At 33.0% G+C, this 144,179-nt stretch overlaps 4 protein-coding genes and 3 long non-coding RNA genes across 7 annotated transcripts in view; 3 read left to right on the plus strand and 4 right to left on the minus strand.

The window, feature by feature from the left end:
* Positions 1-4,526: 4,526 nt before the first annotated feature.
* LOC126748001 (lysosomal aspartic protease-like) lies at positions 4,527-39,274 on the minus strand. The gene is made up of 7 exons (XM_050457003.1): positions 39,116-39,274; positions 28,775-28,898; positions 28,372-28,498; positions 28,189-28,307; positions 5,267-5,466; positions 5,027-5,208; positions 4,527-4,974 (listed from the first exon to the last, which is right to left on the minus strand). The coding sequence occupies exons 1-7, from the start codon at positions 39,181-39,183 to the stop codon at positions 4,625-4,627; spliced, it is 1,170 nt and encodes a 389-aa protein (XP_050312960.1). The 5' UTR covers positions 39,184-39,274; the 3' UTR covers positions 4,527-4,624.
* On the minus strand, positions 6,956-10,518 carry LOC126748013 (uncharacterized). The gene is made up of 3 exons (XR_007664580.1): positions 10,392-10,518; positions 8,436-9,413; positions 6,956-7,145 (listed from the first exon to the last, which is right to left on the minus strand). It is a non-coding gene; the product is annotated as an uncharacterized LOC126748013 (long non-coding RNA).
* Positions 9,722-11,402, plus strand: LOC126748014 (uncharacterized). The gene is made up of 2 exons (XR_007664581.1): positions 9,722-9,928; positions 10,418-11,402. It is a non-coding gene; the product is annotated as an uncharacterized LOC126748014 (long non-coding RNA).
* On the plus strand, positions 25,759-27,769 carry LOC126748012 (uncharacterized). The gene is made up of 3 exons (XR_007664579.1): positions 25,759-26,496; positions 26,559-26,719; positions 26,836-27,769. It is a non-coding gene; the product is annotated as an uncharacterized LOC126748012 (long non-coding RNA).
* A 5,898-nt stretch (positions 39,275-45,172) lies between the features above and the next one.
* Positions 45,173-90,133, minus strand: LOC126747991 (PHD and RING finger domain-containing protein 1-like). The gene is made up of 9 exons (XM_050456981.1): positions 89,713-90,133; positions 82,573-82,800; positions 82,253-82,378; positions 82,097-82,197; positions 81,670-81,830; positions 81,398-81,593; positions 64,666-69,253; positions 58,696-58,824; positions 45,173-45,506 (listed from the first exon to the last, which is right to left on the minus strand). The coding sequence occupies exons 1-9, from the start codon at positions 89,923-89,925 to the stop codon at positions 45,378-45,380; spliced, it is 5,871 nt and encodes a 1,956-aa protein (XP_050312938.1). The 5' UTR covers positions 89,926-90,133; the 3' UTR covers positions 45,173-45,377.
* Positions 90,134-95,757: 5,624 nt separating this feature from the next.
* Positions 95,758-97,397, plus strand: LOC126748009 (40S ribosomal protein S13). Its single transcript, XM_050457014.1, has 3 exons — positions 95,758-95,910; positions 96,102-96,229; positions 97,035-97,397. Exons 1-3 carry the CDS (start codon positions 95,888-95,890, stop codon positions 97,337-97,339), a joined length of 456 nt encoding a protein of 151 aa, XP_050312971.1. The 5' UTR covers positions 95,758-95,887; the 3' UTR covers positions 97,340-97,397.
* A 7,663-nt stretch (positions 97,398-105,060) lies between these two features.
* LOC126747993 (leucine-rich PPR motif-containing protein, mitochondrial) overlaps positions 105,061-144,179 on the minus strand; it is a 52,707-nt gene continuing 13,588 nt past the window's right edge. The window contains exons 8-15 of the mRNA XM_050456982.1: positions 129,712-129,923; positions 129,487-129,654; positions 115,751-115,908; positions 115,482-115,697; positions 115,256-115,423; positions 105,619-105,850; positions 105,292-105,454; positions 105,061-105,229 (exon numbers count right to left, since the gene is read on the minus strand). Coding sequence (XP_050312939.1) covers positions 105,102-105,229; positions 105,292-105,454; positions 105,619-105,850; positions 115,256-115,423; positions 115,482-115,697; positions 115,751-115,908; positions 129,487-129,654; positions 129,712-129,923 — 1,445 coding nt within the window. The 3' untranslated portion in view covers positions 105,061-105,101. The remainder of the gene's footprint in view (positions 105,230-105,291; positions 105,455-105,618; positions 105,851-115,255; positions 115,424-115,481; positions 115,698-115,750; positions 115,909-129,486; positions 129,655-129,711; positions 129,924-144,179) is intronic.

Consider the following 144,179-nt stretch of genomic DNA (forward strand, 5'->3'; position numbering starts at 1 on the left):
AAAGTAAAAAACTAGACTTGTTGGAGACAATGGAGATTAGTAAAGCTTTTAAAAGCCCAGATCTGTCCTGTGTTAATGAACGGTTTGATTTTGATGGCCACCTAGTTTTTAATAACCTCATGTAGTTCTAGACTCTTAAATGATGGTTAGATTTCTAAAATGTATAAAGTGATTTGATTGTTTAGTTGAGTTCTTTGTACATAGATAGTGCCACTTTATTGTAATCTTTGTTTACTTAAATATTAGGTGTTTTGTGTATGTTATGGTAAGTTTTTGTTGAATTCTCCTTTTTTCGGGTTACATAATTTTAATTATTGTTTAGGTCTGATGATGCTCTAGTCGAGCGAAACATGTAACCTTCGTTATTTTATTAAATGTATTTGTGATGCTGTAGATTTCGTGTTTTTTAACTTTTATAAAAAAAAAAAATATTGTCATATAGTTCAAATAATTCAAAATATCACAATTTGACTAATAATTTTAGGCGTATTATAATACGACTGACGGCCATCCAGTCGAATTACTATATAAAAGCAATATCATCTCGGCTTTTGCTTCTGTAGTGTAAGTATTTAAAATACACTCTGTATTATAGTAAGTATAAAAATATTGTAATCAATAATGTATAGACGTAAGCGAGTTAAACTGGGTTATTAAATAAACAGTTGCAATATTAATATGTATTATATGTTTAGCAAGTAAGCATCTTTGGGTTTTTTGGATGTATGTATTTTTATTAAGGAAAATAGACATGGTTTTACCTTTAAAATGAAGAGTCGTTTTATTAGTTAAAACGACTCTTCGAGTTTAGTGGGGAAATTACATATTTCTTGCATTATTACACTTTATTGCAGTTAATTTGTTTTTTCTATGTATAATATAGTTATTATAGAAGTAGATGTAGAATGTATAGCTAAAAATCTTGGCCTTGGACTTTTTTTAGCTTTAACAAAACTAGTAGTAGAGAGGAAAAAAAAGTTAAGCTATAAATATTTTAAATAAAAAATTTATTTGGAATAAAAGTAAAAATTACATTTCTAGAGTAATTATTTACTGTTGGTGGATTTTAGTTGGAGTTATAGGTCTAAGCTAGAAGAACACTTTGGAAAAAAATTGTATTTGCCGACGTTTTGATTTAAATTAGATCATCCTCAGGTCACTAAAAACAGGTAAAATTTATGTTAATATTATAAATACTTATGGACAATTAAATCATAGTTAATAATTATCTATATAAAATGGACATGAATTAAATATACAGATAATTATTAACTCTGATTTATTATCATAAATTTTGTCCGTTTTTGGTGCCCTGAGGATGATCTAATTTAAATTGAAACATCGGCAGATACAAGCATTTTTCTCCAAAGTGTTTTTTCTTTGAACTAAATCCGTTAAAGAGATTTTAATGTTTTTGAAAATATACAAATATACCAACAGTTTAAGGTTGAGGTCACAAACAAAAGATAATATTATTATTTATTACAGCATGGTCCGCTTTTATGACATTTGCTACTACATTTCATATGAGCTTTAAAACATAAACATTTATTGTTGCGACACTGTACCTTGCTTGCTTTACAAGAACACTTTTTAAAACCCTGTTCTTCAAACTTTGAAACTTTTCTTCCGGGATGTTAATTATGGTATTATTTTTGCAATAAGAAATTTCATCCCTGGAAAACCATCGATTTAACATGCCATGTGTAGTACCAATTTGATAAACACCGTTAGTTACATTTACTATAGCTCCTAATATATTCTTGGGATCAAGTGGTCCTCTATCTACCTTAGGAATCTCGATTGCAACAATTTGACCTACATCCAGAGGCTTTAATTTTTTATTGCTGACTTCCAACATTTTTTCTGCAGCGCGTTTTTGTCCCAGAGCAGATCCTTCTCTTTGTTGCTTGACTTTTTCTTAATTTCTGCATAGATCACAAGTCTGCTGTTGTTGATTTAAGCAAATTATTTTGGTCACACTTTATACATCTTAGGGTGGAAGCATCTGTAATAGTTTCTTTATTGTCAATATCAGGTTTTTGCTGAGAAATATTTTCATGATCTTTTTCCACAAATTCCTCTGTAGCATTATCATCAATATACAGTATTTCTACTCCATGGTTTGCTTATAAATCGTCTATTGGTTCTTCTAACTCATAGGTAAGTACCATCCTGTCATCTGTATTATTCAAGTCGGTAACTACTGAAGTCTCGATTTCTTTAATGTCAGTAGAATATTTGTCGTCAGTGTGATTGCTAGTCGTGTCGACTTGTAAGCTAGTTATTGTGGCATTGTGTACTCCATCAGATGTTTCGAAGCGATCAGCTAAAGTATCTTCTGGACAACCTCCAGTTGAACTATTATTTAAAGTTATTTCTAAATCTTCTTCTTTGTTTATAGTATGAATAACTTCAGGAGGCAAATTAGTAGAAAACAAACCAACTTGAAAATCCACTCCAAATAAAGCTTTGTATGGGGAACGTTTAATGATCCTGTGATAGGAAGAATTTTTTTCTTCGCATATTCTTTCTTCGTTATACATCTTTGTATTGTTGAAATTCTTCGCATACATCTTTGGCATTCTTAGATTTTAAAGGTCTGAGATGAATAAATTTGGTAAGATGGTCCTGGCAATTCATTAACCATTTGTATTCTCCATCAGGCGTTGACTGTAAACCGATAAGGTCCACTTGTCCGCGATGATTAAAATCTTTGGATATAATGGGTTTCACTACCACACCTTTTTTAGGAAGTTGCTTTTTTTCCGCACAGGTTGTACAACATTTAACAAATATTTCTACTGCTGGTCTGGGAATTGCATACTTGGATTTCAATGCCATTAACATCTTATCGCGGCCTCCGTGACCCGTACCTATATGAATTTCGATTAATTTGTTAGAAAACTCTTCATAGGCAATTATGAAAATGATGTGATCATCTTCCTTGGTTCTTTTTTTAATTACTTTTCGTGTTCCACCAATTTCCATAGTTTCATAAATACGTGAGTAATACAACTGGTTATTATTCCTTCTAGTTCCTTTATTTTTTGCTTCTCGGGAACTAACTAAAATATCGCTTACTTCTCTTATTTTTTCTAGGGTCCATGGTCTTTTACTGGTTTTTCCGTATTCTGAAATTAAAAGACGTATTTTTGTCAATTTTGTAAAAAAATAATTACCAAGTTCCCAATACGAAATGTATAGAATAATGTAACTTTTTTTTGTTAAATTAATAATATTTATTAGTTTATCTCCGCCACTAGCTAATGTAAAAACTTCATATTTCTTACAGTTATGGCTCTTCATGCTACTAATACTTGTGCAATAACCCTTGCCTCCATAAAAACGCAGAAATACGTGAAATTACATTGAATTTTACATATTTTAGTGCTTAAGACTCCCTCCCCCCAAGGCCCCAATGCAACCGCGGTAAAATTAATATTTTGAGGTTATAGTTATGTTTATATAGTTTACTTACCATTGTAAAACTTCTCTAGTTCTATATAATAATTGTCTTTATTCACAAACATTAAATTAGCACTCATTTTAAATGGTATATAAGTATGTATATCGCACAACACTAACTAAAATTACGATTGCAATTCACCTGACAAACTGTTCAATCTAAATTAAATGATCGAATACAATTTGCCTGGATAGCCGTCAGTCGTATTATAATACGCCTGATCTCATGTAGTCATATTGTAATATACTCACGTACAGATTGAATTTAACAATAAGCCTACTAAAATTAGATCAAATTTAAATAACCATTGTTATCAAATTAAATATTGCATATATATTTTCTGCAGAAACATTGTTTTTTTATCAAAACAATCCCTCAATCCCAACAACATCCTCACCCACCCCAAACGTTTGCTTAGTAAGGAATTCTTTTGAACAATCACTGTTTTGCGTCCATAATATCCAATCTAATAGCACTGTTTTTATATTAAATATTTATTAATACATATATATAATTATATCAAATTTAAATTAACAAACTGTGATATTAGATTAGATATTAACGACGAAATCAGTTGTTTTTCATGCGTATTATTTTGAAAAAAAAAAAGATTTTTGAAAATAATTTCTTACTGGTAAGTTGTGTGGGGTAAGGGTGGGGTTAATGAAAAACTGTTTTTTGTGCAGGAAATATTTGCCTCAAAGAAAAGTGCTTTTTAAGACAATTATAGACATTAGACAAATCTATAGTTTTCAAACATGTTTTAAATGCAAAGTTAATTGCAACTTGATGAAATTTTCAAGAAACTTTAGTAGAACCTTTGGATTTCCTTATAACTCAATCTTGCTCAATTCTACTCCTTATTTGGTTATCGAGGTTTGAGCCATTTGATTTAGTAGCTTTAGGAGGAGTTCCAAGTTTTCCTCATCAATTATCTTAATAAATATTATTGGCTCAATAAAAAAAATTAGATTTATTAGCTGACCAGACCTGTGTACGTAATGGGACTATTAGATAATGCTGCGTATTAAAACGTTCACTCAATTGATCAATTCAGTTCCAGGAGAGTAAAGAAAGTTTATTATAACAAAATCATATAATAAGTTCAACAGAGTTTAGGAATATCTTATAAAAGATCGTAAATAATAAAGCTGCTTAGTTGGATTTAACTGGAGCAAGTCCAACTCTATTGTTCCCAACATCAAACTCGGTGTAGAATTTACCGATGAACACATCACCCAAGATCCACAGTGGTCCCGCCGGTTCAGGCACATCCAGACCCATAAAACCGGAAATGCATTCCGACACACCCTCGGCCTCAACTTCCAGGACGTAATCCTTCCCAGTCAAAGTGAAATTCTTCCCGTTTATTACGATATCCAGGTTAGGCAGCGAAGGGATCTTGTTGCAATCGATGATATATTCCACATCCAAAATGGAGAATGCCCCGATGGCTTTGTTCAATTTTTTTATTTCGTCTTTTGGTCCAGTGATCAAGCTAGTGCCTAAAACTCTAATATCATAGAAAATCCTTAATTGAATCTATCATATACTCACCAGTGTCTACAATAGCTTGGCAACCTCCTTCACAAAAGGCATTGCTTGCAACGGACATGCCGTCGACTTTGATCTGCCAATATGCCTGTCGCTGCACGTCTACATAAGTAAAATCACCCTCGTAATAATCGGGATCAGACCCCCCTAGCAACAATTCGCCCCCGACGTTTCCATTTGCATCCCTAACAAAATGTCGACTTAGTAAATTATGCAAAATTACATTTGAAAGGTTTTATGAACCTGTTGAGGTAGAAGCTGAAAACCGGTTGATCGACGAGTCCTTGGTTGATCATGTTATAAAATGGTGGCAGAACTCCGTCTACAGAAATGCTAGGGTAAGCCATACCAAGGATTCCGTCGAATCTTGAAGCGAAGAACGCTATGCCCGGTTCACTTGTTGCTTCACCAAAGGTCTGATCTTGGATTGTAACCGATCCAATCTAGAAATAAGTGATAGGCGATGACACATATATCAACCCCTTTCTTACACTAATATTAATAATAAGATTTATAGGAACCATATATAAATGACGTTAATTCCAGCAAACCTAAACACTTATGACGTCCCTGGATACACCTGGATGGTAATATATAAGGAAGCCTTGCTGCAAAGAAGTCAGCAGTGGACAACAAGAACGAAGTTTGTATTTATACATATTTTTATATGGGATCACCTCAATTTGATGGCATTACTTCTTCTCCTAGTACCTATTTGTTTGTTGGCATTTATACATGCTATCTTAGCTTTGTTCACTTCAGCCCTGAACAACTAAGTTGTACTCATCCCAAACCAGATTCTAAAGGTTTTTTTAACCATGAGATTCGTCTTTTACCAATACCTTTATTGCGAGGCTGCAATAAGTGAAATCTATTTTCATTTCTCACTATGTGTTCCAAATATGGGAGCTTTTGTTCCTTCACAGTATTAACCACTTCACATTCTGCTGAAAACCTCGATATATATTATGTGGTCTATCCATGGTATTTCAATTTCTTCATTACGGCTTCAGTAAGTATCCTCAGAATCATGTAATTTTTAATTCATTTATCGCTGAAAGCCTTCTTTAACTAGTTTGGAAAAATCATTGAAACTCTTGCTTTAGAAGCTGAAACATGGGCGCTTGGATTAAATATAATATTCACCTCATGTATATTAGCGTATCACAAGTTCTAGTGCTCAAAATTAGATGATTTTTATTTAATGGATTCTCAAAAGCGTTCCTCAACTATATTTGAAAAATGATTGAAATTCCTGCAATAGGGGCTGAGATATGGGAGTTTTTATTACAGGAGGTCCCGGACTAAACATAATTATGAGCTTTATGTACATTAGTTTATATCCTTGCTTCTATTCCTTCAAGACTTATTCAACTACATTTGAAAAATCCTCGAATATTTCCAACAGAATTGAAGTTATTGTTAAACGAGATCCTGGACTAACCAAAGTCATTTACGTCATTTAAATCAGGTAATGTGAGGCTTCCTGTGCTAAAAATCATGTAATTTTTGATTCACTGATCCTTGGAAGGGTTCTCCAGCTATATTTAAAAAATCATTAAAATTCTTGCTTTAGAAGCTGAACTTCAGGAGCTTTTACAACATAGGCGGTTGGACTAAAAATAGTGTTCACCTCGGGTATATTAGCGAGTATCACAGGTTCTAGTGCTCAAAATTAGATGATTTTTAATTAATGGATTCTCAAAAGCGTTCCTCAACTATATTTGAAAAATGATGGAAATTCCTCCAATAGGGGCTGAAATATGGGAGTTTTTATTACAGGAGGTCCCGGACTAAACATAATTATGAGCTTTATGTACATTAGTTTATATCCTGGCTTTTATTCCTTTAAGACTTATTCAACTACATTTGAAAAACCTTAAAATCTTTGCAACAGAATTGAAGTTATTGTTAAACGAGATCCTGGACTAAACAAAGTCATTTACGTCATTTAGATCAGTCAATGTAAGGCTTCCAGTACTAAAAATCAGGTAATTTTTGATTCACTGATCCTTGGAAGGGTTCTCCAGCTATATTTAAAAAATCATTAAAATTCTTGCTTTAGAAGCTGAACTTCAGGAGTTTTTATAACATAGGCGGTTGGACTAAAAATAATGTTCACCTCAGGTGTATTAACGAGTATCACAGATTCTAGTGCTCAAAATTAGATGATTTTTAATTAATGGATTCTTAAAAGCGTTCTTCAACTATATTTGAAAAATGATGGAAATTCCTACAATAGGGGCTGAAATATGGGAGTTTTTATTACAGGAGGTCCCGGACTAAACATAATTATGAGCTTTATGTACATTAGTTTATATCCTTGCTTCTATTCCTTCAAGACTTATTCAACTACATTTGAAAAATCCTCGAATATTTGCAACAGAATTGAAGTTATTGTTAAACGAGATCCTGGACTAAACAAAGTCATTTACGTCATTTAAATCAGGTAATGTGAGGCTTCCAGTGCTAAAAATCATGTAATTTTTGATTCACTGATCCTTGGAAGGGTTCTCCACCTACATTTAAAAAATCATTAAAATTCCTGTAATAGGGACTGAGATATGGGAGTTTTTAATACAGGAGATCCCGGAGTAAACATAATTATGAGCTTTATGTACATTAGTTTATATCGTTGCTTCTATTCCTTAAAGACTTAGTCGACTACATTTGAAAAACCTTAAAATCTTTGCAACAGAATTGAAGTTATTGTTAAACGAGTTCCTGGACTAAACAAAGTCGTTTACGTCATTTAAATTAGTCAATGTAAGGCTTCCAGTGCTAAAAATCATGTAATTTTTGATTCACTGAATCTTGCAAGGGTTCTTCAGCTATATTTAGAAAATCATTAAAATTCTGGCTTTAGAAGCTAAAATTCAGGAGTTTTTATAACATAGGCGGTTGGACTAAAAATAGTGTTCACCTCGGGTATATTAGCGAGTATCACAGGTTCTAGTGCTCAAAATTAGATGATTTTTAATTAATGGATTCTCAAAAGCGTTCCTCAACTATATTTGAAAAATGATTGAAATTCCTGTAATAGGGGCTGAGATATGGGAGTTTTTATTACAGGAGGTCCCGGACTAAACATAATTATGAGCTTTATGTACATTAGTTTATATCCTGGCTTCTAGTCCTTCAAGACTTATTCAACTACATTTGAAAAACCCTAAAACCTTTGCAACAGAATTGAAGTTATTGTTAAACGAGATCCTGGACTAAACAAAGTCATTTACGTCATTTAAATTAGACAATGTAAGGCTTCCAGTACTAAAAATCATGTAATTTTTGATTCACTGAATCTTGCAAGGGTTCTTCAGCTATATTTAGAAAATCATTAAAATTCTGGCTTTAGAAGCTAAAATTCAGGAGCTTTTATAACATAGGCGGTTGGACTAAAAATAGTGTTCACCTCGGGTATATTAGCGAGTATCACAGGTTCTAGTGCTCAAAATTAGATGATTTTTAATTAATGGATTCTCAAAAGCGTTCCTCAACTATATTTGAAAAATGATTGAAATTCCTGCAATAGGGGCTGAGATATGGGAGTTTTTATTACAGGAGGTCCCGGACTAAACATAATTATGAGCTTTATGTACATTAGTTTATATCCTGGCTTCTAGTCCTTCAAGACTTATTCAACTACATTTGAAAAACCCTAAAACCTTTGCAACAGAATTGAAGTTATTGTTAAACGAGATCCTGGACTAAACAAAGTCATTTACGTCATTTAAATTAGACAATGTAAGGCTTCCAGTACTAAAAATCATGTAATTTTTGATTCACTGATCCTTGGAAGGGTTCTCCAGCTATATTTAAAAAATCATTAAAATTCTTGTTTTAGAAGCTGAAATTCAGGAGTTTTTATAACATAGGCGGTTGGACTAAAAATAATGTTCACCTCGGGTATATTAGCGAGTATCACAGGTTCTAGTGCTCAAAATTAGATGATTTTTAATTAATGGATTCTCAAAAGCGTTCCTCAACTATATTTGAAAAATGATTGAAATTCCTGTAATAGGGGCTGAGATATGGGAGTTTTTATTACAGGAGGTCCCGGACTAAACATAATTATGAGCTTTATGTACATTAGTTTATATCCTGGCTTCTAGTCCTTCAAGACTTATTCAACTACATTTGAAAAACCCTAAAACCTTTGCAACAGAATTGAAGTTATTGTTAAACGAGATCCTGGACTAAACAAAGTCATTTACGTCATTTAAATTAGACAATGTAAGGCTTCCAGTACTAAAAATCATGTAATTTTTGATTCACTGATCCTTGGAAGGGTTCTCCAGCTATATTTAAAAAATCATTAAAATTCTTGCTTTAGAAGCTGAACTTCAGGAGCTTTTACAACATAGGCGGTTGGACTAAAAATAGTGTTCACCTCGGGTATATTAACGAGTATCACAGGTTCTAGTGCTCAAAATTATATGATTTTTAATTAATGGATTCTTAAGAGCGTTCCTCAACTATATTTGTAAAATGATTGAAATTCCTACAATAGGGACTGAGATATGGGAGTTTTTATTACAGAAGATCGCGGACTAAACATACTCATTAGCTTTATGTACATTAGTTTATATCCTGGCTTCTATTCCTTCAAAACTTCTTCAACTACATTTGAAAAATCCTCGAATATTTCCAACAGAATTGAAGTTATTGTTAAACGAGATCCTGGACTAACCAAAGTCATTTACGTCATTTAAATCAGGTAATGTGAGGCTTCCAGTACTAAAAATCATGTAATTTTTGATTCACTGATCCTTGGAAGGGTTCTCCAGCTATATTTAAAAAATCATTAAAATTCTTGCTTTAGAAGCTGAACTTCAGGAGCTTTTACAACATAGGCGGTTGGACTAAAAATAGTGTTCACCTCGAGCATATTAGCGAGTATCACAGGTTCTAGTGCTCAAAATTAGATGATTTTTAAATAATGGATTCTCAAAAGCGTTCCTCAACTATATTTGAAAAATGATGGAAATTCCTACAATAGGGGCTGAGATATGGGAGTTTTTATTACAGAAGATCGCGGACTAAACATACTCATTAGCTTTATGTACATTAGTTTATATCCTGGCTTCTAGTCCTTCAAGACTTCTTCAACTACATTTGAAAAACCCTAAAATCTTCGCAACAGAATTGAAGTTATTGTTAAACGAGATCCTGGACTAAACAAATTCATTTACGTCATTTAAATCAGTCAATGTAAAGCTTCCAGCACTAAAAATCATGTAATTTTTGATTCACTGATCCTTGGAAGGGTTCTCCAGCTATATTTAAAAAATCATTAAAATTCTTGATTTAGTAGCTGCAATTCAGGAGTTTTTATAACATAGGCTGTTGGACTAAAAATAATGTTCACCTCGGGTATATTAGCGAGTATCACAGATTCTAGTGCTCAAAATTAGATGATTTTTAATTAATGGATTCTCAAAAGCGTTCCTCAACTATATTTGAAAAATGATTGAAATTCCTCCAATAGGGGCTGAAATATGGAAGTTTTTATCACAGGAGGTCCCGGACTAAACATAATCATTAGCTTTATGTACATTAGTTTATATCCTGGCTTCTATTCCTTCAAGACTTATTCAACTACATTTGAAAAACCTTAAAATCTTTGCAACAGAATTGAAGTTATTGTTGAGCGAGAGCCTGGACTAAACAAAGTCATTCACCTCTTAGAATAGGTGGGCACTAGGATATTTAGTCAAAATTAGTCTTTTAGTGCTAAAAATCGTGTAATTTTTGATTAAGTGATCCCAGGAAGGATTCTCCAACTATATTTGAAAAATCATTGAAACTCGTGCCTTAAAAGCTGAGATACAGGAGTTTTTGTGACAGGGACGCGTGGACTAAATATTATATTCACCTCATGAATATTAGTGAGTACTATGGGTTCTAGTGCTCAAAATAATGTGATTTTTGATTCCTGGATTTTTAAAGACATTCTTCACTTATATTAAAAAAGTTAAGGAAATTCCTCCATAAGCCAGTTTAAATTTGACTTTTGACGTGAATTTCAAATTGAAATAAATAAATGAATTGGAGTGTTTAGTGTATTACGCGTGTAATAACTCGTGTGGCACCTCATAAATATGGATTTAAAAATAATATCCAAAAGACATTTATAGCATTTAAATTTGTTTAATCTAGAATATGTGAATAGGCAGTTTCTTATTTATAAGTATGTGTCCAGAAAAGTCATAGATAAATACTTAAGTGCCCTATTTAGTTGACAGATGTAGGGCCCCGGCACTGGATAATAGTTGTTTGGGACCGAAGAGAGTTAGTTTTAAGTTGAGACTCGGAAAGTAATTGTATTAAGATTGTGCGAACCATTTTTGAGTTTTAATTAAAACAGTTAATTCAATAATCACTGTTTTATTTTGCCCACAACACTCGGTTGACTTGTATCGAGTATTTTTGAAGAAATTCTGGAAAAATACTCTTTACTGGAAAAGCGCATACCATTATTACGCGGTTGAAATATAAGGAAAATAATCTTTTTGTTATATAGGTTCGAAATAAGTCGAGTCAGTTATTTATGGGAAAAGTAATGATGTGCGGCACTTAAGAAGTACGTAGCGATAACCGAGAAATATTAGTTTGTAGCTTGATACTTTGTTTAGGCTAAAAAGGTTTAGAGGATAAGGTGTATTTTTGGTAAGAAACAAAAAAGAGTTCCATATGAAGTCGTGGCGGATAAAGATAAAATAAAAGTTGATTGAATTTAGACAAAAGAGTTTGTTTTTCGTTATAAATTTTAACATCAGAAGTGGAATGAACTCTACGCGCCAAAATTGTGTGCAAAATTAATTGTGTAACATACAGAGTGTTTCGGTGTTTGTGTTAAAAAAAAATCATGAGTGATGATGAAAATAGTTTATACCAAAGCTTGCTGGAAAAGCACATTGAAAGGAAAGTTGAACAAGCATTAAAGAGGAAATTTGGACAGGTTGCTGAGGTTGATTTAACCGAAAGGGAGAGTGATAATGGAGAGAACTCTACGATCATTGTACGGGGTGATATTCTTCCTACCTTTGACCCAGACGATAAAAGTACTACAATTGTAGGGTGGCTTCAGAAAATCGACCAATTAAGTGAGATTCACGGCTGGACAGATTACCAGAAAACGGCGTATATGCAACAAAAGTTACGTGGTGCTGCGCGTAGCTGGTTTAATCGTCTTGACGACTACAGAAAAACGTGGGAAGAATGGAAAATGGCTATTACCAGGGCATTTCCCAGATGTACAGACTATGCCACAGTTTTGGAAGAGCTAGTAAATAGAAAAAAAAGGCCAAATGAGACAATGACCCACTATTATCATGATAAGTTGTTGCTAATTCAACAATGCAGGCTGGATAAGGAAGCAGCAATATCCTGCGTTATTAAGGGTTTACCCTTAGAATTGCAGGCAAATGCCCGTGCTTTTCAATGCACTACTACAGACGAACTGTATGCTGGTTTTATAGCACCTTTAGAAAATTATCAAAGTCCTACGTATGAACCTAAATCAAAAAGATTTAAGCATGAAGACCAAAAAGCCAACAGAATGTTACATTTGTGGAAAACCGGGCCACATAGCTAAAGACTGCCGTTTTAAGAGTACAATACGTTGCTACCTATGTGGTCGATTGGGCCATAAAAAGGAAAACTGCCGCCTACGAAATTCACGCAATATTGCTACTCCTAGCACGTCACGTGAAAACGTTGGGGAAAAATCTGTCAAGTTTTTAAACAAAGACGTGAATCAAATTTACAAGAAATCCTGTAAAATCAATGGGCATCTGGTAACCGGATATATTGATAGTGGTAGCCAGGAAAATATAATAAACTGCGATGTGGTAAACCAAATGAAATTGCGAACATTTCCATGCAAAAATATTTTAACTGCTTTTGGAGGTGGCACTTACGTAAGTGAGGCAACAACTAAATTTACCATCGAAATTGATGAGGTTGAAATAGAAACATCCGCTTTAATAACTAACCTTCCAATGGGTGATTTTGATGTTTTAATTGGACAACCAATTAAATATGTTAGGGGGGAAATATTATTTCACAAGTTTAGATTGTAATCAAGGCTTCCACCAGATAGCTGTTGCCTCGGGCTCTGTTGATAAAACGGCATTTGCCACCCCAGATGGTCATTTTGAGTATATAAAAATGCCTTTTGGTTTGATAAATGCGCCAGCTGTATTTCAAAGTGCTATTGACAGAGCTCTGGGTAATTTGCGGTTTGATCAAGTTCTAGTTTACATGGATGACCTTCTAATCCCCACTAGTACTCCTGAGCAAGGTTTAGAATTATTAAAAAAAGTTTTGCAGTTATTGTCTGAGGCAGGTTTTAAATTAAATTAAAAAAAATGTTCTTTTCTAAAACAAAGCATTCAATTTTTGGGTCATGAAATAGGTCCAAATGGTTTGTCTCCGGGTTTAGCTAAGATAGATGCGGTCAAAAATTTTAAACAGCCTACTAATGCTCCCGAAATTCGACAATTTTTAGGGTTAGCTGGGTACTTTAGAAAATTTATTAAAAATTTTGCCATAATTGCCTTGCCACTTACGCAATTAACAAAAAAGAATGCCCCGTTTAAGTGGGAAAAAGACCAGATGTCTGCTTTCACCGAGTTAAAAGATAAATTAATATCCCATTTAACGCCCTTTAACCAGCATCGTGAAATTCATACCGACGCAAGCTCGAAGGGTATTGCAGGTATATTTTTTCAGATTTACGATGAAGGACTTAAACCTGTGGCTTATTTTAGCCGAATGACTTCGGTGGCTGAGCAGGTATATCATAGTTATGAATTAGAAACTTTAGCAGTAGTAGAAAGCTTGAAACGTTTTCGTATTTATCTTATTGGTTCACATTTTAAAATTATAACTGATTGCTCTGCAGTCCGGTATACTTTTGCAAAACGCGATTTAGTTCCAAGAATTGCTAGATGGTGGTTATCGATACAAGAGTACGATTTTGAAATTGAACATAAGCCTGGAAGTACTATGAAGCATGTAGATGCTTTAAGTAGAAATCCGCCGGTGCATATATCAAAAATTAATATTGAAGATTGGTTTTTAACAATCCAAATGTAGGATGAAACACTACAAAATATCATAAATCAAATTAAAAAATAATTCTAATCCCGATTTTAAAAGGCAATATGTATATAAAAATAGTCGACTTTTTAAGAAAACATTAAATGGCGAAAAATTAGTTATTCCAAAATTTGCACGATTCCAAATATTGCAAAAATATCATGATTCCGTAGGTCATCCAGGCTTTGTACGTTGTTTAAAATTAATAAAGGATCAATTTTGGTTTGCAAAAATGTCTCGATTTGTGAAAAAATATGTTCAAAGTTGTTTAGATTGTAATTATAAAAAGGGTAGTTACGGGAAAGAAGAGGGTAAATTACATCCTATAGCAAAACCTGATGTGCCTATGCACACAGTTCATATCGATCACGTTGGTCCATTTCCTAAAAGTAAATCAGGGTTTACGTATATTTTGACCATTGTTGAATCCTTTACGAAATACATGGTAGCAAAGGCTTGTCGTACTTTAGGTTCGGCGGAGTGTATTAAGAATTTACGAGAGATTTTTGGTGGTTATTTAGGGTATCCAAAACGTATTGTTTCTGACAATGGGTTGGCATTTACCAGTAGATATTTTAAGGAATTTGTAGATAGTAAACAGATTAAACATATAAGGACAGGTACCGCGACGCCTAGGGCTAACGGTCAAGTAGAAAGGTTTCATAGGACACTTTTAGACGCAATGAGAACAATGACTATACTCTGTTTCCTTTTTGGTGAAATTTCGGTGTAAAATTCGGAACAATGGTTTCGAGTTCATTTTTATGACAAACGGGTTGCCAGTGTCGTCCCGACTATGGATATTGATTTTAATTTTTAAGTTAAATAATTATCTGTTATGAAAAATTTATAAATAATGTTGGATTTTATCTATTATCTATTAGATAAAGATTTTTAGAAAAACTATGGTTGGTAGGTATAACCTATATTTATTAAATTAACAAGAAACATTTCTTAAAAGCGGCAAAACCTCATTATAAAACTATGGCAAATAAAGTGAAATATAAAAATTTGATTAATACCGCAATTTGATTGTTTTTTAAATGTTTAAAAAATTGTAAAATTTCATTTTTTTAATACCAACCAATAAAAAATGCAACTCTCCAAACATATCTTGTCATTTATAAGAAAGGTACATATAAATATAAGGATCTTTTAATTTATTAACCATATTTACATATATTACAATAAAAATATTTACGAAATATACAAAAAAAAATCAATTTATAAATCACACATTTCATTACTCTCATCGCTTTCATCCGAATCAGACATTCTCACTATTATAGTTAAGGGTTCGACAGTTTCTTCTAGAAGATTATCGAGGATACACATTTTTTCTTCTTCTTTTATATCATGATTCACAGCATTGTTCCAGTTTTCTTGGGTAACGTTATCCACTGCTGCTTTCAGAAGTTCTCTCACATCTTTTAATTTAAAGGTTTTATTATTTCTAGCCACAAATCCTTTTACTTGAGCCCAAATTAACTCTATAGGATTTAATTCACAATGGTAAGGTGGCAAACGAAGTACAGTTATATTGTGTTGTTTTGCTATTTCGTCAACAACGTGTCTTTTATATTTTGATTTATTTTCTGTAACTATTGTCAGAAGCTCTGCTTTTACCGCGTCATCTCCAAAAGGTATTTCTTTTTCGGTAAGCCAGGTTTTATTTCCCCTTTTCGCCAGCAGGATGATGGTAATTTTTCTATTAATCTTGAATGGTAGCTGGCATTGTCCATAACAATAATTGAATTTTCGGGAATTGACTTGATCATTTCGGAAAAATAATCTTCAAAAACATCAGCGTTCATTTCTTCGTGGTAATCCTTAGTTGACTTCGATTCGAATTCAAACAGACCGCCATTTAAAAATCCTTTATAGCTCCCAATATGTGTAATTATTAATCTGTGGCCCTTACCAGAAGGAGACTTCAAGCCAGTCGATAAACCTTCTAAAAAAACCTGACGAGAGCTTCCAACATTTTTATCCTGTCAGCACTTGCTCACGGTGTATCCTTCGTTAGGCCAGGTTTCATCCAAATAATAAATGTTTCTTCCTTCCTTTCGATACTCCTTAATTTGTCTTAAATACTTTCTTCTCCAACAGAATATTTCTTCTTTATCTATTAAAATAGATTTTCTATTTTGCTTTTGCCAAGAAAAATGTAATTCGTGTAAAATTTTCCATAATTTTTTTCTTCCCATTTCTGGTACATTTTCGTCTTCTTTTATAAGTGTCATAATTTTGTCGATAGTTGGGATTTCATTCTTAAAATAAAATGAATGTACTGTCCTCCTGATGATATGCTTTGCTGTCTCATCAACTGCTATCGGCTTCCTACCGGCAGTTTTCTTTACACTCTTCTTAGGCAAGTTCTCACGGTTTTCACTTTTTCTATCACTAAGAAGTCCGTAAATTGTTGCTTTACTTATGCCTGTCATATTGGCACATGTAGAAACTACATGTACGTTTAGTACTATAGTCCTTGCTTTAAAATCTAAAACACCTTTACACACTACGGGGCTAAACTTTGACATTCTTACAACAAATGCGCAACAATGCTGAAAAATAAATTAAGTTTTTAGGATATATCTACATTATATACCATAAAATATAACTACCTGTTTGCATTTAAGATTGCACAATTTAGGTACCTATAATACTTATACCTCCATATTTACCTACCTAGACAATATCTACTTATAAGGGTTAAAAAGAACTTGTTCATTAGGTACTTAAGTAATTCAAAGAATTTATGGCTAAAATTGGCCTATTTCTTGCACTATTAAATAAACCCAACAAATGAAAACATTCAGGTCTTAATGTACTTGAAAAGTGGGACGCCAATGGTTTACGACCGTTTTATGGCTATCGACCCTTTCGTGTGCTCCTACGGATTAAGAAATGGACTATAGTGATAGTGATTTACAATGGAGCGATAAGTTACCTGAAATTATTTGGGGCGTTTGTTACAGTGCTTTTGAGCTTTTGTTCGGGTATAAAAATAATGTTCAAAGAGATTTAGAAGGGTCAATCACGGTTGATTTTTCAGATAAAAGAAAGGACGCTAGTAAAAATTTGAAACGGGTTTCTGAGCAAATGAAAGTTTGTTTTGATAGAAAGAGAAAACCACCGAAAAAATATAAAAAGGGTGATTTAGTGTTATGGAAAGGTGGTGAGTCTTGTAGTAAGACCGGCGTCAACTCTAAGTTAAGTGGTAAATTTACAGGGCCGTATGTAATTGAAAAGATTTTTGATAACGATAGGTATAAGATTAGAAGTGTAAAGGGTATGAGAGGCTATAAAAAGTTTAACACACTGGTTGCTGTTGACTCTTTACGACCGTATCGTAGTATAATGATTAATGAGAGTTCAGGTAGTGAATCCGATGAAGATGCAAGAGATAGACATGATTTGATTGATTTATTGGAAAGTTAATGTAGAATTTAGAATTTGAACTGTTGGATTATTGTTTCTTTTCTTAACTACAGCACTTGGCATTTTGAATAAAAAAATAGTCGGACAGGACGACTTAAAAGGTAACCTGTGTTGAACAGTTGAAAAAAAAAATCTGGCCAGAGTAATGTATGGGGTAAATGACCTGTAAATAGGGCTGAGAAAGTGACATAAGATATGTGTATATAATGAACTAATTGTAGTGAAATGAAAATTAGTCATCAGATAGTTTCGAAAATAGCTATGAAATGCTATGATTGATTAATAAATTGCTGTGGAGAAAATGTAAAGTGTTTTCGATTAATTAAGAGGCAAAGTATTAAATTAATTAAAAAAAAATATTTAGGAAAAGGAACAACCAAGATCCACACAGACAAAAGAGTTTGTTTTTCGTTATAAATTTTAACACCATCATTGATACATGACGTCCAAATCAGAATCGCAACAAGAACGAAGTACGAACTAGAAACATCCGCCACCACTATATTGTCCACATTCCGACAAATCGCCAGTTTATCTAAATACCCTTTGAAAACTCTATTCTGCTGAGCTGGATGAACGTCAGACCGTTGATTGAATAATAGGTTCTATTCTTCTATTTTATTCTATGTTCCTATTATTCAATCAACGGTCAGACCCTTTCTATTTGGTGGTACACTCCAAGGTATTTCTTGAGCAGAAGTCATTGCTGGTATTGTTCCGGAGATCGCTTGAGGAACATTCTGCTGATTATTCGTTAATAAACATTGGTTGGCCATTGGGCAGGTAGTTTGATGTAGTCATTGCCATGATGCAAAAAATGGCCCCGAATACCAAGAAGTCTACGATCCACATCCACCTACGCTGATAGATGCACTAACACAAGTCCGGCAAGTGATTCCAAGAGAGACGACTGCGAAGAATCAGCACGTTTGCCAAAGCCACATTTGAACATCCTGTAATAGTGGCTGAGATTGAGGAGGTCTGAGAAGGATTGAGGAAGATTCATGGAACATTGCAAAGAACGAGAACACTGCAAAGGAATATGCTTATTTGTTAAAAAAAGGAAGACCAAGTGGAAGATTCCGATACCCAGACAGTCCTAAACTGGCCAAAGGAAGAGAAGATTTGATGGTAATTAATGTTTCTGCAGAAAAGATATACAGGGTGTCCATTTAATATCGCGGTGCTCGTTTGCGGCTAAACCGTGAAACGGAAAAAACCTGTTAATTGAGTTAGAGGGACCACTTTTTAAAATTAGTTTGGTTGATACAGTGGTGTCCCAAAAAGGCGTGGTGAATTACCTATAATTTTTTTCTGAAATGGGGGTCTCATTTCACTCTCTCTCTTTAATCGTATATTATATACGTTTATTTATTTATTTACAGTCAAGGCTTTCTAACAGACAGGCACAGCTGTCCAATAATAAGAAAGCACGTTATATCACAAATACAAATTAGTAAACAAGTTCTATATAATAATACTTACAACTACGGAGAATTAATTCTTAAAATTTCATCACAATCGAGAAATAATTACTTATGTAGTTTAATCAGGAAGCCGTCTTAGGTGTCGTTTAAAGGCATCAAAGCTCAAAAAAAATAAGTCAATATTAGGATGGTTTAACTCCAAACTATTATACATACGGGTACATCTAATAATTGGAAAATTCGATAAGTAATTGGAAAAATACCTGGATACTACAAAAGTTTGTCTATTACGAAGGATGTAAGGATTGATGTTAAAATTGAGTTTTTCTAAAACAGATGAAGAATCAATAAAGTTGTTTACGGCCTTGTATATAAATATTAAATCAAAATTTCTTCTTCGGACCTCCAACGATTGCATATTATAAAATTTTAAATTATCATCATAAGTAAAGAAATGCCGTCGTCTCTCACACTCTCATAGCACACTCTCTAGTCGGCTAATATAATTGGCGTACATTGGATTCCAAACTGTTGTTGCGTATTCCAGTACAGGTCTTACTATACTATTGAATAAAATTGTTAAGGAATTTATGTTGCTCGAAAAACAAATCCAAGATTTTTAAGAGCATTTTGTACAATATTTTCAAGATGCTTTTCAAACAAAAGCCTAGGATCCAATGTCACCCCAAGATCCTTAATATAATCCAAATATTTAAGCTTAACATTATTTAGGTAAAGATCACATTTAACTTGCAGAGGAACAGGCCTTTTAGAGAACAAAATACAAATTACATTTATCCAAATTGACAAAAAGTCTATTCAAAGTACAGTAATTCATAAAATTAGATAAATCGTACTGTAAAGTAAAGTAATCAGCAGCCGAATTAATAGTTTTTGACATTTTAAGATCATCTGCATATAAATCATAGCTACTATGTGAAAAACATTGCTCTATATCATATAGGAAAATGATAAACAGCAGAGGACCCAAGTGTGACCCCTGAGGCACACCTGAAGTCACAGCTGTACTCTTCGATTTTTGGCCATTTACAACAACATACTGAGATCTTTCACTTAAGTAACTTTTAAAAATTTCAAACAATGCCCCATGTACCCCGAAATTCTCAAGCTTTATTAAAAGAGTTGGGTGGTGGACCTTATCGAAAGCTTTAGAGAAATCGGTGTACACTGTACAAGTCTCAGAACCTCGCTCCATATTCTCAGATATGAGTTGAACGTAAGGCACAAGTGCCGATCTTTTTTTAGAAAAGCCGTGTTGGTTTAAGTCAATCGATCCCCTAACAATAAAAAATAATTGATCCAAAATAAGAGACTCAAACAGTTTCCCAAAATGGCTCAAGAGAGAAATCGGTCTATAGTTATTGATAGCGCTTTTATCTCCTGATTTAAAAATAGGCACAATTTGGGCCACTTTCCAAAGCTTAGAGTATTTACCAGTTGAAATACATTGATTATACAATAAATATAGAGGCTCACAAAGATTAGGACATGATTTCAGAAATATTGAGGGAAATCCGTCTGGCCCAGGACCCTTTTTGGGATTCATAGAGCATAATGCTTCTCTAATATCGTCTTCTCGAACATGATCAACAGTAAAACATTCTTTTGATTGGACAACATCAATTAATGATGGAGTATTAGATGGTTTAAAAACACTGCTAAAAAACTTTGAGAAAAGTTCATAAATGTCAGAGTTATTCGTAGCATATTGATCATTAAAGGTCATTTTTAACGGCAAATTTTTTGTATTCCTTTTATTATTAATAAACGACCAAAAGTACTTTGTGTCATGCTTAATATTTTCCTCTGTTTTAGTAATGTAAGCTTTATAGTCTTTACTAATATTTAGTTTTACAGTTTTACGTAAATTTGAGAAAATATCGTAGTCAGACTGCAGCTTGTATTTTTTCCAGTCTCTGTGCACCTGCACTTTATTCTTTATTAAATTAATAAAGTGCTTAGAAAACCATAAAGGATATTGGCACTTTTTAATTTTTATTTTTGATATTTCAGAATTTACAATATTACTCAGTTCTGCGTAAAAACATTCGATGTTGTTATCTACATCACGAGATAAAAATAAATCCTTTCACTGAAAAGAACGAATTTTTTCATTAATAACTGCATAATTTGCCCTAATGAAATTTACCTTTTGATAAGAATTACACACGACTTTTTTTTCATAATTTAACTTAATATTTACCTCCAACGACATATGATGACTGTCCTCAGGCACTAATGGGTAATTACATTTAAGTACCTCGGTTATTAAAGAATTAGTACCTACAACTAAATCTAAAATTCTATTCCTTGAATTCAAAATATAATTAAATTGTTTTAAACCATTAAGGAAGTAAAAATCAGTAAAGCATTTGCTACATGGGTCAGTGGCGTTATCAGAATTTAGTTTGTTATTACGCGACCAGGATAAATTAGGCAAGTTAAAATCACCTAGCAATAAAACTTGCCCATTAATTTTGTTACTTAGTACAGACTCTACTTTTGACATGAAATGTTTATAGTTATTCGAAGATGCGTGAGGTGGGACAAAGACAGTACAAATTAACAATTTATTACCTCCATTTAAGACGACACTGACCCATATATCTTCAATTATATTATTGGTGTTACATAATCTTGGTATGAGTTCGGCACAATGAATATCGCGCACAGCTAGCATTACTCCGCCACCATCACTTTTTCCACTCACTAGAGCACTACGGTCCAATTTAAAAACATTGTAGCCAGGAGGAAATAACTCCTAGCTCAGCACATCAGGCTTCAGTTATTGATACACAGTCAAATTGAGCAGCACACATAGATTGGTAAAAATCAACAGTTTTTGTTCTAAGTCCTCTGGTATTTTGATAATAAATTGAAAATTCAGTGCATACAGACATTTAAATAGAGATTATACATAGGCGATAAACTAAAGTATTTAAACATAAGAAGAAAAGGGATTAAGTACTCAAAGACGACAAAACTTGTTCATTGGAGACATGGAAAGCCCTACTATTATCCTCTTTTTTAATGAAGATCTTCGAATCCTTAATCCAGCAATATGTATAGTTTGACACTTTGCAAAACTCCCGAGCCCTTCTGTGCAGCTGCTTGAAGTATGGAGAGAGATGTTCGTTGACAAACAACTTAGTTTCTTGCTCAAATCCCAAGCCTTCAAACCACGGTTTCGACCTAACTTAACTGCACTTAAAAATTCGTTTCTCTTCGACACGGAGAGAAACTTTTAGGATAATTATTGCTGGTATCCGACCCCTTGTTAAAACGAGCAACTCTATGAGAAGCGGCTATATCATCATCATGAATTATGGTTCCAACAATGGAGCCTATTTTTTTTACCATTGATACTATATTCTCATTCCTTTTTTCTGGGACGCCGCAGAGTTCAATATTATTTTTACGACTCTCTTGTTGTAGCACTTCGATTTCCGTTCTGACAAAAGTTATTTACAAATAATTCTGTTATTTTTTTAAAATTTTGTCACTGGTTCTGTAATACATAATGTCGGGTAATGTATGCCAATATTATGACTGTATGCGAACTAGAAGAGAGAATCCTACGTTAAAGATGTTTAAATTTCCTTATAAAAATCCGTAAAAAAAGTATTTGCGGACGTTGGATTTTAAATTGCGGTAAGTCCTAGAGTTCTATAAACATACTCATACCTTAACAGTGCCTTAGTAAGTAAATACAGGGTGTTCCATTTAAGAGGAAAAACGGCATATTGTTTGACTTTCCCGGTATATTTAAAAAAATTGAAGATAGCCCATCGACGTATTTTAACTCGGAGAATTTGAAAATCGTAATAAGAAAATAATTCCATAAAAAAACAAAAAAGACTGACGACATTGTTTTCTTATTACGATTTTCAGATTCTCCGAGTTAAAATACGTCGATTGGCTATCTTCAATTTTGTAAAGATACGGAAAAAGTAAAAAATATGCCGTTTTTCCTCTTAAATGGAACACCTTGTACCTAAAGTTCATTTCATGGGTCTTTAACTGTGAGTCCTAGAAGAGCCAGGTATAAATACGTGTATTTTTACACAAAGTTACAGCTGTGAAATAAACATCACCTACAATCTATATCTATCTCAAGTTTTAATTGGTAACTATTCGGCAATGAAAATTACAGTTAACCAAAAACTATAATTTTCTGACTTTTAGGTAAATGAAAAATGTGTAAGGTGGTAACAATATGAGGTGATGTACAAAGTTAATTTTTGAATACTGAAAATTAAATTTAAAGAATAAAAATATATAATACCGGTTTAAATAGTCAAATTCCAAAACAATAATTACTTTGAGATAAAACCTTAAAAATAGTACCATAACAAATAATAATAGTTATTTATTAGAGTAAAATAGGCGTTTTAAAATTACTGCCTTCGCTAAAGCTCGTGTAGTAAACTTCATCATTTTACTCCCTATTAATCATTTTACTGCCTCATCTATAAAAGTCAATAAAGTGAACTTTTTGAGTGAAGGCGAAAAATATATTATTTTATTTTATTATACTGAATCTTCTGATCTTGACCAACTTTAAACGTCGTCTTTAAGAATCGTCAAATTTAGATCATCAGGTTGACAAAAAATATAAGTTACGCTTTTCTTTTTAAATAGGTAGGTATTATATGATACCGATTTTGGGGAAGTTTGAGGATTGATGATATAAATATTTTTGATAGAATTTCTCTTTTGCGCGCCATCGTTTTTTTGTGCTCATGCAGTTTTGTATACTTAGTGTTGCCATTGCTAAGTGGGACACAGGAAATCCCATGTTATTTTTTATAGGGATTGGCTTTCCTCTTTAACTTAGAGAAAAAAGTATTAAAATTTATTAAAGAACACTAAAATCTACAGCCAATAAAATAGCACGTCACGCACAGACATTTTTTACTTATTTAAATAGCTTAAATCTCTACCACTTGTTACTTTGATAGTCAAAATACCTTTGACATATATATCAATTCACGCCGATTCTGTGAGCTTTATTAAGCTTTATAGCCAAAAATCTATATAAAAAATTATCTTTTTTTATTGCAATGTATTTACAGACATTTTTTTATCTTGACTAGTGGACCGTCAAATAAGTTTGTCATTTTATACATGACTACTGTATTGGTAGTAAATACAGTAGTCATTTGGCTTTCTACTTTGAGCAGTACCTGTAAGTACAGCTTGAGAAAAAACTCATCAAGATTTTTGGACATAACCTCTAAACAAACCAATTAAAAAAAAATAGTAGTTATTTTGTTGCTAGAAGATTTTATTATTCTTTAATTAACTTAAATATTTTTTCTCTCTACAAGGAGAGTCAATATTTTCCTAGGTCACTCTTGGCGAACACCCGAAATAAAAATTAATCATCAAACGGTATTTTTATTATTTGCCGATTTCAGGAAACGCAACGTTACTTGGTATGGATCTGGAAATCCTGAACAATAAACACTTGTGTGAGAGACATCTTGCGGACAGCGCTTTTCGGACGGAAAAACGGCGTTATTTAAAAACAAATGCAATACCCTACGTATATTTCCCAACAGATGAACATTTAAAAGTACTATCACCAGAAAGGACCTATTCGGGGAAAAACGGGCTTTACCTGCAGACAGTCCGACAACCAACGAAAATATAACGAAAAAATTACATTTAAACGAAGGCAATCATAATACAAAAAAACTAGAGGAAATAATTAAACTTCCAAATCATACAATGACGCCAAGAAAATTAATGTTAAAAAAACAAAATAAAAATTCTCGGAAGTAAATTTAAAAAAAAAAAATTCTGTATGCGACTTTTACAGTTAAAACAAAAAAATTATAAATCTTTAATTTCAAAAGTAATGCCGTTGTTAATATTTCTATCAGTAGTACCAAAAACATTTATTTTGATGCAATTAAATGGACAGTCTAGAAAAAAATGGAACAACAGGGAAAAAAAAGTGTCTGTGTCAATTTTTAATAAATCTCCTGCGGCATATATGTTTTTGAGGCGTAAAGGTTTTATTTTACCGTCCGTTTCAACAATACGAAGATGGATGAGCGAAAATTTATTTAAAACAGATATTGATAACGGTTTAAAGTATCATCTTAAAAAAAATGTGAGGCTATGACCAAAAATTTAAAAAAATGTGTGTTAGTCTTTGACGAGGTTAGCATTAAAAAACTAATTGAATACAACAAAAAACTCGATCTCATTGAAGGATTTGAAGATTCAGGTGTCTTAGGGCGTTCCTCAAAAAAAGCAACACATGCTCTCGTATTTTCGATTTAAAGGCCTATATAAGAATTGGAAACTTCCGATATCCTATTACTTTTTAAACCATAACTTTAAGTTTTTTCATAAAAATAATATAGGTACTAGTAATGTTTCTTTGATTTTGTTATTTAAAATGTTTGTGAGAATTATTTTCTATTAAAACATATTCCTTCACTTTGTTCCTAATTAACTTCAAATGTCAACTTTAAAGATTAAGGCCTTATCAATAATAATTCTGCGATGCGGTACAAAGACAAATCAATGCAAAAATGCCAAAAATTAAGTCTTATAGATTTGGAATCGTTTTATTTTTCTAGGCACGTGCATTTTTTTTTAAATTTTAGCGTTTGAAATAATAATAGAGAAATTTTAATTTTAATGCGAACAAAACCAAAGTGATGACTCAACAATTTTTCGCGTTTTTTATAAAATTTTTTCAATGAAATAATATGGTAGGTGTAATATTTTATGTAGTTTTATAGAGGCAAATAATGCAGGCGACAAAACCTCACTATATATTAAGGCCCAAGTAATTTTATCTCAGTGTATCTAAATAAATAAGGCAAAAAACATAGTCACAAGTTTCTAATAATAAGTTAAATGAATATGTTAAGAATAAACTAAAAATTAATTAAAACATGCATTTTCCCAAAACTTAATTTTTGCGAATACCTCGTTCTGTCTTTATACGGCGCGGCGCGAGAGAATTAGATAAAATTTAAAATGTTATCAGTAACGTCGCTTCGATTCTTACACGGTTAGCGCATAAAATATTCTTATTTAAGGAAGCATTGATGTCTCCTTGTCGGTTCACAGCTTGCCATTTACGTGGGTTATCTATTCGTTAGGTATAATTATCTTTGGCTGCAGGCATATTCAAAACAAACAAAAATAAGCTTCTGGTTAAACTGGGAAACTTTTACGGTTTTTTTTTCCACAATAAATAAAAAGGGGTATTTTACCGGTTATAATGCTTGAAGAAATAGTGTTCAAAAACGCCAAATTAATACCCGAAAACTCACGAAAAGACGGAGCAAAATTAATACGTGTGTACTTGTTCACTCGTCGCGAGACAGTATATTCTACAATTTAATAAATATATTTTGGCCATATACGGTTGATGTTGCTTGGGTCGCGGGAAATACAGTTCTACCTAACATAAAAGTTTTTGAAAGGGTTATAATATGGATCTCTGAAGAAGTATGTATCAAATTATATATTTCCTTTTAGAGACAGTAATAATCAGTTTGAAGTGTTTTCAGCTACTGTACCGATGTGTCCAAGCAGTTAATCTATCCCACGACAATGCACATGCTCAAATGGATGTTAAACTGAGGTCCCTAATTTGTATAGGTTTAAATGAGCAGGTTCTGCATCTTTGGTTAGAAGTTCTTTGTTCTTCTAGTGAAATTGTGCAAAAATGGTAAGGAAAAATTAGTGTAAAGTAATTACACTTGAAGCAAAAAATTACACTTAAACCTGTAAATTCTTTTAGCTTAAATCGTTGACCCTAGAATTTAACATTTATTTTTTATTTAGGTACCAACCATGGTCATTTATTTATAGTCCGGGTTGGGTGCAAATAAAATGCGAATTGCGCATTCTTTCGCAGCTTTCGTTTAACTTAAACCCGAATTGGGAACTTCCAGTGAAAAGAGAAGCAAACAATCAGCCATTGAAAGACGGTGTGAGAGATATGCTAGTCAAGCATCACTTGTTTAGCTGGGATATCTAACATTTACCTATTTATACGTATCCTAACCCGTATTTCCAATGTAAAAAGGTCCTGATGTGACAGTGATAACTTTGCTCCGATTTATTTAATAAAGGCGAAAGGGATAAGCGAATAAAAGAGATCAAATATACTAATTCTATTACACTCAGCTGTCATTTTTGGAAACATAAACATAATAGAAAACCTCTTTATTAGTATTGTATTATTTTCCCCGCAAGTACGTTAACATTGAATTAGTTACAGATACGTTAAAGGTGTTTTCCATTACGATACTTTAATTAAAAATAAAACCATCCTATTATATGTAATCTACCACCTTCATTTAAACGTCCTTAAACATAACTTTAATTAATGTTGAGTTAGTTAAGGCATTCTAAAGTGCCTTATGGTACATTGTATAAGGATTGCATGATCTGTGTGGAATAAGCCTTAGGTTCTTTATTGTATATATAAATAATATATATTTTTAGAGGTTACAATTTCAATACAACATATTTTATTTTTAGTCACCTTTGCCCTTCTCAAACCATTGACTTTAAAAAAGTTTTGTAGTTGTAAATTTGTGGTAAAGTAATCAACCCGTACAAATACTGTACTCTTTTATAACATCGATTACCTCGATATATGAAAGAATAGACAAGGTATCTATTTAATCGTAAGTTTGTAATATAATAAGTTCTAAATTTGGCGATTTACAAGAGAAAAGGCAGGTCTTTGATGTTATAGATGTAGCCTGTGATATATATTCCTATGAGTATTCCTTTTAGTAAATCGGCTTTATTATACCTTCTTTTAGTATTAAATACCAAAATGCTCTTTTAGACGCAATTCTCTTAGCTCTCAATTTAGTCTCAAAGAACACGTACATTTGACAGAAAAACTAGTTTTCAGTAACTACAGAACAAAGCTTTTTAATTGGACATTGTTATTGATTTAATTTCAGCCTTAATTTTGTTTTATAAATCCTTTATTGTTATATGAAAATGCACTTATTATTTATGGAAGATAAAGAATCGATATTCGCCTTCGTATTGTAAATGATGAATTCTTACTGATAATATTACGGGTATTTTATATAGTCGGTATTACTTCTTGGTCCCAGAAACTAAGTGCCCATTGGAAAGATTAATGAAAATTGAAAACGTGTGTTTACTTACTGTAAGAGAATCTGTTGACAAAAACCCCTCCAAGCTTCCTGAGCCATAAGTAATGGCGAAATCGGTACCGTTTTCCTTATAACTCGACGATTTCTCTGCATTATATCTGTGATGCAATACTGACAAAACGAAATATATATAAATAAAAAAACATTAAATTCAAATAATGAACGTATAACTTACTGCAAGCGCCCCCAGAAACAATTCCACATTTCGAGGAAGGCACCCACAGGTTTGATGAACCGGTGTCAAAAACCACCGAGAAATTTTGAGGTGGGGTACCTAGAGATATTTCGCCATAATATTGGGCCTAAAATACACAAATCAGTTAGAATTCCATTTATTCAAGTCTAAGATTCGTGTAATAGCAACTATACAGTCCAAGACAGAAGAACTTCATGCTTTAATTGTCTAGTTGTCCCTAAGTTATTCAAAGCTATGGTCAGTTTGCTGAATGACATACATGTTTCTCAGGACACACGTAGAAATTTAGCGAATGTTCCGGGGAACAATTGAATGTTTCCACATAAGGGTTCATTAAGACCCTCGAGGGATGTTAATAGAAAATTTTTGAAAAAGTACTTACATCCAAGTAATTTGTAAGTGGTTCAGGCACGCCACTGTTGACGTATCTCGCCTTGATCGCTTCAATGTGAGCACCCAACCTCTTAATAGTTCTCCTTGGAGTTTCGCATTTTTGAAGAGGTACTCTGAAAGTAAATTAATGCTCAACACAATGAACAGAAAAAATGCTGTTTCTAATTTAGAATTGCCTGCTCTATTGTTCAGAATTCAGCTAAACTGTGCGGAATTTTAAGCTTAATTCTATATCATTATTGCGTAGTAAGTAAATTACTACTGAGTAGGTGGAGTTTGACCAACCTATGAGGAAAATTCTGTGTTTTAGAAAGCATAAACTCTGCAATTGCTAAAAAAAAACACATATACAGAAGCATTGGATAAAGGCGTCACTCCTCATCATTATATTTCAAACCGAATGTACGTCAGGGCTCTAAAAAGACACAGGAAGAAACATCCGTACTGCTTTAACATTTCTGCAGGCGAAACTACAGCATGGAAGAGCGTCCACCGCTGTTCTGTGCAAAAGGCTCACTGAGCTCCATATCGACGTCGCCTTATTACAGGAGCCCTGGACTTACCAGGGCTCTCTTAAAGGCCTGGGTTTAACTGGCGGCACACTACATAAACATGTACCGTGTGAGAATCCCCGCGCAATCATCCTCACTAGGAATGTGCGGTGCTTTCTCCTCTCAGGTCTCTGTACAAGGGACCTAGTAGCCGTCAAACTGTCAATGGACACGGGAAAGGATCTGGTAGTCTGCTCTGCCTACTTTCCCATCGAAATTGAATCACCGCCCCCCCCCCCCCCCCCCCCCCCGCCGTCACTGCGGTGATCAAATACTGTGAAGACTTGGGTCTCCCGCTTCTCATTCGAATTCACATCACGGCCTTTGGGGATGCGGAGATGAGAACCCAAGGGGCCTCTCCCTGGTTGACTTCCTGTGCTCAAATGGCCTAGAACTACTTAACCGAGGCAGTGTCCCAACTTTCTACTGCAACAGGGGTCAATCAATTATTGACCTTACTATTTGTTCACCTAGTACTGTGAACCTTCAGCTCATGGAGTGTGTCCCTTGAGGTCACAATGTCGGACCACAGGCACATTCTTTTTGAATTAAAGAAGCAGGCTCGGTGCGATACCCCAGCCTTCAGAAATCCAAGGTGCACTGACTAGGACCACTTTCGAGAGAAACTAGTCGGTGGTCTTGCGGACCAGGTACACACTTCCGGCCGACACAGAGATCGGGACTGTCAACCTGACTCGTGCGATATGCAAAATTTCTGTTTTGAGAAAACGGTTAAAACGCGTATTCCTCTATAATGGCATGAATTATGTCCTAATGATTTCTAAAATATATTTTATTTGTTAATTTTGTGATAAAAAAATGTACTTAGACGATAGAAATATGTACTTACCGAGATACAGGGCGTCGAAACTTTTTAAAATTCTTAAATATAAATAGTTAATATTTTTATTAAATAATTTTTTTTAATATCTGATATCTAAAAAGCTTAATATCTTATAAATGCACCCAAACCAAAAATTTTAATAAGTTGCATCGATGCCGAAATTTGAAAATATCTCGAAAACGATCATATGTAGCTGGTTTAAAATTGGGTTGGGTTGGTACCTTTAAAAAAGATGTAGGAACGATAACAACTCAATTAAAATATCAAAAGATTACTGCCAAAAAAGTTAGAGCCAATTAAAAAGAAGAATATAGCGTACGTAGCGCCCTCTAAGTCTTACATGAAAATTTAGTCCAAATTATGATTTCTCACCTCAAAAAACCCCCACTAATTGTCAAATTTTGGGTAAAAATTGAATTTTATGTTAAAAATTCGAAAATAGAATTTCATTTTCAACTCCCTGTATCTCGGTAAGTATCGACTTTTGGATTATAAACTTAGCCAAGCCAAATCGATTTTTTTTAACTAGAAGAATCTCCCGAAACTCTCCTGTACAAACCATCCTGTATACATAAATAGTTACTTACCAGCTAACTTTTGGTATTTATTATTGTTTTTAAAACAATCTAGCACAAAAACTTTGAATTTTTTTCCAAATAACACAAAAAAATACAGATATATATTATGTAGGTAACATATATCGAAAGCTGATTGCTGCACGTGGTTTTTCTATTATTATTATGATTGGAGACAACGTATGTCTATCTGCACAGCTTGGTGGTCAAATTAATACTAAATAATTATCCAAATTATCCGATCACTGGTAAATATAAATATGGAACTGTAGCATAAAAAGCCATAACTGTTTTGCGCCAATGCAGTTGCGGTTTTTTAAACTAGTAATTCGCGTTACGTCTTTCTAGGCTACAAACGTCTAATATATATTTGATATATATATGATGTGTTGCGTCTCATCTTCGTTATGGCATGCCTTTTTGGGGTTTAAGCAATAAGGCATTATTAAACATTAATTTTGTGGTCAAAAAAATAGCAGTTAGATGTATGCAGAACCTATGTTCTGCTGAGCTAAAGGATCCTCGAAAACCCCTCTTTATATTTATTTATTTATTAACGTAAATTACATTTGATGAATGTTACAGTTTACAATATAAATAGTAATTCTAGTTATCTTAAGCTTAACGTTAGTGGCAATGAACAGTGTATGTGTCCACAGAATGGAACAACAGAATATCAAAAGAACTGCATAAAACACCCATAAACATCCAATTATTTTATTGCTTAATTGTGCAGAATAGCTTTTTTTGCTTCACACTTAAATTTATTTGGGGGAGTACGACTAAAATAATGTAACACATTACAATATTTGTTAACCTTATTTGTGATTCGTTTACTGGGCTGTAAAATGTTCTGCAATATGGCAAATGCAAGAGGGATCTATTACGGTTTGGTATGATGGTACATGAATTTTAAAGTTGGCTAAACACTCTGGGCTATCTATATAGTTATTTAACACTTTATATGCGAAGCAAAAATCTAGCAGACAGTAGATTTAGGTATTACGTAGTAAGTTCACTGTTTAATATTATCCCAGACTTAGAGAGTGTATAGAAAGCATATCTTAGAAATGTATTTTGAATTTGAAAATAGGTACACCAAACAATGTTAGAAAATTCAACTCACATATGCAATTTACAATCGTTTTAAAGCAAATATATTTTTAAAATCTTTGCTACATTCGGTTGGCTCTCGAAAGTGAAATGTCAGTTGGGAATCTAGATATACACCCAGGTCTTTAATAATTACACTGACCTCCTCAAGAATTACATTGTTAATTGAATACACAACTGGCATTTTATTCGAGAGCCTACTGAATCTTAAAAATTTACACTTGTTGGAGTTTAATTGCATATCATTTGCCTGTCAGAATTATCTTGATCGATATGATTCTCCAATATTGACGAGCATTGTTTTCTTAATTGATTGCAGAGTACGTGAATTTGATAGACCTTTTTTAAGGGCAATTCCTAATAATTCTACAGATTTACCTTCACCTTGGAAACGCGAGTTAGGGACGTCACAAAAATTTGCATAAAAAATTAACTAATAAAGGGATTTAAATGAGATTTCATAGAGTCGTTAAAAAGAGTCGCAGAATTAATTTAGAGTAAAAATCATGGAAATCGGAGTATTAGAACGCGAGTTATAGGCCAGAGAACCCGAAACAATTGTCTTAGTTTTGTTTTATTGGGACGACGTCCACAAAAATTTGAATAAAAAATTAAACATTAAAGGGATTTGAATGAAATTTTACAGGAATATTGAAGAAAATCAAGAATAAATTGAAAGTAGAAATCATGAAAATTGGAGCATTAGAACGTGAGTCCTAGAGAACCCAAAACAATTTTTCCAGTTTTGCTTTATTAGAACGTCACTGACAAAAATTTTAATAAAAAAATATTTATTGGAGGGATTTAAATGAGATTTAATGGAGATATTAGGAAAGGTTTCAGAATTAATCAAAAGTAAAAATCATAAACATCGGAGAATTAAAACGCGAGTTATAGGCCAGAGAACTGAAAACAATTTCTCAGTTTTGCTCTATTAGGACATTACTTACAAAAATTTGAATAAAAAATTAACTATTAAAGAGATTTAAATGAAATTTCACAGAATCGTTAAAAAAAGTCACAGAATTACTATAAAGTAAAAATTATGGAAATCGGAGCATTAGAACGCGAGTTATAGGCCAGAGAACCCGAAACAATTGTCTTAGTTTTATTTTATTGGGACGACGTCCACAAACATTTGAATAAAAAATTAATTATTAAAGGGATTTGAATGAAATTTTACAGGAATATTGAAGAAAATCAAGAATAAATTGAAAGTAGAAATCATGAAAATTGGAGCATTAGAACGTGAGTCCTAGAGAACCCAAAACAATTTTTCCAGTTTTGCTTTATTAGAACGTCACTGACAAAAATTTTAATAAAAAAAATATTTATTGGAGGGATTTAAATGAGATTTAATGGAGATATTAGGAAAGGTTCCAGAATTAATTAAAAGTAAAAATCATAAACATCGGAGAATTAAAACGCGAGTTATAGGCCAGAGAACTGAAAACAATTTCTCAGTTTTGCTCTATTAGGACATTACTTACAAAAATTTGAATAAAAAATTAACTATTAAAGAGATTTAAATGAAATTTCACAGAATCGTTAAAAAAAGTCACAGAATTACTATAAAGTAAAAATTATGGAAATCGGAGCATTAGAACGCGAGTTATAGGCCAGAGAACCCGAAACAATTGTCTTAGTTTTATTTTATTGGGACGACGTCCACAAACATTTGAATAAAAAATTAATTATTAAAGGGATTTGAATGAAATTTTACAGGAATATTGAAGAAAATCAAGAATAAATTGAAAGTAGAAATCATGAAAATTGGAGCATTAGAACGTGAGTCCTAGAGAACCCAAAACAATTTTTCCAGTTTTGCTTTATTAGAACGTCACTGACAAAAATTTTAATAAAAAAAATATTTATTGGAGGGATTTAAATGAGATTTAATGGAGATATTAGGAAAGGTTCCAGAATTAATTAAAAGTAAAAATCATAAACATCGGAGAATTAAAACGCGAGTTATAGGCCAGAGAACTGAAAACAATTTCTCAGTTTTGCTCTATTAGGACATTACTTACAAAAATTTGAATAAAAAATTAACTATTAAAGAGATTTAAATGAAATTTCACAGAATCGTTAAAAAAAGTCACAGAATTACTATAAAGTAAAAATTATGGAAATCGGAGCATTAGAACGCGAGTTATAGGCCAGAGAACCCGAAACAATTGTCTTAGTTTTATTTTATTGGGACGACGTCCACAAACATTTGAATAAAAAATTAATTATTAAAGGGATTTGAATGAAATTTTACAGGAATATTGAAGAAAATCAAGAATAAATTGAAAGTAGAAATCATGAAAATTGGAGCATTAGAACGTGAGTCCTAGAGAACCCAAAACAATTTTTCCAGTTTTGCTTTATTAGAACGTCACTTACAAAAATTTTAATAAAAAAATATTTATTGGAGGGATTTAAATGAGATTTAATGGAGATATTAGGAAAGGTTCCAGAATTAATTAAAAGTAAAAATCATAAACATCGGAGAATTAAAACGCGAGTTATAGGCCAGAGAACTGAAAACAATTTCTCAGTTTTGCTCTATTAGGACATTACTTACAAAAATTTGAATAAAAAATTAACTATTAAAGAGATTTAAATGAAATTTCACAGAATCGTTAAAAAAAGTCACAGAATTACTATAAAGTAAAAATTATGGAAATCGGAGCATTAGAACGCGAGTTATAGGCCAGAGAACCCGAAACAATTGTCTTAGTTTTATTTTATTGGGACGACGTCCACAAACATTTGAATAAAAAATTAATTATTAAAGGGATTTGAATGAAATTTTACAGGAATATTGAAGAAAATCAAGAATAAATTGAAAGTAGAAATCATGAAAATTGGAGCATTAGAACGTGAGTCCTAGAGAACCCAAAACAATTTTTCCAGTTTTGCTTTATTAGAACGTCACTTACAAAAATTTTAATAAAAAAATATTTATTGGAGGGATTTAAATGAGATTTAATGGAGATATTAGGAAAGGTTCCAGAATTAATTAAAAGTAAAAATCATAAACATCGGAGAATTAGAACGCGAGTTATAGGCCAGAGAACTGAAAACAATTTCTCAGTTTTGCTTTATTAGGACATTACTTACAAAAATTTGAATAAAAAATTAACTAATAAAGGGATTTAAATGAGATTTCATAGAGTCGTTAAAAAGAGTCGCAGAATTAATTTAGAGTAAAAATGATGGAAATCGGATAATTAAAACGCGATTTATAGGCCAGAGAACTGAAAACAATTTCTCAGTTTTGCTTTATTAGGACATTACTTACAAAAATTTGAATAAAAAATTAACTAATAAAGGGATTTAAATGAGATTTCATAGAGTCGTTAAAAAGAGTCGCAGAATTAATTTAGAGTAAAAATCATGGAAATCGGAGTATTAGAACGCGAGTTATAGGCCAGAGAACCCGAAACAATTGTCTTAGTTTTGTTTTATTGGGACGACGTCCACAAAAATTTGAATAAAAAATTAAACATTAAAGGGATTTGAATGAAATTTTACAGGAATATTGAAGAAAATCAAGAATTAATTGAAAGTAAGAAAGTGGGTGGCCAGAAAGAAATGAGTTACCAGGCAGAGAACCCAAAACAATTTTTCCAGTTTTGCTTTATTAGAACGTCACTGACAAAAATTTTAATAAAAAAAATATTTATTGGAGGGATTTAAATGAGATTTAATGGAGATATTAGGAAAGGTTCCAGAATTAATTAAAAGTAAAAATCATAAACATCGGAGAATTAAAACGCGAGTTATAGGCCAGAGAACTGAAAACAATTTCTCAGTTTTGCTCTATTAGGACATTACTTACAAAAATTTGAATAAAAAATTAACTATTAAAGAGATTTAAATGAAATTTCACAGAATCGTTAAAAAAAGTCACAGAATTACTATAAAGTAAAAATTATGGAAATCGGAGCATTAGAACGCGAGTTATAGGCCAGAGAACCCGAAACAATTGTCTTAGTTTTATTTTATTGGGACGACGTCCACAAACATTTGAATAAAAAATTAATTATTAAAGGGATTTGAATGAAATTTTACAGGAATATTGAAGAAAATCAAGAATAAATTGAAAGTAGAAATCATGAAAATTGGAGCATTAGAACGTGAGTCCTAGAGAACCCAAAACAATTTTTCCAGTTTTGCTTTATTAGAACGTCACTTACAAAAATTTTAATAAAAAAATATTTATTGGAGGGATTTAAATGAGATTTAATGGAGATATTAGGAAAGGTTCCAGAATTAATTAAAAGTAAAAATCATAAACATCGGAGAATTAGAACGCGAGTTATAGGCCAGAGAACTGAAAACAATTTCTCAGTTTTGCTTTATTAGGACATTACTTACAAAAATTTGAATAAAAAATTAACTAATAAAGGGATTTAAATGAGATTTCATAGAGTCGTTAAAAAGAGTCGCAGAATTAATTTAGAGTAAAAATGATGGAAATCGGATAATTAAAACGCGATTTATAGGCCAGAGAACTGAAAACAATTTCTCAGTTTTGCTTTATTAGGACATTACTTACAAAAATTTGAATAAAAAATTAACTAATAAAGGGATTTAAATGAGATTTCATAGAGTCGTTAAAAAGAGTCGCAGAATTAATTTAGAGTAAAAATCATGGAAATCGGAGTATTAGAACGCGAGTTATAGGCCAGAGAACCCGAAACAATTGTCTTAGTTTTGTTTTATTGGGACGACGTCCACAAAAATTTGAATAAAAAATTAAACATTAAAGGGATTTGAATGAAATTTTACAGGAATATTGAAGAAAATCAAGAATTAATTGAAAGTAAGAAAGTGGGTGGCCAGAAAGAAATGAGTTACCAGGCAGAGAACCCAAAACAATTTTTCCAGTTTTGCTTTATTAGAACGTCACTGACAAAAATTTTAATAAAAAAATATTTATTGGAGGGATTTAAATGAGATTTAATGGAGATATTAGGAAAGGTTTCAGAATTAATCAAAAGTAAAAATCATAAACATCGGAGAATTAAAACGCGAGTTATAGGCCAGAGAACTGAAAACAATTTCTCAGTTTTGCTCTATTAGGACATTACTTACAAAAATTTGAATAAAAAATTAACTATTAAAGAGATTTAAATGAAATTTCACAGAATCGTTAAAAAAAGTCACAGAATTACTATAAAGTAAAAATGATGGAAATCGGAGCATTAGAACGCGAGTTATAGGCCAGAGAACCCGAAACAATTGTCTTAGTTTTATTTTATTGGGACGACGTCCACAAACATTTGAATAAAAAATTAATTATTAAAGGGATTTGAATGAAATTTTACAGGAATATTGAAGAAAATCAAGAATAAATTGAAAGTAGAAATCATGAAAATTGGAGCATTAGAACGTGAGTCCTAGAGAACCCAAAACAATTTTTCCAGTTTTGCTTTATTAGAACGTCACTGACAAAAATTTTAATAAAAAAATATTTATTAGAGGGATTTAAATAAGATTTAATGGAGATATTAGGAAAGGTTCCAGAATTAATTAAAAGTAAAAATCATAAAAATCGGAGAATTAGAACGCGAGTTATAGGCCAGAGAACTGAAAACAATTTCTCAGTTTTGCTTTATTAGGACATTACTTACAAAAATTTGAATAAAAAATTAACTAATAAAGGGATTTAAATGAGATTTCATAGAGTCGGTAAAAAGAGTCGCAGAATTAATTTAGAGTAAAAATGATGGAAATCGGATAATTAGAACGCGATTTATAGGCCAGAGAACCCAAAACAATTTTCTCAGTTTTGTTTTATTGGGACGACATCCACAAAAATTTAAATAAAAAATTAATTATTAGGGATTTGATTGAAATTTTGCTTAAAAAATACTATACTTAACTTAAGTGCATTGAAGTTAATGATCCAAAGCACTTTCCAGGTTTCCCTAAACTAAAAAAGTGAACTCGATTTGTAACGTCTCAAAGCTTTTCATTAATTTAGCTGACCATGCTGAGAGAATTTTCCTGTTTTCTGGATAACCCCGATTTTCACCGCTGAATTTAAATGAACCGTAAATTATGAGATCAGGTCGTCTCAGAAAACATTCGTGAACTGCCTGTTCAGATAAAGCAAATGGTAATTATTCCAGTTTGAGGATTACGAATTTGTCAGACTGAAAGGGCTTTAGCCATTAGGCTAAAATAAACGAGCAGAATAACATGAGATTTAAGGAAAAATTATTGAAAGAGTCTCTCTATTAATTTTGCTCGTAATGGTGCCGTCTACATGTACGTTTTGTAGGTATTTTAAGAAGGTCCCCCCTTTGTGCATCATTAGGCGGATTTATTTTAATCTTACTCTGCGTTGTAAAGAATTGCCGTTGCTAACATAAATAAATAGTGGAAAGGGAACTAAATTATTTATTCACACACATACTCCACCAAGCATCTCAATGTTAGTATAAAATAAAGAGAAGGAAATGAACCGTATTTATCTCCTTACTACTTTTAAAAGTCCCGCCAGTATACAGAGTGGCCTCCTAGCGGCGAGTGTTAGAACCCCGCTAACATGCCACGTTTGCCCCGAGATGGCGCTGTTGACGCGGTTCCATCGATATGATTCTTGAGAATAGCTAGTGTATTCGTGACCCTTACAGTATTAATTAGGAGCTTAATATTAGCTGTAATCTATGACATAGAATTGTTGTTAACAGCAAAAATATGGGGAAAAATATATAAAACAGAAATGGAGAGACAACATCGTTGCAGATCTCAGAGCTGAATTGATGCAAGATAGAGAAGGATCACGGGACTATTAAATTTGTTGAAAAAAAAGCACATCATTGCGAGGTGCCATACTGATATCTCAAAACTCTATCTTCTCTTTTTATCTTGGAAACAGCTATACTCTTATTCATTTCCTAAACCTTCCTCTAGCACTGGTCATATGACTCGTCAGGTAAATGATTTTCCCTGCCAATCTCTACCAGATCTCTCCTTACCAGAAACTCCATCATATACCTCAGTGAAATAATTTACAATTATGTTCCTCTACGTGTAAGTAAGATACTAAAATGTAAAAGTTCAAAAGCAAGTTAACATCACTTTTATTACCGAATACATATTATAGCCTTAAGGAATTTTTAATTGATTCTTTTGTGTGAGGTTTACATTTGTACACATAATTTTTATCTTACGTACTATTATAGCACATTTTCTTTCTTTTTTTTTGGAGCAATGCGGGTTATTTGCTATTTTAGTTTACTTACCTCAATATATCACAGTTGACTGCGAGGGCGAGACACAGAAGGGTAAGCAGGTACGTGATGGACGCCATGTCGAGTGCTTACTAACTAAAACGTAAGTAATTATGGCACTACAACATTCAATGTACTTAAAAGCCGTATCGGTGCTAAGTACTGTGATTATCTAATAAGATATTAAAAAACTAAAAATACCACTTAAAAGATAAAGGAAATCACATGCGGATTTCAGTATGATATTGGGAAAAAATCAAACAATTGTGGACGAGAGTGAACAATAGCCACAGATTTTTTTGTAATTTAAGTCCCCTAAAAGAACATTGCATATAAGCTCTAATTTTTCTGTAAAAGCATCAAAAAGTTGCTTCAGATTCTATGGTGAATGTATAAATCATCAACGTCCGTATTTTGCAAGAACATCCTTAACCTGTGCGTTGTATGCGGTCGAGGATTATCATGCATTAATATTGTAACGCTGTATTTTAACTTGTCTAGAGCGTTTGACACCATTAATCACCACGTAGATGGACACCACTATCAAGAGGATGGGATCATTTTCAGGAATCTATTTCTCCCTGAAGGGGCTCGATTAACTGCGTGGAATTAGTTAATAATTATATAATACTTCCAGGCATTTGAGAGAGAGAGAGAGAGACACATAAACACACACAGAGAGAACTGTATCTAAAAGATTAGATCCCTATTGACTTCGGTCGAGTCGAGGTAACGTCGAGAGTCACGACAAAGGTCAAGTCACGGTCACGTCGAAGGTCAAATCAGGTTGAGTCGCGAGTCAAGTCAAAGAGACATCGAGAGTCACATCAAAGGTCACGTCGAAGGTCAAGTAAGGTCGAGTCGAGGATCAAGTCAAGGAGACATCGCCTCGTCGAAGATCAAGTCAAGGTCACAATTTTTAATCAAAAAGCGTTCAATTTTTTTTAAGCGATTTTTTACAAGCGTCCAGATTTTCTTGCGTCTTGTCTTGACCTTCGAATGACCTTGAAAATGAACAGCGACGTGAAATTCACTGGCACTTATTTTTCTTAGAGCTTACGACGTTATCTCGACCTTCCAGTGACCTCGAAAATTGACGGCGAGGTCAAACTCACTTGGATCAATTTTTCTGACAACTACTCACGTTGTCTCGACCTTCTAGTGACCTTGAAAATTATCCGCGAGGTCATACTCAGTTGCACCAATTTCTCTTCGACTCTGTCACTTTGTGTCGACCTTCTAGTGACTTTGAAAATTATCCGCGAGGTCAAACTCACTTGCACTAATTTTTCTACGACCCTGTCACCTTGTGTCGACCTTCTAGTGACCTTGAAAATGAACTGCGAGGTCAAACTCACTTGCATTAAGTTTTCTTCGACCCTATCACCTTGGGTCGACCTTCTAGTGACCTTAAAAATTAACGGCGAGGTCAAACTCATATGCACCAATTTTTCTTCGACCCTGCCACCTTGTGTCGACCTTCTAGTGACCTTGAAAATTAGTAGCGAGGTCAAACTTACTTGCATCAAGTTTTCTTCGAACCTGTTACCTTGGGTCGACCTTCTAGTGACCTTGTAAATTATCCGCGAGGTCAAACTCACTTGCACCAATTTTTCTTTGACCCTGTCACCTTGTGTCGACCTTCTAGTGACCTTGAAAATGAACTGCGAGGTCAAACTCACTTGCACCAATTTTTCTTCGACCCTGTCACCTTGTGTCGACCTTCTAGTGACCTTGAGAATTATCTGCGAGGTCAAACTCACTTGCACCAATTTTTCTAACAACTACTCACCTTGTCTCGACCTTCTAGTGACCTTGAGAATTATCTGCGAGGTCAATCTCACTTGCACCAATTTTTCTAACAACTACTCACCTTGTCTCGACCTTCTAGTGACCTTGAGAATTATCTGCGAGGTCAAACTCACTTGCACCAATTTTTCTAACAACTACTCACCTTGTCTCGACCTTCTAGTGACCTTGAGAATTATCTGCGAGGTCAATCTCACTTGCACCAATTTTTCTAACAACTACTCACCTTGTCTCGACCTTCTAGTGACCTTGAGAATTATCTGCGAGGTCAAACTTACTTGCACCAATTTTTCTAACAACTACTCACCTTGTCTCGACCTTCTAGTGACCTTGAGAATTATCTGCGAGGTCAAAATCACTTGCACCAATTTTTCTATCAACTACTCACCTTGTCTCGACCTTCTAGTGACCTTGAGAATTATCTGCGAGGTCAAACTTACTTGCACCAATTTTTCTAACAACTACTCACCTTGTCTCGACCTTCTAGTGACCTTGAGAATTATCTGCGAGGTCAAACTTACTTGCACCAATTTTTCTAACAACTACTCACCTTGTCTCGACCTTCTAGTGACCTTGAGAATTATCTGCGAGGTCAAAATCACTTGCACCAATTTTTCTAACAACTACTCACCTTGTCTCGACCTTCTAGTGACCTTGAGAATTATCTGCGAGGTCAAAATCACTTGCACCAATTTTTCTAACAACTACTCACCTTGTCTCGACCTTCTAGTGACCTTGAGAATTATCTGCGAGGTCAAACTTACTTGCACCAATGTTTCTAACAACTACTCACCTTGTCTCGACCTTCTAGTGACCTTGAGAATTATCTGCGAGGTCAAAATCACTTGCACCAATTTTTCTAACAACTACTCACCTTGTCTCGACCTTCTAGTGACCTTGAGAATTATCTGCGAGGTCAAACTCACTTGCACCAATTTTTCTAACAACTACTCACCTTGTCTCGACCTTCTAGTGACCTTGAGAATTATCTGCGAGGTCAAACTCACTTGCACCAATTTTTCTAACAACTACTCACCTTGTCTCGACCTTCTAGTGACCTTGAGAATTATCTGCGAGGTCAAAATCACTTGCACCAATTTTTCTAACAACTACTCACCTTGTCTCGACCTTCTAGTGACCTTGAGAATTATCTGCGAGGTCAAACTTACTTGCACCAATGTTTCTAACAACTACTCACCTTGTCTCGACCTTCTAGTGACCTTGAGAATTATCTGCGAGGTCAAAATCACTTGCACCAATTTTTCTAACAACTACTCACCTTGTCTCGACCTTCTAGTGACCTTGAGAATTATCTGCGAGGTCAAACTCACTTGCACCAATTTTTCTAACAACTACTCACCTTGTCTCGACCTTCTAGTGACCTTGAGAATTATCTGCGAGGTCAAACTCACTTGCACCAATTTTTCTAACAACTACTCACCTTGTCTCGACCTTCTAGTGACCTTGAGAATTATCTGCGAGGTCAAAATCACTTGCACCAATTTTTCTAACAACTACTCACCTTGTCTCGACCTTCTAGTGACCTTGAGAATTATCTGCGAGGTCACAATCACTTGCACCAATTTTTCTAACAACTACTCACCTTGTCTCGACCTTCTAGTGACCTTGAGAATTATCTGCGAGGTCAAACTTACTTGCACCAATTTTTCTAACAACTACTCACCTTGTCTCGACCTTCTAGTGACCTTGAGAATTATCTGCGAGGTCAAAATCACTTGCACCAATTTTTCTAACAACTACTTACCTTGTCTCGACCTTCTAGTGACCTTGAGAATTATCTGCGAGGTCACAATCACTTGCACCAATTTTTCTAACAACTACTCACCTTGTCTCGACCTTCTAGTGACCTTGAGAATTATCTGCGAGGTCAAACTCACTTGCACCAATTTTTCTAACAACTACTCACCTTGTCTCGACCTTCTAGTGACCTTGAGAATTATCTGCGAGGTCAAACTTACTTGCACCAATTTTTCTAACAACTACTCACCTTGTCTCGACCTTCTAGTGACCTTGAGAATTATCTGCGAGGTCAAACTTACTTGCACCAATTTTTCTAACAACTACTCACCTTGTCTCGACCTTCTAGTGACCTTGAGAATTATCTGCGAGGTCAAACTTACTTGCACCAATTTTTCTAACAACTACTCACCTTGTCTCGACCTTCTAGTGACCTTGAGAATTATCTGCGAGGTCAAAATCACTTGCACCAATTTTTCTAACAACTACTTACCTTGTCTCGACCTTCTAGTGACCTTGAGAATTATCTGCGAGGTCACAATCACTTGCACCAATTTTTCTAACAACTACTCACCTTGTCTCGACCTTCTAGTGACTTTGAGAATTATCTGCGAGGTCAAAATCACTTGCACCAATTTTTCTAACAACTACTCACCTTGTCTGGACCTTCTAGTGACCTTGAGAATTATCTGCGAGGTCACAATCACTTGCACCAATTTTTCTAACAACTACTCACCTTGTCTCGACCTTCTAGTGACTTTGAGAATTATCTGCGAGGTCAAAATCACTTGCACCAATTTTTCTAACAACTACTCACCTTGTCTGGACCTTCTAGTGACCTTGAGAATTATCTGCGAGGTCACAATCACTTGCACCAATTTTTCTAACAACTACTCACCTTGTCTCGACCTTCTAGTGACCTTGAGAATTATCTGCGAGGTCAAACTTACTTGCACCAATTTTTCTAACAACTACTCACCTTGTCTCGACCTTCTAGTGACCTTGAGAATTAACTGCGAGGTCAAACTTACTTGCATCAATTTTTCTTCGACCCTGTCACCCTGTGTCGACCTTCTAGTGACCTTGAAAATTATCCGCGAGGTCAAACTCACTTGCACCAATTTTTCTTCGACCCTGTCACTTTGCGTCGACCTTCTAGTGACCTTGAAAATTAACTGCGAGGTCAAACTTACTTCCACCAATTTTTCTTCGACCCTGTCACCTTGTGTCGACCTTCTAGTGACCTTGAGAATAATCCGCGAGGTCAAACTCACTTGCACCAATTTTTCTAACAACTACTCACCTTGTCTCGACCTTCTAGTGACCTTGAGAATTATCTGCGAGGTCAAACTCACTTGCACCAATTTTTCTAACAACTACTCACCTTGTCTCGACCTTCTAGTGACCTTGAGAATTATCTGCGAGGTCAAACTTACTTGCATCAAGTTTTCTTCGAACCTGTCCCCTTGAGTCGACCTTCTAGTAACCTTGAAAATTATCCGCGAGGTCAAACTCACTTGCACCAATTTTTCTACCACCCTGTCACCTTGTCTCGACCTTCTAGTGACCTTGAAAATTATCCGCGAGGTCAATCTCACTTGTACCAATTTTTCTTCAAACCTGTCACCTTGTGTCGACCTTGTAGTGACCTTGAAAATTAGTTGCGAGGTCAAACTCTCTTGTACCAATTTTTCTTCGAACCTGTCACCTTGTCTCGACCTTCTAGTGACCTTGAGAATTAATCGCGAGGTCAAACTCACTTGCACTTATTTTTCTAAGAGCTACCGACCTTGTCTCGACCTTCAAATGACCTCGAAAGTTAACAGCGAGGTCAAACTTACTTGCACTCATTTTTCTATGAACTACTCACCTTGCCTCGACCTTCTAGTGACCTTGAGAATTATCTGCGAGGTCAAACTCACTTGCACTAATTTTTCTAACAACTACTCACCTTGTCTCGACCTTCTAGTGACCTTGAGAATTATCTGCGAGGTCAAACTCACTTGCACCAATTTTTCTAACAACTACTCACCTTGTCTCGACCTTCAAATGACCTCGAAAAGTAACAGCGATGTCAAACTTATTTTTCTATGAACTACTCACCTTCTCTCGACCTTCAAATGACCTCGAAAATTAACAGCGAGGTCAAACACACTTGCACTAATTTTTCCAAGAACGAACGACCTTCCCTCGACCTTCTAGTGACCTTGAAAATCACCAGCAAGGTCAAATTCATTTTAAATTTCATTTAATTTTCATGAATTTTATTAAATTTAAAATTTTGCATAACTTTTTTGCTATTTAAGATAGAGGTTTCATTTAAAGACTGAAATGTGCTCCAAGAGATGGAGCATCTTTTATGTAATTAAGAAAAACACTGAAAAATTGAAGGAAATGAATAAAACTAGCTGTGGAAATTTTAAAATGTGTAAAAATCAATACTACTTACCTAAAGTTCATTTTCTAAGTTCCCAGACTAATTAATAAATAAAAGGGGACAAGTTCTGTGCAATATACACATTATATTTTTCCACATTGTTCTAAAAAGTACCATAATGATATACAGAGTCAAGAGATAATCACAAGAAACTTAATATAACTTAACAACTATCGTTCCGTATAATTTAATCAATAAAATTACATACTCAGTATATGTACAAGTTAAATTAATTAAAAAACTCTTTTAGCCTAAAGTTTTAAAGTACAACTACGCGTTCTTCTGCGGTAACGAGCTCGATGACGTCACTTTCTTGCTGTGCTTGATTTTCTTCACGTAAGCCTCGATCAGACTTCGGATCTTTATCGGGTTAATTTCACCCGATTTATTGTGGCATATCTAGAAAGGGTGAAGGTTACTTACTATACAGTATTTACTACAATAGGAAAAGGATAGACAAGTCGAGTAACTGAATAAATAATGTGTCTATTATACCAAAATGTACATAAACAAGGTCTAGAATAAGGCTACGCAAGTTAATTTACAATTTCTGGAACAAGTATTATGTATATTATTATAGTTATATGGGCAGCAATTATAAAAACAGTAAGATCTATTTATTTATTTGCTTAATTCTAGCCTTTGGATTAATGTTCTGCAACTTTTAAGACATGAATCATTGAAATCGGTTCAGTAGAACTGCTTTTACACACTACTTTGTTAAAATCCTATAGTCAGAGTATAATTTTTGGTGTGAGGTACAATATCGTCTCTTCTACTTAATAGATTTTCCTGGTTTTGGCCTTAAAAGCTTTGGCTTAACGTTCTGCAAGTTTTAAGACATGAATCGCTCAAATCGGCTCAGTAGAACTGCTTTTATACAAAAATTTGTTAAAATCCTATATTCAGAGCATAATTTTTATGCGAGGTTTAATATCTTCTCTTCTATTTAACAGATTTGCTTGATTTTGGCCTTAAAAGCTTCGGATTAACGTTCTGCAACTTTTAAGACATGAATCACTGAAATTGGTGCAGTAGAACTACTTTTACACACAAATTTGTTAAAATCCTATAGTCAGAGCATAATTTTTGTGTGAAGTACAATAACTTCTCTTCTAATTAACAGATTTGCTTGGTTTTGGCCTTAAAAGCTTTGAATTAACGTTCTGCAACTTTTAAGACATAAATCATTTAAATTGGTTCAGTAGAACTGCTTTTATACAAAAATTTGTTAAAATACTACATTCAGAGCATAATTTTTGTGTGAGGTGCAAGAACTTCTCTTAACGGATTAACGGATTTGCTTGGTTTTGGCCTTAAAAGCTTTGTCTTAACGTTCTACAAGTTTTAAGACATGAATCACTCAAATTGGTTCAGTAGAACTGCTTTTATACAAAAATTTGTTAAATTCCCATAGTCAGGGCCTTATTTTTGTGTGAAGTTCAATATCTTCTCTTCTACTTAACATATTTGCTTGATTTTGGCTTTAAAAGCTTTGAATTAACGTTCTGCAACTTTTAAGACATGAATCATTTAAATTGGTTGAGTAGAACTACTTTTAAAGAAAAATTTGTTAAGATCCTCTAGTCAAAGCCTTATTTTTGTGTGAAGTACAATATCTCCTCTTCTAATTTAATGATTTAATTGATTTTGGCCTTAAAAGCTTTGAAATAAATTTGTGCAACTTTTAAGACATGAATCACACAAATTGGTGCAGTAGAACTACTTTTATACAAAAATTTGTTAAAATCCTCTAGTCAGGGCCTTATTTTTGTGTGAATGACAATATCTTCTCTTCTAATTAACCGATTTGCTTGATTTTAGCCCTTAAAGAATTGGATTAATGTTCTGCAACTTTAAGGACATAAATCATTCAAATTGGTTCAGTAGAACTGCTTTTATACAAAAATTTGTTAAAATCCTCTAGTTAGGGTCTTATTTTTTTGTGTGAATTACAATATCGTCTGTTTACTACCTCCTATCTACACTTTTTGACAAATATGAGTTATTGACACCAACGGTTAGCTCTTAAATAGATCTTTGGAAAAGAAATACCTCCCAACTGCTGCAAAGAAATGTGTGTAATATATCAGCTGGTAAGTTTCATGTTTAAGTATTAGTTTTAATAGATTTTTTCAATTTTTTGCATTTATAAGTTAAATTTATCTTTTGTGATACTTATACACGTTGTTTTAGTTCGAAAAATCTTGATTTGTTTAGTAAAATACGTAAATTAAATTTAATTGTAGATAGGAGATCTTTCCATTCCATTAAAATTAAAATGAACTTATAGCAATACCTCCTATCTTAGTTTAGCTAAAGTTTTTTCTCTAACCCTGTCCGCTAATTGGTTGGTTTTTAAAGCTTAAAAAAGTATAGGAAAGGAAAACATTTAATAGAATTGGCTGAAATTTGGTGAAGGGATTATCTATAATATAAAAGGACGCCCTGACTGACTCACTCATCATTGTACAGCCCAAACGGCTAATCGTAGAAACATGAAATTTTGCACAAAACATCTTTGCAAAAAGTCATGTGCCACTAAGACGAGGTTTTTTGAAATTCTGCCCCTAAGGGGGTTAAATCAGGTGTTAGGGGCCTTATGGCAAAAACGTTAAATTTGATCCGATTGCTCTGAAATTTCGTACACAGAGTCTCTATGGAAAATAAATTGACACGTATTTTTGCTTTTTTTTTTAAAATTCGGTCACAAAGAGGGTGAAATGAAGTGTCAAAAATTTAAGGGTTGCATCTTAAATAACGGTTAAAAATTAACCAATTGTCATGAAATTTCGAACACAGAATCTTCATAGAAATTAACTTAATGCGTATTTTTTATTTCTTAAAAATTCAGTTGCTAAGGGGGGGGAGAAACGGACTGTCAAAAATTTAAGGGTTGAATTTTAAATACGGGGTAAAAATATACCAATGTTTATGTAATTCGGTAAACTGCTTACTAGGAAACTATTTTTCCAAAACTTTGCAGTTCCAGTTCAGTTTATAAAAACTGGGGTACCACAGGGTCAAGTATTGGACTAAAATAGGAATTTAAGTTACGCGGGCAAAACCGCGGGTATAATGCTAGTTAGAAAATAAAACGGATCGCACAACAAAATAGCAGGTGTGGGAAATAAAATAAAAAATTTCGTCATTAAATTCCAGCCAAATCTCATAAAGGTTTCTTATACTTTTTAGGGTGTCGGTACAAAATAATATAAAGTATAGAATTTTTTATACTTTATATTATTTTGACTGTTTATTAATTTTTTTATTTTAGAAATGGGTACCAGAGCACGCAAAATAATGTCATTGTTAAAAGACAAGTCGACACTTAACTCCGGTGTATACGATCAACAAGGACCTTCCGCATCCTGCTCTACATCATCGCCACTAGCTTCAGTTGATGTAGAAACATCATTAATTAACTCTCCATTAATTAATTCTCCTACCAAACAGGCAGCCGTAGAGCAAGAATATGATTTATTAAATATTATGAATCTTGACTTTATTAACCAGGATGCACTAGAATTTGTAGTAGAAGAGAATGGACTACTTTCGTATGTAGAACCCCGATGCAATGCAAAGAATGACTTTCATATACCAATTTCAGAACACAACGATGCATCTAGCTTAGGATCAGATGCAAATATCGAAAGTAAAGCCAATGATCAGAATAAAAATCTATCACAAAAGACTGAAGATGCTCAAATTCAGTTTAATGCTGTAACATCTGAACCAGACTATATACCAGAAAACGAAAATATTCTTCCTAATAGTGACACCTTTATTCCCAAGGCAGACTATATACCCGAAAGCGAAAATAATTATCCTGACAGTAACACCTTTATTCCCGATCCAGACTACAGTGATAGCGACACAGACAACAGTGATAGCGATAACGATATACCTTATGAAGAATTAGTAGAGGGTTAAACCGATTTACAAAATAACGACGCTACAGGTACCGAACAATATGGAAATATGAATGAAGGACGAAAAAGGAAACATAGATCAGTCCAATCTGATTGGAAGAAAAATAAACATAAAAAACTTAGAATGGAAGGAAAACAATACTTGGGATATACAAAGGCAAAAGGAGAAGTAACGAAGCACAACCAAATAAGAGAAGCTCGATCACTTAGACCGGCTTGTAACTCTGATAGTTGTAAAAGACCCAAAAAACGGATGTGTGAAAAGTTCACAGAAGAAGATAGAAAATGTATATTTACAAATTTTTGGTCAAAACTCAGTTGGGATCAAAGAAAAATTTACGTTATTTCTCATGTTAACAGAACTGTTACACAACGGAAAACGACATTAAATAAGTCTCGACGTGGTGAAACATTAAATTATTCTTTGACTTTAAAAGATTGTAACTATGCAGTATGTCGTACGATGTTTTTAAACACCCTTGGATTAGGTTCATTTACGGTACAAAGTTGGACGAGGAAAGGTGACCATGCTATGAGCATAAATCAAGAAAGTGCTAATTTGAATCGTGCAAGAAATCCCCCCCACGCCGAAGACATTAACTATTTAAAAGATTTTTTGAAACAATTGCCAAAATTACCTTCTCACTATAACAGAGCGAATTCTTCAAAACTTTATTTAGAACCAATTTTTAAGTCATTAAAACAACTTTATGACCTGTACTCAGAACATTGCAAGACTGCAGGCAAACACGTTCTTTCAAGTAAAACATTTTATAACGAATTTAATCACAGCAATTTTGCACTCTACCAACCGAAAAAAGATCAATGTGATATTTGTGTTACTAATAGAGTTGGCAATCTAAGTGACAATAAATACACAGATCATATAAAAAGAAAAGGAGTAATCAAATTAGGATTTAATTTTTTTAAAGATTATTCACAAAAAAACTTGCTACGATGTTAGATATACGACGATTCGGCCTGGGAGAAATAAACCCAAAGAACCGCAGGTTACGGACCTTCGTGCCTTGCGCTACAATTTAAATGGATCAATTGACTACAAACTTAATTTCGATGATGAATGGAAAAAATTGCCTTCGAGACAAAAAAAAATACCTGATGAACCAGATTATCCGTTACTGAATAAAACAAGAATTCTAATCAAGAAGTCAAAGTTTAAGCACTTGCAGGAACTTAAAAGCGTTGTTCCAGAAGACTGTCACAGTTTTTATGACATGTTACCATATAAAAATGAATAATAAAACAATTGATAAATTAATATTGGCTTTTAAATTTTATATTTTATCATGCTTGGTAAACATTGCTAATAAAACTATTAGACTATAATCTCCTATCTTCATAGTAAATATTATACCAATACCTCCTATCTTCTAAAATGTTGCTAAAAAAATAATAAGACCTATTTTTCAAAAAAAAATTATAAAATAAACCACATTTTAATCATAAATGATAACTTCAAGTAAAAAATCAAGTTTTTACTTTTAAATCATGAAGATTTTTGTCTCTCCTGCACAATTTAGGTTCTTGCACTTAGGAGGTATTGGTGGTAAACAGTCGATATCTTCTCTTCTACTTAACAGATTTGCTTGGTTTTGGCCTTAAAAGCTTTGGCTTAACGTTCTGCAAGTTTTAACATGAATGACATGAATCACTGAAATTGGTTTAGTAGAACTGCTTTTATACAAAAATTTGTTAAAATCCTTTAATTAGAGCATAATTTTTGTGTGAAGTACAATAACTTCTCTTCTAATTAACCGATTTGCTTGATTTTAGCCTTAAAAGTTTCGGATTAACGTTCTGCAACTTTTAAGACATGAATCATGCAAATTGGTTCAGTAGAACTGCTTTTATACAAAAATTTGTTAAATTCCCATAGTCAGGGCCTTATTTTTGTGTGAAGTTCAATATCTTCTCTTCTACTTGACAGATTTGCTTGGTTTTGGCCTTAAAAGCTTTGAATTAACGTTCTGCAAATTTTAAGACATGAATCACGGAAATTGGTTCAGTAGAACTTCTTTTACACACATTTTTGTTATAATTCTCTAGTCAGGGCCTTATTTTTGTGTGAATTACAATATCTTCTCTTCTAATTAACAGATTTGCTTGATTTTGGCTTTAAAAGCTTTAAATTAACGTTCTACAACTTTTAAGACATGAATCATTCAAATTGGTTTAGTAGAACTGCTTTTATACAAAAATTTGTTAAAATCCTTTAATCAGAGCCTTATTTTTGTGTGAGGTCCAATAACTTCTCTTCTAATTAACCGATTTGCTTGATTTTAGCCTTAAAAGAATTGGATTAATGTTCTGTAACTTTTAAGACATGAATCACTTAAATTGGTTCAGTACAACTGCTTTGACACAAAAATTTGTTAAAATCCTATAATCAGAGCATAATTTTTGTGTGAGGTGCAATGACTTCTCTTCTACTTAACATATTTGCTTGATTTTGGCTTTAAAAGCTTTGAATTAACGTTCTGCAACTTTTACGACATGAATCACACAAATTGGTGCAGTAGAACTGCTTTTATACACAAATTTCTTAAAATCCGTTAGTCAGGGTCTTATTTTTGTGTGAAGTACAATATCTCTTCTACTTAACAGATTTGCTTGGTTTTGGACTTAAAGCCTTTAAATTAATGTTCTGCAACTTTTAAGACATATATCAGTCAAATCGGTTCAGTAGAACTTTCCATTATTTTAGGGTTCTTGTATATGGGAGGTATTTCGCAGGATCTTCTTTATTATGTTGGTCTTTTGAACTCGAAAACTCCGAAAATTGTTGATAGACGTGGATGGTTTTTTTTTATGCAAATTAAAATATGGGCAGCAATTATTACAAATAAAAATCGCATCCTCAGAGATCCCACTATAATGGTGTGAAAGAATTATGAAAATATCTTACGTGGTTCTCAAGTTATGACCAAAAATGTCGGCTAATAAATAACAAATAAAGCTCCGACAAGAGGATTTTAAGAAATTTGTTTTTAAAAGTAGTTCTACTGAACCAGTTTGAATGATTCATGTCTTAAAAGTTGTAGAACGTTAATCCAAAGCTTTTAAGGCCAAAATAGAGGAAATCTGTTAATTAGAAGAGAAGATATTGTACTTCACACAAAAATAAAGATCTCACTAAAGGAGTTTAACACATTTCTATTGTGTAAAAGAAGTCCTACTGAACCAATTTCAGTGATTCGTGTCTTAAAAGTTGCAGAACGTTAATCCGAAGCTTTTAAGGCCAAAATCAAGCAAATCGGTTAATTAGAAGAGAAGTTATTGTACCTCACACAAAAATAAGGATCTGACTAGGATTTTAACAAATTTCTGTATAAAAGCAGTTCTATTGAACCAATTGAAGTGATTGATGTCTTAAAAGTTACAGAACATTAATCCAATTCTTTTAAGGCTAAAATCAAGCAAATCGGTTAATTAGAAGAGAAGTTATTGTACTTCACACAAAAATTATGCTCGGACTATAGGATTTTAACAAATGTATGTATAAAAGTAGTTCTAGTGAAGCAATTTGATTGATTTTTGTCTTTAAAGTTGCAGAACGCTAGTCCAAAGCTTTTAAATCAAAAATCAATTAAATGAGTTAATTAGAAGAGATAATATTGTATCTCACAAAAATAAGGCCCTTACTAGGAGGACTTTAACAAATTTGTGTGTAAAAGTAGTTCTGCTAAACTAAATTGAATGATTCATGTCTTAAAAGTTGCACAAATTTATTTCAAAGCTTTTAACGGTAAAATCAAGCAAATCTGTTAATTAGAAGAGAAGATATTGTACTTCACACAAAAATAAGGATGTGACTAGAGGATTTTAAGAAAATTTGTGTATAAAAGCAATCTACTGAACCAGTTGCAGAACGTTAATTCAAAGCTTTTAAGGCTAAAATCACACAAATCTGTTAAGTAGAAGAGAAGATATTGTAATTCACACAAAAATAAGGCCCTGACTAGAGGACTTTAACAAATTTTTGTATAAAAACATTTCTAATGAACCGATTTGAATGATTTAGAATTATTTACTATAAATATTTTTAATTTTTTTGTTATTTACTGTGAGCTATTTATGCCTGTTGTACAAGACCTATATCAACAATCTTGACATTCCACCCTACATTTCGGCACCTTGATTAATTTGAGGGTCAAAACGGCAGGCTGAGTTAAAAATTATGGTAGCTATATTGAAAATACAAGATTTTTATTTATTAATCGACATTTTTGGTCATAACTTGAGAACCACAATTATTTTCATAATTCTTTCAGATCATTATAGTGGGATTCCTGAGGATGGATTTGAAGGTCAAAACGTCAGTCTGAGTTGAAGATTGAGGTAACTAGGGCTGTTTTGGTTGGAGCAGTTTTTTGGCTACTTTCATTAACAAATTCTAACTTTACTTGAGAATTATTCAAGAAATAAGGAACATGATTTTACTCCAAGAAAGGCCATTTCTTACCAAACAATTTCATATGAGAACGATTCTTGTAACTCAAAAACTTGTTGAGTTAGAGGGAAACTTGTCCAACGAGGTCCCAAAGTGACCAAATATGGAGTTTTTAGAGCGATATTGGACCAAAAATTTCAAAAATATGAGGAACAAAATTGGGACAATTTTTGCAATATTCCAGGATATTGGCCCGTTTTCCTGGGACAAGATTTTCCAGATTTCAGGATCTTTGTCTCAATTCCAGGATCAAAATTTTCATTATTTTAGGGTTTTTGTGTATGGGAGGTATTTCGCAGGTTCTTCTTTATTATGTTGGTCTTTAGGTAAAAGGTGTATTATAGTTTTTAATTATTATTACTATTATAAATAAATATATTGTTTAATATATAACTCCGAAAATTGTTGATAGACGTGGATGGTTTTTTTTTATGCAAATTAAAATATGCGCAGCAATTATTACAAATAAAATTCGTAGGTAGTAAGATAAAAATATAAAATGATAAATGAATTTGTTAAGGAATGTAGCACAACAACAACTACCCCGACCAAAACAGCCCTAGATACCTCAATTTTTAGGCCAGACTGACGATTATAGTAGGATCCCTCCTCAGGAATCCCACTATAATGATCTGAAAGAATTATGAAAATATCTTAAGTGGTTCTCAAGTTATGACCAAAAATGACGATTAACGAATAAAAATCTTGTATTTCCAATATAGCTACAACAATTTTTAACTCACCCTGCCGTTTTGACCCTCAAATTAATCGTCAGGAATCACATCCAAAGATTTCCAACTCAAAAAAGGGTGCTAAATCCATAACTACAATATTAGAGCGGTGCCGAAATGTAGGGTGGAATGTAAAAATTGTTGATATAGGTCTCGTACAACAGGCATGAATAGCTCACAGTAAATAATAAAAAAATTAAAAATATTTATACTAAATAATTCCAAATCATTCAAATTGGTTCAGTAGTAATGCTTTTATACACAAATTAGCTAAAATCTTCTAGTCAGGGCCTTATTTTTGTGTGAGGTCCAACATATCCTCTTCTAATTAATAGATTTGCATGATTTTGGCTTTAAAAGCTTTGGATTAACGTTTTCCAAGTTTTAAGACATGAATCATTCAAATTGGTTGAGTAGAACTGCTTTTATACAAAAATTTGTTAAATTTCTCTAGTCAGAGCATAATTTTTGTGTGAAGTACATTATCTTCTCTTCTACTTAACAGATTTGCTTGATTTTGGCCTTAAAAGCTTTGGATTAACGTTCTGCAACTTTTAAGACATGAATCACTCAAATCGGCTCAGTAGAACTGCTTTTATACAAAAATTTGTTAAAATCCTCTAGTGAGAGCCTTATTTTTGTGTGAAGTACAATAACTTCTTTTCTAATTAACAGATTTGCATGATTTTAGCCTTAAAAGCTTTGGATTAACGTTCTGCAACTTTTAAGATATAAATCACTCAATTTGGTTCAGTAGAACTGCTTTTATACAAAAATTTGTTAAAATCCTTTAATTAGAGCATAATTTTTGTGTGAAGTACAATAACTTCTCTTCTAATTAACCGATTTGCTTGATTTTAGCCTTAAAAGAATTGGATTAACGTTCTGCAACTTTTAAGATATAAATCACTCAAATCGGCTCAGTAGAACTGCTTTTATACAAAAATTTTTTAAAATCCTCTAGTGAGAGCCTTATTTTTGTGTGAGGTACAAGAACTTCTCTTCTAATTAACAGATTTGCTTGATTTTAGCCTTAAAAGAATTGGATTAATGTTCTGTAACTTTTAAGACATGAATCACACAAATTGGTTCAGTAGAACTCCTTTTACACACAAATTTGTTAAAATCCTCTAGTCAGATCCTTATTTTTGTGTGAGGTACAATAACTTCTCTTCTAATTAACAGATTTGCTTGGTTTTGGCCTTAAAAGCTTTGAATTAACGTTCTGCAACTTTTAAGACATAAATCATTTAAATTGGTTCAGTAGAACTGCTTTTATACAAAAATTTGTTAAATTCCCATAGTCAGGGCCTTATTTTTGTGTGAAGTTCAATATCTTCTCTTCTACTTAACATATTTGCTTGATTTTGGCTTTAAAAGCTTTGAATTAACGTTCTGCGACTTTTAAGACATAAATCATTTAAATTGGTTGAGTAGAACTACTTTTAAAAAAAAAATTGTTAAAATCCTCTAGTCAAAGCCTTATTTTTGTGTGAAGTACAATATCTTCTCTTCTAATTTAATGATTTAATTGATTTTGGCCTTAAAAGCTTTGAATTAACGTTCTCCAACTTTTAAGATATAAATCACTCAATTTGGTTCAGTAGAACTGCTTTTATACAAAAATTTGTTAAAACCATCTAGTCAGAGCCTTATTTTTGTGTGAAGTGCAATATCTTCTTTTCTAATTAAGCGATTTGCATGATTCCGGCCTTAAAAGCTTTGGATTAACGTTCTGCAACTTCTAAGACATAAATCATTCAAATTGGTTTAGTAGAACTACTTTTATAAACAAATTTGTTAAAATCCCGTAGTCAGAGCTTTATTTTTTATTTATTAGTCGACATTTTTGGTCATAACTTGAGAACCATGTAAGATATTTTCATAATTCTTTCACACCATTATAGTGGGATCCCTGAGGATGGATGTAAAAACGTCAGTCTGGCCTTAAAATTGTGGTATCTAGGGCTGTTTTGGTTGGGGTAGTTTTTTGCTACTTTCCTTAACAAATTCATTTATCATTTTATATTTTTACCTTACTACCTAAGTATTTTATTTGTAATAATTTCTGCGCATATTTTAATTTGCATTAAAAAAACCATCCTCGTCTATCAACAATTTTTGGAGTTATATATTAAACAATATATTTATTTATAATAATAATAATAATAATAATAATAATAATAATAATAAAAACTATAATACACCTTTTACCTAAATACCAACATAATAAAGAAGATCCTGCGAAATACCTCCCATACACAAGAACCCTAAAATAATGGAAATTTTGATCCAGGAATAGAGACAAAGATCCTAAAATTTGGAAAATCTTGTCCCAGGAAAACAGGCCAATATCCTGGAATATTGCAAAAATTGTCCCAAAAATCTTGAAAATTTCGTTCCTCATATTTTTGAAATTTTTGGTCCAATATCGCTCTAAAAACAACCTATTTGGTCGCTTTGGGACCTCGTTGGACAAATTTCCCTCTAACTCAACAAGTTTTTGAGTTACAAGAATCGTTCTCATATGAAATTATTTGGTAAGAAATGGCCTTTCTTGGAGTAAAACCTTTTGATTAGATTCCCATTATTTCTAGAATAATTCTCAAGTAAAGTTAGAATTTGTTAATGAAAGTAGCAAAAAAAAACTGCTCCAACCAAAACAGCCCTAACTACCTCAATCTTCAACTCAGACTGACGTGTTGACCTTCAAATCCATCCTCAGGAATCCCACTATAATGATCTGAAAGAATTATGAAAATATCTTAAGTAGTTCTCAAGTTATGACCAAAAATGTCGACTAATAATAATAAATAATTCTAAATTATTCAAATTGGTTCAGTAGAAATGCTTTTATACACAAATTTGCTAAAATCCTTTAGTCAGAGCCTTATTTTTGTGTGAGGTACAAGAACTTCTCTTCTAATTAACAGATTTGCTTGGTTTTGGCTTTTTTGGCAAAAGCTTTGGATTAACGTTTTGAAACTTTTAAGACATGAATTACTGAAATTGGTTCAGTAGAACTGCTTTTATATAGAAATTTGTTAAAATCCTTTAATCAGAGCCTTATTTTTGTGTGAAGTATAATATCTTCTCTTCTATTCAACAGATTTGCTTGATTTTGGCCTTCGAAGCTGTGAATTAACGTTCTGCAACTTTTAAGACATAAAGCATGCAAATTGGTTCAGTAGAACTTCTTTTACACACAAATTTGTTAAAATTCTTTAGTCAGGGCCTTATTTGTGTGTGAATTACAATATCTTCTCTTCTATTTAACAGATTTGCTTGATTTTGACCTTCGAAGCTTTGGATTAACGTTCTGCAACTTTTAAGACATGAATCACTGAAATTGGTTCAGTAGAACTTCTTTTATACAAAAAATTGTTAAAGTCCTCTAGTCAGGGCCTTATTTTTGTGTGAATTACAATATCTTCTCTTCTACTTAACAGATTTGCTTGATTTTAGCCTTAAAAGCTTTGAATTAACATTCTGCAAATTTAAAGACATGAATCACACAAATTGGTGCAGTAGAACTACTTTTATACAAAATTTTGTTAAAATCCTATAGTCAGAGCATAATTTTTGTGTGAAGTACAATATCTTGTCTTCGAATTAACAGATTTGCTTGGTTTTGTTCTTAAAAGCTTTGAATTAACGTTCTGCAACTTTTAAAACATAAATCATCCAATTTGGATTAGTAAAACTCGATAAAAGTGTAATATGAAATATTTCCTAACAGCAGGTTTTCCTACTTGCTGCAGCTTTAAACATCGCAGGAATGTACTTTTAACATGATAGTGTCAGACAAATTGTAACTGACTTGTTGGTCAATCAAGGGCCATCTCGATCACCCGATTTAGATCCTGTTAACTATTACCTTTAGGGTGGCTCTTTTAATGATAAATGAATTAGCTTAACAATATAGTAAGATGAGCGTAAGGGATGTTCCTTAGATAAGAGCTCTAAAACTTAATAAACAGAGCATTAAGATAATAGATATCAATAATTTATGTTTATATGTTGATGAAAACTAATGAAAGACCTTTAATATTTTGAGGAACTCAAAGAATTGAGATGCTCCATACATTGGAAAACCTGAGATGCAAGTTACAAGGGACCAGCAGATTCAGATACACATCTGTCAATAGTGCCATTATTTGAAAAATTTAACCATTAATAAGACATGTTTTTTGATATAAGAATATACTGACGTGAATTTGGACACTGCTTACCATTTCTTGTAATAAATTGCAGAAAAAATACTCCAAAGGTTTTTTTGTGACGTTTAGAAAACCCCATAGAAAAATTATCAAGAGAGGTTAGGTCAGGAGTATCAGGAGGCCACTTATTGTTTCAACAGTTCAATCGGTTATTTTTATATTGCAAATAATTATTAAAGTGTTTTTTAGGTTAATTTATGAATGTTTGTGTGTATTAGTAGCAAGGAAACTTACCTTGGGTACTGCTCGTCGCATAATGTCTTTGTACTCGTCCTTCGTAATTTTCTTCTTGTTGTAAAACGGTTTTAGAACCAGCTTGACTTCTTCCACAACGCGCTCTTGCCTGTTCAGCTTCTTAAGGAACTAGGAAACAAGAAAGTTTATTAAATTCGGGATATATTTGATGATCGTTCGGTTTTCGTTGGACTAGTTATTATAACACTCGATTGCGCTAAAAATGAAATTACTTACGTAGTAAAACAAGATCATTTCTTCTATATATCTACCAAGGGATATAAATTATACAGGTCCGAAAACATAGAAAATTAGTGTGAGTAGTATTTTTTTGAAGATTATATTGTATATACAGTGCATCCCAAAAGTTATGTCTAAATTCATTTAAAATTCAGGGGTGTGTTCGAAAAAAAAACGCTCGGACCAATTCCATTCATTCGTGTTTTTTTATTGTTGGCTGGTGACCGTGTATTTTCATAGAGACTGTATGACAGTTGTACACCAAACAGATATTGTCAAGTGTGAAGTGTACGAGCAAAGTTGCGGTTTTCACAATGGTAAAGTTAACGGAACGAGAAAAAATAGAAATTCTGTGCATGATTGGGTTTGCTGATAGAATACGTACTCAAAGAGAAGCTGCTCAATTATTCAATGAAATCCGTCCTCCGATATGTCAAAAGGTGTTGAGTAGAATACAGGCTAAATTTAGAGAATTCGGTCATGTTAGAGATCTGACGAAATCTGGTCGTCCTGCTCGAGATGAAAATGAACAACTTGACGTTTTGCTTTCTTTGGAAGAAAATCCATGCACTCCTCTGTCGCAGATTGGGGCAAATTACACATGGCGAAATCTATAAATATCACCCCTACAAAGTTATTCCTGTGCAAGTGTTATTTGATGACGATTTCGATAGGCGAAATGAGTTTTGTGAACGCTTACAAAACATGTGCAATCTAAATAATAATTTAGTAACAAATATTATTTTTTCCGATGAAGCCAAGTTCTGTTTGGATGGTAGTGTGAACAGACAAAATTGTCGATATTGGGCAACAGAAAATCCGCATTGGATGATGGAGGTAAACACCCAGTACCCTCAAAAACTAAATGTGTGGTGTGGAATAGTGCGCGGAAGAGTAATAGGTCCCTTTTGCTTTGAACAGACTTTAACGGGACAGGTGTATCTCGATTTTCTTCAATTTGAATTAGTTCCAGCATTACTAGCTTTATTTCCAAATCCATTGGACCCAGATTATCCTGACGAAGAACTAATTTTCCAGCAAGATGGCGCTCCTCCATACTATGCGTACATTTTTGGATGAAACCTTTCGCAATCGGTGGATAGGAAGGAGAAGTGCGCGCCATAACTCCGGAAATTATTGAAAATGTGGAACGAGACTTTATTGATCGCCTTGGATATTGTCAAGCCGTGAATGGCAACCATTTTAAACATTTAACTTAATTTTTGATCTTTTTTTATTTGTTACAGGAATCGTCTTTTTTTCGATAACTGTTTAATTCTTTAGGTATAAGACATGATGCATCAAACATACGTAGAATTCCACGCGAAATTCAAAGATAAAATAAAAAGAAGGTGCTTTCATTTGAAAAAATGAAGTTGATGGTCGTAATTTATTTTTGAGCAACCCTGTATATACAAACTTCACGTACAAAAATGCGCAACTTGAAATAAAAATCGACGGGTCCGAGCGTTTTTTTTCGAACACACCCGTGAATTTTAAATGAATTTAGACATAACTTTTGGGATGCACTGTATATATACATATATATAATGAGTTTAAACTTTAACAGGAATTCCTACATACTAGCGACACACTTTACAAGGTCATTCCCCAATAAAAAGTAAGAATTTTTTTTTAAATGAATGCATGTTCTATACGTCTTACTTAAATTAATTAAAAAAAAATAATAAATAAATTTTACCAATGGCGTTCATATGGGGTTTATCGTAAATTTTATTTCTTAAATTCTTGTTTAGTTTTGAGCAAATTTGTATTCTTGAGTTTTTTTATTTGTATATCTTATCTGGTATAATTATTGTGTGTCATACACGTTAATATATTTTATATTTTTTCTAAATTTCCTTGTGTATGATATTCCAATATTACTTTATAAGATATATATTACGTGTATGAAAAGTTTATTGTATGTTATACAGTGGCATATATGTGATATCGGGGTCATTTTATCACATATTTGAAGGGTACAGGGAAAAAACCAGATATGTCACTTTTTATTGAAAATCTCGGTAGAGGCGCCATTGAATACTTCGAATGAAGACGCTTATTTTAGAGTACTAAAACCGGGAAACAACCACCGTAGTCTTGCGTAAATTAGTATCTAAAATAGAGCGTACCGAGTAAAAACCAGCTTAGTCCAAACGTCCAGGGAAAAAACCAGCGATGTCATGTAAATAAACCGGCTGCAATATTCATTTTTAAAAAACGCGTCAGTATTATTGTAACAGCAAAAGTGCGACTTCTTATTTGTGTGATTAATAATAAACCATTATGGCTAATAGTGATTCGGAGGGATCCGTTGAGAACAAAATTATGCCTTCAAAAAAAAGAAAGAGAACCGGTCGGATGTCAGAGGTCTCTAAAATGTTAAAGTTATCAACTCATGAAGCTGGACAGCCTTGTCATTGCTTAAGATTAAAGTGCTTTGAGGTACTTAATGAGGCGCAAAGAGCAAAAATATTGAGATTTAACGCTCTGAGCTCTCACGATGAGCAAAATTATTATTTAGCTGGTTTAATTACAGTCTTACGTCCATGATGCAAGTTATGCGTATCGAGTTCGAGTTCACGATGGTGACATTCCGGTTTCATTCATGGGATTACAAAAAATAAAATAAATTATATAAAGGAAAGCCTCAACCAAAGTGGTGCAGCTCCTGGACAGACGTGGAAAGCATAGTGCAACTCATAGGAAGCTGGACGACTTAACAAAAGGTTTGGTATGTGACCACATCAAAAGTTTTAAGGGTCGTCGGAGCGACTATAGTCTAAAAGATACAAAAAAGACCTATTTACCAGAAGAACTTATAATCAAAAAGATGTTTAACCTCTTTAAGGAAAAGCATCTAAATGCTAAAGTCTCGTATGAAACGTACAGAACAATCTTCACATGCGCAACGGGTGATGAATTTCAAATTAAGCTTAAGCTACTTCGCCTTACGACAGTAGAAATGCGACGGCGATGTAGGGCATGTATTAGAGCCAGGGGAGCGCAGTTTTAATAAAATTTGTAATTTTGAAATAAATACATAAAATTAAAAAAATATTTTTCTTTTTACTTTATTGTCCTTTAAAGTCATGATTGTGCCAAGTTAGTCGGCTTTGTGTTACACATCGTATATCATTGAAAAGAGTATTAACTGGAGATGTTTTTAAAACTACCTGAACATCTTGATAGATTTTAGTTGTTTTTTTTTGCGTCAAGTTAAAGTTACCTTTCATAACTTTTTTTGCTACTTGTATTAACTTTTTGAGCTCAAAACGAATTATTTCGGTATTATTTGTACTTGATATTGATTTTTTTAGATTCAGGATACATTACAGACTAAATACAAATGTAAAAAAAACGTGAAAAATATGCTGAAAAAATTTAAAGATGTCTAAAGGCATAATTTTTTGAAAATCTTGAAAATAACACAAAATCAATGATATAAAAAAACCCGAGACTTTTAGAACACAAGTTTATTAAGAAAATATCTTCTATCTGAGCCTATCTATATGCCCACCAAGTTTGGCTAATCCTCCGCCAAACACCCTGTATATATATATACCAATGAAATAATAATTGTATATTATTAACATGTAATAAACTTTTTTGTTAAACGTGAATATTATAAACATAATATTAAATTCATAAATATTTTCTGCAGAAACATTGTTTTTCATCAAAACAACCCTTACCCCCCCCCACCCACCCCAAACATTTGACCAGTAAGAAATTCTTTCGAAAAATCACCGTTTTTTGTCCATAATATTTAATCTAATAGCATTGTTTATGTATTAAATATTTATTAATATACAGATATAAAATTATATTAAATTTAAATAAACAAACTGTGTTATAGATTAGATATGAAAAACAAAGATTTTTGAAAACAATTTCTTACTGGTAAGTTGTGTGGGGTGGGTGGGGGGGGTAAGGGTAGGGTTAATAAAAAACGTGTTTTTTACATGTAGTAAACCTTCTCGTTAAACGTCAATAACACAAACGTAATATTAAATTCCGCAACGTATACCACGTGGACATTTTGTCCGATATTTATAGTTGAAGTTCAACCAAAAAAGTACCCAGTGTGTACACCAAAAATAAACGTTTATTTAACTATCGCGCGTTGGTTGGGTGAGGAACACCAACTTCTGGCAAAGCATCAAGTTTTCTCCTATTTTTGCCAAAAATTGACACTTTACAGAAGAAAAAGTGCGGAAAATTAATAGGACTCCCAAGTATAGAAAAACAGGAATAATTCCCTCAATTTCCCACCGATTTCCATGAAAGTTAGATTGTTGGACAGGATATTTAATTTAGAACAATAAGTGTATCTATAAAAAAAATTGAAAAACTGAATATTTTCAGAGTAAAAAATTAAATATGAAAAAATTTGTAAAATTAATAGGACTCCCAAGTAGGAAAACAGGAATAATTCCGTCAATTTCTCACCGATTTTCATGAAAGTTGGATTATTGGATAGGATATTTAATTTAGAACAAAAAGTGTGTCTATAAAAAAATTGAAAAACTGAATATTTTCAGAGTAAAAAAATAAATATGAAAAAATGTGTAAAATTAATAGGGCTCCAAAGTAGAAAAACAGGAATAATTCCCTCAATTTTCCACCGATTTTCATGAAAGTTGGATTATTGGACAGGGTATTTAATTTAGAACAAAAAGTGTATCTATAAAAAAATTGAAAAACTGAATATTTTCAGAGTAAAAAAAATAAATGTGAAAAATTGTGTAAAATTAATGACTCCCAAGTAGGAAAACAGGTATAATTCCCTTAATTTCCCACCGATTTTCATGAAAATTAAATTAGTGAACAGGGTATTTAATTTAAAACAAAAAGTGTATCTATAAAAAAATTGAAAAACTGAATATTTTCAAAGTAAAAAATTAAAAATGGAAAAATGCGTAAAATTAATAGGACTCCCAAGTAGAAAAACAAGAATAATTCCCTCAATTTTCCACCGATTTTCATGAAAGTTGGATTATTGGACAGGGTATTTAATTTAGAACAAAAAGTGTATCTATAAAAAAATTGAAAAACTGAATATTTTCAGAGTAAAAAAATAAATGTGAAAAATTGTGTAAAATTAATGACTCCCAAGTAGGAAAACAGGAATAATTCCCTCAATTTCTCACCGATTTTCATGAAAGTAGGATTAATGTAGAGGATATTTAATTTAAAACAAAAAGTGTATCTATAAAAAAATTGAAAAACTGGATATTTTCAGAGTAAAAAATTAAATATGAAAAATTGTGTAAAATTAATAGGACTTCCAAGTATAGAAAAACAGGAATAATACCCTCAATTTCTCACCGATTTTCATGAAAGTTGGATTATTGGACAGGGTATTTAATTTAGAACAAAAAGTGTATCTATAAAAAATTTGAAAAACTGAATATTTTCACAAAAAATTAAACACGAAAAATTGTGTAAAATTAATAGGACTCCCAAGTAGAAAAACAGGAATAATTTCCTCAATTTCCCACCGATTTTCATGAAATTTAGATTAATGAAGAGGATATTTAATTTAGCACAAAAAGTGTATCAATAAAAAATTTAAAAAACCGAATATTTTCAGAGTAAAAAAATCAAACACGAAGACGTCCAAGTAGTCCAAGACCCATTCATAGCGCGACACCCGTTACAACAACACCCACCACCACTTCTACCCCCACCAAACTACACTAACGACACCCATACAACACTCACCTTATCTTTTACCTGCATCTCCACGGCGGAATTGGGCAACTCCTCCAAGATCTTCAGACTATCATCGTCGATCTTCACTCCCACGTGTTTCGTTTTGTTGCTCATCTTCTTGCCGCCTCCCCCACCCTTCTTCTTCGCCTTATTATAAACCGGCGGCGACCCGAACAAATTATCGAACACCGAACCGCCCGCTTTCTTACCCGATTTAACCTTCGTAGACTTCGGTTTGACCGGTTCACTGGGCGGCTCAAAGAGGTCCTCGTAGTCACTCGACCCCGGCGAGTAAGGAGACTCAAAGTCCAAATTAACGTCGTCCAAACTGTTGCCGTTTTTTACTGTTGACGATTTCTTATTGGTCGCGAGTTGAGGTTTTATCGGGGCGGATTTCGCCACCGGTTTCGTCGCCTGATTGGCGAGTAGGACCCTCTGAGGCACCGCGGACGATTGAGTGATCAGCGACGAACTGAGAATGTTAATCCTGGAGACGGTTATCGTGCTCGAAACAGGCGTGGAGGACACCAAAGTGGTTTGCACCGTAGATGTGTTGAAGGGCGCAGTTTGCCCCACTGGTTTCCCGTTATTATTACCAGGGGGTTGCAGTTGATTTTTAGGGGGCGAACACGAGGTTTCGATGATCTCTTGGATGCTACTCTGAGAATCCGCCGGTTGTATATCGGGCATTGGAGGTGTCAGGGAGCGGATTATATCAGGCGTTTGTCCACTAGTTTCGAGGTCCATGTTTGACGAGTTCTTCTCAATTATTGGATTCTGGTTCTGTCTGTCCTCGTCTTTTTGGTCCTCACGCGGTTCCGGCGTGGGTGACCTGCTCTTAGTAGGCTCAAACGGGTCGTAAGCGTCCGGGGAGCTCGGCGGTGACGTGGGAGGCTCCTCCGGAGGCGTATTAGGGCCCTTATGCGCCCCGCCCAACTCCTCAGCGGGTTCCTCCTCCTCAATAGTCTCCAAGGGGTCGTGCAAGGGGTTGTTAATAGCACGCAACTGAGCCGGTTTAGCATTTAAGGCGAACTTAACGCTCGGTTCGGGAGGCGTCTTGGGCCCCATCGGGTAACTGGGGGTCACCTCCGGACTGGCCACCTGCTGTGAGGAGTCGCACAAGTTATTCTGCACGTCCCCCCCCATTTCCGCCTCGTTATTATCGCTATCGCTCAATACGATGACGTCTTTTGGGGAGGGGGGCAGCTCCTGGAAGGGGGACCGGTCCAGGTCGATAATGGCCACCGGTTTCACCCCACTTAGGTCCGCGCGATTTTTGTTCCTCCTCTCCCGGTTTCTTTCTATCGCGGCGGCGCTCTTTTTCCCTCTCACTTCTCTCGTCTCACTCTCGTTATTAAAACTGACGCTGACTAAAATATTGTCACCGGAGGCGAAGACCTCTTTGGACGGCGGCGGGGTCCGATCTCGCTCCCTTCGTCTTTTTTTACTCGCCACCTCCTCGCTACGTTGTTTATCTTTAGCGCGTTTGTCCTTTTTCTTTTTCGCCCCCTCGTTGTTTAATATGACGGTGAGGTTCTGGCTCCTCGGGGGGGTCCAGGAGGGCGAGGGGGGGCTTAACGAGCGCGACAAGGACGGCGTCCACTCGCGCCTCCGTCTAACAGAGACCGAGCGCGTCCTCGATCTGCTCCTGCGTCTCTTTTTCGCCCCCTTGGATTTCCGACGTTTCGCGCTCTCTTTTCGCTTTTTCGTCTTCGATCTTTCGCGCTTGCGTCCGCGCGACCTTGAACGTCTCGCGCGACCTTTGCGCTTCTTATCCTTGGACTTGGAGCGCGACCTTTTCCTCGGCGGGGTCCTTCCGCGGGGGGACGCCGACCTTGATTTGCGTTGTTTGACGGGTGTGGTGGGGGCCCGCGAGGGCGGGGTTTGGGTCACCGGGGGGGTGTAGGAGCGGCTCCTAGACAAGGAGGTCCGAACGTCGCGGCCGAACTGGTCTTTCGGTGGGGGTCTCGGTTTTTCCGCGATGATCGCGCGCACGTTGTACCTCTCCAATTCTTTGCGTTTCTCTTTCTTTTTTTTACTGTTATTGCTGCTGTCCTTGTCGAGGGATTTGGAGCGCGATCGTTTGTCCTTGTCGCGATAGTTGCGCTCCTTGGTGCTCTTGCTCAGTTTCTTAAACTGTTCTTCTTGCCCCTCCACGTTCTCCTTGTTGGCCAAGCTTCCTGGGTCGCTTTTTTTCTTCTTCTTCTTCTTGTTGTTGACCTCTTTCTTCTCATCAGAGGCCTTTTCTGCTAAGGCGGCCTTTGTTTTATCGACAATCTCCCCCTCCTCGAACTCATCGGGTCTGGTAAAGTCAATCTCGGACTCTTTAGCGTTTATTTCCAAAGCATCCGCATCCGAGACCACTTTTAACTCTTGAGACTCATCGAAGTCATTTTTGTCCTCCTCATCGGAGATCATTTCGGTGTCCAAGTTCTCCCTCTCTCTCTCTTGCACCAGCGGCGTATAGCTTCTCTCCTCCTCACTCAAGATCTCCTCTGTCATATCCTTCAAGTCATTGATGCCAAACTGGCCGGATTTCTTCACAACCGTTTCATCCTCAGAGTCACTGTACAAGGCTCCCAAGTTCCAACCCTTTTTCATCAAACGAGGATCAGAACCGGTTTTTTCCACCGTCACTTTCTGAGGCGTGGCCGGTTCTGATCGGGACTCATCAGTTATCGAGTCAATGTCCCCTAAAACCGGCTGTTTAGGTGCAGGCAGAGATAAATCGGTTGTCAAAGCGACCGTTTTGCTTTGTTTCGAGTAAATACTGAAGTTAGGACACCCGTCGTCGGATAATTCCTCCTCGTCCCGATTAGGGTTTGTCGCACTAACGTTCAAGAGGTCACTAGTATCCAGGGCAGGAGGGTTCGAAATAACTGAGATATCCACTTGGCTTAAAACTCTGGCCCCCCCGATCTCCCGACTTGGGTCCGTTTGATTTTCCCTTAAATCAGTGGCCCCCCCGATCTCCCGATTCAGATCCGATTGATTTTCCCCCAAATCGTCGGCGCTCTCCTTGACCGGAGGACAAGGGACGTTTGAATTGTCAATTTCCGGGGGTACGGGGATGTTCGTCACCACGTCCTCCTCCCCCCGACCGGAAACGAGTTCCTCGTCGCGTTGAAACTCCTTGAAACCGGAAGCGAACTCTTTCTGTAGCTCGTCGTAACCGGAAGCGATTTCGCGCTGCAGAGACTCGTAACCGGAAGCCAACTCTCGCTGTAAGCGTTCGAAACCGCTCGCGGGCGGTTCGACCACCTCTTGCGGAGCGGGTTCGGTACTGTTACTACGGGCGGGGCTGTAGGTCGGCGCCCCCGGGCTGTAGTTCTGCGAGGGGCTGTAGGTGGGGTGGCCGGGGCTGTAGGCCGTAGAGGACACCGGGTCCGTGTCGATGACCATGCCCGACTCGGAATCGTTGTCCTCCTCCTCGTTTCCGATCGGCTCCGTCATCTGCGGGGAGGGGGGGGGTCGGTACTCTTGACTCGTCGACCCGATTTCAGGTGGTTCCTCTATGTCGCAATAGATGTCCACCGCCTCGTTGCTGTCCTTGTCCTTTTCTTCCTCCTCCGCCTCGCACAAAGTCCTTTGAGTGTAATCCTGAGGTGTGTCGTTGTTGTAAGACTCCTCCTGAGGATGGTTACTGCTGTTACGTCCGAAACCGGTTGGGGCCTGATGTTGATGTTGATGATAATTCGACCGATATCTGCCTCCCTGATTATTTTGCCAGTTTCTTTGATTGTTTTGCCAATAGCGGTTGTTCGGTCTGTACCCGCCCGAGTTGTATCGGTCATTCAGCGGAACCTCTTTGGCCCTAAAGGACCCGAAGTCCGGCCTACTGAAATCAACGGGGTTCAGATCAGGTGTGCCCGCTTGATTGTTATTCTCTGATTTTTTGGTGCATTTTAATTTGCCACTGGAGTCCACTACGGACAGAACGGTGTCCTTGGACAATAGAATCTCTTGCGACTGCATGATGCTGTCCAGGATGTCCGTAGAGCTCGACACAGTTGAATTATGGTCGACGATGGACGCCTTATGTCTCATAACCCTCCTCAAGGGGTTGACGCGTCTGGACACCAAAGTGTCCTCACGTCCGGTCGTTTCGTCTTCCCCGCCCGAGGGGACGTAATCGTCCAGGCGATTGGTGGTGCCAAACAGGTCCAACTGGGGGATCCCCGCTCGAAAGCGTTGTTGCCGGATCGAACCGCTCTCACCGGTGACTTTAATGTCCGGTAAAATTTGATCGGAGTGCGATGGCGCGCAGATGCCTAGTTGTGCGGAAAGTCGTTTTTTCGTCGATTTTTCGTTTATTTTCGACGATTTTCTTTTAGGGCGTTTTTTACGTCTGACCCGTTTAGTTTGCGCGACGGCCTCCCCGAACTCGTTCAGGACCCACACGGTGGTGACGCGTTTCGCGCGTTTTTTACGTTTTTTCGTTTTGCGTCGCTTTTTTTTCGCGCCGCCGGTGGTGCTCGTCGCGCGGTGTTGCCGCACTTGGCCGGCGGAGGTGGAGGGCGCGTTGAGGCGTCTCTGGGTGCGGGAGTTTTCCACCCGGCGACGCACCAGCTCCGCCTGTCGGGTGCGGGGGATTAATCTGTCGAAATAAAAAAAGGGGGAAATTCGTCGGTTATATTGTCCCTATTGTCAGGTGTGGGATATGGGGAAGGGGGGGTCTCACCTGTACAATGGTTAGTTCCCGAGTAAAGGATTTTGGGGTAATTTATTTCTCTAAGGCACCTTAACTAAACGTAAAATCGCAGGGGACGTATGTGTTTTAGTGTCGAGTGTGATCCCGTTAACGCTATTTCTCACGTTTCGTGGTAGTATGTTGTAAAGACACGGTATCTCAAGGAAGATTAACTTTAGACTTACCTCTTAAGAAAGGTTAAGATATTTCAAAAATGATAGAAAACAATTTTTTCTATGTTAACAAAAAAATTTGCAAAATTTAATTACAAACTTTGAAATACCGCAGATTGAAAACTATAAGACGTACGACGTTTCCAGTGGTACCAAACGATTCAGAAAGCTTCAAACATTCTAAAAACGCTAAAGAACAATTTTGAAAATAATTATTTTTTTCAGGAAAAAATTCTGAAGTTGACCACTTTCGGACAATGCAACAATTTATTAAAAACTTTGAAAATCTGGAGTTAAAAAAGTATACGAGGTACGACTTTTCCAATGGTACCAAACGATTCAGAAGGTCTCAAATACTCTAAAAACATTAAGGAACAATTTTGAAAATTTTTAGTTTTTTCTGAAAAAAATTCCAAAGTTGACCATTTTCCGACTGTAAAAAAAATATGCAACATTTTATTAGAACTTTTGAAAATCCGTAGCTTGGAAACTATAAGAGGTACGACGTTTCCAGTGGTACCAAACGGTTTAGAAGGTTCCAAACATTCTAAAAACATTTAAGAGCATTTTTCAAAATTATTAGTTTTTTCAGGAAAAAATTCCAAAGTTGACCATTTTTGGACTGTAAAAAAATATGCAACAATTTATTAAAAACTTTGAAAATCCGTAGCTTAAAAACTATAAGACGTACGGCTTTTCCAGTGGTACCAAACGATTCAGAAGGTCTCAAATACTCTAAAAACATTAAGGAACAATTTTGAAAATTATTATTTTTTTCAGGAAAAAATTCCAAAGTTGACCATTTTCAGACTGTAAAAAAAAATGCAAAAATTGACTAGAAACTTTGAAAATTCGTAGCTTAAAAACTATAAGAGATACGACTTTTCCAATGGTACCAAACGATTCACAAGGTCCCAAATATTCTAAAAACGTTAAAGAACAATTTTGAAAATTATTAGTTTTTTCAGGAAAAAATTCCAAAGTTGACCATTTTCAAACCATTTTCAATTTTATTAGAAACTTTGAAAATCCGTAGCTTAAAAACTATAAGACGTACAACGTTTCCAGTGGTACCAAACGATTCAGAAAGTCTTAAATACTCTAAAAACATTAAGGAACAATTTTGAAAATTATTATTTTTTTCAGGAAAAAAATTTGAAGTTGACCACTTTCGGACAATGCAACAATTTATTAAAAATTTTGAAAATCCGTAGCTTAAAAACTATAAGACGTACGACTTTTCCAGTGGTACCAAACGATTCAGAAAGCTTCAAACATTCTAAAAACGCTAAACAACAATTTTGAAAATTATAATTTTTTTCAGGAAAAAATTCCAAAGTTGACCATTTTCAGAAAATGCAACAATTTATTAAAAACTTTCAAAATCCGTAGCTTAAAAAATATAAGAGGTACGACTTTTCCAGTGGTACCAAACGATTCAGAAGGTCTCAAATACTCTAAAAACATTAAGGAACAATTTTGAAAACTATTAGTTTTTTCAGGAAAAAATTCCAAAGTTGACCATTTTCAGACTGTAAAAAAATGCAAAAATTGATTAGGAACTTTGAAAATCCGTAGCTTAAAAACTATAAGACGTACGACTTTTCCAGTGGTACCAAACGATTCAGAAGGTTCGAAACATTTTAAAAACGCTAAAGAACAATTTTAAAAATTATAATTTTTTTCAGGAAAAAATTCCAAAGTTGACCATTTTCGGACAATGCAACAATTTATTAAAAACTTTGAAAATCCGTAGCTTAAAAACTATAAGAGGGACGACGTTTCCAGTGGTACCAAACGATTCAGAAGGTCTCAAATATTCTAAAAACGTTAAAGAACATTTTTGAAAATTATTATTTTTTTCAGGAAAAAATTCTGAAGTTGACCATTTTCGGACAATGCAACAATTTATTAAAAACTTTGAAAATCTCTGGTTTAAAAACTATAAGATGGACGACTTTTCTAGTGGTACCAAACGATTCAGAAGGTGTCAAATACTCTAAAAACATTAAGGAAGAATTTTGAAAATTATTATTTTTTTCAGGAAAAAATTATGAAGTTAACCATTTTCGGACAATGCAACAATTTATTAAAAACTTTGAAAATCTCTGGTTTAAAAACTATAAGACGTACGACTTTTCCAGTGGTACCAAACGATTCAGAAGGTCTCAAATACTCTAAAAATATTAAGCAACAATTTTGAAAATTATTATTTTTTTCAGGAAAAAAATTTGAAGTTGACCACTTTCGGACAATGCAACAATTTATTAAAAACTTTGAAACTCCGTAGCTTAAAAACTATAAGAGGTACGACTTTTCCAGTGGTACCAAACGATTCAGAAGGTCTCAAATACTCTAAAAACATTAAGGAACAATTTTGAAAATTATTAGTTTTTTCAGGAAAAAATTCTGAAGTTGACCATTTTTGGACAATGCAACAATTTATTAAAAACTTTGAAAATCCGTAGCTTAAAAACTATAAGACGTACCACTTTTCCAGTGGTACCAAACGATTCAGAAGGTTTCAAATACTCTAAAAACATTAAGGAACAATTTTGAAAATTTTATTTTTTTCAGGAAAAAATTCCAAAGTTGACCATTTTCGGCCAATGCAACAATTTATTAAAAACTTTGAAAATCCGTAGCTTAAAAACTATAAAACGTACGACTTTTCCAGTGGTACCAAACGATTCAGAAGGTCTCAAATACTCTAAAAACATTAAGGAACAATTTTGAAAATTATTAGTTTTTTCAGGAAAAAATTCTGAATTTGACCACTTTCGGACAATGCAACAATTTATTAAAAACTTTGAAAATCCGTAACTTAAAAACTATAAGACGTACGACGTTTCCAGTGGTACCAAACGATTCAGAAGGTCTTAAATACTCTAAAAACATTAAGGAACAATTTTGAAAGTTATTATTTTTTTCAGGAAAAAAATTTGAAGTTGACCACTTTCGGACAATGCAACAATTTATTAAAAACTTTGAAAATCCGTAGCTTAAAAACTATAAGAGATACGACTTTTCCAATGGTACCAAACGATTCACAAGGTTCCAAATATTCTAAAAACGTTAAAGAACATTTTTGAAAATTATTATTTTTTTCAGGAAAAAATTCTGAAGTTGACCACTTTCGGACAATGCAACAATTTATAAAAAAACTTTGAAAATCCGTAGCTTAAAAACTATAAAAGGTACGACTTTTCCAGTGGTACCAAACGATTCAGAAGGTTCCAAATATTCTAAAAACGTCAAAGAACATTTTTGAAAATTATTAGGTTTTTCAGGAAAAAATTCTGAAGTTGACCACTTTCTGACAATGCAACAATTTATTAAAAACTTTGAAACTCCGTAGCTTAAAAACTATAAGATGTACGACTTTTCCAGTGGTACCAACCGATTCAGAAGGTTCCAAATATTCTAAAAACGTCAAAGAACATTTTTGAAAATTATTAGTTTTTTCAGGAAAAAATTCCAAAGTTGACCATTTTCGGACAATGCAACAATTTATAAAAAAACTTTGAAAATCCGTAGCTTAAAAACTATAAAAGGTACGACTTTTCCAGTGGTACCAAACGATTCAGAAGGTCTCAAACACTCTAAAAACATTAAGGAACAATTTTGAAAATTATTATTTTTTTCAGGAAAAAATTCTGAAGTTGACCACTTTTGGACATTCAGCAACAATTTCTTAAAAACTTTGAAAATCCGTAGCTTAAAAACTATAAGACATACGACTTTTCCAGTGGTACCAAACGATTCAGAAGGTCTCAAATACTCTAAAAACATTAAGGAACAATTTTGAAAATTATTAGTTTTTCTAAGAAAAAATTCCAAAGTTGGCCATTTTCAGACTGTAAAAAAAATGCAAAATTTAATTAAAAACTTTGAAAATCCGTAGCTTAAAAACTATAAGAGGTACGACTTTTCCAGTGGTACCAAACGATTCACAAGATGTCAAATACTCTAAAAACATTAAGGAACAATTTTGAAAATTATTAGTTTTTTCAGGAAAAAATTCTGAATTTGACCATTTTCGGACAATGCATCAATTTATTAAAAACTTTGAAAATCCGTAGCTTAAAAACTATAAGACGTACGACGTTTCCAGTGGTACCAAACGATTCAGAAGGTCTCAAATATTCTAAAAACGTTAAAGAACATATTTGAAAATGATTATTTTTTGGTTGGATTAATCGACGAGGTGCTATTGAATGGCCACCTAGAACTCCTGATTTGACACCGCTGGATTATTTTCTTTGGGGATATGTCAAAGAACGGGTTTACCAAATTGAACCAGACGATATTGACACATCAAATTTAATATTATTAGTAAAATTATATTTAATGGGAATTAAAGCTAATTTTATTCTCTATATACAGCCCAATTTTTTTAATTTTATCAATTATTCATTCTCAAGAAATATGAATTAATCTGGACACATAATTTATTAAATATTGATCTCCGTTAACCTCCATACAAAAATACAATTCAGTTGTTCAAAACATTAGCGAACATTTCGGACGTTATTAACTGACATTCGTTAACAATTCTATTACGAAGATTTTCAAGGGAGTCACGTTCGTTTTTAGATAACCCCCATTTAAAAAAAAAATCCAAAGGGGTAAGATCGGGAAATCTAGCGGGCCATTCTTTCAATTTCAGACTGCTAGATCGTTTGGATTGATGCTGCCACTATGACAACTGTTGCAAGTTCATTTAGGTCTACTGGAATTAGGCCTCTCGACGCAAATATTAGTTTAAAGGAACGTTGAAATTGATTGATGATAATAGATGTAAATTATTAAAAAAATAAGAAAAATTAGGTTAAGTTAAATTTTCCTACTTCAGGTTAAAATATTTGCTAAGCAGGCCTGGCAAAATGAATTATATTAAATGACATCGTCGCTGTCAGGATTTATGTTCTTTTATGACTTACAAGTTGAAAACCTTGGCCGGCATGAAGTGCAGACTTTAAGCCATTTGAATTTTGTATTTGACACCTACATGAAATTGTTTACCAACATACTATAGTACTATTAGTACAAACTATATCTTGGTTTGTACTTAAACCTATTTTTTTTAAAGGAATCTGCTGTTAACTTATGTTTTTTTGTCAACCTAATCAATAAAAACGTGTTTATACAACAAACTGTATGATTTTCTTTAATAAATACACTATACCCCCTGTGGCAATTATTTAAAGATGTAACAATAAAATTGTCATTTAAATTAATTAACAACATTCAAAATAGCAACATTAATTATTAAAATTGTTTTTTTTAAGCATCATATTGCTCCAGTCTTCTCTATTCTATCGTTCATATGTAGAACAGCTAAAAACAGAAGGTCTCAAATACTCTAAAAACATTAAGGAATAATTATGAAAATCATTAGTTTTTTCAGGAAAAAATTCCAAAGTTGACCATTTTCGGACTGTAAAAGAAATATGCAACATCTTATTAGAAACTTTGAAAATCCGTAGCTTGGAAACTATAAGAGGTACGACTTTTTCAGTGGTGCCAAACGATTCAAAAGGTTCCAAACATTCCAAAAACGTTAAAGAACAATTTTGAAAATAATTAGTTTTTACAGGAAAAAATTCCAAAGTTGACCATTTTCAGAATATAAAAAAAATGCAAAAATTGATTTGGAACTTTGAAAATCCGAAGCTTAAAAACTATAAGACGTACGGCTTTTCCAGTGGTACCAAACGATTCAGAAGGTCCCAAGCATTCCAAAGACGTTAAAGAACATTTTTGAAAATTATTAGTTTTTTCAGGAAAAAAATCCAAAGTTGACCATTTTCAGACTGTAAAAAAAATCAACATTTGATTAGGAACTTTGAAAATCCGCAGTTTAAAAACTATAAGAGGTACGACTTTTCCAGTGGCACCAAACGATTCAGAAGGTCTCAAATACTCTAAAAACGTTAAAGAACATTTGAGAAAATTATTGGTTTTTTCAGGAAAAAATTCCAAAGTTGACCACTTTCGAACAATGCAACAATTTATTAAAAACTTTGAAACTCCGTAGCTTAAAAACTATAAGAGGTACGACTTTTCCAGTGGTACCAAACGATTCAGAAAGTCTCAAATACTCTAAAAACATTAAGGAACAATTTTGAAAATTATTATTTTTTTCAGGAAAAAAATTTGAAGTTGACCACTTTCGGACAATGCAACAATCTATTAAAAACTTTGAGAATTCCGTACCTTAAAAACTATAAGACGTACGACTTTTCAAGTGGTACCAAACGATTCACAAGGTCTCAAATAGTCTAAAAACGTTAAAGAAAATTTTTGAAAATCATTAGTTTTTTCAGAAAAAAATTCCAAAGTTGACCTTTTTCGGACAATGCAACAATTTATTAAAAACTTTGAAAATCCATAGCTTGGAAACTATAAGAGGTACGACTTTTCCAGTGGTACCAAACGATTCAGAAGGTCTCAAATACTCTAAAAACATTAAGGAACAATTTTGAAAATTATTAGTTTTTCTAAGAAAAAATTCCAAAGTTGGCCATTTTCAGACTGTAAAAAAATGCAAAATTTAATTAAAAACTTTGAAAATCCGTAGCTTAAAAACTATAAGAGGTACGACTTTTCCAGTGGTACCAAACGATTCAGAAAGCTCCAAACATTCTAAAAACGTTAAAGAATATTTTTTAAAATTATTATTTTTTTCAGGAAAAAATTCCAAAGTTGACCATTTTCGGACAATGCAACAATTTATTAAAAACTTTGAAAATCCGTAGCTTAAAAACTATAAGACGTACGACTTTTCCAGTGGTACCAAATGATTCACAAGGTCTCAAATATTCTAAAAACGTTAAAGAACAATTTTGAAAATTATTAGTTTTTTCAGGAAAAAATTCCAAAGTTGACCATTTTCGGACAATGCAACAATTTATTAAAAACTTTCAAAATCCGTAGCTTAAAAACTATAAGATGTACGACTTTTCCAGTGGTACCAAACGATTCACAAGGTCTCAAATAGTCTAAAAACATTAATGAACAATTTTGAAAATTATTAGTTTTTTCAGGAAAAAATTCCAAAGTTAACCGTATTCGGACTGTAAAAAAATATGCAAAATTAATTTAGAAACTTAAAATGTAAGATTACAATGTATCTATTTTCAACCGACCATTATAATACAATATGCTTAAGAAAAAATAAGCACAGAATTTTGAAAAGTCTACTCTTTCATATTTTTTGTGTAGTCCGAGGTAACTAAACAATAAAATCGTTTACGTATCCCCATGAGACAAAATCCGGCGCTGTCAAATCCGGAGATCTTGGAGGCCACTCGATAGGACCCATCCGTCAGTTATAAAAATTATTATTTAAAAATTGTCTAACGCCACGGTGGGAAAAGAAATTCAGACATAAATAAAATTTGGCATTAATTCATCAGGAATGTTTTTGTTAATCTCGTAAGACCACATTCATTGCTGATAATTTTTTTGGTTTTACATTTGTTTCTTGTGCAGTTTTGTTTGTTTATACTCTTCAGTTTATCTGTGGTGAATTTAAAAGTATAAATGTTCAACATGCCAAGAGGTGTGAACTAAAAATGTACTACAACAAAAGTGTAAAATAAAAAAAATAAATAATGAAAATATAATAATATAAACAAGTTTTAATTTAGGCACTTTTTTGAGAATCGTTTAACTAAGTAAATTTTAAACAACAAACAATATTAAGAAAACTAGAGTAAGGTACACAAAACAACGTGAGGCACTAACATAAAAAAAAAATTAATTAATTTGTACTGGACTGTAGGAGAGAAATGAAACCTACACTCCAAAAAACGACGAAAGGCAACTTTTACGTTAAAAAACAAATATTAGAGTACAGCAAGGTAAATAATAATAAAATTCCTAATATTTTGAGAAATTTCATGGATTCATTTAAATCCTGAGGAACTTTTGTCAAGAGAAGTATTAAGCTTTTTGTTTCATCAAAATATTCCCACTAGTTTTTCAGATATTCGACTTAGAAGTGAGTGGCAAGTTTGAAGGACAAAAAATAAAAAAAATAAAAAAGAACATAAATAATATAAAGAATTGTATGTAGTTAATGTAATATTAGGACTAATACTAAGTGTGCACCGCATTTTCTTGAATTGACGCGGATAAATTGATCCTTAGTGAACTGTTTTAAAGAATTTAAAGTTTAAATGTGTTATTACAAGTAAATGTTAGTTTCTCAGTGTTATAACAGGAATTATTTGTTTCTTTCAGGATGATGAAAATGAAGAAGTAATTTTTGATTTCCTCCGGGAAGAATACATTATCTATTTTATTAACGATTATTTCTATTTGATTGATTTAAGTAAAATTTTCTTATAATGAGTTTAAATGATTTACTTCTATATTCTAGAAACATCATTTTTTACTTTTTCCACACAGTCCACTGTATTTCTCCATTTTTATTTAAGTAGATGAAGAGGTTAAAACTTTATTACGCCCAACTAATTGAGAATACTCTTTATTTTCTTGTTAAAAATAAAAAAGGCAATTTTCGTTTTTTTTATGTTAAAAATTCTGCTTTTGAGGGACAAATTCTGTTCTATTATACTTAGAGAGTTGATTTAAAAACTACCAGTAAGGAAATCATGAATTATAATAATCTGGAAAGTTTCAAGGATCTACTCCAAAAAAAAGTGAAAATTTTGGCCAATTTTCGGTTTTTTTATGTTAAAAATTCTGCTTTTGGGCGACAAATTCTGTTCTATTATACTTAGAAAGTTGATTTAAAAACTACCAGTAAGGAAACCATAAACTACAACAATCTGGAAAGTTTCAAAGATCTACTCCAAAAAAAAGTGAAAATTTTGGTCAATTTTCGGTTTTTTTATGTTAAAAATTCTGCTTTTGGGCGACAAATTCTGTTCTATTGTACTTGGAAAGTTGATTTAAAAACTACCAGTAAGGAAACCATGAATTATAACAATCTGGAAAGTTTCAAAGATCTACTCTAAAAAAAAGTGAAAATTTTGGCCAATTTTCGGTTTTTTTATGTTAAAAATTCTGCTTTTGGGGGACAAATTCTGTTCTATTATACTTAGAAAGTTGATTTAAAAACTACCAGTAAGGAAACCATAAACTACAACAATCTGGAAAGTTTCAAATACCTACTCCAAAAAAAAGTAAAAATTTGGGTCAATTTTCGGTTTTTTTATGTTAAAAATTCTGCTTTTGGGGGACAAATTCTGTTCTATTATACTTAGAAAGTTGATTTAAAAACTACCAGTAAGGAAACCATAAACTACAACAATCTGGAAAGTTTCAAATACCTACTCCAAAAAAAAGTAAAAATTTGGGTCAATTTTCGGTTTTTTTATGTTAAAAATTCTGCTTTTGGGCGACAAATTCTGTTCTATTGTACTTGGAAAGTTGATTTAAAAACTACCAGTAAGGAAACCATGAATTATAACAATCTGGAAAGTTTCAAAGATCTACTCCAAAAAAAAGTGAAAATTTTGGTCAATTTTCGGTTTTTTTATGTTAAAAATTCTGCTTTTGGGGGACAAATTCTGTTCTATTGTACTTGGAAAGTTGATTTAAAAACTACCAGTAAGGAAACCATGAATTATAACAATCTGGAAAGTTTCAAAGATCTACTCCAAAAAAAAGTGAAAATTTTGGTCAATTTTCGGTTTTTTTATGTTAAAAATTCTGCTTTTGGGCGACAAATTCTGTTCTATTGTACTTGGAAAGTTGATTTAAAAACTACCAGTAAGGAAACCATGAATTATAACAATCTGGAAAGTTTCAAAGATCTACTCTAAAAAAAAGTGAAAATTTTGGCCAATTTTCGGTTTTTTTATGTTAAAAATTCTGCTTTTGGGCGACAAATTCTGTTCTATTGTACTTGGAAAGTTGATTTAAAAACTACCAGTAAGGAAACCATAAACTACAACAATCTGGAAAGTTTCAAATACCCACTCCAAAAAAAAGTAAAAATTTGGGTCAATTTTCGGTTTTTTTATGTTAAAAATTCTGCTTTTGGGGGACAAATTCTGTTCTATTGAACTTAGAAAGTTGATTTAAAAACTACCAGTAAGGAAACCATAAACTCTAACAATCTGGAAAGTTTCAAAGACCTACTCCAAAAAAAAGCGAAAATTTGGGTCAATTTTCGGTTTTTTTAAGTTAAAAATTCTGCTTTTGGGGGACAAATTCTGTTCTATTGAACTTAGAAAGTTAATTTAAAAACTACCAGTAAGGAAACCATAAACTCTAACAATCTGGAAAGTTTCAAAGACCTACTCCAAAAAAAAGTGAAAATTTTGGCCAATTTTCGGTTTTTTTATGTTAAAAATTCTGCTTTTGGGGGACAAATTCTGTTCTATTGAACTTAGAAAGTTAATTTAAAAACTACCAGTAAGGAAACCATGAACTACAACAATCTGGAAAATTTCAAAGACCTACTCCAAAAAAAAAGTGAAAATTTTGGTCAATTTTCGGTTTTTTTATGTTAAAAATTCTGCTTTTGGGGGACAAATTCTGTTCTATTGTACTTAGAAAGTTGATTTAAAAACTACCAGTAAGGAAACCATGAATTATAACAATCTGGAAAGTTTCAAAGATCTACTTCAAAAAAAAGTGAAAATTTGGGTCAATTTTCGGTTTTTTTATGTTAAAAATTCTGCTTTTGGGGGACAAATTCTGTTCTATTATACTTAGAAAGTTGATTTAAAAACTACCAGTAAGGAAACCATAAACTACAACAATCTGGAAAGTTTCAAAGATCTACTCCAAAAAAAAGCGAAAATTTGGGTCAATTTTCGGTTTTTTTAAGTTAAAAATTCTGCTTTTGGGGGACAAATTCTGTTCTATTGAACTTAGAAAGTTAATTTAAAAACTACCAGTAAGGAAACCATAAACTCTAACAATCTGGAAAGTTTCAAAGACCTACTCCAAAAAAAAGTGAAAATTTTGGCCAATTTTCGGTTTTTTTATGTTAAAAATTCTGCTTTTGGGCGACAAATTCTGTTCTATTGTACTTAGAAAGTTAATTTAAAAACTACCAGTAAGGAAACCATGAACTACAACAATCTGGAAAATTTCAAAGACCTACTCCAAAAAAAAAGTGAAAATTTTGGTCAATTTTCGGTTTTTTTATGTTAAAAATTCTGCTTTTGGGGGACAAATTCTGTTCTATTGTACTTAGAAAGTTGATTTAAAAACTACCAGTAAGGAAACCATGAATTATAACAATCTGGAAAGTTTCAAAGATCTACTTCAAAAAAAAGTGAAAATTTGGGTCAATTTTCGGTTTTTTTATGTTAAAAATTCTGCTTTTGGGCGACAAATTCTGTTCTATTGCACTTAGAAAGTTGATTTAAAAACTACCAGTAAGGAAACCATGAACTCTAACAATCTTGAAAGTTTCAAAGATCTATTCCAAAAAAAAGTGAAAATTTTGGCCAATTTTCGGTTTTTTTATGTTAAAAATTCTGCTTTTGGGCGACAAATTCTGTTCTATTATACTTAGAAAGTTGATTTAAAAACTACCAGTAAGGAAACCATAAACTACAACAATCTGGAAAGTTTGAAAAACCTACTCCAAAAAAAAAGTGAAAATTTTGGCCAATTTTCGATTTTTTCATGTGAAAAACTAAAAATAAAATTAATTTTTAAATGACTTTCATTTAAATATTAAATTATTTGCTACCAAATTTAGTCTTTTTCCGGCATCCGACTATGACAAAAGTGCCTCTCATCGTTTTTTGCATTATAGCGTGTAGGCCTCAAATACTAACAACAAAATGAACGAATTATTTACAATTAAATGTGCAAACTTTGGCAACAACAATAATAATAATAATAACGAAAATTAAATAATTAAATACTAAAACTTCACCTAGAAAAGTGACTTCTGCCGCCAACGTTATAAGTCGAATCTTCGTCCATATTACGTCCCGCCATCAGGGACCTCTCTACCTCCTCCCTGTTTAACCTTCCGATGCTTATGCTGCATTGGGTGCAGTACCAAGAACCCTCGGGTACTTCGTCCAACGGTGGGGTGAGGCAATAGAGGTGGAAACCCAAGTCGCAACCTATTAGAGATTCAATCATTAAATAAATAAATAAATAAAAATATTATAGAGATTAACTGCATTCAGTCTAACTTACCGTCACACAAAAGAAGACGATCTTCGTTCGTATTTGTTCCGCAAATTTCACAATAGGTCAGGTCTTCGATGATGTCAACGGGATCTTCCTGCGCCTGAGGTTTTTCTATCGGTATTTTTTTCACGTATTTGCCATTTATGCATTTTTTTACTGTTATGCAGCTAAAAAAAACGACACTTTATGTACCACAGTACGACAACAAAAAATGCCTCAAATTCGATGGTTTCGCCATCCTTGTACATGCAGGAATCAATAAAAATGGCAAATAGTGCACTCTCTACATTTTTTCGTTTAACTAATATAAAAAATCAGCCATAGTTCTCAAAGAGATTGAATTTAAACAATAAAAATCAATTCTACTCTATGTATGTTTTTTTTAACCCATTACCCTTTTAAATTTATAATCTAATAAGAAAAGACAACTTACTGATACTCTTTCCTGTCGACAGGACAGGTGTTCATGTTTTTCGACCACTCCTGTATACATTCCAAGCAGAAAGTGTGCTCACAGTTTTCAGGAACACCCACCTACGATAAAACAAATTTTTTTTGTTGTCTGTATGACATCAAAACGCACTTTTACCTCTTGTAATTTAAATGACAGAAGACAGATCGGGCACTTATCAGATTGACCGTCACTGTCACTCGAATCAGATTCTGCTCCTTTAGATTTCTTAGTGTTGTCACCCTCTTCGGCCTTTTTGGGCACCTAGTGAATTCAATTTTTAAATGCAATAAGGAAATATCGAGAAGGGAGGATGATTTTTTTCAATAAAATACCGAGAAATGTCAAAAAGATACTCAAGAACAGCCAGGTCAGGACGAAAATAAAACTTTTACATGATCTAAACCTCAACAAATTGTAAAAAATGACTGAATGTTTAAAGGTAACAAATAAATTACCTCCTCTGAATCATAATAATCCGTCTCCCACTCATCGGAATCCGACAAGATTGCCGAGTTGAGGGCCCCCACCCTCCTTGGACAAATGATGATATCAGACCCCTCAGACTCTGACTCTTCGGAATCTGAGTCGATGACTTGTTGCATCCTGACCCTAAAGGCCATCGGCCTGTGTGCAATCGGACTGGAATTGTCTTCGCTTGAATACTCAGAGTCCGTATTTATGACCTGTATAAATAAACAGTTTTTTTTTTTTGATACTGCTTAATGTGATTCAGAGTTTTAATGTAATGTAATTGTTTATTACAAAATTTGATAATAAGAAAAGCTGTATGTATGTATGTGTGATTTAAAAAAAAATTATTGTAAGTCCTACTGACTTAGATTTAATGAGGCTTTGTCGATAACTCTGTTTGGGACAATAAAGCTACTTTTTCAACATGAATTTTGAACTTAGCAACTTATAAAACGGGACTAAAGATAAAGGTAAATTGTTGTACATCATCGATTTCTAATGTACAATCAATTTTATACCATAAAAGCTCCATAGTTGAGACCAATAGGTGATAGCAAACTTAATGTAATAAAGCTTGCACATAGGACTAAAGAATATTAATTATTAACATTATTAACCCTTAACTACTATCCGCCGGGTCAAACTGACCCAAGGCTTAGTGTTTCATAGGAGAGGGAAGTGCGGCGAACGGAGTATTCTCATTCTGTCGACCGTTAATACGAATAGTAAAGTTTGGAAGTGTCTTAGTGGTTGCGTTGACATTTTTTTTTTCGGTCTAGTGGGTCAAATTGACCCGGGAATAGTAATACAGTAAGTATTTCGTTATACGATTTGATCGATATTTTATTGATTTTTTTGACATTTATGTGGATAAACACTTCATAATATACAAATACATTGTTTTGTTTTTAGATTATGACACAAAGAGGACTGTCTGATGCCGAGTTATTCGAGATAGTTGCAGAAAATACTTTCTGGGAAGATCTGGAGTCTATAAATAAGCCTGAAGAAAATAGAATTACTTCAAATGGACCATCAACCAGCGGCACAAACGTTACTGACGACAGACAGATTGCATGTAACCTGATTTTTGACAACGGAGACGAAACCGATAAGGACGAATGTGATTCTGAAGAATTCAGTGAACATGACAGCGATAGCGAAAATAAGTGGCAGCCAGATGATGAACCATTGGGTCAGTCAGAGGAGTTATCATCGGAAAGTGAATATGAAGATGAAGGACAAATAGTAAAAAAAACAAAATTGTGGTATGGAAAAGATAAAACTAAGTGGAGTCAGGTGCCCTTGACTAGGGGAAAAACGAAAAGTACTAATATTATAAAAATACTTCCTGGTTTTAAAGGACCAGCTCGCCAGAACTCCCTCATCGGAGTTGGAATCTTGGAGACATTTCATCACACACTCTATTCTTGAAAAGATTGTTGAATATACCAATGCAAAAATTAGAGGTATGAAGGCCAGCATACAACTTTCAAGAAGCGAAAAAATAGCAGATCATTATTTCGACCAGTTTTTATTCAAGAGACCGATAAAATTGAAATAGAGGCGTTTTTAGGCCTTTTATATTTGCTGGGTTCTTTTAAATCCGGACACGAAGATCTACGATCTCTATGGGCTACCGACGGGACAGGTAGAGATAGATTTCGTTGTACGATGTCTCTTGCACGTTTTTCTTTCCTATTATGTTGCCTAAGATTCGACGATATGGTTACCAGGCGGGAGAGAATGAAAGTCGACAAACTGGCTGCAATATCTCAAATTTATAATGAATTTGTTGAAAACTCAATGTGTTACACGCCCTCTGAATTCTTAACCGTAGATGAAATGTTAGTTCCTTTTAGAGGGCGCTGCGGTTTTAGAATGTACATGCCGAATGCTTGTGCATTGTAGAATGCTTATGCCTGCTAAGCCGGCAAAATACGGCATCAAGATTCAAATTTTAGCAGATTCCAAATCACATTATATGATTAATTCTGAAATTTACACCGGAAAACGCAGTGATCGGTCTAACTTGTCTATACCGACAGAAACAGTACTTCGTTTAGTTGGTCCTGTGGATGGGACCAATAGAAACATAACGGGAGATAATTGGTACACATCAATGGAATTAACTGGTGAACTTCTCAATCATAAGCTTAAATATGTTGGCACAGTCAAGAAGAATAAAAGATTTGTTCCACCCGAATTCTTACCTTGCAAAAAACGTGAAGTAGAGTCCTCCATTTTCGGGTTTACCTCTGTAGATTGAGAAGGGAGTCGTTTCGGCTGATCCGCCGCTCAGCACTGCTACCTGTGAGATATTTTGTGCATAACTCTACTTGTCTTAGTTTGTCTCAAAAAGTCTTAGACTTCTGCCGTACAAAGCTATATTTTTGGGAGGTAGCTGTCCCACTTCTTGAGGTGTTGGTTGTACCCCTTCCAGGTACTTGAGCCTCTTGCAGAGTTGGGTCGGGCATTCACAGAGCAGGTGTTCTGCTGTTTCTGTGGCATTGCTGCAGAATCTACATTGGTCGTCCTCTGTTATACCTATTGCCTTTAGGTGATATTTCACTGGGCAATGACCGGTTAGGAGTCCGACTGCTGTTCTGATGTCTGATCTGTTCATGTCTAGGAGCTGTTCAGCTCTTTTTCTAGAAGTGGTTATAAACTTTTTTGCCTGTCTTAGTCCTGGTGCTCTTCTCCAGTGCGACAGCAATTGTTCTTTTTCCCACCTGTTTAGGTCTTCGGTGATGTGGGTCTTCATTAAACCACAGTATGGCTCTGGACCATAGTATGGTGTTTGAGCCCCTTTTTTTGCAAGGCGATCGGCTTCTTCGTTCCCCTCTATACCCCGGTGGCCAGGTAGCCACACGGGTTTACCTCTACTCACACTATTGTGTCTCACGTTCCCAAAAAAAAACAAATCCGTAATATTGTTGTCGACAATGCACAACAAGAATGTTGTAAACGACTCATCAAAAAAGCCGGATATAGTGTTATTTTACAACGATACAAAAGCCGGTGTTGACGCACTAGACCAGAAATGTGCAACATATTCGACATCTCGCAGGACACGCCGATGGCCAATGGGTATTTTTCACATGATTTTGAACGTTTCTGCAATCAACACCAGAGTTATCTATCAATTTGCTGCCGAAGGAAAAGAAATTTGTAGATTAAATTTTCTAAAAAATCTTGGTCGTCAACTATGCGAACCCTATATGAAATCGAGAGTTTACAACAACAAAATACCACGTAGGTCGAGAGAACTGACTGCAGATATACTTGGGGTTGTTATAGAAATGCATTGTGCTCTTCAGCAGGCTCAGGGTGCATCCAAGAGAAAGAGATGTGCTTTCTGCCCACCGAAAAAGGACCGCAAAACGAACACCTTCTGCGATTTCTGCAAAATACCAGTTTGCCAGCAATGTTCAAAAAAAATCTGCCCAAAGTTTTAGGATATTTTGGGCAACAAAATTTGTTTATTAATGTTTATTTCATCATTTTTTATGAATAAATTAGTTTATTTTGATCAAACAGTTTTTTATTTTCAAAATAAAAAAGTGGGTCATATTGACCCGCGGGTAGCTGTAATGTTTTACTATAGGGAGGATAGTAGTTAAGGGTTAAAGGATCTGTATCTGTAATGCAACTGACATAATAATTAATGCAAATTTAATAAATGTTTTTTTTTTAGTACAATGACAGATCCTTGTCAAACAAGATCAAAAGGGGTTTAAGATTTTTTTATAATTTTACATCAAAGTTGTAGATACTACTGCCTCGACTAATAATTATGAACTTCATTATTTCTTTTTAGGAAATATTGCAAATATGGAGGTAGAAGACCATGCTCCATTTCATAAATAAATAAACAAAGTCTCTTAAAGCTATGTATAGAAATGCTAAAAACAGTGAATGAAAAATAAAAAAAGCTCCTATACAAGAAACATCAAGAATTTTTCGCAAAAGTCAATATAAGCCAAAAACAAAATCCGTCATAATTTCCTTATTTTTCCACCGATTTCCATGAAATTTATCTCATATTATAGTGATTTTAATTCCAAACAAAAAATGTATCTATAAAAATTTTTGTTAACCCAATAGTTTCTACATTAAATTTTGTTGAAGAATATGTCGAAATAAAAATGAAAATTTGCCATAACTTTCTTATTTTTTCACCAATTTCCATGATTTTTATCTCATATTATAGTGATTTTAATTCCAAACAAAAAATGTATCTATAAAAAATTTTGTTAACAGAATAGTTTCTGCGTTAAATTTTTTTGAAGAATCTGTCAAAATTAAAATGAAAATTTGCCATAACTTCCTTATTTTTCCACCGATTTCCATGAAATTTAGCTCATATTATAGTGATTTTAATTCCAAACAAAGAATGTGTCTACACAAATTTTTGTTAACAGGATAGTTTCTGCGTTACATTTTTTCGAAGAATATATCAAATTAAAAATGAAAATTTGCCATAAATTTCTCATTTTTTCACCAATTTCCATGAAACTTAGCTCATATTATAGTGATTTTAATTCCAAACAAAAAATGTATCTATAAAAATTTTTGTTAACAGAATAGTTTCTGCGTTAAATTTTTTTGAAGAATTTGTCAAAATAAAAATGAAAATGTGCCATAACTTCCTTATTTTTCCACCGATTTCCATGAAATTTAGCTCATATTATAGTGATTTTATTTCCAAACAAAAAATGTATCTATAAAAATGTTTGTTAACACGATAGTTTCTGCGTTAAATATTTTTGAAGCATATGTCAAAATAAAAATGAAAATTTGCCATAACTTCCTTATTTTTCCACCGATTTCCATGAAATTTATCTCATATTATAGTGATTTTAATTCCAAACAAAAAATGTGTCTACACAAATTTTTGTTAACAGAATAGTTTCTGCTTTAAATTTTTTTGAAGAATTTGTCAAAATAAAAATGAAAATGTGCCATAAATTTCTTATTTTTTCACCAATTTCCATGAAACTTAGCTCATATTATAGTGATTTTAATTCCAAACAAAAAATGTATCTATAAAAAATTTTGTTAACAGAATAGTTTCTGCGTTAAATTTTTTTGAAGAATCTGTCAAAATTAAAATGAAAATTTGCCATAACTTCCTTATTTTTCCACCGATTTCCATGAAATTTAGCTCATATTATAGTGATTTTAATTCCAAACAAAGAATGTGTCTACACAAATTTTTGTTAACAGGATAGTTTCTGCGTTACATTTTTTCGAAGAATATATCAAATTAAAAATGAAAATTTGCCATAAATTTCTCATTTTTTCACCAATTTCCATGAAACTTAGCTCATATTATAGTGATTTTAATTCCAAACAAAAAATGTATCTATAAAAATTTTTGTTAACAGAATAGTTTCTGCGTTAAATTTTTTTGAAGAATTTGTCAAAATAAAAATGAAAATGTGCCATAACTTCCTTATTTTTCCACCGATTTCCATGAAATTTAGCTCATATTATAGTGATTTTATTTCCAAACAAAAAATGTATCTATAAAAATGTTTGTTAACACGATAGTTTCTGCGTTAAATATTTTTGAAGCATATGTCAAAATAAAAATGAAAATTTGCCATAACTTCCTTATTTTTCCACCGATTTCCATGAAATTTATCTCATATTATAGTGATTTTAATTCCAAACAAAAAATGTGTCTACACAAATTTTTGTTAACAGAATAGTTTCTGCTTTAAATTTTTTTGAAGAATTTGTCAAAATAAAAATGAAAATGTGCCATAAATTTCTTATTTTTTCACCAATTTCCATGAAACTTAGCTCATATTATAGTGATTTTAATTCCAAACAAAAAATGTATCTATAAAAATTTTTGTTAACAGAATAGTTTCTGCGTTAAATTTTTTTGAAGAATTTGTCAAAATAAAAATGAAAATGTGCCATAACTTCCTTATTTTTCCACCGATTTCCATGAAATTTAGCTCATATTATAGTGATTTTATTTCCAAACAAAAAATGTATCTATAAAAATGTTTGTTAACACGATAGTTTCTGCGTTAAATATTTTTGAAGCATATGTCAAAATAAAAATGAAAATTTGCCATAACTTCCTTATTTTTCCACCGATTTCCATGAAATTTATCTCATATTATGGTGATTTTAATTCCAAACAAAAAATGTATCTATACAAATTGTTGTTAACTCAACAATTCCTGTTAACTTGCTCGATGGAGAATATTAAGTTTACTGAAAAGACCTGAACTCACGACAAACAAGCAAATATGAGTACTATAAAAATACAAATATAATAAAATTAAAATAATATGAAACAATGGAAAAATTTAAAAAAATTGTGTTTATGGACATTGGACCCAGTGGCTTATCAAAAACTCCTGGATATCCTTGAATATTATGGACTTAGAAGAATTGTGTCGACTATCTTCATCATTATTTATTTATTAATTACTTGCTTAATACAAAGTTTGAAACTCCTATGCTAATGATACAGCATTGATATATAAAGATAGAACATATGAGGAATCAGCAAGTGAAAGTAGTGTATGTAGCCAAAAAAGTACAAATTAACCAACTTTTGATTGTTTAAGGGTTAATAACACAGATTCAGTACAATAATGCAATCAAATAAAGTGCCTTAGGATTAAAATCTTATGTGGACACCACAGATCAATAGATTACAACTCAAGCAACACATTATATATTATTATGGTTAACTCAATCACACTAATTCTGTAATATATTATTGTATTATATTATAATTAGCATCTTTTCTCTGAGCTTCATTTAGTCCAGTACATTTACACACTATGTATACAAAATTCTAAATGCATATAATACAACATGCATAGTTTTTATGGCCAATATGGTGATGTATATTCAATTTAATCATAAACAGTTTCCCGAATAATATATTGGTTTTATATTCGGGTGATTGTGAATCCAACTCAATAATGTACAGTGTTTTCAGACTGATTAACACTATTAAGTTTACAAGACTATTTTCACCTGAATAATTAGCGGTATAAACAGGTCTTTGATCACTCAATTGCTGCCCAAAACATAAATAACATTGTGTATAATGCCACTACATAAATCAATATAGACAAGATACTTACACCAATTTTCTTTCTTTTTACCACAACCTCCTCGGAACTATCATCACTGTTTTCTGACTCTAATTCAAGGATGTTCCTTCTCCTTAACCGATTGGAACCACCGATAATGGGACTCCCACTGGAAGTACTACTAGCCGGACTGTCATCCTCTAATCGGCGAACTTTTCTCTTTCGCCTATGTTGAGATGTTGACTCCTCTCCATCGGTACTCATTTGACCGCCACGCTAAATTCAATTAAACCAACTTAAGAGTTAAATCAATAAATAATAGTACGATTTAAATATGATAAAATGCAGCAGCAGTTGACGTTAATACTGTAAATAAAAAGCTTTTAATTAATCACAAAAATCGCTCGGTATCCATTCATTTAACATCTATGGAACTACGAGGGTCGTCTACGGACTACGAGACTCCACTACATGTTGTCATTCTAATGACATTGACAGTTAAGTGACAAGGGCAAGAAATCTATCTGTCAATCGTTGCACGTTAGAAACGACTAAGGTCCGCTTCACATGAGTGTGACAAAAACGCAAGTATTGTACTCGGTGAACGAGTAATCCGGGACACCAATGTCTTTTTTAAAAACAAAGTTCCTGTCCGTATGAATGAACTTCTTAGGGATATAAGTGCCCATTAAATTTAATACAAAATTATTGATTTATTTGGTCATTTGATACTACATATACAATAGAATAAGACAAGTCAGGAGAAAGAAAATGATAATCCTAATTAACTTATTTAAAAAAGTAAAACTATTCTAAAAAAAACCTTATTACACACATCTCAAACTTAGAAACTATAATAACCACAAAAGTACCAACAAACAGTACGAATAAAGTACAGACACTGACTACGCAGGAGTGACTTTCAGCATGTTGCTAAATTCGTTGATATCATAGACGACAGAACTTATAATAAAGGATGATTCAGGCTACACAGGGTCGGGACCGGGCCCGTACCGTGCCGTGCCCATACCGTGCCGTTCTTTCCATGTCTCGGCCGGGCCAGTCATTCATAGTACACCGGGCATATTTACGGGCTACGTCAGCTTTCACTTGTATTTTTTGATAAAAAAATTGTTAGGTATTTTTTCATCTAATTTCGGGTTGGGTGGTTTGAAGACAATGTCAGTAAGGCAATTTTCAGTAGTTGAATTAGCAGCTATTGCAATTGCCCTTGATGACGAAGTTTTGGAAACACAAATAAGAACTACAAGAAGAAGGTAGAGTGTACACCCAGCCTGGAGGAAACGGGAGTCGGAAGGAGAATTTGCAACGCTTTATAAGGAGCTTATAGATGATGAGAGCAAATTTTATGGTTATTTTAGAATGTCTAAAGAATGCTTTATGATCTTACTTGAAAAAGTTAAATTAACTTTTTTAACTTTAACTTTCTGGGATTTAACCAAACAAAACTCAATATTTCAAAGGCCTATACAGCCATTGAACGATTGGCAGTCTGTCTTAGGTAAGTAACCAAATAATTTAAAAATTTAGAAGTAGGATATATTTATAGAAAATAAAATCCTTTAAATATACATAAATTAATAATCATAAGAAAACTGTGAAAAATAATTATGAATATTATGATTCAATACTGTTGGCGTTGGTGGTGTTGCAAGCGGAAGTGGTGTATGTACTGGCATTGAAATATTAGATGTCGATGTTCCATTCATTGGGGATGCGTAGGAGGAAGGTTCTGCTGACATTTGTGCCCACTCTACCTCTTGCACTGCCACAAATATATTTCCCTTTACTAAGTGCTGATGGTAGGGAGAAAAATTTTTTATTGTGGGTGCTAAGCCATTTGAAAAAGCATCTATTGGATGGGTTTCCTGGGTTCCCTTCCCATTGTTTTTTATAATATATTCCATTAGGGTATTTGAAGCAGATACAGCTGGTTGGGATTGCGAAACCATGCGACGATTGCGGTTTTTACAACGGGTAAATTGTGTAGTGCCCTGGGAATTTGATTTAGGATCAGTGGATGCTGAGCTGGACTTTCTGTTTCTTGCATGTCTTGGATATCTTCGTTATCTGATTCGATACTAGTGATCGTATGTCGATCCTGTACATGAGACAGTAAAAATGTTAAGTTTTCTTCATATTTATATTTCTTTATAATAGCAGCACCCTGTCCACTTTTTGTTTTACGTTTATTCATATGTTTTTAATACTGATCTCGTGTATTAGCCCATCTTTTTTTACACGCATCTTCTGTAAGAAAAAAATAAATATGAACAATTATTAAATACAAATAGACACGATAGTAATTATAAATATTAAGGTCAATAATATACAGCTTATATGTATTTTAAAAATACACTTTAACAATTTGTTGAACGACATTTTCTTTATTTGCAGATTCCTGGCTACCGGAGATTCATTTAAAACTATTTCTTATAGTTTTCGTCTATAGGCCATTCCACTGTGAGTGACATTGTACACAGCACGTGTCGATCTATCGTCAGAAGGCTTATGAAAGATTGTATTCCTCAACCAACGCAAGAAACGTGGGAAAAAATTGCACAAGATTTTGAAAGCCATTGGGGTTTTCCGAATTGTATAGGCGCATTGGACGGGAAGCATTTTATCATTGAAGCTCTCTCGGGGGGTCTCAGGATTAACCCCAAAAAAGCAGAGCTCCTACTATTCACGAGGAGACGTAACTTTGGCACGCCCGCTGTTATATCTCTAGGTGGCGTGCAGCTGCATTACTCCAGGACAGTTCGATTTCTAGAAATTAAGTTGGATCCCAAACTCTCCTGGCACGATCATGCAGACACCAGAATAAAGAAGGCCATCTGCGAGCTAGGGACCTGCAGGCGGGCTTTCGGCAATACCTGGGGTCTGTCTCCTAAGATCCTCCACTGGATCTACTCGCGCATTGTGAGACCTCTTTTCACATACGGGGCTATCGTTTGGTGGCCATGTACGGAGAAAGCGAAAATTCGTGCTCAACTGGACAGAGTCCAACGTCTTGCATGTCTCAGCATAACGGGTTCCATGCGGACGGCGCCAACTAGAGCGCTTGAGACTCTGCTGAGCCTTCCGCCTCTGGACCTCGTTGTGCAATTCGAGGCAATGAGGACTGCGTACACGCTATACGTCCTCGGCGAACTACGTGCTGGCGAGACCGGTCACGCAAAAATTTGGTCACGGGCCATACAGGAATGTCCTCTCCTTCTGATGGGCAGTGACTGCATGGCTCCAGTGACTGTGGACTGTCTTCCAGGCCGAAGTATTCGCTGTATTAAAATGCGGACAAAAAATCCTAAGCTGCGGAAACCGCAATACAGTCGTATCAATATGCTCAGACAGCAGAGCTGCCATTAAGGCTATCACGGCCGCAAAGGTAAGCTCCAAGCTTGTACTAGAGTGCATAAAAGTCCTGAAAAAACTGGTACAGGTTGGATGCAGGATCCAGTTCGTCTGGATACGTGGCCACGCAGGCCATGCAGGTAATGAGGAAGCGGACTCTCTTGCCAGACTGGGCTCCGCGAATGTGCCGATGGGGCCGGAACCCATAGTTGGTATCGCCAAATGCGTTGCGGTCGCGTCAATGAAGGGTCTGCTGGACAAGTGGACCCACCGAAGATGGACTGAGTCCCCTGGTATGAGACAGGCCAAAGCGCACATAGGTGGGCCCTCTGCCTGTCTCACCAAAAATTTACTACGCCTAAAAAGACGCGAAATTCGGTTAGTGACAGATCTTTTAACCGGTCACTAGTACTTAAGAAGCCATCTCCATACTATCGGTATTGCCGACAACCCGGAATGCCGATGGTGCTGTGAGGAGGATGAAACCGTTGACCATGTAGTCGGGGAGTGCCCAGCACTCACGCGCGCCAGTTTCAAATACTTGGGTAACACTTTCAGTGTACCGAGCGACTTTAAGTCCTTCAGATCAGAGAACCTTATCGGTTTCTCTAAGGCCAATGGGCTCTGGTAACCCCCGGTGGGGCATGACGGGTCCATCAGGAGACCTATATGCACAACTGCCTTGGCAGCCCACTGTTTCGTCAATTCAATTCAATCATTGAAGCTCCCGCCAATAGTGGTTCTATATATTATAATTATAAACACACATTTTCAATTGTGTTGCTAGTGTTAGTTGACGTGAATTACAAATTTGTTGCCGTTGATGTTGGTTCTTATGGGCGAAACAGCGATGGAGGCATTTTTGCAGGTTCTAATCTAGGAAAGCGTTTAGAACAAAACACGCTTAACATACCTGCAGGCAAGAATTTACCTAACTCTATAATGTTTGCACCGTATGTAATAGTGGCCGACGAAGCGTTTCCCCTGAAAACATACCTAATGCGGCCGTATCCAGGACATCAATGAACAGGAGATGCTGATAAAACAAATTTCAATCACAGACTATCTTTTGGCTCGGCGACTTGTCGAAAATGCTTTTGGTATTTTGACGCAACGATTTAGAATATTTTGCAGAAGAATAAAACTTGCTCCAAAAAATGTTGATTATGTTATTCTATCTACTTGTGTAATCCATAATTTTTTATGCGAAAGGAAAGATTACACAATAGGTTAAATAAACCAAAACATACAAAATTCACCACGCATCATTTTAAATCCATTAGGTAACCAACCAGGAAGACCTGCTCAGGATGCCTGTGCCATAAGAGAAATATTTAAATAATATTTTGCATCGATAGCACGACGTCCTGCTAATTTTGATTAATTTTCTTTCATTTTTATTTAGATGTAAGTACCTATAAATCTATGTATTATGCCCAAGAATAATATACAGTCTGCATCAAATGGGGTAAAAATAATTTCAAGAAAAAATCCCAATTGATGCAGACTTTATGTGTGACACTGTATAATAGCTACGAAAACCTATTACATTTTTTTATTACTCCTAAATTTATCACAAAAAAAATGTATGTAAATGAAATATATTCTATAAATAATCAGTAAAGGTTTTTATTTACCAGTTTGTTTCATTTCCAAAGCTATTGATTTCCACACCAAGTTTTTAAATTTGATTCAAATATTTTGGATGGCTCATATCATAAATACTGAGTATTTGCGTACACTTTCCAACAGTTTTTCGTCATCCATTTTGTGAAACTTCTCTCGCAATAATCAGCCAACATTCAACAACTATTGTCTTTCCGAAAAAACGGCGCTTTGGATGCCCGGCAAAACATTTCATGTTAGGACGAGTCGTGACGGGAAATAAGCCGTTTTAGTCTATTTTTAAATATGTTAAAGTTATCTATTTGTTTTAACGAAGCAGGGAGTTGATTAACTAAGCTAATTCCTTCATAAAAGGGGGTCTTTTTAAAATAAACAACGTTAAATTTTGGCAAATAAAGAGCATCCTTACATCTAACATTATATTTATTAAAATCACTTACTTTGGAGAAATGTTCTTGATTTTTAAATACGTATAACAATAATTTAAACATATAAAGTCCGGGCATTGTTAAAATATTATATTTTTTAAATGTTTCACGGCAGCTCTCATTATGGTACACTACACCATAGTATACACTCAGTAGACCCTTCATTCCTAGATGCCTTTTAAGGGTAAACAATGAAAAATACAGTCTAGATAGTTTGCTGCATATTTTGTCAATTTGAGAAAGAAAAGATAGCTCCCTATTATTTAAGTTGACAAAATGACCGCCTTAGACTGCCAAACACTTTCTTGATATTAATTTCGTACTCGCTATAACTCTGTTCGTGACACTAATCAACAAGCAGAACGAATTTTGTCTTTAATGTCCTCTAAAGTCCTTTGACTTTAGAGGGGGTACAGTGGCAATTATTTTATCCTATATAAATCCCTATTAAAAAAAATCAAGGAGGGTCAAATCTGGCGAACGAGCAGGCCAGTTGACCGATCACGGTTAATTTAAACAATTAATTTAAATAATTACAGACCTCTATGGCATAGTGGGGTGGAGCACCGTCCGCGCTACTATAAATAATTATTTTACTTTAATTTAATTGTTTATATCATTTAATGCCCGTTGAAAATAAATACAATAAAAACTTACGTGTGCACGCACCTTATTCTGTCAAAGTCAAACTGCTACGAAGTGTCATGAGAGCACAACCGTAGAAAGTTTTTGACAAGCCATTCTTTTTTGACGTCGCTGTGTTCTTCTGCAGACGAATTTTCTTTTAAAACGAAAAAATGGGTCGTATGCACGCTCCTGGGTACGTATTTCTTACTTTCATACTAAAGTGTTAACGTAGATCTTCACCACTTTACGAAAAAATAGCCCAGTCGTTTAATTTCCCTTAAATTCGATCGCTTTTACATCTATAACACGAGTTTGAGGTTATGATTCCGCGTGGTTCCAGTTGTTTTTTCTTAAAAAATTTTAAAATTTAATTCTTGTTTGTAGTAAGGGTATTGCCCAATCGGCCCTGCCATACCGAAGAAGCGTTCCGACATGGTTGAAAGTGACCCCCGAAGAGGTCAAGGACCACATCATGAAGTTGGGCAAAAAGGGTTTCACTCCCTCCCAAATTGGTAAGTTAGTTCTTCGTTATTTAGAATAACTTAAGAAAATGCTCCTGGAATTCACCTTTCCATTGATGCTTACTAGTACACAATGTTCCAGTTTAAAGGGATATAATTCAAATGTCTGAATAGAGTCGAGGGATGTGCCTGATTTAGAATCTTAATTTGTACCCAACTTCAAACATTATTTACTTAATTATGCTCAAGAGTGAGTTTGGTATGTGCAAAAATTCATCTAAATTTTAGTTAAAAAGATTGTATGGTGCCGCCAAAGTTGGTGGTTTAATGTCTTAAACATACTGTGGAATTTGGTTGTATCGAGAACAGGCAGTTTACAGAAATTAATAACACAGGTACAAAGGGTCAAAATTGGTTGAAAATATTGATTCGTTTACCAGTGGACCAATCCTATTTGTGATTTTAGACATGTGAGTACTGGCTTATTCCTGTGATAGTTCTTTCTATGGAATAATTTAATTAAATAAATGTCAAGATAGTTTAATTTTATCTAAATTAAGCGCAGATTTTTTGGACACAATGTATAAAGGTCATAAAGAAAGTATAATATTCTACTCGCATACAATAAGCTATTACTCGCAAACTTCATCCTCGTGAGTAATAGATTTCATTTATTAAATCTTCCTTATTATTGGCAATAATCATATTCTCCCCAGAAAGGGAATTTGCCTCATATTCCATAAACATTAGAACCTTTTAAGAATACAGGACACTCTTGCTACACTAAAACAACTATCCCAATTAGACTCGTTAGTTTCCTAGTGACAAAGTCGACAACAGTGTTTCTATTTCTTAGGTGTAATCCTCAGGGATTCCTATGGAGTTGCCCAAGTCCGTTTTGTTTCTGGCAATAAAATCCTTCGGCTAATGAAAGCCATGGGTCTCGCCCCTGATCTACCCGAGGATTTGTACTACTTGATTAAAAAAGCGGTGGCTATCCGTAAGCATTTGGAGAGGAACAGGAAGGACAAGGACAGCAAGTTCAGGCTGATTTTGGTCGAATCCAGGATTCACCGTCTCGCCAGGTACTATAAGACCAAGAGCGTACTCGCCCCTAACTGGAAGTACGAGTCTAGCACGGCGTCCGCCCTGGTGGCTTAATATGGAACTAGACCATGTTTTTTTTATTATTTTAAGTTAATAAAGGAAAAAAAAATTATTGTTTTTTTCGTTTTATTTACTATAATTCTATTTAGCCGAAAAGTGTTTTATACAGAAGAACTTAGTGATCATCCCAGAGGATGCTGGATTTAAAAAAAAAAGAAAATTAGATGTCAATGAAGTTGTATGACAATTACTAAAACCCCTTTGCTTGAAAAACTGTGTAAATTCTGTATGCCAGTCTTATTTTAAACAGGGAAAAATTAAAGCTCTAAGTCTCATCCTCAAAATGTCTTTTTATATGTATTAATCAGGTAACATGTTTCGCTAATAAAGCATCATCAGACCTACAATAAACAGAAAAACACGTAACTACAATAAAAAATTAGTAAATAATAAAAATTAGTTAAAATTACCTTATAGCTAGATGACCTGCTAAGTACTGACAAATAAAATTTAAATCTGAGAATACTCACATATTTTATAATAAAAACAATAACACGGCACAAAAATTTTAAAAAAAATATAAAAAGGAAAAATCGTGACAGGTGTAGTATTTGAACCCACGCTCTAAAGGCGATCTCGGTGAAACACCAGAAAAAAAGCATGCGGAATCAGGCAATCATTTAACATCATTTATGAATTTAAAAAGACTAGAAAAAAACATGTCAACAATAAAAGATTTACTACAGGAAAATGTCTCACATTGTAAAATCATATACAATGAGAAAGTTAGAAAAAACAGAATGAGTAACTTAATTGATACCACTATACTCCTAGCAAAACAAGAACTGTCATTTCGTGGTCATCGAGAGGGTGAAGGTTCGGAAAATAGGGGAAACTTTATTGAAGTTTTTAATTCCAAAATAAAATATAATGAAGAACTACGAAATCATATTAAAAAGCTTGGAAAATCATTTTGTTCCAAAACCATTCAAAATGATTTAATTTTTTGCATAAGTGAAGTAATTAAAGAAGAGATTAATCAGCAACTTAAACACACGGAGTTTTTTGCCGTAATTGTAGATGATACCACCGACATTACTGAAAAATCTCAGTGTGCAGTGTCACTAAGATATGTAGAGAAAAAATCTCTGAATATTTATGAACGATTTTTGGGTTTTTACGATGTGAGTGATGACCGAACTTCAGAAGCCTTATACACATTAGTTGCCAGCGTTTTATCTCCATTTAATTACAGAGAAAAGCTCCTGGCACAGTGCTATGATGGAGCAAGTGTCATGGCTGGTCACATTAACGGTTTGCAAATGAAAATTAAAAATGATGCTCCTGAAGCAACTTTTATTCACTGTTCAGCCCATAAACTAAAATTGGTACTTCAAGACGGATTCAAATCTATTAAGGAATGTCGAATATTTTTTGCTACTTTATCTGGAATCCCTAATTTCTTTCATCAGTCGGCCAAACGAACAGAAAAACAGATTTCCCTTATGACATTTTACAAAAAAACATTTGATGTTGTCCTATGCAAAAAATATGTTGATACATGTATTATGCAACTAGGCGAATTAAGGACGGATGATATTTTTTATAATTTAAAAACAAAATCAGATAATTTAGTTAATAATGCCAAACAAACTATCAGTTTTTCATATAATCTTAAAGAAAAGTCTGACGAAAATATGAAAGGTCTTTATTTTGAAATTCTTGATACAATAGTTGTACAATTAACAGAAAGATTTAAGAACTTTACAGACATACAATTTTTAGCGCTAATTGAATGCAATAACTTTATAAAATTTAGAAAGATATTTCCTGAAGATTTGTTGGCAAACCTAGTTAAAAATTACAAAATTTTTGAAAAGGAAAGACTTGCGTTAAAAAATAAACTGAAAATAATATTTGGCGATGAACAGTTTTCAGGCTGTAGTCCGCAACAAATATTTAATATTCTCACAAACAACCTAAAAGATGTTTTTCCGTATACAACTAAACTTATTATGCTCATATTAACTTTACCTATTGCAAGTGCAAGTGTGGAAAGACATTTTTCTTGCCTTAAGAGAATAAAGACTTACCTTCGTAATACTATGAATCAAGACCGGTTATCTGACATTGCACTCTTGTTAATCGAAAAGTCGCTTATTAATGATATGACTAATTCCAAAAGACGAAGAGGACTTTTATGAAAAAATTATAAAAACTTTTTTAGTAACTAAAAATCGAGCCCTTGAGTTAGTTTATAAAGTTTAATTTGTTAGCTTATTTTTAAAATTTGTTATTTAGGTCTGGTATAGAGGTTAATTTTTTGTTTGTTTTCGCATGTATTAAATACATTACAATAATAAATAACTGTTATAATTGTACTGTATTGTTCGAAACTTTAAGTCTTTAAAATGTTTTATTTCAACTTAAATCAAGGTAAGTAGTACAACTTTTTTTTTCCAAAAACTAACAAATTTATAATGAAAGTTTTGTTGGAAATAAATTATCTAAAAAATCGCGGTTTCTTATAACTTGAAAATATATTATAATTAATTTTTGGGGTTCGCCTCACCTACCAAAACCCTCCAGATCCGCCACTGGCGTCTTTACTAGGTTCTTTCTTAGCGAGTTAGTCGTTTTGAAAGCTATGGAAAGGCTGAAAGGCTTAAAAAATTTTGCAAGTTGTTGAGAAATACCGCCGAAATAACTAAGGCATCTAAAATTATTATTGTTGATGATGTTGTTCGGTGGGTGGACGATGTGATAGGACAGTTTATATTTATTATAAAATTTGTAATATAATTTGTTCAAGCTGTAAAGTGAGAAATTATTGTTTACAGCAATTATTTTTATAATATTATGTTCTTTTTGGAAAGCATCTTTGGACAGAGGTAATTTAAATAAACGGTAGAACATTGAATTACAGGCTGCATATTTGTGTTGATAAGGGGAATTGGAGTTAAATTGGATTATATTATCTGATGCAGAAGGTTTGCGATATACTTCAAAAGAAATACTGTTATTATTTCGGTATAAAAAAAGATCTAAAAAGCGTAATTCTCCGTTTGTCTCTCTTTCCAGCGTAAAAGAGATCTGATTATGAAGGGAGTTCATAATCAGATCCAATAAATCATTCTCGTCACCAACCCACAACACGCACACCTCGTCCACGTACCTTTTATAAGCTCTCAAAAAGCCCGCAAAACGACTTTTCATGATTTTCTCCTCCAAGTGACTCATGAAGACCTCGCTCAAAAATGGTGAAAGACAAGAACCCGTGGCGAGACCAGATTTTTGCCTAAAGAATTGATCATTAAATTTGAAGATATTTTATTCCTTCCTTATGATAAAAGGTGGATAAGATTATCTACCACGAGTTTTGGTAAAGTACTATTATTGTTAAGCAGGATCTCAACCAATGTTAAACAATCTGACGAGGGTATGCCAGGGAACAAGTTCTTTACATCTAAGGAAAGCAAAATGACATTGTTTGGAACATCTATTTGCTTTAGATCATTGGCAAATTCAATTGAGTTTTTAATAGAGAATTCGTTCCGAAAACCAGTTACTTCTCTTAAAGTATTGTTAAGCCAAGAGGATAATTTGTAGCAAGGAGAGTTTACGAAGGAAACTACTGATCTTATCGGGTTCCCCTCCTTATGAATCTTAGGTAAGCCATAGAGCACGGGAGTACGTTGGTTCATAGGGTATAGGTTAGATTTAGTGGTGTTAAAATATTCTAGAGTTTTAAGACATCGATCTAGAGAATTCTTAAGTTTTGAGAAAAAACTAATCGTTGGATCCCTAGTAATGGACACGAAGTCGTCAGTCGATAGAAATTTCGTCACTTTAGCCACATAGTCGAGTCTATTCATGACTATACCAAACAAGAGCCTTTGTCTGCCCTGGAAATTAGAAGATCATGCATTTCAATTTTGTTTTTAACAGAATTAAGGTGTTGTTTGTTGTAATCATTAGAGACAGAGTTATGTCTCTCAGAGTTAAGAAAATTAATTATTTTTGATCGTAAAATGTTTTTGTTACGAATATTAAGAGACTGAATGATACTCTCAGCCTCCACTGCCAGGACCTCTCTAGTGTTTCGATTTATTTGTTGCGAAAAATTAAATTTTAAATTTAAATTTGGGATATTTTCCTCCTCGGGGGTAAAAGAAACCTTAGATAAATTAAGAAAACGTTTATGAAACAAGTTACTATTGCTCTTACCCAGCTCTCGCTTCTGCTCTATATGATCCGGACTCTTTGGTCTTTGTGAAATTCTTAAGTTGTACAATTTCTTACTAAGCCTACGGTATGTATTGGCACCAAAATCTTCTACATCTTCTCTCAATTTAGAATCCAAGGATAGAAACTCCGCAAAGGACAACGTTAACGTTAATGTAAAATATAAGTACTTGAGTTTAGAGTTGACTCTGTTAAGTGTTTTGTAATGTTGTTTTATTTCCTCCTTAATCCGTATCCGTCTTCCCATCTTTAAAGCTCTCTGTGAAGATGGAGTGTGTGAGCCGCATCATGTTAACGAACTTCGGCGTTAATAAGTTCAGGGACACCGACACCACAGAAACTAAGTCAACATTTGCTAACCATTTATTATCAACGGGTCATAGTTTTTCCGTCCCTGAAAATGTTTCCATTGTTCACGAGTGCCCTAAGGGTAGAAAGTTGGATCTCTTGGAGAAAATGGAAATCACCAAAGCCAAAAATAGTCCAATTTTGACATGCGTTAATGATGTTTTCACCTTTGAGCCAGGACTTACCTTTAATAACCTCTTGTTTCTGCTCACCATACGCATATATGCCTTTGACTCTAATATTCATAAGCAGGGCCGGCCGTGTTGTTAACGGTCTGGTGTTTCACCGAGATCGCCTTTAGAGCGTGGGTTCAAATACTACACCTGTCACGATTTTTCCTTTTTATATTTTTTGTTGAATTTTTGTGCCGTGTCATTGTTTTTATTATAAAATATGTGAGTATTCTCAGATTTAAATTTTATTTGTCACTACTTAGCACGTCATCTTGCTATAAAGTAATTTTAACTAATTTTTAATATTTGATTTTGTTTTAGTGTAAGGTTTTATTGTAGTTACGTGTGTTTTTCTGTTTATTGTAGGTCTGCTGATGCTTTATTAGCGAAACATGTTACCTGATTAATACATATAAAAAGACATTTTGAGACTGAGACTTAGAGTTTTAATTTTTTTCTCTAGTTACGTGGGTCTTTTTGAGATAATGGACGAGTTCTTTCAATTATTTTAAACAGGTTGCTGTTTTAACAACATTAGATATGGCGATTTTTGAGTGTTAAAAATAAGAATTCTGAAGGTAAGTTTGGCTAATAATTATGATTCACAGGGTGGTCCAGTTTAAACGTCATTAATTTTAATACGTGATAGAGAATTTAAAAAGAAATAGACTTTCATTATACAGTTTTTCTCAGAAATGTTTACTAACAAAGATATAGGGAGTTAAAGTTAAGAATAATTATTTGTTTATTTATCATAACTTTTAAACTACTAGCAGTTATTGTAGTAAATAGTTAATTACTGATAAAGCCAATTTAAAAAAAATTAAATTGCCAGTGGCGTAACATACGGGGGGGAATTTCGTCCTTTTTTGTCTCTAAAACTCACGTAGACGATATTTTTTACAAAGACGAGAAAATTTACAAAGAAAGTGGGATTTATAGCAGGAATAGGCGAACATTTGTCGATGTCTATCAATATTTCTTCGTATAATGCCATAGCACTTCACTTCCCCATTTGCACTATTACTCCAGGCTGTTATATAATTAGACACAATAAAAAATTTACCAGATGGAAAAAATCCAAAATAGGACAATTTTAAAATGTAACCGTTATACACCAATTAAATTAATGTTTTAAATATGTTGTCCGTCCATCAAGGAGTTGTGTTTAACGTTAATGTGTTTATATTTAAGTTAAAAAAGGGCCTTAGTAATATTTCGTGATGTCCGTAACTATAAAAAAAAAAATTTTAAAGATTTTATAAATGTAACACTACTTAAATGCTCAATTCCGTGCTCTGTAAAGGTCTGTATCTTATGCATAAATGCATTTTAATTAATAACGCATCTACTAAATTATCAGGAATAGATCGAGTTGTATAATAATATTAGGCACACATACTCCCTAATTAATAAAAAATTTTCATATACCATGCATTACCCCTTACCACGCCAAACGGGTGCGAAGTGGTTGGGGTTAAAATACCGCCAATCCTTAAAAGATAAAAAGACATTGTATTTTACCTCGGGCAGTAGGTTTGTACATAAAATTTTGGCTGCCAAAAATTGGCTGCTAACTTCACACCGGTTGAAAAATTTGCCTGTTTTTCACAAATATATAATCTCATTCTCATTCTTTTTCTGTAATCTTTTGGTCACCAGTTTCAGAATTCCTAGTATTTGCATATGAAGAAAATAAATGAAAAAAGAAAATAAATTTGCATATAAAGAAATTAAGAAATGTAAGGTTTCACGCATCAAAGTAGGGGAAACAATGATTTTTTTCAGCACATTCTTCTTTTAGGCATTTAACATCGAGATCAGAAAAAATGATTTACCGACCAGAGAGTGCAGAAATGCCTTGTTAGTAACCTCTAAAACTGTAGACATTCTTTGATACCCTTATGTGACATGGGTCTATGAAAAATTTGCTTTGTCTACCTAATATGTTGCACGATAGCGATTGCAACTTCAAATTAAACACCTTTATGATCTGATAAAAGAGTTATGATATGATATATTGCTGAAAAAATTAAGGAATCCTCAAAATTAAAAAAGATATTATCAATGCAATTTGACTGCTTTCTATTTTCAAAGATTTATTGCGAAAATCCATAGGAATACAAAATCACGTGGGCACACGTCTGTCACATTATTAAAATTTATATTAAAATCTTTTGTCGTATCGATATAAAAGATTCTTATAAAAATGGGTATTCTTATAATAAACTGCTAAATTAAAAATTATTCCGGACATATCAAAGATCTTTATGTACATATTGTGTAGGAGAGCAAGTAGCGAGATAGTTTGTAATCGATATAAAAAAGAATTGAAGGAAGTCGTCAAAAAGGTCTCAAAAGTATTTATTAATTCTAACAGTAGGTATACGCGTGTTTCGCTCACAGTAAGAGCATCGTCAGACCTAAAAATTAAAAACAAAGAAACTAAATGCAATAACAACCTTAAAGTTAAATAAAATTGGTAATTTAAAAATCGACTACAAACAGTACATGCTTTATGGTCACATTATATGCACACACTAAATAAAATAAATTTTAAGGAATGTGATACGCCACAAGTTTGTAAAAAACCAAAACAACTAAATTAAAATTGATGAAATACAAAAATCTCACTTAGGACAATGATTTTATATTTTTGTATTTTTTTTATTTCAATTTAGTTGTTTTAGTTTTATACAAACTTGTGGCATATCACATTCCTAAGATTTTATTTTATTTAGTGTGTGCGTATAATGTGACCGTAAAGCATGTACTGTTTGTAGTCGATTTTTAAGGTACCAATTTTATCTAATTTTAAGGTTGTTATTGTATTTCGTTTCTTTGTTTTTAATTTTTAGGTCTGACGATGCTCTTAATATGAGCGAAACACGTGTAACCTACTGTTAGAATTAATAACTACTTTTGAGAGGAATATCAAAAACTCTAATTACACAATGTCTTGACACGAACAAGATTCAGTGTTCAAGGAATGAAAAAAAAAATCGCATGGACTATCTACAATTTATTTTACAATTAATTTTTCGTATCGTTTAAAGTTTCGATGCAGCGTTTCTATTTTCTGTAATTTTACGGAAATACTTCTCCATATTTAAATTCTTGAATTCTTCAGGAAGTTGCTCAAAGAACGCGCTCGCTTCCTCATAGTCACCGGTAATGTCTGGGAACATTTAAATTCAAGAAAAACCCTAATTTCCGAACTTACCTGCTATCGTGACTTACCGAAAACATCAAAGATACAATTATAAATGAACCCAACATCGAAGATTTCCCTTGGTAACCTGTAAAAGGCTTTAGCTAAACATATCAGAGGTTCCACTTTATGCTCCTGAACCCATCGTTTGCATCTGTTTTGTAAAAGGCCCGCGATAGGATGTTTTATATTCTAAAAAGATATATTAATATGATTATCTTAAGTTAAACAGATTTCCCAATAATATATGTTATATTTTTCCTATAAATACATATATAAAAGAAAAAGGATTTATAAGGAGATATATCCAAAGTTCCCTGCCTGTTACAGGAAGAGTTATTTGCATCATTACTTACCGCTAAAAATTTCCTTAAAGCGTTTTCTTGTCCGTTTTCAGCGAGAGCCGCTATTAAACCCACATGAGCCGCAGGTACACCATGCACCTCTATGGTGGCATTTAGAACTTGCTCCAATTGCTCCCCATTTTCTAGATTTATTACTTGACGGAACACTTCGAGTTGCAGTGGCGTGCATTTGTACTTTTTCGCCAATTCGACGTATTTATTCACGGCTTTGTCAATGTTTCCGCTGATAAAAATGAAAAAAAAAAACATATATGAAACTATTACTGGCCGCCAATGGAAGCAGACGTAAGAAAATATACTTAAAACATTGAAATGAAACGAATTGAAATTCTTTCAATGTTCGTACGATTAAAAAATGATTTTAAAATAGGATTTTGTCCTTATTATCCGATCTGATAACACTGTTTGTTTATTTAAATTTCATATAATTATATATATGTATATTAATGAATATTCAATACAAAAACAATGCTCATAGGTTGGATATTATGGACGAAAAACAGTGATTTTTTAAATGAATTTCTTACTGGGTAAATGTTTGGGGTGGGTGGGGGGTGTGAGGGTTGTTTTGATGAAAAACAATGTTTTTGCAGAAAATAGATGTGCAATATTTAATCTAGTAACACTGTTTATTTAAATTTGATATAATTTTATATATAAATATTTAATATAAAAAGAGCGTTAATAGATTGGATATTATGAACAAAAAACAGTGATTTTTCAAAGGAATTTCTTACTGGGTAAATCTTTGGGGTGGGTGGAGGGTGTAAGAATTGTTTTGATGAAAAACAATGTTTTTGCAGAAAATTAATAATAATAATAATAATAATAACGTTTATTATTTACCATGGAAATTACATAGAATATAAACTTACAGGTGTATTCAATAATTGAGGTAAATAAAAGCCAATGTATCAGACTCCTGCATTGAAAATGCAGGTTCTGTTCTACCTACATAGCTACAACATAAAAAACTTTTTAAAGTAAACTACTTTTTAAATAAAACTAACGAATTAAACTAACAACTAATAAATTAAACTAACTACTAGATATAATGTACATACATTACATCTAGGTAGTTGATGATTTGGTACAGATTACAGCAATACAACAATTAAATACGGAAGAATATATCTAATACTAGCCATTCAATTATAATTTATAAACAAAAAAAATGAAACATAAATCTTCTAGCTCTAATATGCATGTTACTGATTATCCAATAAGATTTGCCTTACTTTTGTTTCGAATCTATAAATGGAATTCGAAATATCAGTTATATCGGGTGATAGCGCATTAATGATATGAGAAATATTATAAGAGAATGATTTTTTGAAAAATTGATTTTTGTGTATAGGAATAGTTAAAGATTTACTTCTTAAATTTAAGTGATGAATGTCTGTCCGAAATGTAATTTTGTTGTATAGGTAGGGAGGACTGCGGTATTTAATATTTTTATAAAATAGCACACTGAAATGTAGCTTACGTCTATTAAACATATTAAGCCCCTTAAGATCACTAAGCTTATGTGATACATGACCTCGCCTATTAATGCCATAAATAAAACGAATACAAGAGTTTTGCATTTTTTGAATTCTATAGGAGTCTTGACCATCTAGACAAGGCCCATAAACCACATCACAATGATTAAAATTTGACAACACAAGAGAGTCGCATAGCTCACGTTTAATATTCAGATCTAAGTAATGTCGATGAGGGTACATGGTTTTTAGAGCACAATACAACTTTTTAAGATTATTTGATATGTGTCCACTAAACTTTAGCTGTGAATCGAGTGTTAAACCCAAGCTCTTGGTGCTCTCAACTACTTGAAGTTTTTGATGTCCAACAAACAAAGAAAAATCGTCATAAATAGTCCTTATTTGAACGTTACTTCCAAAGAGAATAACTACACATTTTTTAGGGTTTAATTTTAACATATGCTTACTAGAGACTTTAACAAGTGCATCAAGATCAGCATTTATATGGTTCAAAGTAGTTAAATAATCAGAAAGTGCAAAGGAGTGATACAACTGCGTATCATCTGCATAGAAGTGATACTTACAGTATTCAAGATATTGAGGAAAGCATGTTGTATAAATACTAAATAGTAGTGGCTCCAATATACTACCTTGAGGCACCCCATTATGAACTGAAAGACGACTTGAAAAGGTTGCATCAATTTTTACAATTTGAGACCTATTACTTAGAAATGACTTTATTAAAGCTATAGCATGATTTGAGAATCCTATGTAGTGCAGTAAGGCTACCAATATTTGATGATTTAAAAAATCGAAGGCTTTAGTAAAATCTAGCAATACCAGAGCAGTGACTTTGTTATTATCTCGGGCACGAAAAATGTCATCGGTAATATCTGTCATTGCTGTTGCGCAACTATATCCACTGCGAAATCCAGATTGCTTAATGGGTAATATTGAAAATCTATTAATATGGTTCCTTATTTGTACATCCAATACGCGTTCTAATATTTTAGACATAGTTGGTAGTACACTAATGGATCGAAAATGTGTATAGTCAGTAGGGTTACTTATTTTTAAAAGGGGTAAGACAATGGGTTCCTTCCAACAATTGGGAAAATAGTTAGTTTCTAAGCATTTATTTATTATGTGTGTAATATATTCGCAAATATGAGGACAGCAAAGCTCAAGAAGAGTTATGTTAAGACCGTCTGATCCAAAGGCTTTAATGAAATTTTTTTAATTATGTTAAATACCTCATAATTTTCCACTGTTTCTGATCTAAAAAGTTCCTGATCTAAAGGCTGGTTTGAGATAGTAGAGTTTATAAAAAAATTGTTAAATTGATCAACATCATTAAACTGCACCGGAATATCTTTTTTCTTAGACGGAGTTAGTTTATTAAGTCCCTTCCATTTTTCTCGAGTACTGCAATTTTTAAATTTATGCTTATAATAGGCTTTCCGTTCCATTCTTATTGAAGCTGTTGTTAAGTTTCTTAATGATTTATAATATTCCCATTTTTCTGGACGTTTAGTGCGTTTAAATTGCTGAAGAGCTGCATCTCTTAATTTCTGCATTTTCTTAATATTCTCTGTAATCCAGGGTAGGAAGGGTTTTTTAGGCAATGTAATTGTGTTAAGAGGAGCGTGAATATCAAATAGGCTAGTTATAGCGTTGTTAATAAATACGACTTTTTGATTAACATCGACGATATTGTAAACATTATTAAACGGTATCGATTGAAGGTCATTTTTAAATAGGTTATAGTTTATATTTTTTAGATTTCTAGAAATGATAGTTCTTGGTTTATAATTTAATTTGGCCATTTGTATCTCACAATAGACTACGAAGTGGTCGGAAAAATCAGAACAGATAACACCAGTGCATTTAATTTGGTCATAATTAGTGACTATTAAATCAATTAGGGAACTAGAAGATTTCGTGACTCTGGTTGGCTCCATTATAACTTGTTTCAAATTAAAGGGCTCAAACATCGAAACTAACTTTTTTGTGAAAAGATTATCGCATTGTAACATATCAATATTAAAGTCTCCTATACAAAATATGTTGTTATACAAAGAAAACAAGTTAAAAACAAGGTCCTCCATTCTGTTTAAAAACTGCTGAATATTCGATCTAGGTGGTCTATAAATTATTCCAATAACAAAATGTTCTTTCTTTATTGTAATTTTTGCCCAGATACATTCTAAAAACTCATGACTCTCAGAAAAGAGAATTTCAGTTTTAAATTGATTTCTAATATAAAGAGCCACACCGCCCCCGCGGCCATACGCCCTATCGCATCTTTTTAAGGTATAATTATTTAGTTTTATATTATTGTTTGGTATATCTGGACCTAGCCAAGTTTCAGTCACACCAACAATGTCGAAATTATTGTTGAAAATGGTAGTCTTAAACTTTTTTTGATGAAAAAATTGATGTGCAATATTTAACCCTTTTATATTTACAGATAAATTTTATAACAAGCTTATAAATCTCAACTCCAATGACCTGTATGATTATTTGGAAGAAATTCCTTGTGACAACATTAGCGAGTTGGGAGATGTTAGTGAAGATAAGATTGAAGGGGACGCAGAAATATGTCGCCAGCAATTGATTTGTTTGACATAGAAAATATGCCTATTATATTTGGGAATGATACTTTGTCCCAAGACGCTGATGCTGACTTAGCCGAATGGAGCAGTGAGGATGAGCTACCTTTGTCACTAATACGAGCCCAGGAAATTCGCAAAAAAAACTATATGGACTAACTCCAACTCACAGTGTGTTCGAAATTTTAAAGAATTTGGAGAAGAAATAGGACCAAACATCCCCACCGATATAGAAACCCCTACCGACATGTTTTTGCATATATTCCCTGAGCATCTGTTAGACCACATAGGTTTTCAAACTAACTTATATGCCTTGCAAAGAAACGGAGGTAATAGTCGTGTATTTACGCCTACTAATGTAAAGGAAATAAACGGTTTTATTGCAATAAATTTGATAATGGGCATAAAAAATCTATCCAGCTATAAGGATTACTGGTCCTCACGAAAACTGGAAATGAGAGATCCATTCATAAGTTCAATAATGTCAAGAGACAGGTTTTCATGGATGTTAGCCAACCTGCACCTAAACGACAACTCTGTACAGCCTGGCCGTGATCACCAAAACTTTGATAAGCTTTACAAATTACGGCCTTTGTTAGATGTATTATCTGATACATATAAAAATGCTTTGAAACCAAGTCAACATCAAGCTATTGATGAGTCGATGATCCGACCGAAGGACGAAGCTCCCTAAAACAGTATATGCCAAAGAAACCAGTAAAACGTGGCTATAAAGTTTGGATTCGTTCCGAAAATTCACGATACGTATGTCAATTTCAGATTTACACTGGTAAAATAGGTCAAATGACCGAAAAGTCTCTTGGTGGTAGAGTCGTTAGAGACCTTACGAGAGACTTAGTTGGAAAAGGGTACGAAATATATTTTGACAATTATTTTAATTCGGCCGAGCTGCAAAAACAACTGCAAACTGAGTTGATTTACGCTTGCGGTACCGTCAGAAAATATCGAAAGAATCTACCAACAGATCTACTAGATGACAAGCAGTTAACAAGGGGTGAATTCGATTGGAGAGTTAGCACTGATGGGTTGACATTTTTGAAATGGATGGATAATAGGCCAGTCCATTTTTTAACTAATTATCTGGATCCATGCAAAAATCAATGTGTTTCCCGCAAAAAAAAGATGGTTCCGTCAAAGATGTTACTTGTCCTGAACTAGTAAAGAAATATAATACGCATATGGGATACGTGACGGACATGCTAAAAACTCTTTATGAGGTTGACCGAAAGTCGAAAAAGTGGTGGCATAGAATTTCATAGATTTATCCTTAGTAAATGCATTCATATTGTATCAAAAAAGGACGGATTCCAATGCGCAACTTTCGCTAAAACTTTTTCGACTTTCAGTGGGCCTAGGACTTGTGGGAGCTGAACAAGGTTTACCGAAAAGGGGTCGGCCATCAGCAACGGTGAATCATTTCAAACGTACTGTACCATACGAAATTCGGTACGACTCTTGTTCCCACATGCCTCTATATGGCAAGCCTGGAAGATGTGCTTTTTGTAGTACCAAGGCGGAACCTCACAAATCAAGATGGCATTGCACAAGGTAGCTGTTGATATTAGATTGATAAATAAATAAACATAGTTAATTATTGTTATTTTTTTAGGTGTGATGTTGCCCTGTGCCTTTCAGATCAGAAAAACTGTTTCCGTCAATATCATACCAAATAATTTTTTTATAATCAATGTATTTTTCAAGCAATAAAAAATTAGTTTTTGCCAATTTTTTTTTTGTTTATCTGCCTAGTGTCCTTACAGTGAGCACACCTCATTGTAACTAACTCGTATGCAAAAAAAAGATTTAATATTAAAAAATATTAAATAATCTTTAACTAATTGAGCAAAATAAATCCGGCCTCAAAGGGTTAATCTAGTAACACTGTTTATTTAAATTTGATATAATTTTATATATAAATATTTAATATAAAAACAGCGTCATGCGATGGGATATTATGGACGAAAAACAGTGATTTTTCAAAGGAATTTCTTACTGGGTAAATTTTTTGGGTGGGTGGGGAGGTAAGGGTTTTACTTTTCTTTTTTCTACTTACAAACCTCCTTATATACTAATGATGTAACTAATAGAGCGGAAAAAGCAATGAAGCATGGCCAAACAAATCTTAAACACTAACTTAACTATATAATTGACTGTTAGGGATTGGACCTTTATCCCTGTTAAGAATGTTTTTTTGATTTTTGAATATTGCTAAACTTTCGTATGCATCTAGTTTTCTATTGTTATTAACTGGTCTAGGTAATTTTAAGTTGTCTATCCCTACAAAGAGCAGTATTTACTTGCTTAAAAGAACTTAACCCAATCTGGCATTAATTGATCTTCTGGTTCGTCCTATGTACTTTTTATCACAATCGTTGCAATTAATCTCATAGATCCCAGACTTTTCATTGCTCTATATTTTATCTTTAGGGTTTCCTAAAAGATTTCGTAACTTTGATAGACCATTCGGACCATTGGATGAACAAGATGGCGATGATGATGAGATTAATATCGCTCTATAATTTTTATAAAATAAAGTAATTTAAGTGAAGAATTAATTGCGGCTTTGTGGTTTGGGGGTGAGCTCTAACATCGGAGTGTGTGTCCTAGTGATTGTTTGCCTAAATTAGCAGTTTCTTTTAGTGAAATTTACCATTAGGTGTGTATTATCTAAGTATTACCTAGTAAACATGGTTCTGTCGAGTGCGTATTTAACGAGAAATTTCTTGAAGAGGTAGCCACGAAAGTATTTGAAATACTTGAAAGAAAGCTTGAAAGCTGCCAGCGAGAACAAGAAAAAAGAATTTCCTCCTTAGAGGAAAAACTAAATAAAGTATGTGCGGAAAACAAGCACCTGGCCATTTCATTGGATGCCGTGGAACAACAGAGCCGCAGTAAAAATCTGCGTATATTCGGACTTCAGTCAACTGAAAATGAAGATTCCGCAACATTAAAGGACAAGGTATTAAAATTATTTAATACCCAACATTTCGAACAATTCAATAAAAAAATGTCACCGTGTGCCATCAAGAAATTCAACTGATAAACCTCAGGCAGTGTTGGTGCGGTTTTCGTGCATCGAGACCAAGCAATCGGTACTTAAATCGCGACTTTCGCTTAAAAACAAACAAATACAAATCAAAGAAGACTTAACCAAAGTGCGTTTAAATTTATTTGAAAATGCGGTTACTATAAATTTTTTTGGGTTCTTCACTTAACACCACCATGAGCGGTATTTTTTTACTGTTAAATTTAACTGTTACTATTACCTGTCTTGTAATAACTTAAACTAAAGGGAAATTAGTTAAAGAGCATACTTGCAAACTCCTTTTTTTAAAATTCCTACACTCCCTTATTTGTCCCTCTCTTTTTATATAACTTTTCCTTTATTATATATTACATAAATGTTTTCATGTGCGCATCTGAATACTAGATCACTTACAAACAGCTTTGATGTTTTTCAGGAACATATAAAAAAGTATAAATATGACGTGATCGGTGTCTCGGAGACTTGGCTTCACTCCCATGTTTCCGATGACACTATTCACTTGGATAGCTACATTCTCGTTCGTCAGGATAGGCTAAATAGAGGTGGCGGTGTTGCTGTGTATCTCAAAAATACTTTTAACTTTCCTATTATGCATACAGAATCTGCAGCTTTTCTTGAACAAATTTGGATCGAGCTAAATATAAATGACAAAAAAATTCTTGTTGGAAACATCTATCGTCCACCTAAAGGTGAACTAAACCTTTTTTATTCCGCTCTGGATAACATTCTGGTTGATTTTTATGCTGCCTATGAGCACATAATACTTCTTGGCGACTTTAACATAAATGTTCTTAATCGAAATGTAAATACTTCATTGTTTGAAATTACTGAAGTTTATGGTTTAAAACAATTCATATCAGAGCCGACAAGAGTGTCTGATACTTCTATGTCCCTGATTGATCTGATTTTTTCTAATATTGACCTCATGGAGGCTTGTGGTGTTAGGGATGTTGAGGTGTCGGATCACTTGTTGGTTTTTTGTGAAATTAATTTTAATATTTCTGAGCCACAACGCTTTAGTTTTACATATAGAAACCTTCATAATATTGAACATTTACGTTTTCAGTCTGATCTGGAGTTAATACCATGGCATAGTATGTATATCATGCCTGAAATTGACTCGAAGGTTGATTTTTTCACACAGTCGATACTTAATATCCTAGACATACATGCGCCAATTAAGAGGGTTAATAATAAAAAAAAACCATATAGCCCCTGGATAACCCCCAACATCAGGTTTATGCAAAAGCTTCGTAATAGGGCTCTAAATAAGTTTAGAGCTAGTAAGGATCGGGAGGACTGGAATACGTATAAACAGATTAGAAATATTACAACGTCTGCGATTCGTGCAGAGAAAAAAGCATATTTAACCTATAAACTTGGCATTTGTAGTAATAGAGAAATTTGGAGTGAGTTGAAAAAAATAAATATTTCTAAAAAATCTAATGTACAGCTTCCTATATCATTACAAGATGTTGAAAAACTTAATGGTTTTTTTACTAATATAAACAATAACAACAATAAGCCTAATACCGATTTTATAAATTTTTTTAAGGAGCACAGAATTTTTCCTAATACGATTTTGTGTTTAATTTAGTACACCAGGATTTAGTAGAAAAAATTCTTCAAACTATAAAAAGCAAGGCATTTGGATCCGCTTAAAATATTACTATTGTTACGCTTTGCTGTCCTGTGATTAATAACCCTCTTACCCACATTATAAATTGTTGTCTAGAGAAGAGCTATTTTCCGGAAAAGTGGAAGGAGGCCAATATAATTCCCTTACCTAAAATTAAAAATCCCACAGAATTCAACAATCTTCGTTCTATTTCTATACTTTTTGTTCTTTCGAAAATTTTGGAAAAAATTATGGAGCTCCAAATTCTTGATTATTTAAATAGCAATAATCTCATCCCAGAATATCAGTCTGGGTTTCGTAAGGGCTATAGCTGTGTCACTGCGTTGTCTCAAGTTACAGACGATATATTTCGGGCTTTGGATACAGATCAGGCAACTGTTTTAATTCTCTTAGATTTTACTTGTTTTTTCAGTTTTTTTCATCTCTATCCAGTAAGAAATTCTTTTGCAAATTCACTGTTTTTCAAATTAAAATGCATGAACAAGAGATGATTTTGCTGGTAATATTTAATCTATTAATAATGTTTTTTAGTTGTATATAATATAAAACCATATCAAATTTAAATAAACAAACAGTGATATTAAATTGGATGGTGGATATATATTTTATGCAAAAAACACCCTTCCAAACACCAATTCAAAAACTGCATTATTAGAATGGATAATATGTTCGAAAAACAGTGATTTTTCAGAAGAATATCATCAAATATTTAAGGTGTGGTAATCAAGTTTAAAAACCAAATATATCAATTTTTTACCACTGATCTCCTGAGAAGACTCCACTAATCATAATTTTCTAAATAAATTTCATTATCAACTAATACACGTACCGTGTAATATGTATCCTAACCAACGGTCCCAGGATCACATTATTCACCGCGCATACTCCACTTCGAATCAATAAATCGAAGATCAACTCCACTTCCTTTGGCGTACGACACGCCCCAAGTAACTCCCTGCAATTCCTCAAAATCGTACTGGGGTTCCCATTTTTTTTACTAAAAAAAAACCATATATGTTAATTATTAACAACATAAATATATGGTACCAACCCACCATCTGGACAACTCGTTTTCCAAAACCCCACGCCCCTCCTCGAACCTGTCGTTCTCAATTAGCAATTTCACCAGATCGATAAACTTAAAACTATCCAAGCTAAATGTCGGATGCAAACTAAGCAGTTCCTCGTACAGCCTTAAAGCTTCCTCTAACTGGTTGGCGAGCACGTAACTGTGCATTATCGAGCTTTTTATACCCGCCGATTCCTCGTATCTAAAACGCGGATTTTATGCCCAATTTTAAAATGAAATATCGCCAGTTTTCACCCTGATTCGAGGAACAGCCGGCGTAACTGCCTGACCCGGTGCACGTCGCCTTTTCCCGCATGCATCTGGATCAGTTTGCGTAAGACGCCGCGCGTTTCCATTTTTTTCGCTTGCAGCTCGATCAGGTGGCTCTCCAGGCCGTCTATGTCCATGTTTTTCTGAAATTAACGCTTTAGTTAGGAACGTTTGATGAAATTCTTGTGAAAAATCACTGTTTTTCGTGTATGTTATATTATCTAATAACGCTCTTTTTATACTTAATATTTATTAATATAATTATTTAAATAAACAAACTGTGTTATTATATTAAATAGTAACGACGAAACTAGGCGTTATTTATGCGTATTATTTTGGAAAACAATGATTTTTGCAAACAATTTTTTACTGGTAAGTTGTGTGGGGTGGGTGGGTGGTTAAGGGTAGGGTTAATGAAAAACGGTTATTTTTGCATAAAATAATTGCCAGACAAAAAAATGGTTTCTAAGAAAATTATAGGTGAGAATATACGTATATAATATACGATTCTGTTTACAAATGGGGGAATATTTCAATATTTAAAAAAATTGATATGGGATTTACATATCTAGTTTTTAAACTCGATTACTAAAGCTCAAATATTTGATAAAATTCTTCTGAAAAATCACTGTTTTTGTATTAAATATTTAATAACATACATATGTAAGAAAACACCGAGTTTTAATTAAATTATGATTTAATAAAACGAAAAATCTTAAAATAAAACTGAACAAATTTCTCTCCAGAAATAATGCGTCGCAGACGCTGTCTAAAATTCGAATGTCCCCTTTTCTTTTTAATGGTACGTTTCCTTTGAAGCGGCTGACGGACTGCGTTTGGCGCAAGTATCTGCTACAATCACAGAAAACAGACCATTTTCCTCTTTGTGTTCTGTGGCTACAATGAAAATATAATCGTTTTCTTTCATGCGTCTGACGCTATGCGTTTGGTGCGGCTGACAGAGATAAGGACCAGTGGCTGCGTCAGTACCTCTCTCATAGATCGTAAAATTTTTGGAATTTGTATTTACAAAGAGCAAAATCAGTATTATGGTCGTTAATAACGCAAAAGTCTTATTTTCATGTACGGAGGACAAAAGATTGGTAGAACGTGTTTCAAAGTTTTCTTGTTTATATGACTTGGAACACTCCTCGTACAAAGATCAATTAGTGAAAGATAATGCCTGGAAAGAGGTTGCGGAGTTTGTATCAAAATCAGATAGGGATATTAATTACTTAAGAGTGATGAAAGAAACTATAGAGGCAGTTTGTCATTTAATGTGCCAACACGATAGACTGTGAATTCCTGCTTTGTAAAATTTGCTCCTGTATATTTACCAACATAACAGGGCCGTCATGATTTTTTTTTCAATTATTAGATGTTATTTATATTTAGTGCACTTATTGTATTCGGTAAAATTCGTCCTGGTAATAGTTTATTTAAGCCAAAAATAAATTTTGCAGCGTTGCCTGATTGACCCTTTTATGAGTTTTTTTTTTGAAAATAGAAAGAAATGGTTCTTAGAATGTGAGCTTATTTCGGCATGTAAACAAACCTGAATTTATGAATGAAAAGCTCTTTCTATAGTTTTTTATTACTCTAAGATTAATTATTATAATAAATTAAAAAAGTTTTTTTTTTTAAATCATTATTATAAGATGTAGATACATATATGTATATTTTTACGCAGTTCTAGTAATATATTGATTTTGCCACATGACAGATCCTGCGTTCCCATTAAAGTAATCCGGTCTAGCTAAGGGAATGAAATTTTCTGATGGTGGTGGCTCAGTACGATCAAATTCGTAGTAAGGTCTATTTTGAGCTTCTAAGTATGCTTCTCTAAGAAAATTATGTAGGCAGCAGGCTACAATAATTAAATTATCAGTTATCTCTGGCCTCAAAGCAATAGGCGTGTAGAATACGCGAAAAATTTGAGACAGCAAGCCAAATGCGTTTTCAGAAACTCTCTTAGCCCTGCAAAGTCGATAATTAAAAATTGCTTTTTAATTATTAGCACTTGCAGCTGGTCTAGAAAAGGGTTTCATCATATGTGTATGTAATCGGAATGCTTCATCACCCACTAAAACAAAGGGCGCCACAATTTTTGAGTTTGGTAGGCTACAAGACTGCGGAAACATATTTCCACTTCTAAAATATTTTCCAATATTGCTTTTGTCAAAGATGCCATTGTCGCCTTCTTTACCATATGATCCAATCTGTTTTTTCCAGATAAGGGCAATGCAACTGTGGTTATGGACTTGGAAACCTACGAAAACAAGGTTGAGGAAGTTTTGAACAAAGGCGAATACAGGCTGCTATCTAAGGATCCGACGACAACCATAGAAGGTCGAATTTACAGAGCACTTAAAAAGTACTCCTAAACATTGTCGGATGCGGTACGCTCTAGGCTGACACCACATTATAGCAAACCTCCACACCTATACGGACTACCCAAGATTCATAAGGAGCAAATGCCTCTGCGGCCCATCACGAGCTCTAGAAATTCGCCGACATCAGAACTCTCGAAATTCCTTTTGGAGATCATTAGACCGATCCAGGGAAATGCAGCGTCTTTCGTGCGAAACTCTGCCCACTTTGTAGACCTTCTTGGAGGGATCGAAGTCGAGACCAATGACAGATTGGTGGCCTTTGATGTCGAAAGTCTCTACACCAATGTACCCATAGGAGAGTCTCTTAACATCATCCGAGACAAACTAAGCAAGGATGCAGCTTTCTCAAGTCGGACCACACTGCCTCTGGACGGAGTGATGGAACTTTTGTAGATCTGTCTTCGTAATTCTTACTTTCAGGTCAAGGATAGATTCTACGCCCAAGACGAAGGACTTCCGATGGGTTCATCTCTTTCCCCAGTAATAGCGAACATCTTCATGGAATGGTTCGAGGAACATGCAATAGATACCTCCCATTGCAAACCCAAGCTCTGGCTTCGATATGTGGACGACACCTTCATCATCTGGGACAAAGAGGAAAAAGCACTTCAGGAGTTTCTGCTTCACCTCAATAACATCAGACCCACAATCAAGTTCACGATGGAAGTGAGTCAAAGCGAAGGAACATCGCAGCTGGACCCAAAGAGGAGAGCTTTCCAAATCCGGAATAGCAAAGCACGCGTGGCATAATGGACACAATATCCATTGGTCGTAGAGGCAGTTTTCATTTCACAAAATCAGGGGATCTTCAGCCAGGCAAGCGTCGATGTACCCAACATCTGGAAGCCTCTACTCTCAGGACAGTGTAAGATCTAGAGAGAGGCGTGTCCTCTCCGCAACTCTTTTCACGGATGACTTGCCTTTCCACATCGCTGCACACATCTAGTATATAAGCCTATAGAATAGTAGTTTGCTGTCAGTTTACACTTACGGTTACGGTACCGGTTAGAGATACTTACCAACCGAAACGTCGTGTTACATTAAATAAATAAGACAATGCAAGTCCGACAAGATGTTTTTCATATGATCCAACATCAATAAATTTTATTTTTGTAGTGTAGACATCGACAACTGCAAGTAAAATCATGGAGAAAAAATGGTTGTACTTAAAATACAAATATCCAGTTTTCATTGGACAAAACAATCGTATATGTTTGCCTCCGCAGCAGTTAGGAAAATTCTATTTTTGTCCAAATTCCTTGGCCTTTTTTCTTAAATCTTCTGGTGGCACTGATGATAAAAAGATTGGCATTAATTTTTGGCATAATACTGAAAGTGTCGTTTGTACAATTTTGGATACATAACTGTGAGATATCCTAAATGCAAATGCCAGTGATACCTTTTAACTTGCAAAAAACATTAATAAATAATTTACTTTTTAAATTATTGTTTACATTTTTTTCAGTGATAGATTGTAAGAAAAGTTGGCGCAACATTAAGGACACTTATATAGGAAAAGAGAAAAAAAATAAAAGGGATTAACTGGATCTGCTACCAATAAATCAAAACCTTGTCCTCTGTCTGAAATGTTGTTTTTTCTAAAAAAAAGTGAATCATAAATGCCTGTAAGTATATTAAAGAGATTTTTTGGATTATTTATAATTTTCTTAATAAACACTTTACATTGTAGAAGCGCATCAAACATTGAAGAGCAAGAAAGTCAATATGAACGAGAAACTGACGGTAATGAAACTATATGCACCACAATTGAAGAAACACCCTATTCACCCCCGGAGTTTGATGATGCACTTTCCACCTCTGAAGCACCATCTACATCTACTTTTCAAGCATCTGGTTTTACACTACAAAGGAACACTCCAAGTCACAGTTCACGTTCACAGCCAAGTAAGAAACAAAAATTTACTGACAATCTTACTCGAATGATGCAAAACGACCGAGCCAAAATTATAAATTCAATATCTAAAAAAAACGAAATTGATGTATTTTTTAAAAGTATTGTTATGTCCGTAAAAAAATTCAAGAGAGAGCTCCAAAACGAAGCAAAATTGCAAACCTTAAAAATGGTTATTGATTTAAAAGAACGTAACAAATCTACTACCAGTCCGCCTCAAATATCACCTTTAGAATCAAATTCTAGCAGTAGTTTCTTATATTCGATTTCACCACCACCACCAACAGTTACGCCAACACAACCAGTACCTTCAAGCATGCAAAATTTTTATGTACATGCTTTCAACCAATATGAAAATCTATGATGTATTTTAATTACCTACCGAATATGATCATGAATAAATAAATAATACTTACCGCAAAGTAACAGCTAGTTTTTCATCTGGGGTTATAGGATACGGATATTTATTTGAGGAATTTCTCGTTATATCATCTTTTATCATATCCAGAATATATTTAAATTGTGAAATGTTTACCCTAAAAATCTCCCGAAATTTTTTCTCATCCTTTAATAAAATATGTGCATTAATAAGTATGTTAAAATATCCCTCTTCTCATCTTCTCTTAAACATAGGATGAACTGAACCCCAATTTTTTCGTAATTGTTGAGTTTCATCAATATTCTTCCTCCTCTTCATCGATTTCTTCCAATAAAAGATATTTTAGCAAGTCGTTTTTATCCATAATAAATTTTATTTCTATCGAAAAGAAGTATCCACTTTCTGTCAAAGATCGTACACAACTGACGCGCGAGAGAAAACACTAAACTTGCGTCAACCACATGCGTTAGACGCAGTCCGTCAGCCGCTTCAAAGGAAACGTACCTTTATAGCAAAACTCTTACTTAAAACTTAAAACTAACACAAACACTCCGCATCCATAAATCGTCATCATAAAGTGTCCCATAATGTCAAATAAATAAGGCTCGGGTGACGATTTCATGAAGAGGGCCCTATTGAGTTTCGAATCTAGCTGGTCTGGCACAGAATATATTCTCACATGTCATAATAACATCAAATTTAAATAAATAAACAGTGTTATTAGATTGGATATTAACGACGAAACAAGCTGTAATTCATGTGTATTCAGATTTTTGAAAACAATTTCTTGTGTAAAATATCTTAAAGTAATTTAATATATTTAATAAACGTAATTTTATAAATACCCTGTATTCGTTTAAAAGTGTCTCAACCGCCTGAGAATTATCTTACATCCTTGAAAATCTATACCCTAAACATAAATGATAATATAAGCAGAGATTGAGAGAGACCCAGAAAAGTAAAAGAGGCAGTGAGTGCTAGCACTTCGGCTTATAAAGAGCCATGTATATATATAGAGTGGTCATAGTGGACCAGGTGTAGTGGTGGATATTAGAATGGTTGTGATTGTTTTGTGCACAGGTTAATCATGTCGACATGTGAGTAATATTTTATATTGTTGTTGTATAAGTCCATGGCTAGAGTTTTATGGTATACCAGAGTTTGTCGCTGTTTAGCGAGGTATTACCAGGTTGTGGTCGATTGTGTAGCAATCGACAGGGATGCCCTCTGAGCTCGCAGTTATAGAGGGCCCTCACTTGTCTTCTCGATTGACACATTTGGATTCTAAGATCTCGGTATATGTTATCTTAGTTTCCGAGTGTTGAGATGCTTACTGCTTAGCGGCAGTGGAGCGTCTGGGGTAGCCTTAACTATTTTAGGGGACACTAGCTAGTCGTCGAAGAAAGAAGATATATATATGTAAATTATTAGCAAACATAAAGTAACTATATTGATGGTTGTCGGCATGACTGAATCAAGGGGCCCGAGGTTCTTCGGTGAGTAAACTTAATCTTTATTGAATGGGTCAGTAAAGTAAATCGTAAACATTTTTGTTTCATGGTACTCGCAATCTTTTAAAACTTTATTAATTTTTATTTCTTTCTTTTTAAATATTTTTACTGTTAATTTTTAATCTCTAATTTATTCTTAAAATGTGTAATGAGCAAAATAAAATCAGTCGCCTAGACCCAAAAGTGCGATAAGAATAGAAAGAGCGGCAGCGGCAGCCACACCACGCGACATCTCAGGACAAACGTAGAAAGTTCGCGAATGTTCCAGACCAGCGATCTACCTAATATACAAGGAAATCTCGACGTTGGGAGGTCACTTCAAGTATTATTAAGTCTAAATAAATTTAAACGAACAGCAAAATCGCTTTAAATTAACGCTTTAGTTAGGAATGTTTGATGAAATTCTTCTAAAAAATCACTGTTTTTCGGCTATAATATCCAGTTTAATAGCACTGTTTTTGTATTAAATATTTATTAATATACATGTATTTAATTATATCAAATTTTAATAAACAAACTGTGTTATTATATTGGATATTAACGAAGAAATCAGCTTTTATTCATGCCTATTATTTTGGAAAACAATGATTTTTTAAAACAATTTTTTACTGGTAAGTTGTGTGGGGTGGGGGGGGGGTAAAGGTAAAGTTAATGAAAAACGGTATTTTTTTTGCAGAAGATAATTGCCTGACAGAAAAATGCTTTATAAGAATATTACAGGTGAGAATATATGTACGTATATCATATACGATTCTGTTTACAAAAGTGAGAAAATTTCAGCATTTAAAAAAATTGACACAGGATTTACATATCCAGTTTTTAAACTCGATTACTACATCTTAAATATTTGATAAAATTCTTCTGAAAAATCATTGATTTTCGTCCATATCATACAATCTAATAAAGCTGTTTTTATACTAAATATTTATACATAAAATTGTATCAAATTTAAATAAACAGTGTTATTACATTAAATATTGAATATATATTTTCTGCAGAAATATTGTTTTTTATCAAGACAACCCTTACCCCCCCACCCACCCCAAACATTTGCCCAGTAAGAAATTCCTTTGAAATATCACTGTTTTTCGTCCATAATATCCAATCTAATAGCACCGTTTTTGTATTAAATATTTATTAATATACATATATAAAATTATATCACAATTAACAAACTGTGTTATTAGATTAGATTTTAACGACGAAACCAGCTGTTATTCAAGTGTATTATTTAAGAAAACAATGATTCTTGGAAACAATTTCTACTGGTAAGTTGTGTGGGGTGGGTAGAAGGGTAAGGGTTAATGAATTTTTTTTTGCAGAAAATAATTGCCTGAGAAAAAATGCTTTTTAAGAAACATTTTGCAACTCTGCTGGTATGTGGAGGTGCACTGTCATGCATAAATAAAAATCGCCTAAACCAGCCTTCCATTACATAACTAAATGAACATATCTTTGACCTGTTAGGTTCTTTTATTTAATTTCTTTATTTCAGATTATATAAATTCATATAATACCTGTAAAAAAACAAATATAGAGTGAAATGACGTCAAAGATCCCCAACTAACCTAGTAAGTACACAACATAAACAACTTAATACTAATAAATCAATAAGGTTACTAATTCTAATTGTTCAAATATTCCTTAATATTATAAGGCTCAAGATTAGCTAAGAGCTGCTTTAATTTTAGTTTCTTACTCGTAATGTTTTTTATATTGCTACTTAACTTATTATAAGGTTTATAATCTGATTATAACTAATTATAATCTCATATAAGGTTAAGCGATGTACTAAAAAAGGGATATTACTATAGTTGTGACTGATATTCGCCGGGAACAGAGTCTACCTATTTTTAAAAACAAACATCAATAGTTCAAATTTATACAAAGCATAGATGGTCACCAGTATCTAAATAAACTTAATATAGATATTTTTAAAGCGTCCAGGGCACAGTTGAGGCTGTTACTAACTAAAAACTAGCAATTAGGGCTGTATAAATAGTTATTTCTTTTTGTTTCTGTTTGATTTTTAATGATGATTTGTTTTTGTATTGATTTTATTGTTCCCTTTCTCCTCTACATGTAATCTAGTATCTTTGGTGTTTGGAAAGCGTATCAATAAATAAATAATTATCTTAGATCTAAAATGATTGAGTTTTTTTCCATCCATATGTTTTAAAACAAATTTGATTGAGATATTTATTCTATATGGTAGCACCAGGTTAAAAACTCATCAATAAAAATACCCAAAAACTTGGTACTGCTTCCTATTTTAAACTGGGAGTTACTTATTATAAGTGAGTCAGGTTTTTCTAATTTGTTTAATATGGTCCTGAATAGAATTTAATTCGTTTATTTAGACATAAGGCTGTTGTTCATAAACTAAATATCTGCCAATTTAAATACAAACTTCCCCTTTTAGCGAGTTTACTGATAAGAGATGCTTTTACTGATAGATTCGTGTCATCTGCAAATTGTGTTTTATTGCAACATTTTAAAAGTGAAATCAGTAACAAAAATTATAAACAGAATTTCAGTTTTTTTTTGGTTCTAGACAACTTTTCATTTCAAAATTATTGGTATATTTATCGATATTATATGGTCAACATATATTTATTAAACTATAGAACATAGGTATATCATATACGATTTAAAAAAATTGACACAGGATTTACATATCTAGTTTTTAAACTCAATTATTACATCTTAAATATTCGATGAAATTCTGTTGAAAAATCACTGATTTTCGTCCATATTATCCAATCTAATAACGCTGTTTTTGAATTGAATAAACAGTATTATTATATTAAATATTTCATATATATTTTCTGCAGAAACATTTTTTTAAATCAAAACAAGCCTTACCCCCCACCCACCCCAAATATTTGCCCAGTAAGTAATTCTGTTGAAAAATCACTGTTTTTCGTCCATCATATCCAATTTACTAGCACCGTTTTTGTATTAAATATTTATTAACATACATTATGTATGATGATATTAAATTTAAATAAACAAACAGTGTTATTAGATTGGATATTAATGACGAAACCAGCTGTTATTCGTGCGTATTATTTTGAAAAACAATGAATTTTCAAAACAATTTTTTACTGGTAAGTTGTGTGGGGTGGGCGGGGGGGTGTAAGGGTAGGGTTAACCAAAAACGTTTTATTTTGCAAAAATAATTGCCTCAGAGAACAATGCTTTATAAGAAAATTATAAGTGAGAATATACGTATATAATATACGATTCTGTTTACAAAAGGGAGAAAATTTCGGGATTAAAAAAATTGACACGAGATTTACATATACAGAGTGATTTAAAATTAAGTGCAAAGATTTCAAGGGCGTCAACTTGCTTCATTTTCTAGATACAGAGTGTAAAAGTTTTTTCAATAAAATCGTTTTTTTTTATCAATTATTCAAAATCCTTTCAGCCGATTTAAATAAAATTTTGGTAGGCTTATTTGTCGTCATAAAGGCCCTACTTTGGTGGGAATAAAATAAATTTATTAATTCCAGTGGCGTTTCAGGGGGCTACCCACTTGATAGTTATATAGGTAAAATTATAGTACGCCACCGCTTTTTTGACAATTTAATTTTTTTTTTAGATTAAGCCGTAAGAAATTTCTTTGAAAAATCACTGTTTTTGTATTAATTATTTAATAACATAAATATGTATAATAATATCAAATATATAAACTGTGTTATTAGATTGGATATTAACGACGAAATCAGCTGTTATTCATGTGTAGTATTTTGGAAAACAATGATTTTTGAAAACATTTTCTTACTGGTAAGTTGTGTGGGGTGGGTGGGGAGGGGTAAGAGTAGGGTTAATGAAAAACGTTTTTTTTCTGCAGAAAAAAATTGCCCGACAGAAAGATGTTTTTTAAGAAAATTATAGGTGAGAATATACGTATATCATATACGATTTTGTTTACAAATAGGAGAAAATTTCAGCATTTAAAAAATTGACATGGGATTTACATATCTAGTTTTTTAAATTGATTACTACACTTCAAATATTTGATAAAATTCTTCAAAAAAATCACCGTTTTTCGTCCAAATTATCCAATCCAATAAGGCTATTTTTTATCAAATATTTATTAATTTGTTAATAAATTAAATATTGCATATATATTTTCTGAAGAAACATTGTTTTTCATCAAAACAACCCTTACCCCCCCACCCACCCCAAACACTTGCACAGTAAGAAATTCTTTTGAAAAATCACTGTTTTTCGTTCATAATATCCAATCTAATAACGCTGTTTTTATACTTAATATTTATATATAAAATTATGTCAAATTTAAATAAACAGTGTTAATAAATTAGATATTGCATATATATTTTCTGCAAAAACATTGTTTTTCATCAAAACCACCCTTACCCCCCACCCACCCCAAACATTTGCCCAGTAAGAAATTTCTTTGAAATATCACTATTTTTCGTCCATAATATCCAATCTAATAACGCTGTTTTTATACTTTCATTATTTTGTATTAAATATTTATTAATATTCATATGTATAATTATATCAAATTTAAATAAACAAACGGTGTTATTAGATTGGACATTAACGACGAAACCAGCCAGTTATTCATATAGGTATGTAGGGTCGGTGGGGTTTTTTGAGTTGTAGTAATCTAGTTTAAGAACTAGATATGAAAATCCCATATCAATTTTTTTAAATGCTGAAATTCTTGCCCATTTGTAAACCAAATCGTATACTATATACGTATACCAACTCCTCACTTACGAGAAACTCTGTTATATTTATTAGTCGTAAAATATTTAATCATGTTCCTTTTTCGATTAGGACTGTTACAGACCTTAAAAAGTTTAGGAGAGAACTAAAGAAAATAATCTTACCAAAAGCTTACTACAGCATTAAAGAGTATTTAAACGATTCATTTTAATATTTAAAATTAATTATATATATATCTGTTGATCAGTTTTTTTTAATTATTCTTGTTTTGTGTTAGTTCTTGCCTTTTCTTTTCTTCTTTTTTAGTTTTTTCTTTAATTATATAAAATATGCTCCTATGTACAATCAAAATCGATTCTGTGTCCTGTTTTTAACCTGTATCCTGTATAACCAAATAACTACTAGTATTATAACTTCTAGGATTAGGAAGCTTTTAGCACAAGTTTGTAAACTTCGCAAATAAAGTATATTTTGACTTTGACTACATTCTCACCTATAATTTTCTTAAAAACCATTTTTCTCTCAGACAATTATTTTCTGGAAAAAAAATGTTTTACATTAACCCTACCCTTAACCTCCCACCCAACCCACACAACTTACCAGTAAGAAATTATTTTAAAAAATCATGTTTTTTTTTTAAATAATACACATGAATAACAGCTGTTTTCGTCGTTAATATACAATCTAATAACGCAGTTTATTTATTTGAATTTGATATAATTATATATGTATATGTTTGTTAATAAATATTTAATATAAAAACGGTGATTTTTCAAAGGAATTTCTGTGGTTCTGGTGGCGGTGAGGTAAGAGTAGGGTTTATGAAAAAAAGGTATTTATGCATAAAATAATTGCCTGGGGAAAAAAAAGCTTTTTCAAAAAATTAGAAAATTTCGATATTTAAAAAAATGGACACGGAATTTACATATCTAGTTTTTAAATATGATTACTAGACCTCAAATATTTGATGAAATTCTTCTGAAAAATCACTGATTTTCGTCCATATTATCCAATCTAATAAAGCTGTTTTTGAATTGAATAAACAGTATTATTATATTAAATATTTCATATATATTTTCTGTAGAAATATTCTTTTTCATCAACACAACCCTTACCCCCCCCACCCACCCCAAACATTTGCCCAGTAAGTAATTCTATTGAAAAATCACTGTTTTTCGTCTATAATATCTAATCTAGAAGCACCGTTTTTGTATTAAATATTAATTAATATACATACATATAATGATATCAAATTTAAATGAACGAACTGTGTTATTAGATTGGATATTAACGACGAAACCAGCTGTTATATTTTTTAACTTGAAACAAAGCCCTATTTTTTATTACATTTTTATTAATATAGTATGAGACTATTCAATAAAATTATTTTTTACTAATAGATTAGTACTAATTACTTACTGATAGACACCATGCATTTCAATAACCTAGATATAGTTTTGAAACAAGGCATCTAGATATTTATGCTCAAATCTTCATATACAAGGCAATTAAGTATAATAAAAATGATTAATTAAAAGTTCTTTACTAAAAATCACATAAAATAATTTAATCTAATGATTTTGATTTTATGAGAGCTACATAACAATCCTAGAACTGACAAGTATGCATATTAATAATTTTTTATAGGGGACATAAATATAGATTTAATAAAAGACTAAAATAGAATACACCTCAAATATTTGATGAAATTTTTCTGAAAAATCACTATTTTTCGTCCATATAATCCAATCTAATAACGCTGTTTTAATATTAAAGATTTATATGTAAAATTATATCAAATTTTAATAAACAGTGTTATTAAATTAAATATTGCATATACATTTTCTGCAAAAACATTGTTTTTCGTTAAAACAATCCTTAGCCCCCCACCCACCCCAAACATTTGCACAGTAAGAAATTTCTTTGAAGAATCACTGTTTTTCGTCTATATTATCCAATCTAATAACGCTGTTTTTAAACTAAATATTAATATATAAAATTGTGTCAAATTTAAATAAACAGTGTTAATAAATTAAATATTGCATATATACTTTCTGCAAAAACATTGTTTTTCGTTAAAACAACCCTTACCCCCCACCCACCCCCAACATTTGCCCAGTAAAAAATTCCTTTGAATAATCACTGTTTTTCGTCCATAATATCATTGGATATTATAGCACTTTTTATTTATTAAATATTTATTAATATATAATTATTTCAGATTTAAATAAACAAATGAATCGGGGAAAATTTCGGCATTTAAAAAAATTGACAAATAAATTTATATTCAAGTAATAATAACATCAATTAAAGTTGATGATTTGATATACAATTTATTCTCCTTGGTTGGTTAATTACTTGAGCCGGATCAAAAATGTTAAGGACTGTATTGGTATTTATAATATTATTATTATTATTATTATTATTAATACAAATAAATTCAAAATGTTATATTTGTAATTTATTTTCTAAATCTGTCAATGTTTTAAAACTTTATTAATTTTTATTTCTTTCTTTTTAAATATTTTTACTGTTAATTTTTAATCTCTAATTTATTCTTAAAATGTGTAATGAGCAGAATAAAATCATAAGGCTAGACCCAAAAGTGCGACGAAAGTTCCAGACCAGTGGTCTACCTAATATACATATATATATATATAAGGAAATCTCGACGTTCACTTTAAGTATTATTAAGTCTAAATAAATTTAAACGAACAGCAAAATCGCTACGATTTCAATAAAATAATGCAACCAAGCATTTAAAGCGTTATCTAGTAAGTGTAATATGTTTCAAAAATAATCCATTATTTAGTACTCACCGGATGCGGAATTACAACTTCATCAATAAAATTCAGCCCTAAATCCACCACTGAATGTAAAGCAGACTCAAGTTCTCCCCGTAAATCCGTAGGAACCAAATCACTACACATCTCACGCACGACTTCAGCTGACTGAGGGCTAATTCTGAGTCTCTGTTTACCTATAAGCTAAAAAAGGATATCGACTATTTCAGGAATAATTATCATCAAACGTTGATAACCAACCTGAATTAATCTGATAAAAGACCGAAACTCTTTCAAGTCAGACTTCAAAATTGTTATTAGGAAATTTCCGACGATGTCTCCCTCTGATCTGTTGGACTCGCAATATCTGGCAAATAAAGTTATAACGGACACAGAGTCTTTTGTGACCGTCCAGGCCTTCGCTAGTGAATATATGAAGTTTTCTCCGAAAATTTCGACGTTATAGTTTCGACCTAAAATTAAAGTCGATTTATACTAATTGATTGGGTTGTGTGTAAGGAAATAAGCACGTTATTTTATCAAAATTAGTTTATTAATGCGCATACACCTTGCGAAAGTAGTAAGATATTCTGTCTGCCTGTAAGAAGTAATGAATTTCCCAATTTTTGAGAAACTTCTTAGGTAAAAAGAAAGCATAGCATCGCAACCAAAAATTACAACCAAATTGTCTGTTTACGTCCCTTATATTCATTTTTATTAATCGTTTCTTAAATATTTTTAAGCTTTGTCGGTTTTCTTGTTTATTTTCCTTGTTGTTCTGTTATTATTCATCTGGTTTGACGTGTTTTTATTTTAATTTTTGCAGCAGTAGTTCCTAATGAGAACTTCAATTGCTTGGAAGAAACTTTAAAAATATTCGGCCTGTTAGAAGTAATGAATTTTCCAAATTATTGGGGAAATGAAACGTACTGCCTCCAAGGATATAATTGTTATCGAAAATAATAAAAATTGTCTGTTTACGTCCTTTATTTTCATTTTTGTTCGGAGGATTCTTAAATATATTTTAGCTTTCTTAGTTTTGTCATGTTATTGCCTTAGTTAGTCTTCACTTATTGTTATCATTTTCTGTCTTTTCTTAAAATTTTTTTCAATCCATCAATCTAGAATTTTGAAGTATTTTTCTGCAAAAATCCAGTTTTTCATTAACACTACCCTTACCCCCCCACCCACCCCACACAACTTACCAGTAAGAAATTGTTTTCAAAAATCATTGTTTTCCAAAATAATACGCATGAATAACAGCTGGTTTTGTTGTTAATATCTAATCTAATAACACAGTTTGTTTATTTAAATTTGACATAATTATATATACGTATATTAATTAATATTTACTACAAAAACCGTTCTATTAGATTGGATAATATGGACGAAAAACAGTGATTTTTCAAAGGAATTCCTTATTGAGCAAACGTTTGGGGTGGGTGGGGGGGGATAAGGGTTGTTTTGATGAAAAACAATGTTTTTGCAGTAAATATATATGCAATATTTAATTTAATAGTACTATTTATTTAAATTTGATATAATTTTATATATAAATATTTAATGCAAAAACAGTGCTATTAGACTGGATATAATGGACGAAAATCAGTGATTTTTCAAAGTAATTTTTTACTGGATCAATGTTTGGGGTGGGTGGGGGGTAAGGGTTGTTTTGATGAAAAACAATGTTTTTGCAGAAAATATATATGCAATATTTAATTTAATAGCACTGTTTATTTAAATTTGATATAATTTTATATATAAATATTTAATGCAAAAACAGTGCTATTAGATTGGATATAATGGACGAAAATCAGTGATTTTTCAAAGTAATTTTTTACTGGATCAATGTTTGGGGTGGGTGGGGGGTAAGGGTTGTTTTGATGAAAAACAATGTTTTTGCAGAAAATATATATGCAATATTTAATTTAATAGCACTGTTTATTTAAATTTGATACAATTTTATATATAAATATTTAGTATAAAAACGGCGTTATTAGATTGGATAATATTGACGAAAATCAGTGATTTTTCAGAAGAATTTATTACTGGTTAAAAATGTGGGGTGGGTGGGGGGATAAGGGTAATTTTGTTAAAAAACGATTTTTATCTTTTACAAAAAAAATCGTTTTTCATTAACCTTACCCTTACCTCCCCCCCATCCCACACAACTTACCAGTAAGAAACTGTTTTCCAGAATAATACGCATGAATAACAGCTGGTTGCGTGGTTAATATCCAACCTAATAACACAGTTTTTTTATTTAAATATATACATATATATTAATAAATATTTAATACAAAAACAGTGCTATTAGATTGGATTTTATAGACGAAAAACAGTGATTTTTCAAATGCATTTCTTACTGGACAAATGTTTGGGGTGGGTGGAGGGCTAAGGGTAGTCTTTTTGAAAAACGGTTTTTTTTTTGTAAAAAATAAGAATCGTTTTTTAACAAAATGCAATAACGAATATGTTCCCCGAAAATTTCGACGTAAAATTGATTTATTTGATTACATTGAATGGCCTGTATAAAGGGAGTGGTTCAAGACTTAGGTATTGATTGATTGATTGATTGATTTTTAAAGTGACAGTAGCTGCAATTTGGATCGGTTTTAATAATAAAAGAAGAATTCGTTTGAGGACACCCCTGCTCCTACACCTGTTGAGGTTTTAGGGCAATCAGTATACAGGGTGTAACATAAGTGATGACTTTAATTTTAAGGGATGATTCCTTGTCATATTTTAAGTAAAAAAGTTCATATAAACATATGTCCGGAAATGCTTCGTTTTCGAGATACAGGGTGTTAAACTTTTTTTTTTAAATCGATTTTTTATTAATATCTCATAAACGCATTTACCGAATTTGTTGAAATCTTTACAATTTGTTAGTCACTTTATAAGGTACCTTTTGCAATTCGCACATCTGGCCTAGAAATGTCAGATGATTTTTTTGTAAAAAAATATTGCCCGGTACATTTTTTGTAAGTATGATATTTATTTTAAATAAAGCATCTTAAAATTAAAGTCATCACTTATGTTACACCCTGTGTGTATTCTATTAAATTAATATTGGTGTAATAATTACTGGGGAGACATCCCAAGCAACACACGATAGTTAAATAAATGTTTATTTTTGGTTTACACCGGGCATTTCTGGTTGAACTTCAACTATAAATATCGAGATACGTTGAAACATTAATATCGTGTTTATGTTTTATTCACTCGTAACAAGAAGGTTTATTACATGTTAATAATATACAATTATTGGCATATTGTATCTACGTTTATAAAATGCGTTTAATGGAATAAGTTTTTTTTTTTTTAATTATTTTCATTACGAAGTGGATATTTGATTTAATTGGCAGATGTGTTTTATGCATCAGGGGGCATTTTTCGACGTACAAAGAAAAAAAATAATTTTTACCATAAGGGATTTATCGTAAATATTATTTAATAAGAAAAAAGTACATCACTGCATTTTTCTAAAATAAATTTTATTTTTTAAATCCCTGTTTAGTTTTGAGCAAATTTGTATTCTTGAGTTTTTTTTATTGGTATATCTTATTTAGTATAATTATTGTTTTATACACGTTAATGCATTTCCTATTTTTTTCTAGATTTCGCTGTGTATGATATTCCATTATCACGTTATAAGATAAATACGTGTAGGAAAAGTATATCTTATGCTGCACAGTGGCATATAATATGTGATATCGGGATCGTTTTATCACATATTTCAAGTGTCGTGATCGAGTTTAAATACTGGATATGTAAATCCCGTGTCAATTTTTTAAAATGCCAAAATTTTATACGTATATTCTCACCTATTATTTTCTTAAAAAGCATTTTTCTCTCAGGCAATTATTTTCTGCAAAAAAAAACGTTTTTCATTAACCCACCCCACACAACTTACCAGTAAGAAATTGTCTTTAAAAATAATTGTTTTCCAAAATAATACGCATGAATAACTGCTGGTTTTGTTGTTAATATCTAATCTAATAACACAATTTGTTTATTTAAATTTGATATAATTATATATGCATATATTAATAAATATTTAATACAAAAACAGTGCTATTAGATTGAATAATATGGACGAAAAACAGTGATTTTTCAAAGGAATTTCTTATTGGGCAAACGTTTGGGGTGGGGGGGGATCAGGGTTATTTTGATGAAAAACAATGTTTTTGCAGAGAATATATATGCAATATTTAATTTAATAGCACTGTTTATTTAAATTTGATACAATTTTATATATAAATATTTAGTATAAAAACGGCGTTATTAGATTGGATAATATTGACGAAAATAAGTGATTTTTCAGAAGAATTTATTACTGGTTAAAAATGTGGGGTGGGTGGGGGGATAAGGGTAATTTTGTTAAAAAATTATTTTTATCTTTTACAAAAAAATCCTTTTTCATGAATAAGAACCGTTTTTTAACAAAATACAATAACGAATATGTTCTCCGAAAATTTCGACGTTATTGTTTCGACCAAAATTGATTTATTGACATGGTCTCTCCGAAAAAACCAGGACACTCTGTATTCGGTCTATTTCACCAGCCCATAGGTAATTAATCTCATGACCGAGATTCACCTATTGGCGTAACATTTTATGGTTATTTGCGAGCACTGCAAATTTTGATTACATCAATTGTTTTGTTTAGATCCACATGTTAATATTAACCTCAAGTGCATATGTATATTATATTTTTTACACAATAAGCGTATATTGATTAATTTATAAGGGTATATTAATAATTAATTAATTAATAATCTTATTATTGTAAAGTTAGTAAGAGGGTTATGTATGTGATAATTTTTAATAACTTCTGAACCAGTTTTGGTGGCGGGGTGCTTAGGTCGCCGACATGGCAATGTTTAGACGGACTGGAATAATGCGGTATCCTTTGGATAACCGGGATACCCAGCATTTGATATTTATTGCTGACTAAATATGTTGTTGAATTAGGTTTATGAACATTAATATTAATATTATATGTATTTTAATTTTTATTATTTTTTTGGGAAATTTGTTGTTTTTGTATGTAGCTATTTATGCTAAATAAAGATTATTATTATTATTATTATTTGATTACACTGAATGGCCTGTATAAGGGAAGTGGTTCAAGACTTAGGTATTGATTGACTAATTGATTTTTAAAGTGACAGTAGCTGCAATTTGGATCGGTTTTAATAATAAAGAGAATTTGTTTGAGGACACCCCTGCTCCTACACGTGTTGAAGTTTTAGGGCAATCAGTATAGATCTGGACATGTTCCTGCATTATATTACATTAAGGATTATTACGTATTAATAATATGCACTTTTTATTTCATAAAAGTTAAACGTTTCAGTATGGTATTTTGTACACTATTTAAGGACGTTTAGAAAATGGAATGAGCTTCTATGAACTTACCATCAACAAAACGTTGAATTTTTAGTTATAGAAGACAAGTATAAAAAGTATATCCATCCAATATTTCAATATATCTAACAGATTTAGCAGTGTTAGAAAGAGACATAAGTTTATACCTGCTCAATTAGGTTGCTTTCAAAAAATTGGTTCACGCGTCCTTGAAGACAAACTTATTTGTTTTTCGTAAGTTACCTATTTATTTTTGTTACATGTGGCATATCGTTAGAAAGACTATTAACTAGAGAAGTTTCTTAACACATTTTAAAACCCCACAACTTTTTTTTATTATTATTTTTTCGATTGTAAAGTTGACGTAACAATTTTTATCTATTGATTTGAGGAAGTTTGTTACTCCACTATTAGTTTCTCTTTAAATATTTTTCTCAGTTATTACCTAAATCTGAATGAGACAACATAAGTCTTTAAAATAAAATTAATTGTGCGCCATATGGGCCAAAAATTAAAAAAAATTGAAGGTTAAAGTAAAAAAACGGGGAAAATCTAATAAAGAACAGAAAAAATATATATTACTCCTTAAATTTAAGGAAAAACAAAAAAATACTATGCGTTTTACATAGCCAGTAACCTCAACTATTCACCATTTCCGTTTGGCTCCTCACCTTCCAAACACCCTGTATAAATATTTAATATAAAATCAGCGTTATGAGATTGGATAATATAGATGAAAAACAGTGATTTTTCAAAAGAATTTCATCAAATATTTGAGTTGTAGTAATCGAGTGTGAAAAATACATCATTGTTATCAAAAAAAAACAAAAATTGTTTGTTTACGTCCCTTATTTTCATTTTTATTCGGCGGTTTTTCAAAAATTTTAAGCTTTCTTAGTTTTTTCATTTAATTCACTTACTCTTCATTTATTATTATCATTTTCTGTCTTTTTTTTAAAAAAATTTCAGACCATCAACCTATGTTTTTCGTAAAAAGCATTTTTCGCTCAGGCAAGTATTTTTTGCAAAAATCCAGTTTTTCATTAACCCTACCCCTACCCCCCCCACCCACCCCACACACCTTACCAGTAAGAAATTTCTTTGAAAAATCACTTTTTTTCGTTCATATTATCCAATCTAATAACGCTGTTTTTATACTAAATATTCATATATAAATAAGGAGTGTTATTAAATTAAATGTTGAATATAAATTTTCTGCAGAAATCTTGATTTTCATCAACACAACCCTTACCCCGTCACCCACCCCACATAACTTACCAGTAAGAAATTGTTTTCAAAAATCATACGCATGAATAACAACTGCTTACGTCGTTAATATTCAATCAAATAACACAGTTTTTTATTTATATTTGATATAATTATATATATGTATATTAAAAAATATTTATAAAAAAAACCAGTGCTATTAGATTGGATATTGTGGACAAAAAACAATAAATTCGAGCAAATTCAAATATTATATTTTTTTTACCTATTTTGTGTTCTTTTTATATACATTATTTTAGAGTTAATAGCATTTATAAAAAACATCGTATATGTGTATTTCTATTAAAATTAAGGGGAATAATTAGTAAGGACTCTCCATCCAACTTTTATTTACTACAAAGAAAAAAAACAGCAAAAAGTTAAATTGCTATTTAAATGCCTGGAAAACTTTTTACTCCCAAAAGCCTGAAAAATGACAAAAATTTATTATAATTCTATGAAGAGATAAAAAAATGTCATGAAATGTCCAAAAGAAAAGAAAACTGTCTGTAAAAACCTGGAATAAAAATTAGTCAGTTATAAGTCATTTTACCTTAAAAAAACAGTGTTATTAAATTGAATATTGTGGACAAAAACGGTGATTTTTCAAAAAAAACTTCTTACTGGGCAAATGTTTGGAATATCGGATTATCGCTTAAAGGTTATTACTTAATTCCATTAAATGCTAATATATGGCTAGATTACCCTTATAAATAATAGAGTTTAGGATAATTATTAATCGAAAAAAGGGCCATTAAGGAGCAATTTAATGACCCAAGTCTGACAATAATTATTGTATTACCAAGTCATTACAATCCGAACTTGCTCTAAATCCAGATCGCAGTGGTGCCTTTGACAATGAACCACTCAGTTATTTTAATAGTGCGTATTATTATATTTCTGATCGTCTTTTCCTTAACAGCACATTCTATTTATGGCAGAATGAAGTATTTATTTGTAAACATCGCAATTGTCATACAACTTCTGGATCTTATCGCGAACACTCTTCTATTTATTGCGGTCAGTACGTTCATCTTTGTCGGGTATGGAAAAAGCCCCGTTGCCAGATTTACCCTCCCACCACAGGACAATCTGGAATGTACAGGACATTTGCCTAAATACCAGGGTTATAGGGCATTCATCATTTTTAAAGTGGGAATCGTAGTGGCAGATGGGGTTTTTCTGATGAACGTATGGGGATGGAATTATTACCAGTACTTTTGGTTCAGGGACTTTTCCTATATAATTTTATGTCTGGCACTTCACCTCATCATAAAATCTATCATTGATATTGCCAATATGCTGAGAAATAATAACGATTTACTCAATAACCTTTATAAATGTCGCAAAACTAATGAAATCTTAATGGGAGGTAAGGAAATGTCCGGTACTACCTGTCATTTAAAAACCATCAGGTATGCCACAAATCGATACACCAACATCGGAGAATATATTGAGCAGCTAAGCGATATTTTTGGGGTATTTTTGACAGCGACTGTCGTGTATATTCTTTCGGGAATACTACTTTGCATAGGGATCATAACCGAGTATAGTATAAAGGAAACTAAAGTGGACGAAAAGGACATTAGACTATACGCTTTTGGTATATATGGCACCTGGTTTATCAGTTATGTTGTAAGTATTTATGTATGTACAGGGTGTCCCAAATTCGAGCCTCACCGTTGAGATCTCGTAAACTAGAGTTGCGCAATTTGGTGCTCATTGAAACGCACTCGTGAAATTTCAAAAATTCCGAAGATATTTGGAAAAAACCGAATATTCGCGATTTCATTTTTATTTTTTCACGACTCTATTTGAATAGACATAACAAAATAAATTATTCATTCTCGTTGCCACTTGACGTCAGATTTTCAAACCGACGCGACGTTTCGTATATGAGCTGACATCATCAAGTTTTTTTAAATACGGCTCTGGATTTTTTATTACGGATTTTAAGAGCCCCTTATGTTCCTAAACCAATGATGTGTCGTATTTATTCAAAAATTTTATATTAACGGTTATTTCTACAAGGACTCAAAAAATTAAAAAATGCTCAAAGTCTAAAAAATTAGTACAATGCCCCCTTTTTAAACTTTACTGTTTATTTGAATTTGATATAATTACATAATATATTTAATATTATAAACGAAAAACAGTGATTTTTCAAAAGAATTTCTTACTGGGCAAGTGTTTGAGGTGGATTGGGTTGGGTTGGGTTGGGAAGGGTTGTTTTGTTAAAAAAACAATGTTTTTGCAGAAAATATGTATTCAATATTTAATTCATTAACATTGTTTATTAAAATTTGATAATTTATATATAAATATTTAGAATAAACAGCGTTAATAGGTTGGATAATATGGACGAAAATTTGTGATTTTTCAGAAGAATTTCATCAAATATTTGAGGTATAGTAATCGAGTTTAAAAACTAGAACATTGTTTTAAAAAATAACAAAAATGTTACGTCATTTAATGCCATTTATATTCGGCGGTTTCTTAATTATATTTTTAAGCTCTCTTAGTTTTTTTTCATTTAATTCCCTTACTCTTTACTTATTATTATCATTTTCTGTCTTTTCTTTGAAATTTTTTCAGATCAATAATTTTCAACCTAATTTTTGTAAAAAGCACTTTTCTCTCAGGCAAGTATTTTTTGCAAAAATCCATTTTTTCATTAACCCTACCCCTACCCCCCACCCACCCCACACACCTAACTAAAAAGAATTTTTTTTTTTTTAAATCACTGTTTTTCGTTCGTATTATTCAATCTAATAACGCTGTTTTTATACTAAATATTCATATAAAAAATTATATAAAATTTGAATAAAGAGTGTTATTAAATTAAATATAAATTTTCTGCAGAAATCTTGATTGATTGAAGAAGACAGTCTCAGGTAACTTGAGCCATAACTCCACTTCTAGTGCTCAGATCTGGTTGATTTTTGCTTTAAAAGATTCTTTCAACTGTTCTTCAGCTTCCATTGAAGTAATTATAAAAATCCATTTATCAGAAGTATTTTTATCCAAATTTTAGAAAATCATCTCCAAGAGGGAAGATAGTTTCAGGTAACTTGAATCATAACTCCACTTCCAGTGTTCGGATCTGGTTGATTTTTGCTTTAAAAGATTTTTTCAAGGGTTCTTCAGCTTCCATTGAAGAAGTTATGAAAATCCATTAATCAGAAGCATTTTAATCCAAATTTTAGGAAATCATGTCCAAGATGTTAGACGGTCTCAGGTAACTTGGCTCATAACTCCACTTCTAGTGTTCAGATCTGGTTGATTTTTGCTTTAAAGGATTCTTTCAAGTGTTCTTGAGCTTCCATTGAAGAAATCATTAAAATCTATTTATCAGAAGCATTTTCATCCAAATTTTAGGAAATTAAGTCTAAGAGGGAAGACAGTCTCAGGTAACTTGAGCCATAACTCCACTTCTAGCGTTCAGATCTGGTTGATTTTTGCTTTAAAAGATTCTTTCAACTGTTCTTCAGCTTCCATTGAAGAAATTATGAAAATCCATTAATCAGAAGCATTTTAATCCAAATTTTAGGAAATCATGTCCAAGATGGAAGACAGTCTCAGGTAACTTGGGTCATAACTCCACTTGTAGTGCTAAGATCAAGTCGATTTTTGTTTTAAAAGATTCTTTGAAGTGTTCTTCAGCTTCCATTGAAGAAATTATGAAAATCCATTGATTAGAAGCATTTTTATCCAAATTTTAGGAAATCAAGTTCAAGATGGAAGACAGTTTCAGGTAAATTGGGTCATAACTCCACTTCTAGTGGTCAGATCGGGTTGATTTTTGCTTTAAAAGATTCTTTTAAGTATTCTTCAGCTTCCATTGAAGAAATTATGAAAATCCATGCTTGAGAAACATTTTTAGACAAATTTTAGGAAATCATGTTCAAGAGGGAAGACAGTCTCAGGTAACTTAGGTCATAACTGCACTTCTAAAGGTCAGATCGGGTTGATTTTTGCTTTAAAAGATTCCTTGAAGTGTTCTCCTGCTTTTATTAAAGAAATTATGAAAATCCATTTATCAGAAGCATTTTTATCCAAATTTTAGGAAATCATGTCCAAGAGGGAAGACAGTCTCAGATAACTTGGTTCATAACTCCACTTCTAGTGGTCATATCCGGTTAATTTTTGCTTTAGAATATTCTTTCAAGTGTTCTTCAGCTTCCATTGAAGAAATTATGAAAATCCATGCTTCAGAAACATTTTTAGACAAATTTTAGGAAATCATGTTCAAGAGGGAAGACAGTCTCAGGTAACTTGGGTCATAACTGCACTTCTAAAGGTCAGATCGGGTTGATTTTTGCTTTAAAAGATTCTTTCAAGTGTTCTTCAGCTTCCATTGAAGAAATTATGAAAATCTATTTGCCAGAAGCATATTTATCCAAGTTTTAGGAAATCAAGTCTAAGAGGGAAGACAGTCTCAAGTAACTTGGGTCATAACTGCACTTCTAGTGGTCAGATCAGATTGATTTTTGTTTTAAAAGATTCTTTCAAGAGTTCTTCAGCTTCCATTGAAGAAATTATGAAAATCTATTTGTCAGAAGCATTTTTGCATTTTCTTTTTGAGGAGAATGATACATAACAGTACACAGATATTTAACTCTACGTAAGGAAAATTCAATAGACAAACACCACACATAACTTTGCACACACTCTACAGTTCTTAAGGAATATTTAATATCACTTCTTATTAAAACCATTACTCCTCCAGTTCTTCTATTATTTGTGATACACTGTTCAATTCTATATCCATTGATCATTAACTCACAGTGCTCAATTTCCTCACAAACATGAGTTTCAGATAAGAATAAGAGCTTTGGTTGCCAATTATTTATAAATACAATTATATTATCCTTGTTATTTAAAAAACCCTGACAATTAAAATATACAATACTTGAATTTTTTTCCATTTCAGTATCTAGCTGCTATTTAAAAAACTAATTTTTTTGCATGTTTTCCATCCTCTTCAGTGTTTCACACTGATTTATATCCCAAGTGACGTGATCGACATTTAGAGACATTCCATACTTTTTATTTGATAAGATACAATTTACACATTTAATAAAATTATTTTGGCATTCCTTAATATCGTGTTCTTCACTACACTTGGAACATACTTTTTTTTGTTTACATCCTTTGCTGAAATGGCCTCCAATTCTAGTGCTCAGATCAGATTGATTTTTGCTTTAAAAGATTCTTTCAAGTGTTCTTCAGCTTCCATTAAAGAAATAATGAAAATCCATTGATCAGAAGCATATTTATCCAAATCTTAGAAAATCATCTCCAAGAGGGAAGAGAGTCTCAGGTAACTTGGTTCAGAACTCCACTGCTAGTGTTCGGATCTGGTTGATTTTTGCTTTAAAATATTCTTTGAAGTGTTGTTCAGCTTCCATTGAAGAAATTATGAAATTCCATCAGGAGCATTTTTATTCAAATTTCAATAGGAAATCATGTCCAATTGGACCCAGTAAAATATCCTGCGAGTTTAGACATGTTCTACCTGACAATTTATTCACTATTTGCCAAGATTTGCGGGATTTCTTACTTGATTTTTTTAATTTAGAAGAATATTATTGTTGTTTGGCTCTTTGCAGTAGCTTTCTGTATGTCCCACGATATTCAAGAAAGTAGGTTTTTAAAAAATCACTATTACTAAAATGTTTACGAATGAATTGAGACAGCGGAGATTTTTCGCAGATATGTGGATACCCCGAGTTATCCATAATTTGGAATCTGGCTTTATTATTATTTTTTTTTTTTGTTTAATTTATTGACCTTGTGCTAAGCACATTTAGTCACGAAAAACCTCTATATAATTTTTTAGTACTTAAACTAAATCGGACATCACAAACGACCATGCCAAGTCTGGGACTCGAACCCAGGGCCACACGACTGCTAGGCAGGTATATACCCACCGCGCTGCCGGGGCCGGCTGGCTTTATTATTATATTTCTCAGAGGGAAACATCTGTCAACTAGAGTGCATAAAATCGAATGGTAAAGTGATAAGGTCTGAAAAAAAAAACTGATTTCAATTTTATCTATTGCATTCGTTGCAAAATCTAACATAATTGCCACGAATGAAGATCCGTTTACGAACAGTGTGAATGTGTTCATGCAATCAGAGGGAAAACAGTATCAGGTAACTTGGGTCATAACTCCACTTCTAGTGTTCAGATCTGGTTGATTTTTGCTTTAAAAGATTCTTTCAAGTGTTCTTCAGCTTCCATTGAAGAAATTATAATAATCCATGCATCAGAATAATTTTTATCCAAATTTTAGGAAATCATGTCCAAGAGGGAAGACAGTTTCAGGTAACTTGGTTCATAACTCCACTTGTAGTGCTCAGATCAAGTCGATTTTTGTTTTAAAAGGTTCTTGGAAGTGTTATTCAGCTTCCATTGAAGAAATTATGAAAATCCATTTATCAAAAGCATTTTTATCCAAATTTTAGGAAATCATGTCCAAGAGGGAAGACAGTTTCAGTTAACTTGGGTCATAACTTTACTTCTAGTTTTCAGATCGGCTTGATTTTTGTTTTAAAAGATTCTTTCAAGTGTTCTTCAGCTTCTATTGAAGAAATTATGAAAATCCATTTATCAGAAGTATATTTATCCAAATTTTAGAAAATCATGTCCAAGAGGGAAGACAGTTTCAGTTAACTTGGGTCATAACTTTAGTTCTAGTTTTCAGATCGGCTTGATTTTTGCTTAAAAAGATTCTTTGAAGCGTTCTTCAGCCTCCATTAAACAAATTATGTAAATCCATTTATCAGAAGCATTTTTACCCAAATTTTAGAAAATCATGTCCAAGATGGAAGACAGTATCAGGTAACTTGGTTCATAACTCCACTTCCAGTGGTCAGATCGGGTTGACTTTTGCTTTAAAAGATTCTTTCAAGTGTTCTTCAGTTCCCATTGAAGAAATTATAATCATTAATTTATCAGAAGCATTTTTATCCAAGTTTTAGGAAATCATGTCCAAGATGGAAGACAGTCTCAGGTAACTTGGTTCATAACTCCACTTCTAGGGGTCAGCTCAGATTGATTTTTGCTTTAAAATATTCTTTCAAGTGTTTTTCAGTTTCCATTGAAGAAATTATGATAATCCATTTATCAGAAGTATTTTTATCCAAATTTTAGAAAAATCACGTCCAAGAGGGAAGACAGTATCAGGTAACTTGGGTCATAACTCCACTTCTAGTAATCAGATCTGGTTGATTTTTGCTTTAAAAAATTCTTTGAAGTGTTCTTCAGCTTCCATTAAAGAAATAATGAAAATCCATTGATCAGAAGCATATTTATCCAAATTTTAGGAAATCAAGTTCAAGATGGAAGACAGTTTCAGGTAACTTGGGTCATAACTCCACTTCTAGTGTTCAGATCGGGTTGATTTTTGCTTTAAAAGATTCTTTCAAGTGTTCTTGAGCTTCCGTTGAAGAAATTATAAAAATCCATTTATAAGAAGCATTTTTATCCAAGTTTTAGGAAATCATGTCTAAGAGGGTTAAATATATAGAAATGTTAAAAAACAATCTTATCCACATGCAATGTTGAATGCAGCTAGAAATCAGCTTTCACAACTTTGAGATATTACATACCGGTAAACAAATCTATTATAATTTTAAAATTTCTTTCTATGAGAGTATAATATATGTAAACTGTCCGTATGTAAGCATTTAAGTTATATAAACATTATACGTCATTGCAGAGCCAGATGCTTTTTATAAAAGGACACATTTTATGAATTAGAGTACAATGAAGTTTACTACGTTTATGAGGGTGCTATGATGGCACAGAAAGATTTCAGTCTCTCGCCGTCTCAATTTTTTTGGTTACTAGCGCCAATAGGTTTAGCTTACCAGTACCCCATACAACTTACCAGTAAGAAATTGCTTTCAAAAATCATTGTTTCCCAAAATAATACGCATTAATAACAGCTGGTTTCGTCGCTAATATCCAATTTAATAACACAGTTTATTTATTTAAATTTTATCTAATTATATATATGTATATTAATAAATATTTAATATAAAAACAGTTCCATTAGACTGGATATTTTGGATGAAAAACA

The sequence above is a fragment of the Anthonomus grandis genome, chromosome 20, assembly GCF_022605725.1.
Source record: "Anthonomus grandis grandis chromosome 20, icAntGran1.3, whole genome shotgun sequence".
Classification (NCBI taxonomy): domain Eukaryota; kingdom Metazoa; phylum Arthropoda; class Insecta; order Coleoptera; family Curculionidae; genus Anthonomus; species Anthonomus grandis.

What these genes read in the sequence shown, in the direction of transcription:
- LOC126747991 (XM_050456981.1), bottom strand. Translation starts at nt 89,925, where the DNA reads ATGAGTACCGATGGAGAGGAGTCAACATCTCAACATAGGCGAAAGAGA. An exon ending in GTCGACAGGAAAGAGTATCA is followed by an intron (nt 81,831 to 82,096) that starts GTAAGTTGTCTT and finishes CGTTTTTTTTAG; the next exon opens with CTGCATAACAGTAAAAAAAT. An exon ending in GGCAGAAGTCACTTTTCTAG is followed by an intron (nt 69,254 to 81,397) that starts GTGAAGTTTTAG and finishes TTATTTCGACAG; the next exon opens with ATTAATCCCCCGCACCCGAC.
- LOC126748001 (XM_050457003.1), bottom strand. Translation starts at nt 39,183, where the DNA reads ATGGCGTCCATCACGTACCTGCTTACCCTTCTGTGTCTCGCCCTCGCA. An exon ending in GTCAACTGTGATATATTGAG is followed by an intron (nt 28,899 to 39,115) that starts GTAAGTAAACTA and finishes ATTTACTTTCAG; the next exon opens with AGTACCTCTTCAAAAATGCG. An exon ending in TGTTTCTGGGGGCGCTTGCA is followed by an intron (nt 28,308 to 28,371) that starts GTAAGTTATACG and finishes TCGTTTTGTCAG; the next exon opens with TATTGCATCACAGATATAAT.
- LOC126748009 (XM_050457014.1), top strand. Translation starts at nt 95,888, where the DNA reads ATGGGTCGTATGCACGCTCCTGG. An exon ending in GGTCGTATGCACGCTCCTGG is followed by an intron (nt 95,911 to 96,101) that starts GTACGTATTTCT and finishes TCTTGTTTGTAG; the next exon opens with TAAGGGTATTGCCCAATCGG. An exon ending in TTTCACTCCCTCCCAAATTG is followed by an intron (nt 96,230 to 97,034) that starts GTAAGTTAGTTC and finishes TCTATTTCTTAG; the next exon opens with GTGTAATCCTCAGGGATTCC.